The 144,179-nt window shown below is 46.2% G+C and overlaps 1 protein-coding gene across 2 annotated transcripts; it reads left to right on the top strand.

The window, feature by feature from the left end:
• Window positions 1–23,290: 23,290 nt before the first annotated feature.
• TOR4A (torsin family 4 member A) lies at window positions 23,291–97,677 on the top strand. 2 transcript variants are annotated; one of them, XM_068249827.1, is made up of 3 exons: window positions 23,291–23,446; window positions 64,470–64,549; window positions 95,709–97,677. In XM_068249827.1, exon 3 carries the CDS (start codon window positions 95,758–95,760, stop codon window positions 97,021–97,023), a length of 1,266 nt encoding a protein of 421 aa, XP_068105928.1. In that variant the 5' UTR covers window positions 23,291–23,446; window positions 64,470–64,549; window positions 95,709–95,757; the 3' UTR covers window positions 97,024–97,677. The 2 variants fall into 2 exon arrangements, with proteins under 2 accessions (XP_068105928.1, XP_068105929.1); XM_068249828.1 differs by lacking the exon at window positions 23,291–23,446 and adding an exon at window positions 50,330–50,401.
• Window positions 97,678–144,179: the final 46,502 nt, after the last annotated feature.

The following is a 144,179-nucleotide window of genomic DNA, read 5'->3' as shown; positions in this document are numbered from 1 at the left end:
CAGCCACAACGCCCCCGCTGGATCCTGCAAAGGTAAATATTGAATTGACAGTCGGGTCTGTCGCCGGCTGTTCGGAGGGCTGCAGCGATACCCCCATGGGACAGAGGAAAGCGGGGGAAGCCTCATTAGGATCCCGAGGCTTCCCCACCCAAGGTGAGTACCCCCCAGGGGATTTTTTTGATGTTACAGTGTCTCTATAAGAACAGTCTACGTTGTACATTGCACAAATAGTGATGCTGGCGAACTGCTCACCATCGAACACCTATGGGCAGCCTGGCCCTGTACTATGTCCGGTTCGCAATTTACCGCAGTAGTACGCATGCCCTAGCCCGGATGCGTTCATTAGTACGCATGCCCTGGCCCGGTGGTGTGCATCCTTGATTGCGCCCCTGTGGCCGGGCATGCTTTGTAACGTGAAGGACACGCACCGCCAGGGCATGCGTACTAATGAACTTGTCCGGGCTAGGGCATGCGTACTACTGCGGGACATAGCGACCTGGAAGTAGTACAGGGCCAGGCTGCCCATAGCCATTCGCTGGTGAGCGGCTCGCCCATAGAGGAGCTGTTCGCCTACATCACAAAGTATTATCAAATATCCAGGTGTCATAATCAGGGACGTTTTTAGGCATAGCCATTACAGGCCACTGTCTGGAGTGCCATTGGTCCTGGGGGGCGCCATGCCCCTGATAAAGCCCTGCTCCTAGAACTAAGCCCCACCCTAAATTAAGCCACGCCTCCCGTATAAAGTGGCCTTCCCCCCCCTACACACACACGCACACAGGTGTTTGTATCTCCTTCTGTCTCCAGGACTTCTTGCCTAGAGTGACAATAAAACTAGAAATGCCCCTGGTCATAATGCTTCCAAACTGGATAAATAGCCTTTGGGCAGAAACTAGCATAGCTAAAGAGCTTCAAGATCAAAATGTTTTCCAAGTGGGAGAGGCAATTCAATGCTAATGTCTAACAAGGGGAAAAAAGAAAGGACAATGGGTTGGATAAAGGTCTTTTGGGAAGTATACAATCAGTTGAAACTCAATTAGGTTTCAGCTATGACTTAAAGAGGAACTCCAGTGAAAATAATGTAATAAAAAAAGTACTTAATTTTTACAATAATTATGTATAAATGATTTAGTCAGTGTTTGCCCATTGTAAAATCTTTTAAATCCCTGATTTACATTCTGACATTTATTACATGGTGACATTTTTACTGTTGGCAGGCGATGTAGCTGCTGCATGCTTTTTTGGCAGTTGGAATCAGCTGTAAACAGCTATTTCCCACAATGCAGCAAGGTTCACAGACAGGAAACTGCCAGGAGTACCATGGTCCTCAGAGTTTCTTGTGGGAGGGGTTTCACCACAATATCAGTCATACAGCTCCTCCTGATGGTCTGTTTGTGAAAAGGAATAGATTTCTCATGTAAAAGGGGGTATCAGCTACTGATTGGGATAAAGTTCAATTCTGGGTCGGAGTTTCTCTTTAAGGTACATACACACGTCCTGATTTTCTGCTCAACTCAGCTTGGCAGATCAGTTGGACCAACTGTCGTTCAAACGACTGTCAGGTCCATACGTGTGTACAAATGACTTCTAGTCGTTTGTCCAACGAATAGACTCCAAACATACAGTCGTTTGATCAGTTGTTTAAACTAGTCCATTGTGCTATCCAGTCCATTGTCCAATATTAAGTCAGTAAAACGACCTGTAAATCAGGATATCAGCCACTTTGTCGGTCAGTGTGTACAGGACGTTTGTCTGACTTGTTGTTTGTACTTCAAGTTGTTTAAATGACCAGTTTAATCGACAATCAGGCATAAAGTTGGGCGTGTGTATGCCTTTAGGGCCCGTTTCCACTAACCGCCGTGGGTCCTACAAGTCGCACGGCGACCCTCCCTGTTCTGTGAGTACGCAGATGAATCCCGGAATATGGGATTCGCAGCCACTCGCAAAGAAAAATACTGCAGTGTCAGCCGAATTGCTAGTGGAAGCGATTCGGACAGCGGCAGCATCATTCCCTATGGCAGAGTTTCCCCGTGCGATTTGCCTCAGAGGAAACTCTGCGGGTTCGGGCTGATTTCCGCTGTAGTGGAAACGGGCCGTTAAGGGAAGTCAGAAAGTATGGCGAATCTCAAATTGAATCAAAGGGTACCAGAGATGGGCCACATGGATAAAATATACATACCTGGGGCTTCCTCCATCCCCCTCCAGCCTGATCGCTCTCACACCGTCCTCTTCTCACTTCCTGTTCACCTGCTACTGGCCCCAGAAAATCCATCAGTCGGGGCCAGTCGGCACATGCACAGTCCGGCCATGCGTGCTCCCCTGTATCGCCCCCGATCGCTGGAAGCGTTCTGCACCTGCGCAGTAGTACTGCAGGCGCAGAGTGCTCATGGCGACATGAACGTAGCGGGAGCGCACGTGTGGCATAGGCTGCTTCTCTCATTATAAGCTACAGACTTTTTTTTCATCCAGGAATTGAATTAGCTCAGTATAAGCCTTCTCCTTCTTATTTTTGTCTTCATCTGGGTCTGCGTCATCCCCACAGAGCTAATCAGCCTAGGCTGAACATCACTGGGAATTACATACCAATGTACAGCAGTATATAGATATAGCAAGTGTTACTGATGCTGAAATCAGGAAAGTTACCTTAAAGAGAAACTCCGACCAAGAATTGAACTTTATCCCAATCAGTAGCTGATACCCTTTCCCATGAGAAATCTATTCCTTTTTACAAACAGACCATCGGGGGCGCTGTATGACTGATATTGTGGTGAAACCCCTCCCATAAGAAGCTCTGAGGACCGTGGTACTCTTGGCAGTTTCCTGTCTGTGAACCTTGTTGCACTGTGGGAAATAGCTGTTTACAGCTGTTTCCAACTGCCAAAAAGCATGCAGCAGCTACATCACCTGCCAACAGTAAAAATGTCACCATGTGATAAATGTCAGAATGTAAATCAGGGAGAGGAAAGATTTTTCAATGGGCAAACAATGACTAAATCATATATACATAATTATTGTAAAAATGAAGCAATTTTTTGATTACATTATTTTCACTGGAGTTCTTCTTTAAGGTGGTATCCTGAATAATGTACTGCATTGTACTATTTGCAGGTCCGGATTTACATCACAGAAGCCTATAGGCACAGATGTCCTAGCACGCTAAACTTCACCCTCCATAAACCTACAAACCCCCGCCAAACTGCACCACAAGTGTGCTGGCTGGCCCAGCTGTTACTTCTCCCTTATCCATCATAGGTAGCTACAGGTGTCCCTTAGCATTAGGTAGCCAGCTAGTGGTGCTGGTGCCGCCGACTAAAGGGAGATCTTGTCAGTGGAATGCCAAGAGCCAGGTGAGTAAACTCTCATTTACGCTCTGCTCAGGACTCTGCATAGGGAAAGAGGGAGGGACTAGGAGAGGGGAGTGAGCCGCCCCTCCATCACCAGGTGCCTGTAGGCGCGTGCCTACAGTGCCATATGGTAAATCCGGCCCTGATTATTTGTCATTACAGCGCCTTTTTAAATAGTAATGATTGTGTGCTAGTGAAGAAGTGCAGTAACAAAGCCGGGGATGGTTCTGTTGGACCAGACTGTAGCAGCCTGCAAGACTTCTGTAATCTGGCACTGGCGGTTGTTGATGTAACTGAGATATGTAGAAGGATGAAGGTGGATTTTGTAACTCTTTCTCACGGCTCTCAGTGTACTACAAGCTGTGCAAGGTCGGCATTTCTCTCCAACGTGCAAACTTCCCAGACTGCACTGAACTCCACCTAGAATACAGACTCCGGGATGGATCCTGGCTTATTTGCAATGAAAGAACCTGAATTGTATTAAGACACCAACATGATTTGCAGGCCTTGACAAAAGAGGCCTGATTCACAAAGCGGTGCAAAGTGTTTGCACGCCTGTGAAAAGCCCTTTATCACGCCTAAACTCAGTTTAGGCGTGATAAAATGAAACTCGCGCAAATTTCCCGTGCGCAAAGTTTTGCGTGCGCAATCGCACGGCGCATGGTGCAGTGCGCGCGATGTGCCCATTAAACCCTTTGGGAGCTGCGCACGGAGTTGCGCGATTGCGCGTGGGACTTTGCGCTAACTGAGTTATCACCGCTTTGTGAATCAGGCCCAATATACGGTGCTGATTTGTTAATCTAGGTGTGCCTGTGTGGTCCAGCAAATCCAAACTCCTAGTAGTTCGTAACACCAAGGGCCTGATTCACAAAGCGGTGATAACTCAGTTATCACGCCTAAAAGACTTTAGGCGTGATAACCTTTGCACTGCTGAGTTAGCACCATTTTGTGCTCTTTAGCCGCGCAAAGTCCCGCGCGCAAAATTTTGCGCGCGCAATCGCGCAACTCCGTGCGCAGCGCCCATAGGGTTTAATGGGCGCATCGTGCGCACTGCACCGTGCGCCGCGAGATTGCGCACGCAAAACTTTACGCACGGGAAATTCGCGCGAGTTTCATTTTATCATGTCTAAACTGAGTTTAAACTTTGTGAATCAGGCCCCTAGTTTGGGTCATATCCAGGGCTGATTGTAGACTTTTTGCTGCCTGAGGCAAACTTGTGAGGATGTGCCTTCCTCGAATTGGAATTATTGCACAGCACCTGACAATTTGCACCGCACATTATAGCTGCGGGGAGCCCACCCAAAAACACCCTCAGTATAGGTATGTAGCCAGCTATAGGTGCCTCAAGTGTAGGTAGCTAGGTACAGTTGCCCCCAGTATAGGTTGGCCAGGCACTCTCTTCATTTCCTGTTTCTGCCTGGTGCTGCCCCCCGACTTCTGCCACCTGTGAAAGTCGCCTCACTTGGCATCATTAGCGGACCGGGCCTGCTGCTTGTCTTGAAAAGTGCTTGCAAACCAAATTACTTGCGGACGGGGCCTGGTCATATCATATTACTAAAAGATTAATAAAACAGCAGTTATGTAGCTGCAGGCTTCTGGACACACCAGCAGTATAAAAGGTTGGTTACAAAGTTACATAGTTATTTGGGTTGAAAAAAGACATACGTCCATCGAGTTCAACCAGAGAACAAAGTACACCACCAGCCCGCTCCCTCACATATCCCTGTTGACCCAGAGGAAGGCGGAAAAACCCTTACAAGGCATGGTCCAATTAGCCCCAAAAGGGAAAAAATTCCTTCCCGACTCCAGATGGCAATCAGATTAAATCCCTGGATCAACATCATTAGGCATTACCTAGTAATTGTAGCCATGGATATCTTTAAACGCAATGAAAGCATCTAAGCCCCCTTTAACCTCTTGCCGACCGCATCACGCCGATGGGCGCGGCCGCAGCGGTAACCCCAGGACCACCTAACGCCAACTGGCGTAAAGTCCTGGGGCTCTGTTTTGCAGGAGATCACGCGCAGGATGCGTGCGCATCTCCTGCTTGGGGGGCGGAGCTCCGCCCCACCTTCAGTCTCTGAGCGACTATTGCCGCTCGGGAGACTGTTAGACGGGGTGATCGCCGTCTATTTACACTGTGCAGCACTGCGATCAGCAGCAGCGCTGCACTGGGGACAGCCGTGTGACACGGCTGCCCCCCTGGGAGACAAGAGAGCGATCGGCTCTCATAGGCAGAAGCCTATGACAGCCGATCGCCGTAATTGAGAAGGCCTAGGGACAAAAAGCTCATCCGCCAAGCTTTTGAATTGCCCGCTGATGTATTTATACATGTTAATAATGTCCCCTCTAAGGCGTCTTTTCTCTAGACTAAATAAACCCAGTTTATAGAGGTATTACAAAAAAAATAAAAACACTTTCAAAGTATACAAACGCATGCTTGGTTACGATGAATCGGCTTACGGATAGGGTAAGAAGGGGAACAATGCGCTCACTTTTCCCTGATGCTGATCTGGTGTCCTGGATTCTATGAATCTAGATATATATATATGCTATATTTTAGTGTGTATGAAGCTAAAGCGCATACAATTTTGGTTGGTGCACGGAGGTGCACAGAATCGTATTGTAAAAATACGCATGCGCTCCGCGATGTTGCAACGCCAACGTGCTTAAAGAACCCTGGTCGCCATAGACTACAGTGTGAAAAGGCCCTAAATCTATTGTGGCCAATCACAGACCACATATCAATTGTAATATAGTGCTTGAGAGGGCCCAATATAAAACTGGCCCTGGGGTCCATAGCGCATACAGGTAACTTTGTGCGCAGGTTTCTGGCACCCGAATTACACTGTTTTTATTGTTATTTTTGCACCGGGTATTGCTGGCACCCAAAGAGAATCAGAGATGAAGCACCCTCTTGTATTTTACCTTATAAATCAGTGGGAACATGACAGTAAACACCTAATCTGCTCTTTGTTTCATTGTTCTCTGTTTAATCTGACTGTTATCACCTCTGATAAGAATCCCCGACTGAGCACTCAGTCTAGCTTTGCTACGGAAAGATTATAGCTGAGTCTGTCTTCTCTGGTGTCTTTTCAAGCCCAAGCCTGCCCCCTTGTGGCTCTGCTATAATGACTCAGTTATAATTATTCCCTGCAAAGCCAGACTGAATGCTCAGTCCGGGATTCTTATCACAGCTGATAACAGACACTTTTAGCAGTGAGGATGAAACAGAGAGCATGGTAAGTGTTTTCTCTAATGCTCTTACTGATATATATGGTAAAATACACAAGGGTGCTTCGTCTCTGGTTCCCTTTAATCAGTGAGAGTTCTAGCTGTAATTAACATTATGGCCTATGGTGGTGTACAAATCATGGGCGCTGTGCAGTAAAACTACCTGTCTCCTCCATAGCCCCATGGCTGCACCAATGTACCTCTCAGCCCCCCCTGCTGCGTGCTCTACAAGCCCCATAATGCTCTGGTCCAGCGCTGGGCAAACTACGGCCTACGTGCGCTGTTACACCTGCGGCCGGACTCTCCTCCTTCCTTCTCCCCTCCCTCCCTGTAAAATAGCGAGCGGGCAGCGGGGGATTTTGAAACTCACCTCCGCTCACGGATGTCCCGCGTCATCTCCATGGCAACGGGATGTCACATGATGTCAGGAAGCGCCAGCGTGTAGAGATGGAATTTAAAGAATGCAGCCCGGGCCGCGAAAAGTTTGCCCAAGCCTGCTCTAGTCCATCTTGCTAGAGATGATTGCAATCTGCTAATTACTATTACACAAAATTTTCGCAATTACAGCCATACGTAATTACAATTTGGACATTCAACTGATTTTGTGTAATTCATTCATAATTTTGCGACATTTTCGCATAATTTCATACTGACTTTAGTGGTTAAGAGCAAAACTCGAAACGTAAGGATAGGAACAAGACAAAAAATTGTTTATTTTTTTTTAAAGATCCTGTAGTTTTTGAGAAAATTGATTTTAAATATGCAAAGTCTTTTTGATTTTTTTTTTGTCTTGTTGCCCCTATTCCTCGTAACATACCTAGAAATGTTGGTGATGATAGCTTGTATGGGGGCTTTGCTATGAACTGTTAAAGTCGGCTTGAAATTACGCAAAAATTACGCCAAGTTGTGAAATTACAGTTCCTGATTAAGTTTACAAATGAAATTACGATTTTACCTGAAATTTTGCAATACGATTCTGCATCGTAATTCACAATTACGATGCGAAATCACGAGTATGCGAGACTTGTGCTCATCACGACCTCTCGCCACAGTAACAGCCAGAGAAAGGGTTTGATGAGGTAACGCGGGAGGCAGAACGCAAGTCGCGGCTCGCTTCCACCCACAGCAGGAAACCTGTTCGGTATGTCTGACTGCATGAGTTCTGTGGTCAGAGTTCTGTGGTCAGAGTTCTGTGGTCAGAGTTCTGTGTTTGGAGTTCTGTGTTTTGGTTATGAAGGAGGAGGAGAAGAGAGAATATATTTCACAGTTTTTCTTACCTCACTGCCAACTGCTTTGCCTTCAGGAATGGTGAGCTAATGCTGGGAGGATTTACACCTCCTTTGAACTTTTACAGTTAGAAAGATTAAAAATAATATATATATTTTTTTCGTAGACGATAGAAAATTAATTTCTGTATCCATAAATAAAAGAACAAAAAACCCCACAACAGGGCTCCAGTTCAAGGCAGGAAAGAGCAGGGGGGACCAGAGGCTTTGTGGGCGCCTCCCTCTCCTTCTCCCCAACCACAAGTGCAGCCGATTAGCACTTGGTCCTTCACAGCAAAACACTCTGCTGCCATTCACTGGTTCCCGATCATGTGATCCTCGTTCGGGGTCCAAGGGGGCCCAATGTTATCATTTTTACAGAGGGGCCCTATTAAGTCTAGTTACAACCCTGAGCAGGGGCATAACTTAAGTCTTCCAGCCCCCCTCCTCAATTCCTTCGGGGACCCAGAGGCTAAGGGGCCTGGTCCTGAGAGATAAATGAAGGGATAAATGCAGAGTGGCAGCAGTGGAGCGTTGTACTTGCTCCTGGCGGCAGGATAGGTCCTCTTCACTGCTCTTCATTTCAGTGTAGCATCGTGCCTGGCCAGCCAATCACCATGCAGCGCCTATCTGCTTTGCTCGCCCTCTCCTCTCATGACACAATCATGTCCCCATGTCATAGCTCCCAACTGTCCCTTTTTTGGAGGAACAGTCCCTCTTTGGGAGCCAAATCCCTCTATCCCTCTTTCTTCCTCATCTGTCCCTCTTGGAAGACTGCTGTACATATCTGGGTAATATATGTATTCTTATACTGAAAAATGTGTTACACTGAATCTAAACTTTATTACCTTCAATTAACCAGTGTTGCCAACCTTTCATGTTATTTTTTTACTGACAAATACCTAAAAATTTACTGACAAAAGATTTTTTTTACTGACAAAATCCCCGAAAAAACGGGCGTGGTCACGCAACAGAATGTGGGCGTGGTCATGGGTGGGACCAAATATACATGCTTTTAGTATTGCTGTAAAAGGTCTGCCGGGGAAGATTGAGCTCTGCCATAGTGTTTCCCCCCTTCCCCCAAAATACATGTAATCTTACAGCATTTCACCAAAAATCCACGTAATCTGGCAGAGGTTCTTCCAAAATACAGATAATATGGCAGTGGTTCCCAAAAAATAGATGTAATCTGGCAGCAGCGATTCCCCCAACATACACATAATCTGGCAGCAGTTCCCCAAAATACATTTAATCTGACAGCAGTGGTTCCCCAAAAATAAGTAGCAAGGTCTATAGGTGTCCCCAGAATAGGTGGCCAGGGGGTATAGATGTCCCCAGAACAGGTGGCCAGGGGGAGAGATGTCCCCAGAACAGGTAGCCAGGGGTATATGTGCCCAGTATATGTAGGCAGGGTAACAGGGCCGGTTCTAGACTGGCACACATGAGGGGGCAGTCAAATGGGTAGGGGGCAACATGTTCCAGGAAATTTGCGACGGGAGTGGGCATGGCAAGTAAATGCACATAATGAGAGACAGCGTTTCCCCACTAAATGCACATAAGAGACAGCGTTTCACCAGTAAATGCACATAAGAGGGGGGCGTGTCCGCCAGCGAGACAGGACGGACGCGTATTAAGTGAGCTCCGACAGCGGCCTCCACAAAGCAACCCATAGCATGGCCGAACAAAGCCCATTACCACCCAGAGACACGGAGGAGATGATGGTGGACACCGACAGCGCGAAAAAGCGCAAAAAGAACCAGCCGAAGCTTACCAGGCTGACGGACTTCTTTCCGGGCAAAGCCGCAGCCAGATCAGGCCTAAGGCAAGATGGCGCCGACAGCTACCCGCCCGCTCACACACAAGCAGCAGCGGCGCGGAAAGCCGCATCTAACGGAGACACAGGCACCCACTCACCTGACTCCTACGAATCTCCGGAGGGCACACCAACTAGCCGCAGCCCTGTGAAATCCCGGCCACAACTCACAGAACCAGGAGAGACCAGAAATCAGGTAGGCCTTGTGACTGCATCTGAAGCACAAGCTGCTCCCACACAAGCAGCGCTAGACACCACCATAGAACTCTTTCCTGCATCAGACCAAGCAGCCACGCAGACTTACATCAAAGACATTTTACTAACTTTTAAATCCTCTCTCCTCGCTGACATATCAGCTCAAAACCAACACTTTCAAAGGGAAATATCATCATTGGGGGTCAGAGTGGATGCCACTGAAAACAAGCTAGTTGAAGTCACGAGGGCTTACAATGCCATGATTGATATCACAGAATCCAACAACTCAGACATAGCCTGGCTTAAGGCTAAATCCGCAGATATGGAAGATCGCAACAGGAGGAACAACCTCAAATTTCGAGGTGTTCCCGAGCAAATAACTACCAGCGAGTTAAAATCCTTCCTCATGAAGCTCACTAAAGCCACTATTCCCGATCTATCTGATATAGAATTAACGATCGATAGGGCTCACCGCCTACCCAAACCCAGCCACTTGCCTGACTCCATTGCACGCGATGTGATTGCACGCTTCACCTTCTTCCATACTAAAGAGGGGCTACTTCAAGCGATCAGACAAAAAGGTTCCCTCCCTGAACCTTACAACAACATACAGCTTTACGCCGACTTATCCCAAAGCACACTACAACTGAGAAAATCATTACAGCCTCTAACAAGATCCCTCAGAGCTCTACAAATTCTATACAAATGGGGGTTCCCCACAAAGATCCTCTTCTCCATCCAAGGTAAACACTTTGCCATCTCTTCCTATGATGAGGGCGTCAGGCTGTTTCGCCAACTAAAAATCCAAATCTCACCAGATGTACACAGAACAGCCAAACAGCCCACACCCGCCAAACTCACAAGCGACTGGCAATCCAAAACCTAAACCACCAGAGGCCTGCTACACATCGGAAGCCTCATAAATTACCTCCAGGACCAAAGTTCCCAGGTCCCAGTTTCTTTTATTCCTAGTGTTACTCCTCCACAACCGGGAACTCCAGAGATGCATCTCTGCGATCCCCCTTTCGGTCAGTATGAGAATACGGACTCATTTCTCATAGTTATATGCTCATCATTTTCCAAGTACCACACCTGCTGCAATCTCCCTGGCACAAGGTCGACTAGACCTAATCAGTATGACCTTACCCTCCCAACCCACTTATCTCAGACTCCCACCCTCAACCATTTACTCGGTGAATCACGACCTCTCAAGCTACTAATGGTAAAATATGGCACTTAAAATAACTTCTCTGAACACAAAAGGGCTTAACTCCCCCTTTAAAAGATTCTCACTATGGAAGGAAGCTCAAGCTCAAGATTGTGATATTCTATTCGCACAAGAGACACACTTACTGCTCAGAGACTCTCATCTTTGCAAGAATGCAATGTTTCCAACAATCATTCACAGCACATTTTCAAAGAAAAAAAGAGGGGTTCTCATAGCGTTTAACAAAAATCTCCACATCTCTACAGCCCAGATAGAATCAGATTCGAATGGAAGATACATAATATTTGTTGGCCAAATCAACTCCCAATGGTACACACTTATCAACATATATGCTCCCAACTCCCACTCTAAGAGGTTTCTTCAAAGAGTACTGAATAAAGCCACAGCTATTAAGCAAGGCCTATTACTCATCGGGGGAGACTTTAATGCTTGCATATCCAATCTGGACTACCACTCCACCAGCCATCGGAAAGATCCCTTCCTCCAAAGTACCCTCAATTGGAATAATCTCTTTGATCCATGGAGGATACTACATGGAAATGAAAGAGACTACACATTTTTATCCCAAGTTCATCATTCCCACTCCCGAATTGACTTCTTCCTTACGGACAAATATCTCCTGCAACAAGTAATCTCAGCGGAAATACATGCAATATCATGGTCTGACCATGCCCCGATCTCCATTGCCTTTAAACAATCGACCACCTCCAGTGAACCTCCACAATGGAGATTGAACTCCACCCTTCTAGCTAAACAAACAACAAAGAATCGCATACGAACAGCTATTAACGAATACTTCCAAACTAATATAGACCCTGAAGTTGGCTTGGCGACTACCTGGTCTGCCCATAAGGCAGTTCTAAGAGGCACTCTTATAAGCATAGGGGCCAAACAAAAAAGAGATAACAAAGCAAACTACGAGTCCCTCACCTCCCAAATTAAGAAATTAGAAATCAATCTTAGGAAAAACAATAATGAGGAAATCAGAAAAGAACTGTTTAATACTAGACAGCAACTAAGATCTGTACTGCTATTTCAGTATGAGAACATGATCAAAAAAACTAAACTATCCTATTACTCGCAAAGTAATAGAGCAGGTAAACTACTAGCCCGTATGATCAAGCATAAACAGGCCAAATCAAGAATCGATCATCTATCTCACCCTGTATCAAAGCTCAAAATCACTAATCCTAAAGATATAGCAAACCTATTTAAAGAATTCTATGAGCAACTATACAATATTCAAAGCGACCAATCCACTACCCAGCCCAGCCAGGCCACAATCAAAACATTCCTAGATTCCATCCAACTGCCCACCCTATCAAAGCAGCAACTAAACTCTCTAAATAACCCTATCTCCACAGAAGAAATTATTAAAGTAATTAAAGAACTAAAACCTAACAAAGCCCCAGGCCCCGACGGCTTTAGTAATGAATATTACAAAACCTATGCTAAAGAACTAGCCCCCCACTTAGCCCAACTATTTAACAAATTCGCCTCAGGTACCCCTATTCCCAAAGAATATCTGGAAGCCTCTATAATAGTTATACCGAAACCAGGAAAAGATGGTGGAAGCCCAGCCAACTACAGGCCTATCTCCTTATTAAATGCTGACACAAAACTATTTGCCAAGACAATTGCTAGCAGATTGATGCCCATAACACCCTCACTCCTATCCCACGACCAGGTGGGTTTTACCCAAGGACGCCAGGCAAGTGACGGAACCAGGCGTATGCTCAACCTAATAAGACACTCAGAACTATCAGGAGAGCCTTCTCTGTTTCTAGCCCTAGACGCAGAGAAGGCTTTCGATAGGGTACACTGGGGATTCCTAAAAGCCACTCTATCTAAATTTGGTTTCACAGGCCCAATCCTTACGGCCATTATGGCCCTCTACTCCTCACCCTCAGCACTAGTCAATGCTGGAGGATTTAAATCACAAAAATTTAGTATCACAAACGGCACCCGCCAGGGGTGCCCCCTATCACCCATCATATTTGCACTCCTAATGGAGACTCTAGCAGAAAAAATTAGGTGTAATAGCTTGATCACCGGAATCAATATAAAAAGTACCACACACAAAATAGGACTGTTCGCGGACGATGTAATACTGTCACTAACAAAACCGCTACAGTCAATCCCTCAAGTATTACAGGAACTACAGCAATTTTCTGACGCCTCCTATTACAAAATTAACACACACAAATCTTTAATTATGGGTATCAACACGAACCCAGAGATGGAGAAAGAAATCCAAGAACATTTCCCATTCACCTGGTCAAAGTCTTCTATTCCATACCTGGGCATCAGTCTGTCTCAAAACCTCAATAACCTGTTCAAACACAATTATATTCCTCTTATAGCATCTGTCAAGAACGAATGTCAGTCATTAGAAAAATTTACTCTATCTTGGTCAGGGAAAATAGCGGCAGTAAAGATGTTCATTCTCCCCAAGATTCTCTACCTATTCCGCACTATCCAAATTCCCATCAAAAAATCATACTTCACAGAAATCAACAGAATAATCACCAAGTTCGTATGGGGGGGGGGGGGGAAAACCTAGATTAGCAGGCCAATTTATGAACCTCCCACGCCATCTAGGGGGGATAGGTTTTCCGAACTTAGAACTGTACTATCATGCAGCCAACTTGGAGATGGCAAAACATTGGTGGAACAACTATGCTAGCAAACCCTGGGCCAAAGCAGAACAGGATATACTAGAATGTGACCTTCAAGCATTACTAGCCTCCCTATCACTAGGAAGAAAAAACCCCAAATCCACTTTCCCAACAATTCAAGCAACCCTAAAAGCATGGGAGTACTTTACCAAACATCCCCCAGACAACCCACGCAACTCAACTTCCATGAGAGTACCCCTTGACACCCTCTCCCTACTAAGCCCACACCTATCACTAAACATATGGAAGCAACAGGGAATAACCCATATTAATGACCTATATATAGATAACCAACTCCTGAAATTCTCCGACTTAAGGACAAAATTTAATCTCCCTGAGTCCCAGAGATTCACCTACCACAGAATCTTTCACCTAATTAACTCCACGTCCTTACGAATCCCTCAAATCAACACGCTGCTAGCAACCAGACTAGCGACAAGAATGCCTACAACCGGCAACATATCTATCTGGTATGAAAATCTTATATCCCATAGAAACAACCCTCTTATAAAATACGCAAACAGCTGGGCCCAGGACCTGAAAACAAACATTACTGTAACCGACATATTAATGGCCAATAGACTTATAAGGAAATTTTCAAAATGCAACTCCCACTGGGAGCAATCCCAAAAACTATTATCCAAGTGGTATCTAACTCCTAGGAAACTAGCTCTATTCTCCAAGAAACTCTCACCACTATGCTGGAACTGCCAACTTGAGGTGGGCTCACTAAAACATATGGTCTGGGACTGTAATAGGGCTAAAACTCTTTGGTCTAAGATTGAACAACTAATCAGCACAATATTACCCAATTCCTTCACATTAACTCCACAACTAGCCCTTCTAAACATCGGCCTAAATGAGTTAGAAGAAGCTACACAGCCAGTGATCTGTCATATCCTTCTAGCTGCGAGACACTCAATCCTAGCCGCATGGAAATCTCCAGAGGAGATTCAGATGGAACACATTAAAAACCTAGTACAAAACAACTTGAGGTTGGAACAAAGCCTTAGAGTAGGAGCCTCATACCATAAATTTAGCTTCGAGCTTCCCTCCCATTGGAGCTACCAATAAAAAGTGAATCCAATATTAATCCCATAAGAGTAGCACTTAATTAACCAGCACTGAGTAAATGTTGTTATCCCTTGACCCCTCCTCCACATCCCTTACCTCTACAGGTGGTACTTGAGTTTGAATCTGACTGTTAAAACTTATGATGTTATATGTTATACGTAGTAAGGAAATCTCTACACTGTTATGTAGTATTTACTTGCCAAATTAGCCTTAATTAACGAAATATAAGACTCTTCTTAGTCGAACTTGGTGCAAAGATGACCTCAGAACTCAATTTTCAATTATTAATAGAAATCGTGAAAGTCAACACGTACAAACATCCAGGACAAGATCCCCATGTAACCTGCCCAAAAGCAGATACAAATATAGCTAATAAACCCCATCCGTCCCACTACCTTCCCCCCTCCACCCACCGACCATGGAACTTAGGCCCATAAACTAATTTAGTATACTCTGCTCCACCCAGAGTGGTCATGAAAAGTGAACAGAGTAAATCCCGAACCTGAAACTAAACTAGCATCAAATCTACTCTCCACCCTTCCCACCTAACCCTACCCCCAGACCAACGTCAACCCCTACCCCAAGGCCCATAGAACTACAAGCTCACAGGAGGCCATCTTGTACCGGGCCTCCTACCATATCAGAAAATAAGCTGTCACGTAGCAAACTCAAGAGGTATGCTTAAGAGTGTACAACAAACGCTTCATCTTGCACCAACTTCATTCTTCATTCTCCAACCCAGTTTCTGAGAATGTAAACCAAAGTAGCAAGAATAATATGTATGCCATGTGTATGTGAACTATTTAGGATAAAAATGCAAGTTGTTACCAGTTCAGTAACAGTATTGTACTAAATGTTTGTTTTAATTCATGTTTGATATTATCAATAAAAACTCCATTGAAAAAAAAAAATGCACATAAGAGACAGCCTTTCACCAGTAAATGCACGTAATCACAGACAGCTTTTCACCAGTAAATGCACGTAATAAGAGACAGCTTTTCACCAGTAAATGCACATAATAAGAGACAGCTTTTCACCAGTAAATGCACATAATAAGAGACAGCTTTTCAACAGTAAATGCACATAATGGCAAACAGCCTGTGTCCTCAGTATATGTAGCCAGCAGATATATGTGCCCGGTATATGTAGCCAGAGGTATATGTCCCCAGTATATGTAGGCAGGGGTATATGTGCCCAGTATATGTAGCCAGAGGTATATGTCCCCAGTATATGTAGCCAGGGGTATATGTGCCCAGTATATGTAGCCAGGGGTATATGTGCCCAGTATATGTAGCCAGGGGTATATGTGCCCAGTATATGTAGGCAGGTGTATATGTCCCCAGTATATGTAGTCGGGTATATGTCCCCAGTATATGTAGGCAGGGTATATGTGCCCAGTATATGTAGCCACAGGTATATGTCCCAGTATATGTAGTCAGGGTTATATGTGCCCAGTATATGTAGCCAGAGTGTGCCCGGTATATGTAGCCAGAGGTATATGTGCCCAGCATATGTAGCCAGGGGTGTATGTGCCCAGTATATGTAGCCAGGGGTATCTGTGCCCAGTATATGTAGCCAGAGGTATATGTGCCCAGTATATTTAGGCAGGTGTATATGTCCCCAGTATATGTAGCCAGAGGTATATTTGCCCACAATAGGTAGCCAGGTGATATATTACCCTCTCCGCGATCCTACGCAGGCGCAGTAGCAGCTCTTTGGTGGAAAAAAACGAGCCCGATCATATCTGCTCTACTCTATATCTCAAAGGACTCGCGCCTGCGCAGTAGAGTGGATCCGATCAGGTTTGGCTATTTCCGCCTTAACTCGAACGGAGAGCCACTGGTGCGTCTGCGCAAGATTGCGGTAGGTAAATATTTACCTTGCTGCACTTCGGGGGACCCACCCTGGCAATTGAACGGAGGGATGGAGGAGGACCAGGGAAGCCTCATTAGGAGCCAGAGGCTTCCCCCTCCCAAGGTAAGTATCCCCCAGAGGGTTTTTTTTGTTACATATTTTCTTTCAATTGATATGTTTCTTATTTTCAAATAAAGGAAACCTCTTGATGACAGAAAGGAACAGCGTGGTTTGAATGATAAAACTACATGTTTTGCTTCTGAATTCTTTGTGATATGCACGGCAAGGGTGTATTGGGGGCGTGGCTAGACGTGTGGAAGGGGTGTGTTTTAAAGTGTCCCTCTTTCTAATCTCAAAAAGTTGGGATGCATGCGCTGTCACATCAGCAGCAGGCTGGCATCAGCACACGGCTATGTGGACGTGAGGTGGAGGAGGGCGAGATCAGGACAGAAAAGCTGTAAGTTCAAAACCGGTACCAGTACTCCTCTGTACATACTACAGGAGTTAGTGGCCAGACATGCAAGCAGAATGAGGAATATGGTTTGGCTGCAGGTTTCCAGGAGGAGAGGCAGAAGAGGGGTTAGTACCAATTACAGCAGGTAAGGAGGGGTATGTAGTTTTGAGACGAAATTTGTGTAATTTTGCATTTCTGTAATTATGGATGCAAATTTTGCCACTATGTCTCAAATTTGTAATTTCGTAATTGCCATAAAAACCGTAATTCGGAATTCCGTAAATGTAATTTACGTCACATAATTTCGCAATTTTGTGTTTTCTATAGAAAGTAAGTTATTTTAATTACGAAAATGGACTTAATTTCGTTTTTAATAGTAGTTATGCAAAATTAAGTAATTACTAAACTCAGGAAAGTCACTCATTGATTGCAATTGATGATTGCAATTACTGATAATGCCTGCAAGTGTTGTCACTTGAAATGTATCAGGAGGCTCTGGACTGGAACACAATTTCGAGAACGGACGAATTTCCAGGTTAAATGCAAAATTCTGATTTGTTTCCGTTACGAAAACGATCATAATTACAAAAAACGATCGTAGTTAAAAAATTCCGCATAAACGTGAAATTTCGCTTAATTTTGCAAAATTACGAATTTTCGATTACGGCCATAATTGTAATTACGTGAAATTACGTGACATTTTGCATAATCGTAATTAGGTCATTACGCTCATTACTAGGGGTATGCTGAGGTGGCCATGACTTGATAAATTGTAGTCAGTGGGAGACTACAAGGAGCAGTGATAGTCATCTCGATAAAAATGTGTCTAGAAAAGAGCTTTAACCATTACAACCTAACTAGCCTAATCACAGGGTCACTTCAATGCCACCCTGCTCCAGAAACTCAGTTTGTCCATGAATCAGTAAATCATACACACTATGTAATTTCCTGTCAGATCGAAGTGTCACATCGATAATTTCCGAAAGGTACAATCTGATTTCTAATCGCTTTTCTGATCACTTCTGAACAAAATCAATCAGAAAAACGATTGGAAATTAGATCTGACCTGTCGGATATTGCATGGTGTGTACCAGGCATAAGATAGAATCAGGTTGAGGTGGTAGCAACCGGAGTGAAAGTTCTGCTTATCTTATTTACATTATTGATCCATTCTGCTTTATCTCATTCAAGACAATACGCTCTCTTGTTGGCTCCTAACAACCACCCCACCCCTCCTCCCCGCTCCTTGCAAAGGCAAAGCTGAACTTCAAATTAAAAGTCAAAATAAAAAAACACACCTCATAGTAACCTCCCATGTAGTCTACTTATCAATCTTTCTCCTCTCTTAGGCCTCAATTCACGGAGCATTATCAAACGTTTATCAAACACTTTATCAAACGTTTGATAATTTAATAAAAATCTCATTTTGAATTCACTAAGGTGTTATATATTTGTTGAACGTTTTATCGGTAAAACATTTGATAAATATATAACACCTTAGTGAATTTAAAATGAGATTTTACCCATGATGTATATTATCAAACGTTTGATAAAGTGTTTGATAAACGTTTGATAATGCTCCGTGAATTGAGGCCAAGTAATCCTGTTTGTCCACTGTGATCAATGGAATTGTTTGTCCTCCATTTTGAAAATGGCCGTTACCTCATAACAGCTTCCTGGTCAGCAAGAATTAGGAGGGGGATTAAGTGGGGGGCTGTAGGGGCCTGCTCCTCCTTCTACCTCCTCTTTTGCATAGTAACTCCACGCTGTATTGGGTTTGCTCCTCTTTCAGGCATCCGCGTGTTGCATGCTGACATCCTGAGGCTCCCGATGCATGTCATGTCATCAGTAGCCTCAAGGTGGCAGCATAGAGCGCGTGGCTCCTGGGAGGAAGATCACCAGAGGGGGAGAGGAGGAGCTGAACAGCTGGCCACTGTGGGACAGAGAGAACAGATTGTCCACTCATGACCCATAGGGACACATTAATTGGCAGGGTACCTGGGCCAGTGATGTCATGCCCCTGGGGTTGGCTAATATTGGGGGGCATCTCTTGCATCGTAACAGTGAGAAGAATTTTTACAAGCTCCTATATTGCCCTGAAACTGACCTGCAAACACACTAAAAATTACTCAAAAAAGCAAAGGCTACCTATTACTGCTTGTCTTGCAAAGCGCTTGCAAACCAAGTTATTTGCAAGTATAGACGAAGTCTTATGTGAGAAGAGGCTTTCACACTGTGAAGGGGAGCAATGGTTTTCAGCTAGAGACATGGCAGCCTTACCGCACTTACACACGTACACACTGTGATTGTTGCCCACAGGGACTCGATCAGGAGTGGCGTCTTGACAAGTAGCCTAATCCGTGAAATCCGAGACTTTATGGACCTGGCCAACTAGTCCAACAAGCCTATGTTGTAACCGCCAGTGATTACAGGTAAATAAGGTAATATACTGGTCCTGAGGGGCCCCTAGCAGTGTTGAAGGACATTAGTCTACAGCGTGTCGAGTTCCCCTATTTACGTTGAGAAAAGTAACGGGACTGACGATCAAGCTTTCAACACAGAGGAGAGCTGAGTCAGTCTCGTGAAACTACGTAGAAGACATCCAGTTTGCGCCACTCAACCCAACTAGGCTTATGCTTGAGTGCAGCATGGGGGGGGGACTTCACTCTGCAGACGTCAGGCCTGAATCAGATGTGTGTTTTGATACAGGTTTAACTGGCTAGATGAGAATGTTTTGTCATACTTAACTACTTACAAAGAAAAAATGTACCCTTCTCTCTGGAACAGTTTTTTCAGATTCTCAGGAAACACAATCTACATACTGTACTCATCAGCTTACTCAACTTCCTTAGAGAAACTGTTATAGGACAGCTGAGGTGAGAGGGATTTGGAGCACTAGCGTAACAACAGCCCCTGCGAGGTCCGCCGATGCAGGGGGGCCGGGGGGCTAGTGGGCCTGGCAGTGGAAGTTCCATCTCTCGCTCCCACCTTCTGAACTGCTCTTCTCCCCTTAGCCCTCCCCCCCCCCCTCGCATCAGAGCGGTATACTTTATCCGGTGGGACAGGTCCTCTTCACTACTGTGTTGCTATGACGTGCACCCTAATAGCTTGTGGCTTCCTATCACTTCACATTGTGGAAGCCGCAAGCCAATAGGCTGCACGTCATGGCAATACGGAGTAGTGAAGTAGTGAAGATGACCTGTTCTGCCAGAATTAGGTAAAGTATACCGCTCCGCTGCAGATGCTGCTGCTCTGAACGGAGGCATAGCTCCCAACTGTCCCTCTTATGGAGCCCTGTCCCTCTGTCCTCCTTATTTGTCCCTCTTTCAGGACTTTTTATGTAAATATATATATTTCTCTACTAAAAATGTGTTTGATTGACTCTAAACTTTATTCCCATCCTGTAAATTGATATATTACTAATTTTAAAATGTTAATATGAAGGAAAATGAACCAGGATAGAAAGGACCAGTGTGGTTTGAACTATAAAACAACATATTTTTCTAATGAAATCTTTATTGTATGCGTGACTAGGGGTGTGCCAGGGGCGTGCTCAGGGGAGTGGCTTAAGTGTCCCGCTTTCTCACCTTAAAAAGTTGGGAGGTATGCAGAGGGGGGGGGGATATGGGGGTTTGGGAGGCTCTTGGGGCAGGGTGTGTAAGTTAAACCCCTGATATGGAGGCTGGCAAGCTGCCATATTTATTATTTTTAAAAACTGCAGATTGCTTGGCTGCCCTGCAGATCCTCTGCCTTTGACACTTTGAGCTTGATTCACTGACAAATAGCGTTATCAGAGTTAAAATATGCCCGAAGTGACATGTGACATGATGAGATAGACATGTGTATGTACAGTGCCTAGCACACAAATAACTATCAGGGGAGGACAAGGACCTTTTGGCCTTGGGGGAAACACAAACCAGAGGCCCGTTATCATGGCAGCCCCAGCCCAAATGACGTCACACAGGCACCCCACGTCGTATATGCCAGTAGTCACGTGGAGCGCCAATGCGGAAATACAGGCAACGGGTGCACATAATACATTTTGAGGGACAACGGCCGGGGTTTACGTCATGTCTATCATTCATGGTTATCGCATGCCGTGATTATCGCACCTGACAACCACATTGGCCTGAGATTTCCCAACATCTCAGATTGATACATTCAACCAATTTCCACCCCAAATTTTTATCTGATTTGATAATATCAAAACGGATGGTCGATCGGCTATCAAGTCAACAGATGTATGACCACTTTAATTCCCCAAAGCTCACCCCCCCCCCCCCACACACACACACACACTTATGTCCTCCCCTTCGCCACCATCTCCACTAATCCCTCAAATATGCCCCTCTTCCACCTCGGATATCCCCTCCCCCTTTACCAGACACATCCTTACTGACCTTCCTGCTGGCACCATGATCCCTGCCTCGTTAATGCTAATTTCCAAAGTTTCGATACCCCTCCTTTCATTACTGTTTTCACTCCCCCCCAAAATCCATGCCTTGCTTACCTGCTTTTTATTGGTGGTCAGTGGCAGTGAATCACTGCCTGCCCACGACTCACCTCACTATAGTATGAAACCCTATAGGCCACATCCATACTCAGGCCTGACAGGTGGAAAAGCCATTATGATTCGATCATAGTGAAAGAATCTGTCCATAACAATTGATGCATGTATGGCCAGCTTTAGATTATGGTTTCTAATAACAAGATTGGAGAGAGGAGAGAGAAGGCAAAGCAGGTGGTTTTGGTGCACGGCGCTCAGCACCGGTTACCCAAACTAGGAGCCCCAAAGCAGCAATAATATGCTGCGCTAGGTGCGTAGGGGAAATTCGGGGCTCCGGTGACACCCCAAATTAAACCTCCCTCAGAGTTGCAACGACTCGGAGGGGGAATAGTATTTAACACCTCCAGGGAGTTTAGTGGCAGCAGGAAGAGCCGTCATTCGTCGCTCCCGGCGCCCAATTCACCCGCAACATACAAATACTAGGGGCTCAGACACACTATAAGCGCTTTTATGAGCACTTTTTAGCCATCAGAACTTTCTGAGAGCTTTTTAAAAAGGGCTTCCATTGACTTACATTAAAATCGTGGTAAAATCATGATCGCGGTAAAATCGCTCAGAAAAGCGCTTATAGCGTGTCTGAGACCTTATGCAGAGAAGGGGAGAAACAGTGAGGAGAGAAAAGCTGAAAGAGAAGGAAAAAGATAGTTAAGTGACAAGACAATATGTTCTGTACAGCGCTGCGGAAGATGGTGGCGCTATATAAATACTAAATAATAAAATTATCAATAATTTGCCTCACCAGGATTGCACTTTTATTTGGCTTTCCTGTATAAGAAGAAGACACAGCCAGCCAGCACTAGGGGAAGAGGGAAACAAAGGTGAATGAGGGAGGGCTGGTGCCAAGTAAAAAAACAGAATCGCTCTGCAAAAGCGCTTACAAAAGCGCTTTATACAAAATCGTAGCATGCATTGGAGCGGCGGGAGGGGTAAAAAACGCCCAAAGAAATCGAAAATCGCTGGCGTCAGCGATTTCAATTTTACATGTGAACAAAGCCTAAGGGCCCGTTTCCACTGGTACAGTTTCCACGCCGAATCTGCCGAGTTTCCCCGCAGGCAAATCGCGCAGGGAAACTCTGCCATAGGGGACAATGGTGCCGCCGGCCGAATCACTTGCGCTAGCGATTCGTCCGACATTGCCATCCGACATGGTGCGGGAGGCAGCGAATCCCATCAGCTGATGGGATTCGTCTGCGTAGCCACAGACCCGGAAGCGCTGCCGCGCGTCTCAACTATTTGGTGGACATCAGTAGTTCGTCAATTACAATTGCAAAGTTTTTGATGTAGTAAAATGATAAATAATATACATAGTAAAAAAAAAACAACTGCCTGCACTGGGGATTCATCTAATCTCTATCACACAAATATCTAAAGTTGTTTTACAAACAAAGCCCTTTAATTTATGCCCCTAATTACTGGAATGTAGCCCCGGTCCCCTCCCCCTCCTGCCCCCACTTTCACACCTGAGCGGTTTCTGGGAAGAATATTCAAGTTTTGCAGGCTGTGGACAGCATTGCATTCTTTTGGGGGTTGGGGCTTGACTAGGAAAGAGAGAGTGTTTTTCCTCTCCATTCCTGTGTGTGCTGCACAGAGTGAAGGAGGTGGATCATCATTCCTGGACTGTGTAGTCTCCCCAGCCAGTCACAGGCTGGCCTAGCTGGCCCAAATTCCCAAAGATGCCTTTCTGGAGTGTCCGCTGGTACCAGGCGATCCCCAGTCTGCCATAACAGCAGCTCCTTCCAGGTCTGTGGAAAAGTTTTGTATCTTTGTTTTGTAAGGTTTTGTACTGTGGATTTGTGTAGGATGGAGCTACAGAGGGGGGAGAGGAGAACTCACTCTGCAGGTTCGGTTAGTACCTGTCCCCTCTAGGTGGAAGTTTTCACAAGGTTTACTGCAAGCAGCAATGCCAACAAAGTTTTTTAACTTTAGTTCAACTTGCAGTGACTTTGATCAAAAACCTCCCAGTGAGTTATTGCACCCAGCAAACCTGACTGTATTAAACTGACGCTAGTATGGTTGAGGTGAGCCACCGTGAAAGTCCATAGAGAAATTCTGAATGTTTGGGTTAACATGGACCTGAACCCTTGCACAAGACAGAAGGAAAACAGAGAAATTCACCCTGTATGTATTTAGAGAGTTTAGCCTGTCTAATTCCCCCTCATCTGTGTCTAATCACAAATTGTAATTTAATCTCATTGCTGTGTCAGCCGGCTGCTTCTGCAAAGCAGCTAATTGGTAAACACAGGATGTTAACATGTCTGCTTCCATGAAAGCAGGAAGTAGACAAACTGCAGATTTATTGCAGGATTTGTATCCGCTGTAACAAAAAAAGGTTTTCTTTTAAGGTTATTATGCTGTTGCCTATCTTTTTGAGCAGAGGGGAAGTTCTGAGTTCAGTTCAGCTTTAATTGTAAATAGCTGATTGACTGAGAGTGCGATTTGGTGCAGCTTAGTTTTGTCATTGAATGGGTCAGGGGTGGGGAATATTCTCTGGTATACAGATGTGTAAAGGCCCATACTCACGGGGGACGGCCGTCGCCGCAACCGCGTGGCACGCGCATGTTGCGGCGACAGTTCCCCCGTGTGTATGATGCGCGCGCCCCGAACCGTCGCCCGTCGGAGCTGTCGCCAGGCGATTGACATGTTCAATCGCCGGCTACAGTCGTCGCCGCAACCTCGCCGGAACTGTCGCTAGCCCCGCATGTGTATGCGGGCTAGCGACAGCTACCCACACACACCACACGGAGCTTCCGGCGGGGGGGGAGGAAACTCGGCGACAGCTTCCGCCGCATCGCTAATCCCTCTGCTGCCGTGTGGATGCAGAGGGATTTGGCGACGAGCTGTCGCCGAACTGCCGCCGAACTGTCGCGCACACGCTCCCGTGTGCGGCGACAGCTACAATTGTACCCCCGTGGGTACTTAGCTTAACACACCAGGTAGCACAGGCAGGCATATTTCTGTCCTGATTGCGCTATAAGCCGGTCATACACCCATCAATTTTTGCCTGGTTGATGCCTGGCAGATTCGATGACTATGGTCAAATCTGCCATGAATCTATAGCACAGTGTATAACATGAGTCATGATATCCCATCAATTTTAGCCAAAAATCGATTGGACCTGATGGAACAAGCCTAAGGGCCTGTGGACACTGAAAATCGCCAAGCGTAATAGTAAAGGCAGTGCGACGCGTTTGCGTTTTTTTTTTTTAATCAATTTTACTTGTGATTTGTGTGCGTTAACGATGTGTGTGTGTGTATATATATATACAAGTATACGTCTTGATCTATATATTTCCCGCAGGGGACATCTAGAAGGTAGGATCACACCATTTTGTCTTTATAATGCTGTACCTACCATTTAGAACCACATAAATTCCATTTTTCCTACCGGGCGCCTCCTACAGTACCTCAAAACGTTTAGTACCCCTTAAACATTAGGGGAAGATCATCGTCGGAGAATCTCTGACAGATCTGCCTTTTTGGAGAGCGACCAAGAGAGGATCAAAGGCCGAGTGGGGACGGTACTTCCCCACCAGTGAAAACGAGTGGTTGCCTCTTTCGGCAACCCACTCTTTTGAGTATAATACCTACTACTTTTGCAAAACTTATTTCGTATATATTAACGTGCTACACCAGATTGGGCTCCCGGACCGCTGTGTTTTTTGTCTTCTACTACTACCACTGTGCACCGGTGATCACGATTTTTCAAAAGACCTAGTGATTTAAAATCTCTTGCAATTTTACAAACGCAGTGCAACGCAGCCAGTGTGTACAGGCCCTAAGGCTATAGGTTCACAGCGGATGTCGCATTCCTTGAAAAAGCAGGAATGCAACGAATGGGAAAGTCCTGCTGCAAGTTATCCACGTGTTGTCAGATGCATTCTATAAAGAGTATGCGTCACTGGGAACACGTGCGTTTTCTGTTGACGCGCTGCATGCAGTGTTAGGATGCCGCACGCGGCTAAACCGCACTACTCCAGCTGTATTGTGAATGTGGCTGTTACCCAGTTGCCGCAACGCATCTCTGAACAAAGCCTCAGGCCGGGAGAACACTCCATGAGTTTTCTGCCACTCGTTTTTGTTTTTTCTGTATTTTATTTTTTGTTTGCGGGGGCGTTTTGAGTTTATCATTTGTTGTGGATGCATTTGTGTTTTAATAATCAATGAAAAAATATGGACCTTTAGGACTCTTTCATAGTGCGACATTAAAGTTGCACGTTAGAAAATTAACGCAGAGTAACGCACAGCAATGCAAAGTCTGTGCGACATTCACAATGCACACGTTGCGTTAGTGTGTAGCATTATTTAAAAGTGCTGCATGCTGTGCGTTTAGCAATGTATCTGCTGCGTTGTGTGTTTCACATGCTCAGTAATGTTTTTTTTTTTCTTTATGTAACGCATGCGCCGTTTTCGTTCCATGAGTATGCAACAAACGACGCACCAAGAGACACATACTGCAGTGCAAAATAACGTCCAATATCATAACCTACATGCGTTGCATTAGGGGCACGCTGTGCGACTTTAACGTCGCATCAAACGCAATGTCCCACTGTGAAAGAGGCCTTAGGCCTTGTTCACATCTAAAATCGAAATCCCAAGCGGTTTCGATTTTGTGCGCAATTTTTTTTTATTTAGCGCCTCCCAGCGCTAGTCAGGTAGTGAACTCTTTGACCTGGAAAATAATAAATACAATGTATTTATTCTTAAAAATGCGATTTTTGTGAGCATTTTGCGTTTCTCGTATACCTTCCATTGAAGCAAAATTGTCTCAAAAATGGTACAGGCACCGCTTTGCTGAGCGGATCGGAAGCGAACCGCTCAGATTTAAACTCTCTCTCATAGGGAATCTTTGCACATGTGATTTTGAAAATCGCCTGCGCTTGAAAAAATGCCCAAAACGCCCTAAATGTCAAGTGACACTTTTATATTTTAAAATTAAGCTAAAATGATCAATGCAAGTACTTACAATTTTTGGTCAGATCCCCATTAGATGCCTAATCTAGGTAGGAGGCAGTCCAGAGGATTCCGGTGTCCTCCTCGCTCCCATTGTTGCCTCGCATGGACCCCTCTGAACATGCCCGAGTTCCTGTCTGCACTCCCTGCTGTGTACGAGCGTGGCTGTATTACACCTGCGCAGTAAGCTAAAGCCGCATGTTCAGTGCGTGCCTCCGTGCTACTGCACTACTGCGCTTCCTTGTAACCTCTCTCACGGGAGAGTTGGGCGCAGAATACAGCTAATATATGGCTTATCCTGCTGCTCTACAAGTCCCGGAGGCGTTAATTACTATTCCCCCTCCAGGTCCACGTGGATCTGGGGAATGATGTAATTCGGCTTCCAGCTATTGCTGGAGGACAAATTAGTGGTTTAACCACTTAAGGACTGGGGCTGTTCTGTGTTATCTGCGCTGTGTGGGCTCTCCAGCCCGCAGCGCAGATCGTGTTAATGGCAGGGCGATCAGACTGAAACCCTCCCCCCCCCCCCTTTTTTTTTTCCCCACTAGGGGGATGATCAGCTGGAGGGGGTCTGATCGCCGCCACTCCGTGTGGCCGAGCGGGGGGCTCTTCAAAGCCCCACTCCGCAGCGTTTTCCGCCATACCTTCCTCTGCCTCTTCCTCTGATGTGCGCAGGACGGATATCCGTCCTGCGCCGGTTAGCATAGGCTTCAGCCTATCAAATGACGGCGATCCCCGGCCAATCAGAGGCCGGGGATCGCCGATCTCCGTCACGGCGCTGCTGATTAGCAGCGTTGTATTGATGTAAACAGCGGGGATTTATTCCTCGCGTGTTTACATTATGCGTGCGAGCCGCTATCGACGGCTCGCACGCTGTTGACGGAGACACCCTCCGTGAACTGGCATGGAAAGGTTGCTCGAACTAGCGGCCGTTTCCATGCAAAACCACAAACGACCAGGCGCCGCCTATCGGCGTTAGCTGGTCGTTAAGTGGTTAAAAAGTAACATTCACCTCCGACTTCTGACGGCGCTGAAGTAACTCACTGTGCGCTGCTATAGCTGTAATTTCTATTACGATCTATGGTGACGCCGGCTGAGCCCACTACTCCTGCGCTTATTACAGCGCTCGACTGGCGCAGCCATACTTGTGCGCACATATATGGAGTGGAGCGCGGTCGTAAACTTCCAGAGGGTCCCAGGAGGGGACGGCGGTCTCTAGAGGGGGGGGGGGAGCCTCTGCAGGATCACAAATACATGAGTTTCTCTGCTACCACATTTGTCCGTGTTTTGATGCGATGTTAGTGTATTTCGTGCATTGCATGCAAAACATATTACATTTTGATGGAGAGCGGTATTGCACTGTTACCGCCACACACAACCGATCAAACGTGTCCGCCTGAGATTTTCCAGTATGTCCGATTAGATATATTCAACCAGTTTCAGCCGGAATATTTGTCGAATCGTTGGTCGGGCGCGATTGCTGCAGCCCCAATTTTCATCAGTGATCGAATCGGTTGGCCGATAAGCCACAAAATCGACAGCTGTATTGCCATCTTTAGGACTTGTTCACACTAGGGCAGCACGGTGGCGTAGTGGTTAGCGCTCTCGCCTTGCATCGCTGGGCACCCGGTTCGAATGCCAGCCAGGTCAACATCTGCAAGAAGTTTGAATGTTCCCCTCGTGTCTGTGTGGGTTTCCTCCAGGCACTCAGGTTTCCTCCCACATTCCAAAAACATACAGATAAGTTAATTGGCTTCCCCCTAAATTGGCCCTAGACTACGATACATACATTACAAGATATAGACATATGACTATGGTAGTGATTAGATTGTGAGCTCCTCCGAAGGACAGTTAGTGACAAGACTATTGTGTATAGCGCTGCGGAAATACTTAATAATAATAATAATAATAATAACTAGGGGCGTTTTCGTCTTTTTTTTCCAGCGCAGGCGATTTTCAGAATTCCCCCCCCCCCCCCCCCCAAAAAAAAAGTTTGTGCAATGAATCTGTATGAGAAGGTTCATATCGGCGCGTTGCGTCCGTGCCTGTACCAATTTTTGGGGGGGCTTTTTTTTTTTCTTTTTTTTTTAATATATAATGGAAGGTATAGGAAGAGCGCTAAACGCTCACAAAATCGCGTTTTTAAGAATAAAATACATTGGGCTTGATTCACAAAGTGGTGCTAACTGTTAGCACGCCTGTGAAAACCCCCTTAGCACGTCTAAACCAGCTTTTCGCACGCAAAACTTTACGCGCACAGAGCGCAGGACGCTCCGCGCGAAGTGCTTATTAAAGCCTATGGGACTTTGTGCGCGTAAAACTTTGCGCACAAAACTTTGCGCGCGATCTGATTGAGAAATCCGGTGCTAACCTACTTAGCACCCTGGTTAGCACGTCTAAAGACTTTAGACGTGCTAAGTAGGTTAGCACTGCTTTTGTGAATCAAGCCCATTGTATTCTTTTCTGGGTCTTGCGTCAGGGAGTGATTAAAAAAAAGTTCTGAAAAAACGCTTTTAACAAACGCAGCGGGAGGCGCTAAACAGCATAAAACCGCAAAACGCTTGAATTTTCGTTTTTTAGATGTGAACAAGGCCTGAGTGTGTAACAGAATTGTTAGCTGGTTAATATCAGTATTTCTAACAAATGCGATCCCTCATGTTTCTACAAGAATTCCGGCTATGTGGGCGGAACGTGCAGACTGTCTGTCTGAATCATCAGAAGACTGACCGTTCGTTAATAAGAGGCCTCCCCCCACACACTCTCTGTGGTTTCCAGTCTGGGAGGTGGGCAGCCGGCCACGGCTCACTCGACAACAGCGCTCGGCAACACAACCTGCAGCCAGTATGAAGTCATCACCAGAAACCTTACATAACAGGAGGGGGATGTGCCTGGTTTTGCTATTAAAGTGCACCTGAACTCCTCTCAGCTCTAAAAAATAAGCAACAGCATAATAACTTTTGAAGAAAAAAATTTGTTACTGATATAAATCTGCAGTGTCTACTTCCTGCTTTCATGGCAGCAGACACAACGTTAACATCCTGTTTACAAATTAGCTGTTCTGCCAAGGCAGCCCGCTGACGCATCTGAGAGATCAAATTACAGTTGTGATTAGACACAGATGAGGGGGGAATTAGACAGGCCAAACTCTCTAAATACATACAATGGGCTCTATTCGTAAAACTTTTTCCTCCAGTTTAGTGCTCAAAACAGCGGACTTTCCCGTCCAATTAGCAAAGTGGGCATTCATAAAAGCTGTTTCCACATGATAAGCTACTATTCCCCAGCAGAGCGGTAAATTTCCGCCTTGTGCGGTGTTTTTCTAGATTTATCTAGAAAATGTAACAAAATGGCCATTCATAAAGATTAGAGGAAGCGGTATATGGACGGGAAATGCCGCTTCCTCGGATGCAGCGAGAAGTGTTCGGATTAAATGAAAGTGAATGGGACAGACCTCCCAGAGAGAGCAGCGCACGGAGGACTCTGCCGGCTTCAATGTTTCCGCATGCCTTCCGACAGCTTACCGCCAGCCTTCAGCGGGAGATCTCCGCTGTATCGCAGCTGCCAATATTTTTATGAATGACCACCCAGAAGTCTAAAGTACCGCTGCGGTATTTTACCTCCACGAGTTTTTTTTTTTTTTTTTTTTTTTTTTACCACCATTTTTTTATGAATAGAGCTCAATGTGTATTTCTTTCTGTTTTCCTTCTGTCCAGTGCAAGAGTTCAGGTCCACTTCAAACCCATCTCCAGACACAAATGTTCTGTACTGCTGAGCCAGGAGAGCTGATTCTACTTCTAATGACAAATAAATCGCCATTCAATAATAGCTGGCCAGTAGGGATGATCAGATATACAAACTGTTCCGAGTTGATGCAAATTTTTATGCAAATGCATGCAGCTTGACAATGTACTAATCAATTTGAGGTTTAATTTGATTGGGCCATTTGCATAAAATCGTGCATAATTTCAGAATAAATTGCACCTCCATGATCATTCCTACTAGCCAGGACTAGAGATGGCCCATGAGATTTTAATGATGGCAGGTTGTGTGAGCCAATTATAACTAGATCAGGAATCACAATTGGAGATGGTCAATGAGGTGCAAATAATTTCGAGTTGATGCAGGACTATGCAAATTTTGTATGTAAATGTATGCAGCTTAAAAATGGACCAATCAAATTTTACCTCAGCAGGATTCCTTGGGTTCAAGATGCATACATTTGCATAATGCTGCATCAACTCAAAATTATTTGCATCTCATTGACTATCCATAATCGGGACTTGTACCTACGGACGACAGGTCTGGGATGAGGCTGCACATGACCACAAATAAAGATGGCCATACATCTATAGATGGCTAGCAGATTGACCAACAGATCTCTCTCTGAATCTGATCAGAGAGGGATCTATTGGCAGCCCACACGCTGTACACAGATTTTCAATCATTTGTCTGCTGGGCTGTCCAGGTCTCAAAACCCACCCCCATCTGTGCTCTCCTGTTTGTTAGCAGCAAAACTCTCACCTATCCAGGAGGCGTGCTTCCTCCTGTTGCTTTTCTCCATGCGATGGGGCTCCTCCCCATGTCATGTGACAAAAGCAGAGGTCAGTCATGAGCTTTGGCACCATACACACTGTACCTCTAGTGTTAGAACTCAGGGGAGGAGCCTTGCAGTGTGTGGGGAAAAGCCATTGGAGGAGGTGCTCCAGCGGAAAAGGTGGGAGTGTTGCCAACGCTCTGCATCGGTCGTGGCCAAATCGAATGCTGCTAGCGACGTGTTCCCGACCTGATCAAAATATTCCGTCCTGCACGATCAACCGAGTCCATTTATTCCGGACAGAAATCGCTCAGGGAAAGTTTGCAGCATCGATTTCTAGCAGTTTCTATCACAGAGAGTGATCTGCCGGCTATCGCCCTTCTATTTCAGGAAGGGCCTCCTTCTAGCCTCGCTTTGGAATCGCCAGGGATTCCAAAAGCAAGGCTAGTTAAAGTCCACGCATAGCGATTTCCCGAAATCGCAAACGACCTGCAGCATTTTCGGAGAGGAAAGTCATGGTCCAAAATCACTTTCCTCTAAATCGGCTTGTTTTTAAGTTGCAAAATCTCTCTCAGCATTTTGATTGATTTTGCAATCCCAAGGGGAGTCCAGCCTCACTCCTCTTAGCAGTCCCTACGCTGAAGTGATATGACTCAGACTGAGCTGCAGACTTTTACCACCTTATTATAAATAAATTCCAGCTGTGACTCAACACTCTTGACCTCCACGACTCTTCGTAATTGGAAACTGAAAAGTCATTCTAAAAGCTGCACGAGATATGCAAAGAGATGGGGAAGGGGTGTGTGTGTGTGTGTGGAATTGTCTTTGTGAAGGAAAGTCCTCTTGCTTTGATCTGCAGAAATGTTCCGGAGCTCAGATGCACTGTAAAGATGCGTACACCCGCCTAGGCTCTATTCACACTAGAGCAGAGGGGGAACTGACAGCTTTTGTCCGGTCTCCGCTCATCGCTAACCGGAGAGTGAGCAGCCACTATGTTATACATAAGAGCAGTTCACACTTGTCACTCTGCAGTGGATCTTAGGGATGTGACACAGCATTTTGTGCAGTCTGCGATAATGCCGGACAGGCGGATGCGCCTGTATCTTCCCCGGGCTACGCAAATTGCCGCTGCTTGACCCATGTATAAAGGGAATAAGCATGAGGATCCCTACTGGGCTGCAAAAGACCAATGGGAATCCTCAGCAAGGGCGCATTCACACTTGAAATCGCAAAACGGTTTTGCGCAAGTGATTTTTACAGTGATTAGCGCGGTTAAAATCACTGTACTCTTCCGCGATTCAGAGTGAGTGCAATCAGCGTTTTTATTAAAGGACTTCCGAGGCCACAAAGATGAAAATTACACAATACCTTTTATATATCTGAATCCACGGAGGACGTCCAGCTCGTCCTCCGCACCGTACCGCCGTTATTGCTGCCTTTCTCTTTCCCCCCTGGCTCGGCCCGACCCCACTGAACGGGTCGCATAGGCTTCCACTACTAAGATGGCCGCCGCCTTGAGCCGCGGCTGCGCAGTACGCTTTGCCCTTAGTGCGACTGCGCAGCCTTCAGCCCGCCTCCCGCAGCGTACGGATTCCGTAATGCTGCCCAAGCGTATGTCCGTACGCTGCGGGAGGCGGGCTGAAGGCTGCGCAGTCGCACTAAGGGCAAAGCGTACTGCGCAGCCGCGGCTCAAGGCGGCGGCCATCTTAGTAGTGGAAGCCTATGCGACCCGTTCAGTGGGGTCGGGCCGAGCCAGGGGGGAAAGAAAAAGGCAGCAATAACGGCGGTACGGTGCGGAGGACGAGCTGGACGTCCTCCGTGGATTCAGATATATAAAAGGTATTGTGTAATTTTCATCTTTTTGGCCTCGGAAGTCCTTTAAGCACTGTACCACGATCGCTCCAGAATCGTGGCAAACTGCTGCAGGTAACACGTTTTGCAATTGGCGCTAATCGCCCGTGATCGGTGTCAATCGTGGCAGTGAGATCACTGCTGTAGGGTTAGAATAGCACCTGTGCTTTAAAAAGCGCTAGGACTTCGGAAATTAGGTTACTCACGTGGCTCTTGGCATTCCATTAGCGAGAGCTCCCTTCAGCCAGGGGAAACTTAATACGGAGGGTACCTCTGGCTACCAAATACTAGGGGGCACCTGTAGCTACCTGTGACTGGCAAGGGAAGTAAGGGAGAGGTGACAGCTGGGCCAGCCAGCACACTTGCAGTGCGGTTTTGTGGAGGTGCTGTAGGTCCATGGAGGGTGACGTCTAAGGTGCCAGGACATCTGTGCCTATAGTCTCCTGTGATGTAAATCCGGGCCTGGCAGCGTCCACGCTCTGATGTGACTCCATGATGGGGGGGAGGGGTACTGAGCTCTAAAGGCTCATACACACGTTCAACTTAATGCACAACATGACCAACCACACAAGTTATTTACCTGACCAGTACATACACACACGCCAACCAACTAAACAAACAACTCGCTTAATACCATGCATGCAAACTAAGCGACAAACTGCACGCATTCAAAAACAACAACGTTTTTCAAAAGACTTGTACGCACGCACCAACCTGCATGATAGTTGGGCAGATTGATCCACTGGATGGATCTGGCAAACAACCTGTTATCAGTTGGTCGTTTTTTTTTTTTGCCAGCTGTAAACATGTCTAACTTGTCTTCCAACAGACGAGCTTGGAAGATAGTTGGACATTTACAACTGGGGGGCAGCAGGAGTCGGGTCACTAGGCCGATTCCGGGTATATTTTTATGCTACAATTAGTGTTCGTGAATCAGTCTGCGGTGTATGGGCAGCCGACAGATCTCTCTCTGATCAGACTGGATTAGAGAAAGTTCTTTCCCTTGGTTGATTTGGCCATACATATGGTTAGCATACAAAAGGGAGATTCGCCATCTCTGTCCAGCAAGCTGATGTGACTTGTGGTATTTTAGTAAGTCAGGCGATGACATTTGGATTATTTGCAATGCCAAACATAATACATCTCATCTTCAAACACAATAGATCACTGGGATGTGCCTGGGAGAAACTCCTGATCACTGTTTACACAACAGGTGTTTCAATATCTTCTGAAATAATTATAAAGTAAACATGTATTCAATACATAAATATGTTGCATCATCTACCATCTCTAGAAGCAACAAACAAGTTTACAGCAGTATGTTTTCTCTGTTCTCCATAGCTACCTTCTGAATCTGAATACCCCTCACCCTTTTTAACTGGCCCGGGGTCCGTCGGTTGTCAGGAAATCGAACGCCGTTACCACGCACCTGATTGTTCCCTTGTGAACGAGATTTTTGGATGTCAGATTCGATTATATCGAGTAATGTATGGGCACCCTAAGGAGGGTCGCTGAGATGTAAAGAAGTCCATGTGGATACAATTTTGATACTAATTGTATGGAAATGTATTCAGCTTGAAAACACACAAATCAAGTCCCACAGTGCCATCATTCAATTGGTCCATTTTCGAGCTTTAAGAAGGCTAACCTAATCATTGTTTTTTAGTAGGAGGGCTTTTTGGTCTCTTTTTTTTTTTAGTCCCTTATACTCTCTTTGTGGCTTTTTTTTAAATATTTTTTTTTTTTTTTGGTCTCCCCGAGCTACTTGGTAACTGTGTTGTACTGGTCCCTGCTATGCACTGATGAGGACCAAAAGTCAGAAACAGGCTGTCTGCATTTGGATTGGCTGTGGCTCTGTAAAATTTAATTCTATAGGCTTGCTATACACCAGCGGTTCTGGATGGTAGCTTGGCTTTCAGGGGCATAAAGGGAGAATTTGCAAATTCAGTAGTGGTGCATTGTGGGTAACCACAGATGTTCACTTAAAGCTAAACTATTGTAAATTCCTTCTGTTGTAAGAAGGCAAACCTAACCTAACCATTGCTTTTTGGTCTCTTTTATTCCCCTATACCTTCCTAGTGGTTTTGGGTCACCCCAAGCTGCTTGGTTACTATGCATCAACTCTGAATGACTTATTAGCACCTCCATGGACCATCCCTATAAGTTGGGCAGAAAACACACTGGTTTGAATCTACCATATACACTGGGCTCCAGAGGAGCTCACAAACTAATTTTGGGTAGAACCATCATGTTGCCGCCATGCATAATTGATCCATCACTATCAGCTATGAAGGACTTCTGTAAATATTTTTAGTCCTCAGCTAATTCTGGTAGGAATCCTAATAAGTGAATACATAGCATGCAGAGGTAAAGCGGTGGACAGAACCCGTTTCATCAACTAAAAATGTTTCCCCAACTCCAACGCAGCTCTCATCTTCTCCCTATGTATTCAGGTGGTAGGCAGATCAATCAGGTGTGACAATGTGACTCCCAAAGTGGGAAGAACAGCAGATGCCAAAATATTTGTCCCAGCATCCCTAGCTTCCAACATAAAACGTAAGGGAGGTGGAGGGCACGTAAGGTACTTGGCATTAGAAGGCCCACTCTACTGTGGTCGCAAGGTTGGCTTCTCCGCCAGTCCACCTCCCAGCAACACATTTCCCAGTTGTGATTGTCACCATAATCGCTGCATCTATATAAACAAGTATGCTAATTTTTGCCTCGGGCGCTCAGAATGTCAGCTTCTTGTAAAAATAATCTGATTTCACTCAGCAGACTGACTTCCTAAACCTAATCTGATCACATTTCTGTCACAGAGGAACAGAGCAAGACTCTGTACAACTGACTCATAAGGCTTTCGTACATATCCAACAAATCGTGCGACCAACCCGACGACATGACCAAACAATTGCACAGCTTTTATATTTTCTGCATACAAACAAACTGAACGATCAACTCCAGTGCATACTGCCCATGCAAGCGGAACGACGGACTGCACAAAATGGCCACATTCAAAACCTGTACAAGTAATTCAAAGTAGGTTGTACACACGTGGCCAGCTGCACGATATCAGCCCAACAGTCATGTGAGTGGAACCACCAGTAGGATCCGGCAAACCGCCTGTTATCAGTAGCTCATCAAGTCGTTCGCTGTGTATTCACATGTTGTGTATGAGCCTTAAAGAGCAGTTGTCAGCCATACTCAGAGAAAAAAAAAATATATAGAGATCTATCTATCTATCCTTGCTCTACTTACATAACACATGTATTGCACTGTCTACGTTTTTTTTTTATATTAGTGATTTTTTTTTTTTTTTCTACAGTAAAAAAAAGAGAAAACCCTTCTTGGCATTTCCCGTCTTAACTGGGGCTATTTTGAAGCCAATCCTGATGTAATTTCCTCCCTTACACTCCTCTGCCTGATTTTCCCACCGGTCACTATAGAAAGTGCATTGTCTCAGAATGAGAAATATTGGCCAATCAGAGAGGAACAGAGGTGTGGGAGGGGAAAACAGGAGGGAAAGAGGCTTCAGCCAATCAGGCTGCATTAGTTAAGTCTGAAGGGAAGTAGAGAAGCAAAAAAGGACAACCCAGCATGCCCTGCAACTTCCTTTTTGTGTATTTTAACTTTTGGACTGCTTGCGTAGCATCCATTATTACTTGTTTACCAGATAAAAATAAAGAATTTTTTTGATATGCCCACTTTCACATAGGAGGCTGAATTGCACGCTTGTAGGACAAATTAGCCTCCTAGCTACTGGCCTCGAACACCTTTCGGGCAGGTGAACTGCAGGGTTTGCCACCCCACACTTGTCTTGTCATTGTTTTCCACACAGTGGAGCTACCTGCTGGCAAATGAGAAAAACTAAATGTGGCATCTGAGCCGTGGCCAAGCTAAAATGTCACTCTGTAGTGGGTCACCTGTTTACTGCTAGCAAGTGCCTGGTTGTTGTGTAGGAACAGCTGCCGCCTTCAGCCTCCCATGCTAAAGGTAGCCTTTACAATAGGCTCACGGATTTGCATTCCCTGTAAAAGCAGGCACACAACGGGAAAGTCGCACCACCAGAAAAAGGATTAAGATGTAATGGGGTCCTAGCAAGGTACTAGATTTGGGGCCCACTTGTGTCTTTTTGGTAAGTTCAAGTGGAGAGAGGTCAGAGAAGGCGGCTGTTGGGCCCCTTGACACCCACTAGGTGGCTGTTGGGCCCCTTGACACCCACTAGGCCCCAGGCACCTGCCTATGTTGCCTGGTGCATGATCCTGCAATTAAATATATTCCATTGTTCCTGTTAACGCTTACTTCTGCTGCACAATGTTAAACCCACCGGCTGCACAGAGAACAATGCTGCTTTCTGCTTGCAGTGCAGCGAGTGGAAAGCGGTGTTAAAATGCAGCTGCATTTTTATTTTTTTTATTTTTTTGGGGGTGGGGGGCAGTTACCCTTTGATCTTTCCACTGCTCATATTAATTAGGCAGGGGTCACACTTGTCAGAACTTGCATGCATTTTACACAATGTGAAAACGCACATAATGCTTCCCATTGTACAATTGCTGCGGGTAAAAGGCACTGCTGCGCTTTTGTTTTGTTTTTGTTTTGTTTTTTCTTCACACATCATGTGTGTGATTCTCTATTGCCAGCTGCTCTTTGTACCTTGGCTGTAGACCCTGACTGAACAAGCATGCAGATCAGGTGCTCTGACTGACGTCTTGTTATATATTAGCTGCATACTTGTTTCAAGTGTGATTCGGACTCTACTGCAGCCAAATAGATCAGCAGGACAGACCGGCAACTGGTAAAGGAAAGAAATATGGCAGCCTCCATATCCCTCACTTCTGGCATACTGTCACAGGAGCCCTAGTGGTCGGAACGCAAATTGCCTTCCAATCGGTTTCAGCACACGGATCATGCAAGCTGTGGTCGCACTCGGTGCACGGAAATCGACGGAACTTGGTCAGCAGCCCGACTAGAAGGGAGCCTGTGAGGTACGGTAATTACAACTTTACACACTATTTCAGGGTATCTGCCACCACCTCTGTTTTCTTAAACAGAGGAACTCACTAACTGGCTATTTCTCGACCGGCAAATAAAACGGTTAAAACACGCTGTATTCTGTCTAGATATCAACAATAGTAGCGTCTCTTCAGAGACCTGAGTTCAGTTTCTGTGTATGCTGAATAATAGGGTAGCGGAACAGTGAATGACTTTGATAAAGTCTTTATTCACGGGCAATATAAATAATTAATATATACAGAAAATTATTAAAATCAACAACTATTGAGACATGAGATAACACAGTATGAAAATAAAGGGGAGAAAAAACGGATACTTAGAGTTAATGGAGAGATGTCCTTTTGTGGGAAAACTTGTAAAGTTCTTGGTTTCAATCAAAGTTCAGAGTTCAGACCAGGTGCATGCCAGCATATCCTCAAGCTGGCACAGATGTGATCAAGATGGTGTTTCAGGGTGGAGGACACTGAGTTTGGCTCCTCTGCTTACCCAGCAGTCTGATACCAAACATGAGGGTTGGGACCCCTGTGGTATCATCAGGGCACTTTCGAACTGCCTAACTGGCAGTCTTTACCTCAGAATGTTCTGAAACGTTCTCAGAACCAGCGCCAGACAGGGCCCTACATGCTCTGTTTGGAGGGCCTGGCAATACAGAAAATATGACACATGTAGCAGTTTATGGAATATGATATACATCTTGGATTTACAGCAGGTCATTCCTAGGTGACGGTTCTTTTCAAGCTTGTGGCAGCAAGCTACATGTCAGCTCCCCTGCTGGGAGGGAGCCTGAATGTCTGACTTCTTCCCAACTAAATTGGTTCTGCCATCCTGCTTATCAACTATATCTGATGGATGGGCCATCAGCACAGCTTGAAGCCAGGGACACTCTGTAGCAGACTCTTGCCGTTTGGTGGAAGGAGGGAAAGAAAAAAACCCCAGGAATGTCAGTTTTGATTCCTGTAATGGCTGCACAAATTTAGCCAGAAAGCGATCAGAAATTGGACTGTGCGGATCCCCCCCAATTCGCTCGCGTTTCTCACGGCTGTTCCGTGACACATACTTTGAGGGTTCTTTTACATAGCTGAAAGCAGCAGATTTTACTGCTTGTCGGCCACTCCTGTCTCTGAGCAATGTGCTTGCAGTTGGCTGCCTGCATCCAGCACTTGTGGTGACCACTGCATGTGCATCCGAGCCGCCGTAGCTGGCCCTGGAGGCTACGTGCTGCGTTTTTTATTAAATTTATTTTTTCTTTATTACTGGGTGGTAACCACACCGCATGTCAACCACTGACACCCATGTGACATGACTGCTCCCCTGCATTGTTTTGCAACCGAAGGGCGCTTAACCCCAGCAATCGGCGGCTAAACGGCGCATTAGTGGTACTTGAAGACGGGTTGGGAATCGCTGAGTGTAGATCTGATGCTTGCAAAGAAGAGCTGCGTGAGGGTTTTGTTTTGTTTTGGGATTTTGTTTTATTACAATTTAGAATTCACAGCTGGTTGCAATTTTTTTTTTTTGGGGGGGGGGGGGGGGGGTGATGCTTTGGGTTAACATAAAATGACAAAGGACTTGTGCAGCAGTGGTATGTTCCTATTTTATACGTTCTAACGATAGCAGAGTTCTGCGCTGACCTATCTGGTTCACATTTCCTGTAACATGCTTCCTATTCCCAGCTGTAGATTTAAACTTGTAAATGTTGGGTTTTTTTTTTTTTCCTCCAGATGATGTCCTTATGTGCTCCATTTCACCTCAGTGTTATATTACCTAATATTTACATTACAACCGAAGACAAACACTGTACGTTATTCTGCGTTTTCCACACGGCCGTTTTGAAAGCTTATTTTTCGCACCAAAAACTGTTCCATAACTGCAGGAAAATGAGCCCCTCAGTATTCTGTGACATACAGAAGAAAGGAGGTGCCAAGGTGTATAAAATATACATTTATCGATCAATTTTAAAGTGCATGTAAAGTGAGAGCGATGTGGAGGCTGCCATATTTATATTTCCTTCTTAAAGAGACACTGAAGCGAAAAAAAATATGATATAATTAATTGGTTGTGTACTATGAATAATTACTAGAAGATTAGCAGCAAAGAAAATATTCTCATATTTTTATTTTCAGGTATATAGTGTTTTTTCTAACATTGCATCATTCTATAATATGTGCAGATTACACAACACTCAGCATTCAAAATGAGTCTTTCAGAGCAGTCTGTTAAGTAATAAACTCTCCTCTAGCAGAGAAAAAGTAAACAGTTCAATTACAGTTGAGATAATAAAAGTCAGATAACAGCCCTCTCCACGACTAATGCTGGGAATACACGGTTCGTTTTTGCCTTCGTTTAAACCTTCGATTCGTTCGGTAAACGAATCGAGTGTTGAAAACGTATGTGAAAATAGTCATAATCTCATTATAGTTTCGATTAATAGACCCCAAAAACGAACGACTAGTGATCGAACATGTTTGATATTATCTCTCTTTATCCATCTAATCGAGCCATTGGTAGACTTGATGGCTGTTCAGATCGATTATATATTCGTTTATGCTAGTCCGTCCCTGTAAAAAGGGATTTTCGTTTCGTTTCTTTGCAGCCTTCGATCATTGGAAAAACGAAACCATCAGAATCGGAAAAAAAAACGAAACCGTGGGTGGTGATATTAACCGTATGACCGATTTATTTCGGGATCGAAAAGGACAAAAGGCACAATCGAAACGAAGGTTTAAACGAAGGCAAAAACGAACCGTGTATTCCCAGCATAAGTTGGTCGGAGAGCTTAATAGCTTTTTTGCATAGAGATAACAACTGGAGTTTCTAAACTCTTCCTGCACTGGAAACAATTAGACTGATGTATCTGATCTTAATGTTTTTTTTCTTAGCTGTACTACACATACAGATCATAATATCATTTTTTTTTCGCTTCAGTGTCTCTTTAATGCCAGTTGCCTGGCATCCTGCTGATCCTTTGCCATCGGGTCGCTGTTATAGAACTATCCCCTCCACATCATAAAGATGAATGTGCTCCCTCGTTTCCTCTACCTGTTTCAGGCCCTACCGGTTCCAATCCCTTCCCCTTTTTTCTTGCAGTTGAAAAGTATAATTGGCAGATTAATAGGAAGGGGGCGGAGAACCTGGGTGAGTTACAGGTTACAAACGACGGAGAGGGAGAAGGGGGGCCTCGCGGTCCCTGATTTTAAGAAATATTCGGATGCTTCAGTACTAGTCCGAATTATAGATTGGAACAGGAACCGCGGGGAGAAGAGGTGGGTAATAACGGAGGAGGAAATGATAGGGAGCCCAATAGGTAACCTCCCCCTGGATTCAGGAGAAAAGTTGAATAGAGGTAGGGAAAAAGGGGATGGAATTGGTGAGTCATACATTGAACATTTTCGATAAATGGAGGATTGTGGGAATGTCGCCTTGGCCTACCCCCATGACCCCCATTTGGAATGGAATGGAACCCCTTAATTATCCACATTGGAAGTGGGGACAGGGACAGAGAGTTAAAGATATATTAGTTGATGCAGAATGGACCCCGATTCAAGAATTGATGGACACAAGGGAGGGGGGGGGGGTATATGGATGAGTGGAGATATGCCCAGATAAAATCTTTTGTGAAGATCCAAGGAGGCCCTAAGTAGAGACTTAACTCCATTTAAAGAGATATATGTAGAGGCAGAGGGCAAAATAAGGGGATGTTGTCAAGGGTATATAAGATTCTTAATGAGAGCGAGGATCCTACAAGAATGCTGAGGGAGAAGTGGGAAAAAGATCTGGGGAAGGCATTTACGGAGGTACAGTGGAAAAAAGTATTAAACATGGCCAGTAGGACAGCAATGCCCACAAGAGGACAGGAAGCAGGATATAAGATTTTTGTAAGGTGGTATTATACACTGCATAGATTGAGTAGAATGTTCCCGGGTGCCTCATCATTGTGCTGGAGATGTGGGGAGGAGAGTGGAGATATTATGCATGTCTTTTGGGGATGTAAGAAACTTGGGGGGTATTGGGCAGAGGTTGGTGGTATAATAAAGCAGATCACTGGGATAGAGACATGGGAGGATCCCGCACTTTTTCTCCTGCACAGTCATAGATGGTCAATTAAAAAATATAAAAATTCCCTGTTGAAATCCCTGATTAATGCTTCAAGAATATTGGTGGCAAGACATTGGAGATCGACCCAAAGCCCAACAATACAGGAATGGATTAGAGAAGTGGCAGAAATACAGAGAATGGAGGAACTAACTAGCTATATTAAGGGGAGGGGCATTTATATGAGAAGAGATGGTGTCAATGGGAGATGTTTAAGAATGAAGGGGAATATGATAGGCTGGTGAGGGGAATGTGAAACATCAGAAAGATCCCGCAGAGGTTCAGTGACTGGAAAAAAGGGAGGAAGGGGAAAGAAGGGAAGAAGGGGGAAAAAAAAAGGGTGTGAATAAATGGGGGATGAGAGTAAAAGGTAAATGTGAGTAATTGTAATGGATGAGTAGTAGAGGTTATCAGGGGGAATTTTACAAGACACTTAGGTTTGGATGGTCTTTGCAAATGTACTATGGCAAAGCTTGATGTTTAGGGTAAAGTAATTCTATATGTAGCAAGAGGAAAAATCCCTGTTTTGGTAAAAGTAACTTTTGTATGTGGCTAGAAGGGAATATCTCTGTCTTGGATTTTATGGATTGATTTTGTAAAAATGGAATGATATAAATAAAGATATTTAAAAAAAACCAAAAAAACTATCCCCTCCAGAACCTCCGGGCACAAGAGGACTTTCTGTCCCCAAGCTATCACACAGCTGAACCCCATCCCCTCTGTCCAAGGCAGCACCCTAGTCCCGTGAACTGTTCATTCACTTAGCCAGTCACTCTGACCCCTAGTTCCCCTGGACAGCGCTGCCTCACACCGCAGACTAGTTCATGCCACTAATTACTGACTCTCACGTTGTCGTTTCCAATTGTTCAACTTCTGTATGTTCTGTATGCTGTATGTTTTAAGTGTTAGGTCTGTTGCATGCTCTGCCTAGGCCAGGGGTTCCCAAACTTTTTCGGTCAAGGGCCGGATCTACATACTTCAGACTGCTGGGGGGCCAGAGTATTCATGAAATGATGTAGAAAACATTGCATTGAGCCTAGGAAGTATAAACGATTACCTGTAACAGTGTTTGCAAATTTTCGTCTGTCATCTCCACATTTAACATGCGTTTTTTTTTTTTCCCCCAAGAAATTTTCATGAAAAACAAGCTTGTTTTGAAAATCAGTATTTTTACGGCAAGAAAAACAATATTTGTACTTCAACACAGAAAAAAATATATTAACCTCAACAATTATTACTCCAAAAATTAGATATTTTTTCTGCGAATTGTCTTAATTGGTGAAATAAAGATTCTGATTCTAAACGACGCATAGGTGATGCACTGCCCTGCGGCAAGCTGCCTTACAGGGTGGCCGTTTTGTTGCACCGCACCAATGTGAATGCAGCCTAAAGGTGGCCACTAACGGTCCAACTTCTAGTGAACAATCGTTCGAGTGATCAGAAATTTTGATTGGATTGGTTTATAAATAATCTCAGTTGATGGGCACAATCGATAATGAACGATTACAAAAACAATCGTCCAATTGCATTTTCGTTGAACCAAAATTTGGATTTTCTTGTTGGTCGTGATAGGAAGCAATGATTGGTTAGTTGATGGTGTATTGAACGATTTTTCATCTGATCAGAATTTCTGATCGCTCGAACGATTTTTTGCTAAAAATTGCACAGTTAGTGGCCACCTTAAGAGTTTCCCCAGGCCATGGCAGGGACATTGGGAAACCCCAATGAAGGATGGGCGGTGACATGGTCATCTGACATAACCTGGAAAGCACCGTCAAAAATGTTTGTTCACATTAACTGGATAATAGTAGTAATCTCCATTCCTCTCCTATTGCTGAATTTCACTTAACAAAGGCCAATTCTTCTTAGGGTACGTACAAACATACGATGATCGTTCGTTCTGAACGACAAACGATGTTAAAGAGACACTGAAGCGAAAAAAAGATATTATGATTTGTATGTGTAGTACAGCTAAGAAATAAAACACATAAAACACATCAGTCTAATTGTTTCCAGTACAGGAAGAGTTGAGAAACTCCAGTTGTTATCTCTATGCAAACAAGCCATTAAGCTCTCCGACTAAGTTAGTTGTCGAGAGGGCTGTTATCTGACTTTTATTATCTCAACTGTAAGTGAACTGTTTACTTTTTCTCTGCTAGAGGAGAGGTCATTAGTTCACAGACTGCTCTGAAAAACTCATTTTGAATGCTGAGTGTTGTGTAATCTGCACATATTATAGAATGATGCAATGTTAGAAAAAACACTATATACCTGAAAATAAAAGTATGAGAATATTTTCTTTGCTGCTAATCTTCTAGTAATTATTCATAGTACACAACCAATTCACTATATCATGTTTTTTTTCGCATCAGTGTCTCTTTTTAAAGGAGGTATCGGCCGATGATCATTTGAAGAAAGGCTTCTTTGAACATCGTTCGTGTACGAATGATCTTGGAACGAGCGTTGCGTGCGCAACATGATGTATAAACTAATTTCAAACACAAGTGACAAAAAGAACTGTTTGAGCATGTGCAAAGCTTTGAGAACGAACGATCAACGACCGATCGTTGTACAGACATTACTTTTTGAACGATGGTCGTTGGAAAAGATCTGGCAGAATGGATCGTTCTTTACAAACGACATATCTCGTTGGTCGGTCGTTTTAATTATCGTTCGTGCACTTTTTACGAACGATCGTCGGGCAATGCCGTCAACGATCGTTTTAAACGACTATAGTCGCATGTCTGTATGCACCCTTAAGGGGCCCATACACTGGGCCTTTTCAGCCATCGATTCTATGGAATGAATTGTTCCGAAATAAAATCTATCCATCAATTTGTGGCCGATTTTCAATGCATTTGATCTGACAGGATGGAAAATCTAGGTTGATCTGCTGCTGGCAGCAGATCCATGGCCCATAGAGTTGCATTGGATCTAATGGTCCAATAATGCATTTAGATCGATTTTCCAATAGATTTAATTCTGAAATCTATTGGAAATCTGTTCCTAGTGAGTGGCACACATCAGATTCCTGTCAGATTCGACTTGACCGGCATCTCATCTGACAGAAATCTATCCGATGGTCAAATCTGCTGCAAATCTAGAAGTGTATGGCCACCTTTTATTGGGAGGAGCAAATATGTGTTTGTACTGTTTATGTTGCGTCTTGGTGCGGTGCTCCTCTGTTGTGTAAATGAGGCTGGGTGATATTTCTGGCAGCTATGATAAGAACATGTGCCAGGCTTCTGAGCTTCCTGTGATCCAGAGGCAAAGCAGGCTTGTGTACAGTGACCACACCCCTCTGCCTGACAATGGGGACAGTATCCACCTCTCTGCCTATTCAAATCATGTCCAGGAACTGGCTTCTCTGTGCATACAGCAGTCAGGCGCTTCTTATAAGGTACTCTGCCATAACCCCCCCTTCTCTGCTGTGTGCGTATTTCCATACAATTTGCATTACATTTGACCACCCATTGACATGCAATGCCATTTTAAACTAAATGCAGTCATGGCTCCCAACTGTCCTTTTTTAGGACAGTCCCTCTTTAGTAACCAAATGCTCCTGTCCCTCTTTCTCCCTCTTTTAGGACTGATGTATAAATCTCCGTAAATAATGCATTTTTTTTTCCTCCCTGAAAAATGTTTTAACCACTTACTGACAAGCTGACGCATTAAAACATCCTATTAGAGCCCGGCTCCAGGGCGTTTTAATGCGTCACTCGCTCCCGCCGCCGCTGTGCACATGTGCGTGTCTCCCCCGCCACTGTAAATAGTTGCCTTAGGGACTTAGCTTTTATTTTATGAGAGTTTATTTACTATTACTTTACTAGATAGGGGCTTGTAATTCTCAATCGGACAAAACAGAGATAGAAAAATTACACCCACTGTATATTTCCCAATAATATATTGTCATCATACATTGTCATAAGGACATCATTTAAACGGTCTAATAATTGGGACAAATGGGCAAATACAATTTGTGGGTTTTATCCACAGAATGTTTTATTTTAAAACTATAATGGCCAAAATCTGAGAAATGATTCCCCCCCCCCCCCTCCCCCGTTTAAAATTCATTTAGAATAAAAAAAAATCTTAGCAAAATGTACTACTTACAGAAAACCTAATTGGTGGCAAAAAAAACCAAGGTATAGATCATTTTGTTGCAATAAATAGTAATAAAGTTATTAATGAATAAAAGGGCAGTCACTGACGGGTGAAAATTGCTCTTGTCTGTTAGGGTAAAAACCAGTATGGGGTGAAGTGGTTAAATTTGACTCTAAACTTTATGCCCATCCTTTAATATATTGTATATACTCATGTATAAGCCTATTTTTTTTTCAGCATAAAAAAATGTACTGAAAAGTTACCACCTTGGCTTATATGCGAGTCAGTGGAGCAGATTGGGTGGTGGAGTAGGTTTTGTTAATGACAGAGGAGTGTAAGGATCGTGCACTAGTGATCCTGCTCTTACCAGCTGGCTCCCTGCTGTGTCTATGCCCCCCCATCCCCTGCAACATGGTGTGCAGAGTGCACTGCTCAAGACTACCTGTGTCCCCTGGCTTGTGGAGTGTGCAAGCAATGTGTCAGCAGTGCAATGATCGGGGATTCTTCCTGTGTGGCAATCACTGTCTTATGTATATATGACGCCATCTAGTGGCTTCTTGAGACACAGCTGTAGGATCCTGGTGCACATCTGGCTATGGGGAGGGGGGGCTGGCTTGTATTGTGGAGGGGGCTATATTGAGGATGGAGTTTATACCTGAGTCAATCACCTTTTCCTGGTTTCTAAAGGAAAAGTGGGTACCTCTGCTTATACACGGGTCGGCTTATATGCGAGTATATACAGGTATTTCTTACTTTCAAATGCTGTGAAATAAAACTGAGGACCAGTTTGGTTTTAATAATAAAACTGCATCTTTTTCTTATAATTTCTTGTGATAAGTATGATGAGGGGTGTGGCTTGGCATGGACAGAGGTGTGACGGGCGTGTCAAAGTGTCACGCTTTCTTTACTCAATAAGTTGGAGGTATGATGCAATTTGTGCATGTCTTGGAGAGCCGCCCAACGCCTGGCCTTTGTGGCCTTTCTAGAAATCCAGCACTGCTAGGAATGATCAGGACTTGATTGCTCAGGTGACTTTGCAGGGCCAGAGCTGTACAGACAGGCTAGTAATGTGATCTGTTGCAGGCCTGGGAGCAGGGCAGAGGGCCAATGGCGCGACGTGAGTGATGTCATGCAGGCTGAGGGGGAAGAACCATGCTCTTGGCCACTGCTCTTGTTTAGTTGATCCGCCCGGCTGATCGCTGGCAGAGATGTCGCGTGGCATTGGAGGCCAGTGTACTCGCACTGCATGCTCAGAAGCAGTCATTATCTACTTGGCAGATTGACTCAGCATAGCGCTGGCTGAGGGCAATGTTCTTCTATTCACCCCCCCCCCCCCCCCCCCTTTCATCGCTCCCATACCTCTCAACCTTTGGAGGCAGGAAAAAGGGACACTAAGACCCGCCCCTGCCACACCTATAGCCACTTGCCAATTTTGCATGTGTTGCTCTTTCCTATGCATTTCTCTGTCTAGTGGTTCCCTCCTCCCTCCCCAATATGGCTTTCCTGGTTTCTAGTGGCAGTCTGTCCTGTGTTCCCCTGTCCGGTACTTCCTGGACTCGGGAGGAGATGCCGGGCACTAGAGTGAGAGGTGAGCGGAGAGGATAGTCGCACACTGCTGAACTCCAGAGGAGGAGGTGAGAGAATCGCTGTTACTGCTACACCGGATACTCTGCATACTAGGAGGGGGAGCACAGGACAGCACCACAACAAAAGAGGGGGAGCCGCAGGACACTGGGCTATACCTCTCAACTAGGGACAGTCTTAGCTGAATTGGGATGTTTGGGAGATATGCACTCCACACTGCTCCATCAGATCCTTTCCCTGCCTAGCACTAGAACTAATCTCTAGCCTAAAGGCTAGTAACAGGTCTGTTCCGCCTCGGCCCGAGGCATAGAGTCCCCATCCTTGCCGGGTGACAGTCCTCATACGTTTGCTTGAGACTTTAGGGAGGTAGTAGCTAATCCATCTATACATCCTCATATTACATTATTTGGAACCTAAATTCTGTTCTTGTCTTTCAGGGAAGTAACTGCGGTGTGCATCTGGGGAAGGGATGGTGGAGATGCAGTGAAGGTCATACTTGCGCTGTAATACAGTTTTACTACTTCCTTGTGATCACACCAGGGATGAGCAGAAACTACGCCAGTGCCAATTTATGCATCGTAGTTCGCATCTACGTATCATAGTTCGTAGGTGAAGTTGCAAAACATCGCTTACGAGTTTACACATAGCGAAGTACCGCTACGCGTAGCTTCTGCCCACTATGCATAGTTAACATGTATTGTGTAGTGAACTACGGATGCGTTACTCGCGTCTATTTTTCCGCGTGCAATTGTATGCTTACAAATTTACGCATTGGAAAGGGGAATGTATGCATAGAGTTCCCGGTGTAAGCAATTAAAGAGGAATTAATGCGTAAAATGTTCTGCCTACAGGCAAAAGCATCCGCATACAGTATGCTTCGCACTACACGTAATTGCATATTTTAACGTGTAGTCTACAAAATACATACGAAGCGAATATTATTTCGAAGCCGTAGTTTGGCGAAGCCTAATTGCGTAAAACTACGCATAGTTCCAGCGTAGCGAAGTTGGCTGACTACGACCATCCCTGGATCACACCATAGCGCATCTATACTACTTCCTTGTGATCACACATCTACTGCACACTAAGCTGTGATCAGAAGAATATAGCTCTGGTTGAAAGAAAAGTTCCCACACATGTAACCCACCTTGTAACATCTGTGTCTGTTATGTACCGCCAAGATGTGATGCAAGAATGTGTCTGGAAGAGGGGAGTACAATGTGCATTGGTTCACTTTTTTTAAAGGACAACTGTAGTGAGAGGTATATGGAGGCTGCCGTATTTGATTTACTTTTAAGCAATACCAGTTGCCTGGCAGCCCTGCTGAGCTATTTCTCTGCAGTAGTGTGAATAACACCAGAAACAATCATGCAGCTAATCTTGTCAGATCTGACAATAATGTCAAACACCTGATCTGCTGCATGCTTGTTCAGGGTCTAGGGTTAAAAGAATTAGAGGCAGAGGATCTGCAAGTTAGCCAGGCAACTGGTATTGCTTAAAAAGGAAATCAATCCATATACCTCTCTACAGTTCTCCTTTAACTACTTGATCAAGCATAAAAATTGACTGGATTTCTCTGCGGCGGGTAGCGGTGCATCGGCGGCGAGTGGCGGCGATTGTACATAACACGCAGCTAGCAAAGTGCTAGCTGCGTGTTTAAAAAAAAAATTATGAAAATCGGTCCAGCAGGGCCTGAGAAATCCTCCGCGGCGGCATACCCCGAGCTCAGCTCGGGATTACCGCCAAGAAAGTTAAGTACACATCAGTGCAGGCGACAGCCACGTGGTTATGCGATATTGGTACATGGACTTAAAACTGTAGCGAAAATCTTACAATTTTTAAAACGCGTACAAATAAGTACAATTCTTCCAGAGTAAAATGAGCCATACATTACTTTTCTCCCATGTTGCTGTCGCTTACAGTGGGCAGTAGAAATCTGACATTACCGACAGGTTTTGGGTTAGTCCATCTCTTCATGGGGATTCTCAGCATGGCCTTTACTCTTTTACAAAGACGTTCCCTGAAAAAGATATATACAATGATGCTGGCCAGCCTCCCTGCTCGCTGCACACTTTTTTTTTCTTTTTTTGGCAGTTGGACGGAGCAACTGCCATTCACTAAGTGCTTTTAAATATAAAGAAAACCCTGAGAACCCCCTATGAGAAGATGGGCTAGTCCAAAATCTGTCGGTAATATCAGATTTCTACTACTTACTGTAAGTGACAGCAACATAGGAGAAAAGTAATTAATGGCTCATTTTACTCTGGAAGAATCGTACTTCTTCTTATTTGTATGTGTTTACATGTATTTTAAATTTGAATATTTTCATGACAGAGGTCCTTTAAGCATCTGGTGTACACTATAACTTACAAAGCATTCTGTGTACTGTGCACAATTTATGCTGCAGATCATGAAATAGCAGAAGTTAGCAGTGGGGAAATAGAGGAAGTACAGTGTGATGCGTGCCTGCCTGTTTCCCCTCCGCACTGGGCTATAGTCACAGGACCAGCGGCCTCTGAGCAGCACTGCCGGGCATCGCTGGGAACTGATGGTCGTGTGTCCGGGGGAGGCAGGTAATCTATCTCATCTCTTCATTCATCTCATCATAGACAACATGAGTTCTACAAAGCTGATTATCATTTATTTTACTTATACAAAAGATTCTCCTTATTTCGGGGTGTGTGTGTGTCACTTTTAAGCTGGCCATACACTTATAGATTTCCACCCAATGTTACAAAACGATTGATTGCTTTCCAAAAATTATACATTCAAAAGGAATCGATTCCTACCGCACACAGCACATCAATTTCCAATAGATTCCATCAGGGAATCTATTGAAATTCGATCGAGCTGCAGAGTTGCACACTGTGGTGCAGTGCAAAGGTATAGTCCATCCATCTGCCAATGCTATTGCCCCAACCCCGATTGTTTTAAATTTTCCATCCCGTCCAATCGATTTTTGTTTAAAATTGATCAAAAATCGATCGTTCTGATATTTTAGGGAATCAACTCCCAGCAGATTAAATGAATCCGCAAGGAATCATTTAAGAAAATCGATGAGTGTATGGCCACCTTTTTATTGAAAGTTCAAATATTGCCTTTTTGTGTGTTTGCATTTAGCATCTCACAATTATCGTTTAAAGTGGACTGGATGCACAGGACAGAAGGAAAACAGAGAAATGCACCCTGGATGTATTTTGTAAGTTTTTAGCCTGTTTAATTCCCCCTCGTGTGTCTAATCACAAGTTGACTGTGATTGTAATTTGATCTCTACCCTGTGTCACATGAGCTCATTTGCCAGCACAGGATGTTAAGATGTCTGCTTCCATGAATCAGGAAGTAGAAACCGTGCAGATATATTTTAGGATTTGTATCAGATGTAACAAAGAAATGTTGATTCTTTAACGGTTATTATGCTGTTGTGTATCTTTTAGAGCAGAGAGGTCCCTCTGAGTTCAGGTCCACTCTAAAGGTGGCCACTAACGGTCCAATTTCTAGCGAAAAATCGTTTGAGCGATCAGAAATTCTGATCGGATTGGTTGTAAATAATCTCCATTGGTGGACACAATCGATTATGAACGAGTGAAAAAAATGTCGCCCGAATGAATTTTCGTCGAACCAAAATTTGGATTTTCTTTTTGGTTGTGATAGATAGGAAGTAAAGAGTGGTTCGTTGATGGTGTAGTGAACGATTTATTACAATATTTCACTTCCGATCAGAATTTCTGATCGCTCGAACGATTTTTCGCTACAAATTGGACCGTTAGTGGCTACCTTAAGGACCCATACACACTTACAAGATGCTAGCGCTTTTGCTAGCATTTTGCTATGGTGTTTTTTTTGGCAATTAACGCCATTCACACTTCGCGCTTCTATAGCACTAAACGCAATCACCGGGAAATCGGCTGAAAATGGTGCAGGATACAAATTTTTGGGAGCCGATTTGCGTTAATCGTCGGCAATTAACGCAAATCTCCCAAGTGAGAACAGGCCCATAGGTTATTATTGCACTAGCGCTTATCGCCGGCAAAACACTCTAGTGTGAATGGGGCCTAATGGCAGGTTTTCTGTCTATTGATTAATTTATAAAAAGGCAACCACAACTGACTGCCAAAAAATGACATTCCCTTTTTTTTTTTTTTTTTTTGCCACTTTTCTCTCACTTCTGATGACATCGACAAGTAATAGCATCATTAAACTTTCATGTACACTATGAATCTGAACCATAGTTCATTGCTACAAGTCTCTTGATGGGCCACTTCATCGGCTACTATGCTGGTCCGTGTGTAATTCGTTGTTTAAACTGTTTTTTGCGGCTGAAAATGTCTCTTTAGTTGGTCTCTCCTTCAAAACGACTTTTGTATAGGGTGTGTATGGACCTTTACAGTGACACTGTGCTCTGATTGATTACTGTATAATTTCCATGAAGGGAGAGGCTCAGCTAGAAATCTGTTATCAAAACGCAAAGAAATGTATCATTTTTTAGCAAGCGAGCTATAGGCTGGATAATAGATAGAGAAAAAAAAAAATATATATATATATATATATATATATATATATATATATATATATATATATATATAATGTGTGTATATATATGTGTATATATGTATGTATATATATATATATATATATATATTATTCACATTGACCTCTGTTGCAGCTGCAGGTAGCATACACTTTTACAGGGAACCTGAAGTGACAGGGATATGGAGACTGCCATGTTTATTTTAAACAATACACAATACCTGGCTGTTCTGAAGATCCTTTTGGTCAAAGACTAGTGATGGCTAACCTTGGCACTTCAGCTGTGACAAAACTACAAATCCCATCATGCCTCTGCCTTCCCGAGTTATGCTTAGAGCTGTCAGAGTATTACAATGCCTCATGGGACTTGTAGTTCCACCACAGCTGGAGTGCCAAGTTTAGCCATCATTGTTATAGACTCTGACCAAGCATGCAGATCAGGTGTTCTGACAGAAATCTGACTGGATTAGCTGCATGCTTGTTTCAGGTGCGTGATTTAGACACTACTGAAGACAGAGGATCAGCAGGGCTGCCAGGCAACTGGTATTGTTTAAGAGTAAATAAATGGCAGCCTCCATATGTCTCTCACCCCGGGTTTCTTTTTAACATGATATTCTGCAGGATAAGTGGGTAAGGAGTTACTTAGAATGGAGGATTGGAAGTGCTGGGTAGTGCTTGCTACAAAGAGGGGCCAGATTCTGCGCTTGCCAAGAAATGCAATTTCAGCTTACGGTCAGTTCTGGAAATTCACACACAGCTGCCAATTCAGACTGAAGTTGTTATTTTTATCATTGAATACAGTAAGTATGCTGACACTATAAACAATAGCTTCTTCATTTTTCAACAAACGTATTAGCAAGACGGCACATGACATTCCTTGCTTATCTGGCTTCCGTTTGAAGCCTCTTGAACTATATTCAGTTCTATCTAGTAGGGGAGATGTTCAGTCGCTCATACTGTATAATTCCAGAATGCGGTGCCTAAGCGTGTGTATTTGTTAGATTCTATATCCATTTGGATTTATACTTTTTCCGCCCCTAGGCCAAGTACGTTGTCTCCCCTTTCTTGTACAGCAGCCCCTCCCATTCCATGTGCAGCCTCCTCATCCATGTATATCATCCGTATACAGCATCCCCTTCTATTCCATGTGTGGCCCCCTCTTCCATGTATATCATCCATGCACAGCATCTCCTTCCATTCCACGTGCAGCCTCCTCTTCCGTGTGTATCATCCATGTTCAGTCTCCTCTTCCATGTGCAGCAGCCCCTACCATTCCATGTGCAGCAGCCCCTACCATTCCATGTGCCGCCCCCTCTTCCATGTTTCACATCCCTGAGCAGCAGTGCCCCTCCCATTCCCCTTTTCATGTGTTGCTCCCCGTTTTCAGCCTCCTCTTTCCTATGTAACAACCCCTCTTTCATGTCCAGGTGCCTCTTGGGCTGAAGCCACCCAAGGCCCGGGCTTTTGTGGCCTTTCTAAATGGATGGATATAGATTTTAGATGCGGCGATGAACTTGTAGAAGTTGTAGATGTGGTCGCGCTGTATTTTATTTACACTATTAAATTTTTCTCAGGGTAGTACCCCTTCGAGCATAATTCTCATCCTTACTTCTCCCACCATTAGCCACTCTACTTCCATCTCCATACCAACAGAGGCATCGTTTGGCTATAGCAAAACTGTACAGGACTTGGCCACCCAATCTATCATCCAAGGGATTGAGTCCCGGACCCTTAAAGGAGAACTGTAGTGAGAGGGATCTGGAGGCTGCCATATTTATTTCCTTTTAAGCAATACCAGTTGCCTGGCAGCCCTGATGGTCTATTTGCCTAAAGAAGTGTCTGGATCACACCAGAAACAAGCATGCAGCTAATCTTGTCATATCTGTCTAAATTTGTCAGAAACACCTGATCTGCTGCATGCTTGTTCAGGGCCTATGGCTGAAAGTATTAGAGGCAGAGGATTAGCTGAATAGCCAGGCAACTGGTATTGCTTAAAAGGAAATAAATATGGCAGCCTCCATCTACCTCTCACTACAGTTCTCCTTTAGTTAGGTGATCTGTATCTGTTCCCTTCTTGCACTTGAGGCCGTGTGAAAAGCCCGCTCCCTATCTCTCAACACATTAGACTTATTTGTATATACGTAGCCAGGGCCAGCCTTTGCCCTGAGCAGTCGCTCAGTGCGCCACAATTGACCTCTGAAGCTCCACCCCAACACTTCCGCAGGAAGCCTATGTGGAATTCTCCTCCCAGAGCATTCTGGGAGACCCAGCATTATTTTCACTGGCTTTAGAATAGAATACTAAGAAAAAAAAACATTCTGCAGAGTTGCACCTGACAGGACTAAATATGCCTGTGATAAATTTCAGAATGTAAATTGGAGTGAGGAAAGACTTTACAATGGGCAACCCCCCCCCCCCCCCCCCAGCACCCTTCGTAAGCCCTCCTGTCCTCCATGCAGCTCCCTCAGTAAGCCACTCCCTCTCACCCCAGCAACCTCCTCCATCCACCTATATAATGCATATGACCCTTTGCTCATTTTTCACTCATTCGTCGGTGTGATTTAATGACCATACTTTAATTTTTCAATCACAATTGTTGGGGGGGTTGGGGCATTGTGAAACCTAAGGCCAGCCCCGTACATAGCAATGTGTTGCCCAGATATGTGGTGGGCTTGTATGTGCCATTTGTCTGGCAGAAGCCAAACACACCATGGGAACTAAAGGTTAGGGTCTGGGATCTAGTGCATCCCATAGGATACGGGACCAGGATCTAGTGAAATCTGAACATTTTGGGCAAAAGCTGCTTTTGATTGGTCGAATTCCAAGTTGCATAAATTTGTATAAAATTAGTTTGGAACCATTTAGCTTTTTACTGACCATCCTTAAAGTGAACAGAGCACCTTTTTAGCACTCAGGACATTTCTATGGCACATGAAAAATGCATGACAACAATCTGTTTCATTATTAAAATAAACTTTCATTTACCTTTTGTATTTTACAATCAAAGTAGATAGATCAATAAAAGAATTCGCATCCTGAGAGCTCTGCGGACAGTCAGGTCTGCTGAAACAGGCTAATACTGCTACTTTGATTGTAAAATACAAAGGTAAATGAAAGTTTATTTTAATAATTTAACAGATTGTTGGCATGCATTTTTCATGTGCTATAGAAATGTCCTGAGTGCTAAAAAGGTGCTCGGTTCACTTTAAAGAGACTCCGTAACAAAAATTGCATCCTGTTTTTTATCATCCTACAAGTTCCAAAAGCTATTCTAATGTGTTCTGGCTTACTGCAGCACGTTCTACTATAACCATCTCTGTAATAAATCAACTTATCTCTCTCGTCAGACTTGTCAGCCTGTGTCTGGAAGGCTGCCAAGTTCTTCAGAGTTGTGGTTCTGTGATGCATCTCCCCCCTCCAGGCCCCTCTCTGCACACTGCCTGTGTATTATTTAGATAAGGGCAGCTTCTCTCTTCTCTCTTATCTTTTACAAGCTGGATAAATCCTCCTCTGAGCTGGCTGGGCTTTCACATACTGAGGAATTACATACAGGCACAGCTGTCTGCACTCTGCAGGAAGAAACAGCCTGCCACTTCAGTGGAAGATAGCTGCAGGGGGAAAGAAATACACAAATGATCTCTTGAGATTCAAAAGGAAGGCTGTATACAGCCTGATTGTGTATGGATGTATTTTCTATGTGTGGACATACTGTACATCAACCTACTTCCTGTTTTGGTGGCCATTTTGTTTGTTTATAAACAAACTTTTTAAAACTGTTTTTAACCACTTTTAATGCGGCGAGGAGCGGCGAAATTGTGACAGAGGGTAATAGATGTCCCCTAACACACTGGTATGTTTACTTTTGTGCGATTTTAACAATACAGATTCTCTTTAAAGCGGAACTGGAAAAAAAAAATCACTTACCTGGGGCTTCTGCCAGCCTCTTGTAGCCGTCCTTTTTCACGTTGGCCCTCCACGTTTCTCCGTTCTCCCGACACCACTAGTTTTGCCTTGTTTGCGTTCCCATCGGCAATAGCGTCCTGCGCAGGGCGCTATTGCGGATGGGAATGTGAGTGAAGCTACACATGGCCAGAGCTGGGCAGGCACAGTGGCCCGTTGGCAAAACCAAAACTAGCTGGTGGCTGGGGAACGGAGGATCGTGGAGGACCGGCGCGGGACAGGAAGGCTGCAAGGGGCTGGCAGAAGTCCCATTTAAGTCCAACTCTTGCTTGCAGTGCGTTACCTCTTAATGCAGACGCGTTGTGACTTTAAAGAGGAACTGTAACGACAAAACGGCCCCTGGGGGGTACTCACCTCGGGTGGGGGAAGCCTCCGGATCCTAATGAGGCTTCCCACGCCGTCCTCCATCCGTCAGGGGTCTCGCTGCAGCCCTCCGTGCAGCGGTGACGTAATATTTACCTTCCTGGCTCCTGCGCAGGCGCTCTGACGGCTGTCGGCGCCGAAGTAGGCGGAAATACCTGATCGCCGTCGGGTCTGCTCTACTGCGCAGGCGCAAGTTTCCGGCGCCTGCGCAGTAGAGCGGACCCGACGGAGATCGGGTATTTCCGTCTATTTCCGTGCCGAAAGTCGCCACAGCGCCCCCGCTGGAGCCAGCAAAGGTAAATATTGAACTGACAGTCGGCACAGTCGCCGGCTGTTCGGAGGGCTGCGGCGAGACCCCCGTGGGACAGAGGACGGCGTGGGAAGCCTCATTAGGATCCGGAGGCTTCCCCCACCCGAGGTGAGTACCCCCCAGGGGATCTTTTTGAGGTTACAGTGTCTCTTTAAAGAGAACCCGAGGTGTGTTTGAAGAATGTTAACTGCATACAGAGGCTGGATCTGCCTATACAGCCCAGCCTCTGTTGCTATCTCAAACCCCACTAAGGTCCCCCTGCACTCTGCAATCCCTCATAAATCACAGCCATGCTGTGAGACTGTGTTTACACCTGTAGTGTCAGTCTCAGCTGCTCCCCCGCCTCCTGCACAGCTCCGGTCCAATCAGCAGGGAGGGAAGGGATGCAGGCGGAGACTGGAGTTCTGCAGGAGGCGGGGAGAGCAGCAGACTGACACTATAGAGATAAACACAGCCAGCTCTGACAAGCTGTTTGTCAGCAGCGTGGCTGTGATTTATGAAGGATTGCAGAGTGCAGGGGGACCTTAGGGGGGTTTCGGATAGCAACAGAGGCTGTGCTGTATAGGCAGAACCAGCCTCTTTATGCAGATAATATTCTTCAAACCCACCTCGGGTTCTCTTTAACGTCCACAACGTCCTGCTGTGAATGTGACCTTAAACTTTTTTTTTTTTCCTAGGCGATTATTATTCATCTTCTGTTTAAAATAAAATGTTTTCACTTTGTAATTGAAAAAGTAACAAAGTAGGTACTGTTAAAAAAAAAAAAAAAAAAAAAAAAAAAAAAGGAGCCACCGGAGCTGCAGTAAGGGCACAGGACTGATGCAGGGGGCTGGAGGAAGCCCCATGTAAGGCTAGGTTCACATCTCTATTACGTTAAAGTGTAACTGTCGGGCTTAAAATCAAAAATCAATTATTTCTTTTTATCTGGTAAACAAGTAATAGGGATGCTAAACAGGCAATTGAAAAGTTAAAATCTCTATTACTTTTTCTTGTTTATAAATGATCATTCCCCAGTTTACCTGACTCTTATTTGGTACGTTGCCGCACAAAGGAAGTTGCAGGGCATGCTGGGTTGTCTTTTTTTTTTTTGCTTCTTTATTTCCCCTGAGACTTAACTAATGTACAGAAGCAAAAAAAGACAACCCTGCACATCCTGAAACTTCCTTTGTGCGGCAACGTACCAAATAAGAGTCAGGTAAACTGGGTCATTTATAAACAAGAAAAGTAATAGAGATTTTAACTTTTGGATTGCCTGGTTAGCATCCTTATTGCTTGTTTACCAGATAAAAATAGATGTTTGATTTTATGCCCGACAGTTACACTTTAACGTATCCATGGCTCCGTTTTTCAGGCCGGATCAGAACCGAAGCCACGGATAGCAGTGTTAAAGTGGATCCGAGATAAACGTTTACTCATTGCATCATTGTGTTCCTTCCATATCGTTTATAGGGCATTCCTCAAGCCAAATACTTATTTTGTTTGTGTTTTTATAGGGAGTTAGAGTATTAAACTAAACCAGCCTCACCCACAGCCCAAAGGGAGGAGGAGGAGACTAGCCAGAGATTTCAGAAGCAGAGGAGAGGGGAGTGAGCTGAGGGCTGGAGATGCAGTTGCAGCTTGCCTGTGTGAAATGTGACAAACAAAACATGGCCGCTGTCATTGTATCACAGCAATAAATAAACGTGAAACTGTTGAAGCTGTTTGCAGCTAGATTTGCTGTGTAAACTATCTAAACTTTAAATAAGATATATAGACAAGTTACTTCTCCTAGTTAGTTTTTCATATCGGATCCACTCTTCACCCATAAAAAACGGATCCGTCTGCATTCAGGGGGACCAGTTTTCAAAACCTGAACAGAAGGTCCGGATTTTCATGGACCATGATTGCTCCCCTGTACACGGATGGGGGGTAGTGAAAATGCATGAGAAAACTGATCCGTTCCTGTGTCACAGCCTGTGGGTGAGAGGGGGCCACCGTGCCGGAGGGGGAAGCAGCCAGGAAGGGGGTGGCAGCGGAGGTCATTCCCCCCCCCCCCCCAGTCCCTGTGTTCATTGGACGACATTATAGGAAGTGACGCGGTAGCAGTGGGATGCAAGAAAATAAGTTTCCTGCTCACCACTTGCTAATTGTTTTTTAAATTATTGAAACTAGCTGGAGGGAGAGCAGGGACGGGGGACCCAGGTGAGGGAGGGGGACAACTACCCCGCTGCCACCCCCGCCCTGGCTGCTACCCCTCCAGTATGGCGCCACGGACTGGAAACATCCCCTGTGGCTACACCTTAGCCTACCTTTTTTTTTGTGTGTGTGTGTGTGTGTGTGTGTGTGTGTTTAGAAAAAAACAAAAAAACAAACAAAAACTGATCCGATCCTGAACATGCGGACCTAGCCTAAGTGTTTTTTTTTTTTTTTTTAATTTTATCTTTTTTAAAGTGCTTTTATAAGGTTAGCTTAAAAGGCTTTTTATTGATGAGGTGTTAAAAATATCACCCAGGAGAAAGCGTTTGAATTGAATAAAGGATGTAATGAGAATTGTATTAACCGTCAAAATAGCAGAATACTTACAATAAAAGTGGGTCTTTTGCTGGTAGAAATGTGATTGGTTGCCAGGGGCCTTTTATCCCAGCGCTGCTTGCATCAGATAGATGCTTCTTTCCTGTAAGAATTCTTCCATAATAACAAACTCTGCAGCAAATACACAACGGAGCACAAATATTTGGGCCGCGGCCGCTCTCCCCATCACACAGAGGAGGTGAAGAATGAGTCACAAGGATGGCCCAAATACACAGCTTAAACCTCAGGAAATTGCCTTACAGATGTGTCTGGAGGACTGCCGCAGAAAGGTCACTGGCTTCATACAGACGCTGCCACAGGTCTTACGGGAACTTTAAAGAGGAACTGGAGGGAAAATATTGTAATAAATAACATTTGTTTTTTATGTGCATTTTGTATGCGAACCCTCAGACTTATTTATTTTAGCTGCAGATCTGACATTAATTTACATGACAATATATACATTGGCATGCAATAAGGGCCCGTTCATACTAGGGGCATTTTCGCTCTCTTTTCAAGCGCAGGCAATTTTTTTTTCCCCATTTGCTACATTTTTAAATCGCCCACAAAACACTGATGCAATGAATCGCTATAAGAAGGTTCATATCGGAGCATTTCGTATTCAGTGTGTGCGGAAATGCGGTGCCTTTACCATTTTTGGGGCGTTTTTGCTATAATGGAAGGTATAGGAAGAGCGCTAAATGCTCACAAAATCGCTTTATGCGGCGATTGTGTTTTTTAGAATAAATACATTGTATATATTTTCCGGGTCAAAGAGTTCACCTACTGACTTGCGTCAGGGAGTGAATATCAAAACTGCTCTGGCAAAGCGCCTAGAAAAACGCTTTTTCAAAAAACAGCGCGCAGTGGAGCACCAGGAGGAGGGGGGAAAAAAGCGCACAAACGCAAACTTTTTGGCTTAGATGTGAATGAGGCCTTAACCACTTCAGCCTTCAGTCGTGTTTCACTTTATGTATCCGAGCAATTTTCACCTCCCATTCATTTGCCAATAACTTTATCACTACTGATCACCATGAATTGATCTATATCTTGTTTTTTTCTGCCACTAATTAGGCTTTGTTTGGGTGGTACATTTTGCTAAGAGCTACTTTACCGAAAATGCATTTTAACAGGAAGAATAAGAAAAAGAAAAATAATTTTCTTAGTTTTCAGCTATTATAATTTTCAAATAATATATGCCTCCATAATTATAACCCATGTATTGTATTTGCCTAATAGTCCCAGGTATTACACTGTTTAAATTATGTCCCTATCACATTGTATGGCGACAATATTTTATTTGGATATAAGTGTATTTTTTCTGTTTTGCATCCGTCACTATTTACAATCTTATAATTAAAAAAAAAAAATTGAAATATTTTATCTTTACATGGATATTTAAAGAGAATCCGAGGTGGGGTTCTGACAATGCAATCCACGTACAGCGGCTGGGTCTGCCTATACTGCCCAGCCTCTGTTGCTATTTCAATCCCCCCTAAGTTCCCCCTGCCCTCCCCCATAAATCACAGCGGCGCTGTGCGGGCTGTGTTTACATCTGTACTGTCACTCTGCGTGCTCCCCCCGCCTCCTGCATAGCTCCGGTCCCGCCCGCGTCCCTTCCCTCCAATCAGGGAGGGAAGGGACGCAGGCGGAGACCGGAGCTATGCAGGAGGCGGGGGGAGCAGCAGACTGACAGTACAGAGATAAACACAGCCCGCTGTGGCACACTGCGTGTCGGCAGCGCGGCTGTGATTTATGGGGGATAGCAGAGCGCAGAGGGGGCTTAGGGGGGATTGAAATGGCAACAGAGGCTGGGCAGTATAGGCAGACCCAGCCTCTGTATGTGAATTGCATTGTCAGAACCCCGCCTCGGATTCTCTTTAACCACTTCCCCTCTGCCGGGATGAGTAACTTCGCCCCTGCAAAATGCCACAACTCTGTGCCGGGGCGTAGGTACTATGTCACTCCCGCTTATTTTATTTTTTTTTCCCAACAAATAATCCCTAGTTACCTTTTTTCTATTTAAATTAACTCCTGACCTCCACACTCCCCATAGCTGGCAAACATTATTTTTTTTTCTTTTTGAAAAACAAATTGCAAATTTATTTTTTTTACATAGTTGCCTTAGGAACTGAACTTTGTTAATATGTACGTCAATCAGGTGTATCACTATAACTTTTTAAATTATGGGCTTGTAATCAGGGATGGACACAACTGAAAAAAATGCACCTTAATTTCCAAATGAAATCTTATCGCCAAACATTGTACTAGGGAAAAATTGAAAATGTTGAAATAACCGAGACAAATGGGCAAATGTCAGTTTTAATTCCGTTAGCATGTATTATTTTAAAACTATAATGGCCACAAACTGAGAAATAATGCATTTTTTCAATTATTTTTTCTTCTTTTCCTGATTAAACATTTTTAGAATAAAATAATTCTTAGCAAAAAGTACCCCCCCCCCCCCCCCCAAAAAAAAGCCTAATTGGTGGCGAAAAAAAAGATATAGGTTGTTTCGTTATATGTAGCAATAAAGTTATAGGCGAATGAATGGAAGGAGCGCTGACAGGTGAAAATTGCTCTAGTTTTTTTAAGGGGGAAAAAAACCCTTCGAGGTGAAGTGGTTAAAAAGTTTAGAACCTTAGGTAAATATTTTTTTTTTTTTTTGTATTTTTTTTTTTATTGCAATTTAACCACTTTACCTCCTGCGGTACGGATTTCTCCGTCCCTTTTTCCATCCTTATAAAACCAAGGGACGGAGAAATCCGTACCTCCCGCGCTACCGCCGCTGTCCGCGCTCACTCCTGCCACTTGTGCACGCCGCTGCCCGCTCGCCTAGAGATCATTGAACGGGAAAATCCATTCCCGTTCGTTGATCTAAGCCCCGCAATGATCTGCTGCTTCTATGAGAAACAGCGAGATCATTGTGATTTTTCCAGCCTCATAGTGCTTCCTGTACGCTTCCTGACACTTACAGGTCACATGAACAAAGACTCACTGTGGCCAAATAGTAAAACTACACCCTAAAGCATTTTACATAGACAAATACATTAGTTTTACACAATAAAATTAACTCATTACCTCCCACACTCCCCATTTTTTTTTTTTTTTTTTTTGTAATAAAAAAAAAAATACAAAAAACAAACAAAAAACAAAAAACATAAAGTTACCTTAGGGACTGAACTTTTTTAATATTAATGTCAAGAGGGTATAACACTGTTACTTTATAAACTAGGGGCTTGTAATTAGGGATGGATGCAAAACTGAAAAAAATGCACCTTTATTTCCAAATAAAATATTGGCGCCAAACATTGTGATAGGGACATAATTTAAATGGTGTAATAACCAGGACAAATGGGCAAATACATTTCATGGGTTTTAATTACAGTAGCATGCATTATTTAAAAACTATAATGGCTGAAAACTGAAAAGTAATTTTTTTTCCTATTTTCCCATTAAAACACATTTAGAATAAAATGATTCTTGGCATAATGTCCCACCTAAAGAAAGCCTAATTGGTGGCGGAAAAAGCAAAATATAGTTCATTTCATTGCGATAAGTAATAATGAAGTTATAGACGAATGAATGGAAGGAGCGCTTAAAGGTGAAAATTGCTCTGGTGTTTCAGGGGTAAATCCCCTCGGTGGGGAAGTTGTTAAACATTTTATTGGTATTTATGGGAAAGTGGGATGTAAATAGTAATTCTTTTTAATGTAAATGTCTGTTTGTGCTTTTTTTTTTTTTTTTCATGTAGATGTAGTTTTACTATTTGGCCACAAGATGGCAACCATGAGTTTTACATGACGTCACTCTAAGTGTAACATGTACGCTTAGAGGGGACGTAAGAGGCAGAGTGAGGCTTCCGAGAGAAGCAGTCGCTTTTTCTGCCGGTGAAAGGGAACAAGGATCGGGCACCATGTCCTGATTCATTGATCCCTGGACTAACGAACGCCTGGGAGCACGCGTTCACGCGCGCGATAGGCCGCGGGAGCGCACATGGCCTTTTGGACGTGGCTTCTACGTCCAGAAGGCTTAAATGGTTTATGTGATTGACACATGGCGGGGGAGCAACTCAGCACTGCGATTTTAAAAACTAAAAAAATGAATTGCAAATTACACACAACAAAGAAAATGCAGGTCAAATGCGATGCTGTTGAAATACATTAGATGTGCAATGAACACATCTCCATTCTGCATAGTGTGTGTGTGTGTGAACAGCATGCATACACACATTCAATTTTGATTGACCAATTTTACCACCTTTATGTAGCATGAGGGCCAACAGATTTTGAATGCTATGAGCAGATTGTGTAGGAAAGTGTTCCCCAACCCTGTCCTCAGGGCCCACCAGCTGTGCATGTTTTGTGGACAGCCACAGAGGTAGTTAATCAGCTCTGCTGAGACACTAATTACCTCACCTGTGAATGGCTGTGGTTTCCTGTGAAACCTGTACTGTTGGTGGGCCTTGAGGACAGGGTTGGGGAACGATGGTGTAGGTAAACTCTCCTACTACATGGAGGTGGTAAGATTGGCCAATCAAAATTGGCTGTGTATGCTTCCTAAAGTCTGGTATACACTTTTAATTATGATTAGCCAATCACTGATCAATTTTACCGCCTTCATGTAGAATGAGGATCATCAGATCCTAAATTCAGTTCCAAGCTGCATACAATTAGCATTACTTTTTGCATGTGAGTCAAAATCAGCCACACACTGGCTATGTGTAGTGACAAGCCACTAATAAAGTTGGGAAATTAGCTCACTTCCTGTTCCGACCTCAAACCTCACAAGAATAGGAACAGGAAGTTGCCAGTATTACACCAACACCCTACCTCCCCCACTCTGTGAATGGCATTTTAAGGAACTTCCTACTGTATGATTTCGATAAAGCTTTTGTTTATTTTATTTATTTATTTTGCTATATTTTGCAGATATGAAGACTCAGCAGCTGCGGAAGAACTTCAATGACAAACTGAACTCTATGAGCTGAATCCTGAATACTCTGCACAAGGTAATGCCAACATCCGATCGGTGACGTCATCCCGCCCCGTCGCCATGGCGACTGGGGAAGCCCTCCAGGAAATCCCGTTCCTTGAACGGGTTTTCCTGATCGGAGAAGGCGATCGAAACGTGGGGATGCCTCTGAGGCCCTGGGCTCGCTACATGATTTAAAAAAAAAAAAAAACTGCTGCGCTGCCTCCTGGCGGAATTTTTCATACCGCCAGGAGGGTTAAGCAATACCAGTTGCCTGGCTATCCTGCTGATCCTCTGCCTCTAAGTTTAGCCACAGACCCTGAACAAGCATGCAGCAGACCAGGTGTTTCTGGCATTGTCAGAACTGACAAGATTAGCTGCATGCTTGTTCCAGGTGCGATTCTGACACTACTGCAGCCAAATAGATCAGCAGGGCTGCCAGGCAACCGGTATTGTTTTAAAAGGAAATAAATATGGCAGCCACCATATTCTCACTTCAGTTGTTCTTTAAGACCAACCAATACTCTCTTTGGCCAACTTTTAAAAGATGGGGGAAGGATTAGCACCACTCGTTGTTGTGTTACTGTCATGTCTTGTCTTCTGTGATGTCTGTTAACGGGACAGGAAATAAGGAAGCTTTATCTAACATGGTCACAGGCTGCAGTAACACCATGATAAAGGCTTAACCTCCTTAGCAGTAACCCCGAGTCAGGCTCGGGACGGAAATCCACAGCTTAGCAGTAATTCCGAGTTGGATCCATTGAAGGTGTGGAATGTGCAGGGCTGCCCCAGATCTATCTAGCGATATGATTTTTAGGGTCTGAAAGCTTGTAAGGCCTCGTTCACACTGAATGCGTTGTTGTGCGCTTTTCAGCAACGCGTGGGGTGTGCGTTTGGTAAAGGTACATAAAAATCGACGATTTCTATGTACCTCATTCACATAGCTGCGTTTAAAACGTACGCGCATTTGAAACGCATAGCTGCATGCATTTCTGTGCGTTGCGCGCACAAACGCATGCTAATGCAAGTCAATAACGCATGATATGCGTTTTTCCTGCGTTTCGGGAATCCCGTTTCTCGGCGGAAGTGTAGTGGACAAAAGAAAAAAAAAATGCATGAGGACCAAAAACGCTCAGAAACTCATTACAAAAACGTGTACAAACGCATGCAGGCGCATGCGTTTTTCATATGCGTTTTCTCCCTGCGTTCTATGCGTTTTACACACACACACAATGTGAACGGGGCCTCAAACAAATTGCACCGCATTTGGAAAAAAATCTGGAAATAATCATACTGCCAGGGAGGTTAAAGTGGACCTGAGCTCAGAACTTCCTCTGTGATGAGATAAGCAACAGCATAATAACCTTTGCAAAAAATAATAATTTTTTACAGCTGATACAAGTCATGCAATAATCTACAGTGTCTAGTTCCTGCTTTCATGGAAGCAAACATAGGGTTAACATCATGGGTTTACAAATTGGCTGCTCTGCGGAGGCCGCAGAGATTCCTGAGCTGACACAGATGAGAGATCAAATTACAGTTGTGATTACTCACAGATGAGGGGGAATTAGGCTATACGCTCTAAATACGAACCGGGTGGATTTCTCTGTATGTTTCCTTTTTGTCCTGTGCAGGTCCACTTTTAAATACATCTTCACTCCAGAGAAAATAAATGTATTTTATTCCAGTTTGTGTCCCTGTTCAGGAGATTCTCCTTCACTTCCTGCACTTCTGTAACACTATGGCCCGGATCACATTAGAAAATATGAGCCAAACTGATCCGGTGAACGGATCCAGGCTCCGCTTCACAGGATCCGGATGGCTCTGTGCACATTCTCATCACCGATGGATCGGTATTCACTCCATTTGCCAGCAAATACATACCTAATGTCAGCGGCAGAGGCTTCCTCTTGTTGCACTGTGATTACACAGTGCATCATGTGACTAGTCACATGACGCGGAGGAAGACGGAAGCCTCTACCACCGGCCTTCAGGTATGTATTTAAGGCCCGGTTGCCCTCGCTCACCCGCCCGCCTGCTGCACCCTCCTGCCACTCAGGTTCGCGTCCCCCAATCCCCCATGGAACGGTCAGTTTCTTCACTAGTGTGAAGAAACGTTCTGTTCTCCATTGCCTCAATGCAAAAGCATTTTTTTGTCCCGTTCCATTCGGCTGGGCAGAACGGTCCTGAAAATTGGGGCCTGCTGCATTTTTTGGGTCTGAGGAACAGAACGTATCCGTACCAACGGACGCATGTGAATGGATCCATAGGTTAACATTGAATCCTTTCACATCCATTCCGTTTGTACAGTATAGGTTTTGGTTCCGTTAAACGCAGATGTGAACTGGGCCTATGTCCACCATTTGAGGGTTTATCAGATAAGGGTGAAGATGATGATGGAAGAAAGTTGTACAGACAAAAGATAAGGAACAGAAGGTAATTCTAGGTATACAGCGATCTGACTCTGCTCCAATGTGACATTCGGGAAACCAGAATCTGGGTCAGACAGAAGGAGAGAGGACAAAATGCAATTTCAAAGTAAAACGAAAGTGATTTATAACGATAGGCTTTGCTACCCTGTTCCTCCAAACAGAGATGGCGCCCTGGTCCACTAGCTGCATGGCAATCCAAAAATCCAATCGCATGCAGCGTTTGGGAAATCGTAGATTCACTGTGATGAGCACTGGAATCGTGGCGCTGCTTTTCCACTTCAATGTAATTGTTGAACCTGAGCTCAGAACTTCCTCAGTGCTCTAAAAGAGAAGTAACCGTATAAAAGAACCACTTCACTACTGAGGGGTTTTTCCCCTTCTGTACCAGAGCAGTTTTCACCTGTCACTGCTCCTCCCATTCAATCGCCAATAACTTTATCACTACTTGTCACAACACAATAATCTATATCTTGTTTTCTTTGCCATCAATTAGGCTTTTTTTGGGCGGTACATTTTGCTAAGAATTTATTCTAAATGCATTTTCACAGGGGAAAAATGCTAAAAATTCATTATTTCTTAGTTTTCGGCTATTCTAGTTTTAAAATGCTATATACTACCGTAATTAAAACCCACACATTTTATTTGTTCATTTGTCCCAGTTATGGCAACGTTCAAAATATTTCCCTAGTACAACTTATGTCGGCAATATTTTATTTGGAAATAAAGGTGCATTTTTTCAGTTTTGCGTCCATCACTAATTACAAGCCCTTGATTGCAAAAAGTAACAGTAATATACCCTCTTGACATACATATTAAAAAAAAGTTAAGTCCCTAAGGTAACTATTTTTTTTTTTTTTTTTAACCACTTGAGGACTCAGCCTTTACCCCCCCCCCCCCCTTAAGGACCAGCGTGTTATTTTATGATCTGTGCTGGGTGGGCTCTGCAGCCCCCAGCACAGATCAGGTTGCAGGCAGAGCGATCAGATCGCCCCCTTTTTTCCCCCCTATGGGGATGATGTGCAGGGGGGGGTCTGATTGCTCCTGCCTGCCTGGGTGTTGGGGGGGGGGCACCTCAAAGCCCCCCTCCGGCGAAATCCCCCCCCCCGCTATCCGTCCTGTGCAGCCTGTGACAGGCTGTCCTCTGTCACATGGCGGCGATCCCCGGCCGCTGATTGGCCGGGGATCGCCATCTGCCTTACGGCGCTGCTGTAGCAGCAGCGCCGTTCAATGTAAACAAAGGAGACATCCTGCGTTTACATTTAGTCTGCGAGCCGCGATCAGCGGCTCGCAGGCTATTCACGGAGACATGCTCCGTGATCTAACAGGATTTCCTGATTAATTAGGGAGGCACCTGGCGACGCAGATGTGCGTCGCTGGTCCTCCAGCTACCACTTTGCCGCCGCACGATATGAGTGTGCGGTTGGCAAGTGGTTTAAATGCAAAATTTTTATTTTGGGTAATTATAGGATAGTGTGGGAGGTAAGGTGTTAATTTTAAATGTACGTGTGGGTCTTGGTGAAATTACACCTACATACATTTATTTTAATATTTGACCACAAGATGTCCTTGCACATTATTTCCTGTTAGCTTACTATAAGTACGCGAACAAGAAGTAATGCGTGGACTTGTTTATTACAATGACTGTGTCATCTCATTGAGGGCGTTGACCATTGACTAATCCCATTTGCGTGCCCTGTGGCATTTTTGGAGCGTTTGCGCTTAAATACAAAGTAAAGGATTGCTGTACAAATCGATTTTGTGACATTTTTTTTCCTCTATCGTTAAATTACAGTAAGAGCCTTTTAAATCGCCAGAAATCATTCCTAAAAAAAAAAAAGCACTGTTAAAATTGCTACGAAAAGCCTTTCACAAAACGATTTCTTGTGGGCCTCTGCAAAGAGTACTTGTAAATGCTAGGGCTGCCTTAAAGAGACTCTGAAGTCTCATTTTTTTTCCCCCTTAATCTTTATTAATCTTGGAATTGCCGCAATCCTGCCACAAAACAAGTGTTTTTTTTGTTTTTTATAGAGAAAAAGCCCAGCAAATTTCCTGGGCTCGGAGGGATTTACTTCCTTGAAGAGGCAGAGCTTTGAGCTGTAGCTCTGCCTCCTTCACAGTCAATCACTGCGGATTGCCGCCTCTCCCCGCCCCTCTCAGTGAAAGATCGGTGGAGGTTGATTGCGGAGAGGCAGAGCTACAGCGCAAAGCTCTGCCTCACCGGGCAGCACAATTTGCGACCTGCAAAGTCATAGAACTTTGCAGGTCTATTTCTCTATTAAAAAACTCATTTTGCAGCGGGATTGCGGCGATTCAATTTAGGATATAATGCTTAACACGATTAAATTAAAAAAAAATAAAAAAAAAAAATGAGTCTTCAGAGTCTCTTTAAATGGCCTGGACTTTGTTTGAACTTCCTAATAAACCCTATCACTGTAAAAATGCCATAGATAAGGGCGTGAATCATCGCCCTGATTCATTTGATTACAGCCCTTCCCCTGCTTTGTTTACCTCTGAGTATGTGGCCATAGAGCTCCCATTGTGTTCATTGCTGCTCACCTGCCATATCTCCACCCCCCCCCCCCCCCCCCCCATAGACTTTTATATTATGTCCAAATGTGAATGCGTTTTCTGCATGGCAATCTCTTAAAATTTATTAACTAATACTTTTTTTTTTTCCCCCCTTCTTTTCTTTATTGAACACTGCTATAACGATCAAGGTCTTCCATCAGATTAATAATTTGCAATCAGTCCTACGTATTGGTGCATCGATTTTCTGGCAAATTTGATCTCCGTGATTGAATCTGCCGGGAATCCACAGGGAAAATCTACAAGTGGATGGGCACCTTATGCATTTCTCCCCGTGTCTGTATGAGCTTCCTCCCACACGCTCGATTCTCCACTCGATTATCTTCTCTTCCACTCGTTTATCTTTTTCCATTCATCTCAATCAGGAAACAAGCGGTAAAACAATCAAACGGGAGATCAGACATGTCGAAAATTATCTATCTACCCATCTGCTGCAAAAACGACCCGTTAATTGATTAAGTTAATTGGTTTCCTCCTAAATTGCCCCACACTGCCATGGATTTATGACTATGGTAGGATAGGACTGTGAGCCCCTCTGAGGACAGTCAGTGACATGACTATGTACTCTGTACAGTGCTGCAGAAGATGTCAGTGCTATATAAATACATACCTCCCAACATTGTAAGCACAGAAAACGGGACATTTAGGCCACACCCCTAACCACACCCCCAATACCCCCTAGACACGCCCGCCATTTTTTTTTTAATATTTTTATTTTAATTCATATTATTATTATGACTCCTGAAAGGGGTGTGTGGGAGCATGTGGGTGCCCGTGGGTGTGGGGGAGCATGTGGGTGCCCGTGGGGGAGCATGTGGGTGCCCGTGGGAGTGGGGGAGCATGTGGGTGCCTGTGGGTGTGGGGGAGCATGTGGGTGCCTGTGGGTGTGGGGGAGCATGTGGGTGCCTGTGGGGGAGCATGTGGGTGCCCGTGGGTGTGGGTGAGCATGTGGGTGCCCGTGGGTGAGCATGTGGGTGCCTGTGGGTGTGGGTGAGCATGTGGGTGCCTGTGGGTGTGGGGGAGCATGTGGGTGCCTGTGGGTGTGGGGGAGCATGTGGGTGCCTGTGGGTGTGGGGGAGCATGTGGGTGCCTGTGGGTGTGGGGGAGCACGTGGGTATGGTGGGGAGGAGGGTGCCTGGGCAGAGAGGAGGCAAACAACAAAAAAAACCGATGCTCCAGCCGCGCAATGCGGGGAGTGGGGCTGCATCATTCCTCCCTCCCTCCTGCTCTCTGAAGCTGCCTGCTGTGTGGGCCCCCCCCCCCCCCCCCCCGGGGTGCACAGTTTCCTCAGCGGTGGTCACATACCTGTCCATGCGCTTGTACGGGAGCCGGAGCACCGGCTCTTCTCTTCTAGTTCCTGTTTCCTATGACGTCATAGGAAACAGGAAGTAGAATGAAGCCGGCTCCCGTACAAGCGTATGGACAGGTATGTGACAACCCGTGACAGTCCCGACGAAAACGGGACGGTTGGGGGGCATGTAAATACATAATAATAATATGGGAGGACATTAGACTATGACTATGGTAGGGTTAGACTGTGAGCTCCTCTGAGGGCAGTCAGTGACATGACTATGTACTCTGTAAAGTGCTGCAGAAGATGCCAGTGCTATATAAATACATAATAATAATATGGGAGGACATTAGACTATGACTATGGTAGGGTTAGACTGTGAGCTCCCCTGAGGACAGCCAGTGACATGACTATGTACTCTGTAAAGTGCTGCAGAAGATGTCAGTGCTATATAAATGCCTAATGAGTGCATATCAAAATATAATGGTCTGTTTTCATAGCTTCTTTCAGAGGGACTGTCCCTCTTTCCTCCTCTTTTTTTCCCTCTTTAAGGAGTTTGTCCCTCTTTCTATGTAAATATATATATATATATATATATATATATATATATCTATATCTATATCTATATCTCTATCTATCTATCTACAGAAAATATTTGACTCTAAACTTTATTCACAACCTTTAAGTTGATGTTACTAATTTTAAAATGTTACTATGAAGCAGAGGCGTAGCAATAGGGGGTGCAGAGGCAGCGACTGCATCGGGGCCCTTGGACAAGAGGGGCCCCGAAGGGCCCTCCCTCAACTACAGTATTAGCTCTCTATTGGTCCTGTGTTGATAATAATCACTTCTATAGATACTTTGAATAGTAGTAATCATTACCAAACTGTTTCCCATCCCTTTCTTGCACCTCTGACATGTAGTTGCCATTGGCAGGTTTTGGTGCGCCGTATTAATTGTTATGTATAGAGTGCTTGGGGGGGGGGGGGGGGGGGCGCGCCCATTGTAAAACTTGCATCGGGGCCCAAAGCTAGCTACCTTAGCTACGCCACTGCTATGAAGGAAAATGAACCCGGATAGAAAGGACCAGTGTAGTTTGAATTATAAAACATCATTTTTTTATGAAATCTTTATGGCATACGTGACTAGGGGTGTGCCGGGGGCGTGGTCAGGGTTGTGTTGGGGCGTGGTTAGGGTTGTGTGTTGGGGCGTGGCTTAAGTGTCCCTCTTTCTCATCTCAAAAAGTTGGGAGGTACGTGATTTTACTAGCAGTGAAGCACAATTGCTTATTCTCTATACTTAGCATACAGCCAGACGAGTGGGCAGGTTTTCTCCTTTTTTTTTTTTTTTTTTTTTATATTTTTCTATTCTGCAATGAAAATGTTAATGAAATGACACACTGTGTGAATAGCAAGACTTGTCAAGGTTACATTACAGTTTTATGTAAAAGTTCCTGTTTCTTGACACATATATGAAGTGTTGCAATTCAGCTTTGACTTCTTCTATTGCGCAGACATGAGCAGGTCACGCTGGGAAGCTGTGTGAATGTGAGTATCATGATTAGAAAATTCATGCAGGGGCCGTTCATCACACAGTCAGAGAACGTTGGACGACTTTGCTGTCCTAGTAGGTCCCTAGGCAATATTCTGTCTCTTCATTGCCCTAGATGTTCCCTGGTCAATTTTCTTTCCATGTATGAAGGGTGCCATTCATCAGGGCAAGAAAGGTAAAAAATAAAAAAATTTGCATCCAGTATTGCTCAGTAGAAGATTTTGTAATAGGTAATCACATAGACTGTATCTCCAGAATGGATATAGTAGTGCGGCACTCCTATTCAAATGTGCAATGGAAGGAATAAAAAAGCATAAATGCTCTCACCACCTCTGGCCAGGTCCTTGCTGTCATTCACATGTTCAGACGTGTGCTCCGTAAAATAATGGAAAGAAAAGAGGCAAATCTATATACTTGAAGAAAAGAAAACACGTGCACCTTCCGTCCTCTGTTACTCGTGTTTATTTCAGTGGTGATAAATCCCATCACATAGGATACTTTCAGTGGTCTTTGTAATGACAAACCAACTTATGAGGCAATGGTGGTGGAGGAGGTGGGTGGCGGATCAGGGCGGCGGAAAGTGACGGCAGTTTCGTGTCACACAGACACTTGGTCACACTGCGTTCCACCTTACTCGGGAGGGTGGCCAATTCCGGGTTAAAGCGGAGACAAACTCCGCCTCTTCTGGGTAGACCGCACACTCCGTGATTGGAGCATTAGGTATGGCCGGATAGAGTGGCGCCTGGCGTCATACGCCTATTCTATGCGTCCAGATGGACGCATCAGAAGAAACTACATTACCCATAAATCCAACCAACAGTGACGTACATACACATAGGTTGCCTAGGCAACGAAAAGGGTAAGGATAATCCGTGTTCTCTAAAAAAAAGAAAAAAAAAGACGGAAAAGGACTAGGGATACATTTAACACATCCTCTGGTCCAGGGTAAGTAGTTAATATCATGGCATATTGAAAAAATATATAACAGCACCGCTGTATCAGTCACACCTACTGGTGATCGGGATGTGACATCTATACTCATTATTTAAAGTGACAGTGACTCTTTAAAAATGAACATCAAGTGAAAAAGATTAAAGGGACACTTAAGTCAAACAAAAAAGAGTTTTACTCACCTGGGGCTTCCAATAGCCCCCTGCAGCTGTCTGGTGCCCTCGCCATCTCCATCCGATCCTCCTGGCCCCGCCGGCAGCCACTTCCTGTTTCGGTGACAGGAGCTGACAGGCTGGGGACGCAAGTGATTCTTCGCTTTCCTGGCCACAATAGCGCCATCTATGCTGCTATAGCATATATCATATACCATATAGCAGCATAGAGGGTGCTAATGTGTCTGGGAACGCGAAGAATCACTCGCGTCCCCAGCCTGTCAGCTCCTGTCACCGAAACAGGAAGTGGCTGCCGGTGGGGCCAGGAGGATCGGAGGGAAGACAGCGAGGGCACCGGACAGCTGCAGGGGGCTATTGGAAGCCCTAGGTGAGTAAAACTCATTTTTTTTGTTTGATTTAAGTGTCCCTTTAAAAAACCAAACTGGGAACTCAGTATCTGTTACAATAGGACATGGCGACATAATTCTACAATTAAAAATAAGGAAGCAGGAAGGTACGCTACCCCCTTACCCTTATTAAATTTGGAATGGGGTTTAACTTAGAGTATGTTTGCCTTGTTGATCTGCCGTGTCCTTTATGTTTAGACGAGTACTATATGCCTCAGTGCAATGTCTAGGCCCCTGTCCATACCTTCCTGCTTCCTTATTTTTAATTGTAGAATTATGTCGCCACGTCCTATTGTAACAGATACTGAGTTCCCAGTTTGGTTTTTTAATCTTTTTCACTTGATGTTCATTTTTAAAGAGTCACTGTCACTTTAAATAATGAGTATAGATGTCACATCCCGATCACCAGTAGGTGTGACTGATACAGCGGTGCTGTTATATATTTTTTCAATACGCCATGATATTAACTACTTAACCCAGACCCAGAGCAGGGACAAGGTCCTCCAGCACCCAAGGCTGAGACCCCAAAGTGCGCCCTTCCATCTTCCCCCCCACCGCAGCCATCACACACTGATTGCTATTACTAAGAGGTGCCCCAGGGCCCCCAATACCTTAATATCTAGTTATCTGGCTTGCAGTCACTGCCATGTATCCCCTTTTCTTATTTCTCTCTGCTTCAGACAGAATTAGGAATGACAGCTGAATGAATTGTGCGCCCCCTCCTAGAATCAGAATCAGTTTATTCGCCAGGCACGACAGGGTCATGCTCGGAATTGGGTTTGGCACAAGCAATTAACAGAGTAGAGATAAAAAGTGTAGATAACAGAGTATAGATAAACAGGGCATAAAATGCAGAAGGGCATCAATACAAAAAACAAAGAACAAAAAACAAAGCATGATACAAGCAAGCAAAAGCAAAATAAAGGGCGGCAAGGTGCAGTTCAGAATGCAGTGGTGGAGGGGATGGAATGGCCTACAGGGAGTTTAGGAGGGTGACAGCTGAGGGAAAGAAAGAGTTCCTGTGCCTTGAGGTTTTGGTGGCGATGGACCGAAACCTGCGGCCTAACGGGAGTCTGCAGAAGAACCGCTGGCCCGGGTGAGAGGGGTCGCCGGCAATCCTCAGTGCTCTTGAGCGTAGCCTGGCGTTGTGGAGGTGGGCAAGCGAAGGGAGAGGTCTGCCGATGATTCTCTCTGCTGATCTTATGACCCTCTGAAGTTTGTATCTGTCCCTAGTGGAGGAGCCAACGTACCAGACTAGGATGGAGGAGCAGAGGACGGACTCGATGGTGGCTGTGTAAAAACACGTCAGTAGCTCTGGTGCCATGCCGAACTTCTTCAATTGGCGGAGGAAGAAGAGCCTCTGCTGGGCTTTCTTCTGGGTCGCGGCTGTGTTTGCCTTCCAGCTCAGGTCTTTGGAGATGGTGGTGCCCAGAAGGCGAACGCTGGTTACTCTTTCGACCTCGGTGCCGTTGATAAAGATCGGTGGGGGGGGGGGGGAGAGGGCATGCTTCCTGAAATCCACAATCAGCTCTACGGTTTTGGATGAGTTGAGGACCAGCCTGTTCTCCCTGCACCACTGGGAAACTCTGTCAACCTCCTGGCGGTAGGCCTGCTCATCGTTGTTTGTTATTAGACCAACGATGGTGGTGTCATCTGCAAATTTGATGACCTTGACAGAGTTATCCCTGGATCTGCAGTTGTTCGTGTAGAGGGAAAACAGGATTGGCGACAGGACGCAGCCTTGTGGGGCCCCCGTGTTCGTTGACCTTGGTTGAGAGGTGACATTCCCGAGTTTAACGACTTGGGTTCTGTTGGTCAGGAAGTCTGTGATCCACCCACGGAGTGTGGGATGGACATTCAGCTCAGTGAGATTGTCCTGCAGTATGCGGGGGCAGATGGTGTTGAAGGCTGAGCTGAAGTCCAGAAGGAGAATCCTGGCGTATGTGTTAGGTTTGTCCAGGTGGTCGTATGTGAGCTCGAGGCAGATGTTGACAGCATCATCAGTGGATCTGTTCGTCCTGTATGCAAACTGGTACGGATCCATTTTGTGGGAGGTAACCTGCTTGATGTGTGACAGGATGACTCTCTCGAAGGTTTTCATGATATTGGATGTCAGGGCCACTGGTCTGTAGTTATTGAGGTCAGAGTTACCATGCTTTTTGGGGACAGGGATAATGGTGGACTTTTTGAAACATGCAGGGACTTTGCCAGCCTGGAGGGATTTGGAGAATATGGAAGCGAGGATGGGTGCCAGCTGGTGTGAGCACGTTTTCAGGCAGGCTGGTGACACGCCGTCAGGGCCAGAGGCTTTCCTGGGGTTTAGCGAGGACAGGTGGAAGAGGACGTCGGCCTCACTCACAGCTGGAGGGCTCAGGACTGAGAGATAATCTGCCCTAGGTGTGGGGTGTGCCGGTGCTGTATCTGGCTCCCCCCGTGCCACCTGATCCTCAAACCTGCAATAAAAGTTGCTGAGGTCCTCGGCTAGCTCAGTACTGGGAGTCGCATGTTGTGGGGGAGGTTTATAGTTGGTGGTAGCTTTAAGCCCCTTCCAGACCGCTCGAGTGTCGTTAGATTGCAGGTTGCGTCTTATCCTTTCTGCGTACTCCCTCTTTGCGGCGCTCAGTTCTCGCTTCAGGTTGTTCCTTGCTGTCTTGTAGTCCTCTCGGTTGCTGGACTTGTGCGCCACCTCCTTGCACCTCCGCAGTTGCCGTAGTTTGTTGGTAAACCACGGTTTATTGTTCGGATAGACTTTGAATGTCTTGGTTGGTATGCAAGAGTCTTCACAGAAGCTGATGTATGAAGAGATGTTGTCCGCCCACTCGTCAAGGTTTGGAGCTTCCATGGACTTCCAGTCAGTGCAGTCGAAGCATGCCTGAAGTTGGAGCCCTGAGGCTGGAGCCTCTCTTGCCTCTGCCTTGGCCCTGCCCGGACCAGAGGATGTGTTAAATGTATCCCTAGTCCTTTTCCGTCTTTCTCTTTCTTTTCTTTTTTTTAGAGAACACGGATTATCCTTGCCCTTTTCGTTGCCTAGGCAACGTATGTGTATGTACGTCACTGTTGGTTGGATTTATGGGTAATGTAGTTTCTTCTGATGCGTCCAACTGGACGCATAGAATAGGCGTATGATGCCAGGCGCCACTCTATCCGGCCATACCTAATGCTCCAATCACGGAGTGTGCGGTCTACCCGGAAGAGGCGGAGTTTGTCTCCGCCTTAACCCGGAATTTGGCGCCCTCCCGAGTAAGGCGGAACGCAGTGTGACCAAGTGTCTGTGTGACACGAAACTGCCGTCGCTCCCCGCCGCCCTGATCCGCCACCCACCTCCTCCACCACCATTGCCTCATAAGTTGGTTTGTCATTACAAAGGCCACTGAAAGGATCCTATGTGATGGATTTATCACCGCTGAAATAAACACGAGTAACAGAGGACGGAAGGTGCACGTGTTTTCTTTTCTTCAAGTATATAGAAGCTTTTGTAATGTTTATAGCAATGGATATCTTGTCAACCTCTATGGCTTGGAAGCCCATAGTTCTCAGACCTCTTGTTAGAGATATAGATGTAAACTGTAAGCCTATAGAATCCTGTCCCAAACTTGAACTGGGGACTCTACCTCTGCAAGGCACGAGTGGTGTCAACTACATCAGTGGGATCCTCCTGTCTGTGGAGATGCTAGCTTAGCACACCTAGCAGGTGGAAGGATTGGTTGACAGTGATGTATATGCAAAACCAGAGTAGGGCAGGAACAGCAGAGCAGGACGTCGCAGTGGAGATTTATGAAGGTGGAAGTTGGTGTGGCTGGGAAGACCTATATGAAGGTTGAGTGTTTAGCAGGAATAGTGAAGCAGGGCAGGACCAGCAGAGCAGGACATTGCATTGGAGCATGATGAAGGCGGAGTCTGAGTGATTAGTAGAAGCAGGACTGCAGTAGCAGAGCAGGTAGTGGCTGGGAAGACATGTGAAGGCGTAGTTGGACTGTTTAGCAGGAGCAGAGTGGCGCAGGTCAGCAGTAGCAGAGCAAGAAGTGGCTGGGAAGACATCCTGAAGGTGGAGTGTTTAGCAGGAGCAGAGTGGCGCAGGGCAGCAATAACAGTGCAGGAAGTGGCTCGGGAGACATATAAAGGTGTAGTTGGAATATTGGGAAGAAGCTGAATGGAGCAGGGCAGTAGAGGAGGCAATAGTGTACAGAAATGAGGCCTCTGTGCAGCCTGCTGCATGTAAACAGTGCTGCAGTGTCATATCCAGTTGCCTAAGCAAATTAAGTATGATTTCATAACTGGTAAGAAGATGATGGCATCTAAGATGTGTTCTTGTAACTTAAAAAAATTATGTGACTAGATGGCGGCGCTCTGCATACATCCCCAGCGGGCATCACTCGGTGAGGATTGTGCCAGGGCTTGTTCTCCAGCTTCTGCAGGAGTTAGATGCTGTTTGAAGTGTTTGTGTGTGATTGATTCCTCCATTCTGGCATCACCTTGGCACCGTACCCCATCAATCCTTGATCAGTGCTGCCAGCTAATCCGGTAATAAGTGACAAGTCTAAACCACACAACCTGCATAACTAATTACATATAGTCAGTGGTGCCTGGACTTCATATAACCAACCAGAAATAACCTCTTGTCATTTTCATGTGTCAGTAACTAGATGATTGGGCAACGTTTTCCCCCCTCCCCACCACCCCCATTACCAACTATTTGCACAATATGTAGGTGTTGATGACCTATATTTGGCTACAGCTGAGTCAGGCGCTGGAAACTGGCAAAGAGGTTACCTGAAAAAGGCAGCAACGTCTTTACAACCCGCCCACAACAAATAAGGATAAATGATGTTGGGTTGACCACCGCAGTGACAGCTTTTGCTGCTACGTCAGTCCGTTTTCTCACGCGCAGCAGGATGCTTTATTCTCCTGGTGTCTGTCGCTTGCGCATCATCACACACATGTGCAGTTCTTCTCAATTACTGTACACCCTAAATTCCTTATATTCTAAGCTTCTTACACTCCCCACATTTTGAAGGTATGGAGGGGAGTGGATCCCCAGATCTACCTCTGTGCAAATTTGCAGCCCCCGAGCCCTGATGGTTTCTGAGATATGGCGTATGAATCCATCTTGTAGACCAGCAGGGCTTGGGGGCTGCAAATCTGCAAAGAGGTAGCTGGGAGGGGGGGGGGGGGGGGGACCTCTCCATACCCTGAAAGTTTGGTATGTAGGAGGCCTACAATTTAAAGAATTTAAGGTGAAAGGTAATTGAGAATACATGCAGCGGTAGAGCTGTGAAAGCTGTAATTGCATCGGATTTAAAAAAGAAAAAAAATCTCCCCTAAGCAAACTTTATTGTTGCTCCATACCACAGTCCCCTTCACTCATATGTGCAGCCCCCTCATCTGTGTGTAACATCCATGCACAGCAGCCCCCTTATCTTTCATGTACAGCTCCCTTGAGCAGCATCTCTCATCTCCATCTGTTGCTCCCTATTTACAGCCTACCTTTTTTATTTGCAGGCTTCTCTTTAAAGAAACTGTAACAAAATTTTCAGCCTTAGTTCTTCTATCCTATAAGTTCCTATGCCTGTTCTAATGTGCTCTGGCTTACTGCAGCCTTTCCTAATTGCACTGTCTCTGTAATAAATCTTATCTCCTTTCCCCTGTAGTGTCTGTCGGGCTAAGGCTTGAATGTGTGGAATGTGCAGGGCTGCTTGTGATTGGACAGAAGCGATACACACCCTCTGCAGGCCCCCTGCACACTCTGTATGACTCACACACTCTGTTTATGTGAGCCTATCACAAGCTGGTTAATTTGTTTGTAAACACTGCCTAAAACTGTTAATTACAAGCCAGGATCTCAGCAGGGAGTCACAGAAACACCACAGAGGGGCACAGGTGAAAATAAGGAATAGAATGGTATGCTTTTTAGTGTAAGAATATTCGAGTACAGATTCTCTTTAATGTTTAGCAAAACCTTTTACCATGTCCAATCCCCACCCCTTTTCCTTCTTGGGCAGCAGTTACCCAAGGCCTGGGCCTTTGTGGCCAATCCAGAGATCTGGCCCTGTTGACCACTAGCCTTCCCTTTTAATTACTCTAAGCTAATTTTGGGAGTTGCCTGAATATGGCCGCACTCACAATCCTATTGCCTGCAGGGATCAGGACCCAAACTGTTGGGTTACAGTTTGGAAAGCGTTACAGTTTGGGTTACAGTTTGGAAAGCGTCCCATTCTGTTATGGGGGAGGGGACTACCATGTGCTGCACCTTGATGTTGCATGGAGTGGGTGGGGTTGGACTCCTCTCGGAGAAGATCCTTTTCTCAGCAACACATGGAGGAAGATGTAAATAATGCAATTTACCTGGCAGTCCTGCCGAACTCTTGCTGCAGTAGTGTCACACCCCAAGAACAAGCATGCCGCTAATCCAATCAGACTTCAGATAGAGCACCTGATCTGCATGCTTGTCCCGGGTCTATGGCTAAAAGCCTATTGCTAGGTACACATGATATGTTTTTGTGTTCGACAGATAATTTCTGTCATGTCCAATATTCCTTTCGATTGTTTTACCGCTCAATTTCTCATAGAAATGAATTGAGAGAACTGAGCGGGAAATCGAGTGGAAAAATGAACCGAAAATCGACCGAAAAAATTTATCGGATGTACCTAGCATTGCAGGCAGAGGATAAACAGGATAGCCAGGCAACTGGTATGGTTTAAAAGGAAATGCATAGGTCACCCTCACTTCTGGTGTGCTTCAGCCTGCCTATGTAGCAGCTGGGAGTTATCGCCCCTATCTGAGTAACAGCTGACAGAGATATCAAGGCAGCTTCTCTAGTGAAACCTTTGGAAAAATCGGAGTGGCGCAGAGTGAAAGTCAGAGTACAGAAATGAGGTGTTGGGTAACCTGCTGCATGTAAACCGTGGGGGGCGCTGCAGTGTCCCATCCACTTTCCGGAGCAAAATTAAATCTGATTGCATTACTGAAGAGGAGGGGATGTTGATCACATTTACAAAATGTCCTTTTAATGCCAAGTACACACTTTACGTTTTTTTTCGGTCGATTTCCCGTTCGATCAATTTTCGTTATGTTTTTTTCCGCTCAATTTCCAGCTCGATGCTCTATTTTCTTATCAATTTCCATTCACTTCTATAAGAAATCAAGCGGTAAGCGATCGGCAGTAATATCGGACATGTCGGAAATCAATCGAACTCATCTAATCGAACAAAAAAACGCAACACTCTGTCAGTATTACAGTGGACCTGACCTCTTGCACAGGACAACTTTATCTGGTAATCCCTCAATGGTGGACATACAGTTGCATTGAAACTGATAAGCATCAAAGTGCAGAAAGTGAAGGAAAATCTGAACAGGGACACAACTGGAATAAAAACACATTTATTTTCTCTGGAGTGAAGGTGGACCTAAACTCTTGCACAGGACAGAAGGAAAACCGAGAAATCCACTCTGTATATTTTTACTGTGGAGAGTTTAGAGGCCTGTCTGATTCCCCCTCATCTGTGACTAATCATAAGTGTAATTTATTCTCTCAGCTGTCAGCCTTGGCTGAACAGCTAATTTGTAAATACAGGATGTTAACCCTATGTCTGCTTCCATTAAAGCAGACGTAGACACACTGTATATGTATTGCAGGATTTGTATCAGCTGTAACAATGAAATATTTTTACTTGAAAGGTCATTATGCTGTTGTGTATCTTTTAGAGCAGAGAGGAAGTTCAGAGTTCAGGTCTGCTTTAACCCTTTCTTCCCAGATCTCAGCTGTGTTTGCTTTTGCCTCTCACATATCAGCTGTGTTTGCCCTCAGAGTGCAGTTACATGACAGTGACCGAGCTCCTCTCCGGCTTCCTGTTCAGTAATATAACACAGGAAGTGCTGATGTCATCCAGGGGCAGTTATGAGATCATCATTTGTCTTTATCATTCTGCAGAACTGTTTGTGAGATGGTTACGGCGGCTGCAGGCGCCTGGCATGCAATCTCCAGCATGGCCTGTGCAGAATTTACATACTGTTGTAAACTGCGTGTGTTTTAATGACTTCCTTGTCCACACAAGATGGGCTGGAGCGTGTGCTCTGCTGTACCCATGCAAGATGAAAAGCGACAGATACCGACCGACTCTGCCAAGAATCTAGCATGTGTACCCCATCCCCCATTGCTTCGGCCACCGATCGGCCCAGGGGATCGTTTCAGCCATTCACCGGCCGAGAGCTTTGCTCTCACCCGGCCCAACGAGTGACGTCAAACCGCTACTAACCATGTAGAAAATGATCACGTTGCTAGCCTGCAGGCTAGCGATGTGTCTGTATAGTGTCGGCCCTGTAATGTTGCTGAAACGATCAGATGCAGATCTCCGCTGCTTGGAAACGCCATTATGTCAGCATGAACTAACCTTCAGCAATGGTGTCAGCATCTTGCTTAGTCCATGCCAAGAAGCATATCGGCTGTGATCAGAGCTAAAGGTGGACCCACTCGTTATTGGAGGGTGTCTTTAATCTTTTGGCCACTCAGAATCCACTGGCCACTGGAATCGCTCAGCGTGGATTATGCCAGGGCTTGTCTCTTGTAGGGTGTGTGTGTTTTTAATTCTCCATTCTAGCATCGCCTTGGCACTGTACTCCATCAACACATGTGATCAGTGCTGCCAACTTATACAGTAATAAGTGACATGTCTAAACCACACAACCTGCATAACTAATTACAGAAAGTAGTGCCTAGACTAAGGGCCGGTTTACACTTGTTATAAAAAAAGTGTCCATGGGATACGTTTTTTTTAAAGCTCTGCAGAAACGCAGGAAGTGGATCCAATGTTAAAAAAAAGACTTGCTTCCATTCATGCAGAAACGCGGATCCGCGCTGCGTGGAAAGAAAACGTTGCGGAGAGTCCGATTTGACACTTTTTTTTTTTTTTTTTTATCCCCCGGACTGGACAAGAAAACATGTCTAATGCACGCCTATGGGACTGGACACTGTCAGCAGGGCCGGCCTTTGACCTGAGCGACCGGTGCGATCGCTCAGGGCGCCAGCTTCCAGGGGGCGCTCCTGTCTCCTGGCCGCATGTTTAAACCTTGGAGGCTGCCGCTGCGGCCCCAGCTGGGTCCTCCCGCTCTGCCCCCTGGTGCCGCTGCTGGGGGTGATGGGGGGGGGGCAAACATGTCCGTGCGGCCGCCGTGATGGAGGGGGGAGCCGCAGCGCGGGGAGGTCAGCCCGAACTCTCCCTCCCTTCCTCTCCGGGCCACGCTCCGTGCTCCCCCCTCCGATGTAGCAGAGAGAACAACTCACCTCCCTGGTTCCGATCGCCGGCGCCTCTCACTTGCCGCTGGTATCTTCTAGTGTTGTCCGGATCATGAACGATTCGGATCTTTGATCCGAATCTATTTTGTGAGTCGAATCATCAAAATGAGTGATTCGGATCGAAAAAAGGGGCGGGGCAAGGAGCGACACGCCCCCCTCTCAACGGGCAGCGGGGTCCTGGAAGCAGCAGGGATGGATCGCTGAGTTGGAGGGGAGCCAGCCTTGCAGGGAGACAGGTAGATGAGAGAGAGGGGACATCGGTGCCACTGCCAGATATGTGTAGAGCAGGGCTGCCCAATAGGTCGATCGCGATCTACCGGTAGATCGCGACCGCCTACTTGGTAGATCGCGGCCTCTTGGCCGTGTCTCATTAAATTTTGCGGCCAGCAGCATGTTTAGCTGCCGGCCAATAAGAATGCAGGGGAGAAGACGCGGCGAGCAGAGAGGGAGGAGAGAGGCGGCGCGGCCGCTACGTCATGGCTGGGTGCGGCGCCGGGCAGCCTGCAACGTGCGTGCTTGTAACATGCCCGGCGCCGCCCCCAGCCATGACGTAGCGGCTGCGCCACCTCTCTCCTCCCTCTCTCCTCGCCGCGTCTTGCCGTCTTCTCCCCGACGACATTCTTATTGGCTAGCGGACTGCCTGCCGGAGGTCCCAGGAGTCCAGAGGACCCTGGCTAACCTACGCTGCAGGTACATAGACCTGGCTAAGCTACACTGAGGGCTCCTATACTTGGCTAGGCTACACTGAGGGTACCAATACCTGACTAAGCTATACTGGGGACACCTATACCTGGCTAACCTACACTGAGGGCCCCTATACCTGGCTAAGCTACACTGAGGGCCCCTATACCTGGCTAAGCTACACTGAGGGCTCCTATACCTGGCTAAGCTACACTGAGGGCCCCTATACTTGGCTAAGCTACACTGGGGGCACCAATACCTGGCTAAGCTACACTGAGGGCTCCTATACCTGGCTAAGCTACACTGAGGGCCCCTATACCTGGCTAAGCTACACTGAGGGCCCCTATACCTGGCTAAGCTACACTGAGGGCCCCTATACCTGGCTAAGCTACACTGAGGGCTCCTATACCTGGCTAAGCTACACTGAGGGCCCCTATACCTGGCTAAGCTACACTGAGGGCCCCTATACCTGGCTAAGCTACACTGAGGGCACCAATACCTGGCTAAGCTACACTGAGGGCCCCTATACCTGGCTAAGCTACACTGAGGGCTCCTATACCTGGCTAAGCTACACTGAGGGCCCCTATACCTGGCTAAGCTACACTGAGGGCCCCTATACCTGGCTAACCTACACTGGGGGCACCAATACCTCGCTAAGCTACACTGAGGGCACCAATACCTGGCTAAGCTACACTGAGGGCCCCTATACCTGGCTAAGCTACACTGAGGGCCCCTATACCTGGCTAAGCTACACTGAGGGCTCCTATACCTGGCTAATCTACACTGAGGGCTCCTATACCTGGCTAAGCTACACTGAGGGCCCCTATACCTGGCTAAGCTACACTGAGGGCCCCTATACCTGGCTAAGCTACACTGAGGGCCCCTATACCTGGCTAAGCTACACTGAGGGCCCCTATACCTGGCTAATCTACACTGAGGGCTCCTATACCTGGCTAAGCTACACTGAGGGCCCCTATACCTGGCTAAGCTACACTGAGGGCCCCTATACCTGGCTAAGCTACACTGAGGGCCCCTATACCTGGCTAAGCTACACTGAGGGCCCCTATACCTGGCTAAGCTACACTGAGGGCCCCTATACCTGGCTAAGCTACACTGAGGGCCCCTATACCTGGCTAAGCTACACTGAGGGCCCCTATACCTGGCTAAGCTACACTGAGGGCCCCTATACCTGGCTAAGCTACACTGAGGGCCCCTATACCTGGCTAAGCTACACTGAGGGATCCTATACCTGGCTAAGCTACACTGAGGGCTCCTATACTTGGCTAAGCTACACTGAGGGCCCCTATACCTGGCTAAGCTACACTGAGGGCCCCTATACCTGGCTAAGCTACACTGAGGGCCCCTATACCTGGCTAAGCTACACTAGGGGCCCATATACATGGCTAAGCTACACTGAGGGCCCCTATACCTGGCTAAGCTACACTGAGGGCCCCTATACCTGGCTAAGCTACACTGAGGGCCCCTATACCTGGCTAAGCTACACTAGGGGCCCATATACATGGCTAAGCTACACTGAGGGCCCCTATACCTGGATAAGCTACACTGGGGGGCCCTATACCTGGCTAAGCTACACTGGGGGGCCCTATACCTGGCTAAGCTACACTGGGGGGCCCAAATGCCAGGCTAACCTACACTGGGGGCCCATATGCCTGGCTAACCTACACTGGGGGCCCATATGCCTGGCTAACCTACACGGGGGCCCATATGCCTGGCTAACCTACACTGGGGGCCCATATGCCTGGCTAACCTACACTGGGGGCCCATATGCCTGGCTAACCTAAACTGGGGGCCCATATGCCTGGCTAACCTACACTGGGGGCCCATATGCCTGGCTAACCTACACTGGGGGCCCATATGCCTGGCTAACCTACACTGGGGGCCCATATGCCTGGCTAACCTACACTGGGGGCCCATATGCCTGGCTAACCTACACTGGGGGCCCATATGCCTGGCTAACCTACACTGGGGGCCCATATGCCTGGCTAACCTACACTGGGGGCCCATATGCCTGGCTAACCTACACTGGGGGCCCATATGCCTGGCTAACCTACACTGGGGGCCCATATACCTGGCTAACCTACACTGGGGGCCCATATACCTGGCTAACCTACACTGGGGGCCCATATACCTGGCTAACCTACACTGGGGGCCCATATACCTGGCTAACCTACACTGGGGGCCCATATACCTGGCTAACCTACACTGGGGGCCCATATACCTGGCTAACCTACACTGGGGGCCCATATACCTGGCTAACCTACACTGGGGGCCCATATACCTGGCTAACCTACACTGGGGGCCCATATACCTGGCTAACCTACACTGGGGGCCCATATACCTGGCTAACCTACACTGGGGGCCCATATACCTGGCTAACCTACACTGGGGGCCCATATACCTGGCTAACCTACACTGGGGGCCCATATACCTGGCTAACCTACACTGGGGGCCCATATACCTGGCTAACCTATACTGAGGGCCCATATACCTGGCTAACCTACACTGAGGGCCCATATACCTGGCTAACCTACACTGAGGGCCCATATACCTGGCTAACCTATACTGAGGGCCCATATACCTGGCTAACCTACACTGAGGGCACGTAACCTATGCTGCAGGCACATACATCTGGCTAACCTACGTCGGGGGGGGGAGGGGGCCTGCTTAGCATTTGGGACTTTGGTAGATCTCCTGGCCTCGGCAAATTTTAAAGTAGCTCGCGAGCCGAAAAAGTGTGGGCACCCCTGGTGTAGAGCATACATACTGGCTGCAATGTGCTGCCCATTATAGGCTGGCTGTTCCGTAGTGCTGCACAGTGATCACATTGGAAACTTTTGGCTCAGCTCAGCACAGCTCAGTAACTTTGCAGGCACTGTGATTGCAGCGCAATATGATCCTCCTGCACTCGGCACTAAACAGCTGCACTTCACTTCTGGGAATGCTTTCTTTCACTGCGACGTTTGCTTTCATAGTACACAGATGAACATATAGGCGAAATACATGTAAAGCATGATTGCAGCATGTGGGTATTGTGTGCAAGCAAACATTTCTGCTCTCTGCTCGTCCCTCCTCCCTTCTCTGTCCACTCCCTGCCCTCTGTCCATCTTCTCCCCTTCTCTGTGTGTCCCCCCCCCACTCCCCTTCTCCTGTCCACAGCAGGGAAAGACCTGTCCTGCTATTCATTTCACCCCCGAATGCTTCGGTAGTAAAATGATCCGAGATTCGGATCAAAGATCCGGATCTCTTCAATGATCCGATTCGAATCATCCGGATCATTGAAAAGATCCGAACTTCCCATCTCTAGTATCTTCTACATTAGTCACTGATGCACACTAAACTTCCTGCTTAACAGGAAGTTTAGTGTGTATCAGTAACTATGTAGAAGAGAGTAGACCAGCGGCAAGTGAGAGGCGCCGGCGATTGGAACCAGGGAGGTGAGTTGTTCTCTCTGCTGCATCGGATGGGGGAGCACGGAGGGTGGCCAGGAGAGGAAGGGAGGGAGAGGTTGGGCTGCCCTCCCCGCGGCTCCCCCCTCCACTATGAGGGGAGGGGGGGGGGCTACCTACCTACCCTATACTGGGGGCAGCTACCTATCTAACCTATACTGGGGGCAACTACCTATCTAACGTATACTGGGGGCACCTACCTATCTAACGTATACTGGGGGCACCTACCTATCTAACGTATACTGGGGGGCAGCTACCTATCTAACCCATACTGGGGGGCAGCTACCTATCTAACCCATACTGGGGGGCAGCTACCTATCTAACCTATACTGGGGGGCAGCTACCTATCTAACCTATACTGGGGGGCAGCTACCTATCTAACCTATACTGGGGGCACCTACCTATCTAACCTATACTGGGGGCACCTACCTATCTAACCTATACTGGGGGCACCTACCTATCTAACCTATACTGGGGGCACCTACCTATCTAACCTATACTGGGGGCACCTACCTATCTAACCTATACTGGGGGCACCTACCTATCTAACCTATACTGGGGGCACCTACCTATCTAACCTATACTGGGGGCACCTACCTATCTAACCTATACTGGGGCAGCTACCTATCTAACCTATACTGGGGGGCAGCTACCTATCTAACCTATACTGGGGGGCAGCTACCTATCTAACCTATACTGGGGGGCAGCTACCTATCTAACCTATATTGCAGGTACCTATCTACCTATCTAACCTGTACTGGGGGCACCTACCTATCTAACCTATAGCTGGGACAAATGCCTACCTAACCTATACTGGGGCAAGTATACTGGCTACCTATACTGGGGGCACCTACCTGGCTAACCTATACTGGGGGGGAATCTATAGCTGGCTACCTTTACTGGGTAACCTATGCCTGGCTACCTATACTGGGGGGGGGGGGGGACTTATAGCTATATGTCAGGAATCAGGATGGTCGGAGGCACGCTGAGCCTCAGGCTGCTGCAGAGAAGCGCGCAGCACGTGTGCCACTCAGCCCTGTGACAATATCCTGAGTGACGAAGAGTCCTTCTCTCCTGCTCCCAGAATCCTGGCACCTACACTGGCACTAAGCCCCCCCCCCCATTAGTGTATGTGTGTGGTGCGCTCACACGCGAAGAGGATGAATGTGTGTGTGTGGGGGGGGGGGCACCAAAATCTGGTTACGCTCAGGGCGCTGTGAAACCTAAGGCCGGCCCTGACTGTCAGCTCTCACTAGGCTAGTCTCTGTGTCATCCTCACCGGGTTTCCTCGCATCCATGTCGCCGTGATGTAATACTCACATGTCCTGCCACCCATACCCGCCACTCGGTCCATTCTGAAAAGCCCGGTGCTCAGTTATTCTCCATTGAGCTGCAGCAGACCAATGGGAATCCTCAGCAACAGGGAGAATTCTCATTGGTTCATGTTGGACCAATGAGAATTCTCCCTGTTGCTAGACTTGGCCGGTTGCAGCCTATGGCGAACCATGCTTCTGCTGGCCCCCGGGCTGCTGACGGGGCCGAGCATGGGACGAGCGACGAGACAGGAGTGCGGCGATGCGTATGGGCCAACGTAGCGACACTGTGGACACAAATGGGTGAATTTGCGCAAAGCGGATGCAGAATGGACGGAATGCAGCCACCTCGGGGATGTGCATTCTGTTTCCATTCTGCATCCGCACAAGTGTGGGCCGAGCATTAATCTACACAACCACAAAATTTGTCTAAGGGCTGGTGCACACCAAGCATTTTTGGTAGCGTTTTCAAAACAGCTGCCGCCTGTGAAAACTTGGCTAAAGTATCTCAATGGGATGGTGCACACCGGCGGTTGGAGGTTTTTAGCAAACGGCAAATGTGGCTCCTGCAGCATTTTAGCGGTTTGCAGATGCATTTCTGCCTCAATGTAAAGTATAGGAAAAGCTCAAACTGCTCTGAGCAGAGCGGTTTTCCAGGTGTTTTTGTTAGAGAATCTGTTCAGTAACAGCTTTTACTGTAACAATATGTGTAATCTGCTACACAAAAACGCACCCAAAGACACTAGGCATGATTAGAAAACCTCTCTAAACATGCCTAGGAATAGCTCTGAAAATCTGCTTCTAAAACCTCTAGCGTTTTGCGGATCTGCTAAAGGTTTTTGGTGTGCACTGGGCCTGATTGTGTTAGTAATTGAAGGGATGAATTGCTGTACACAAGCTGTCACCTCCTTACATTTCCTTTTTAATCTCTAGATACCTCCCCGCTCCGCCCCAGGAGACTCTTTTTTGTTTTCTAATTGGTCACCCTCTCTCACTCTCGCATCCAGGACTTCTCATGGGCTGTCCCTCTTTTTTTGGAACTCTCTCCCACAGCTTGTCCATCATGCTCCCAGCCTGGAAACCTTCAAACATACTCTGAAAACACACCTAGGTACTTATCCGTTAGCCGGGCGCATCCGGCAGGTGGCGCTAATTACTATTCCCCCTCCAGGCCGCCATGGATAGTAGGGAAAGATGTAACTCTGGTGGAGTTTTGTCGCCTCCAACAGGATGCGCCCGGCTAACGGATAAGTACCCACACCTATTTAGACAAGCCTATAATTTGCTATAGGTGGCATTGGAAGATCACTGTCCCATCCCCTGTATTTCTTTCCCTATTGTTTCCAACCCTCTAGAGCAGTGCCGTCCAACTGGCGGCCCGCGGGCCGTATCCAGCATGCCAGGAGTCTTCCCGCAGCCTGCCTGGTCTTACTACCTCTCTATTTTTTTTTCCATCGGTGGTGGGTATGGGTAGATCGCAGCCGCTAAGCCGTGTCCCATCAAATTTTGCTGCCAGCAGCTGTTCCTGCTGCCAGCAGCCAATCAGGCAAGGGATGGGGAGGGGAGATGCATGGCTGAAGGGGGGAGGCTCTCTTCCCTTCAGCCACACATCTCACCTCCCCATCCCTTGCCTGATTGGCTGCTGGAAGCAGAAACAGCTGCCGGCAGAAAAATTTGATGGGACGCGGCCACGTTTGTTATCGCAACGCCGCGCTCTCATCATCGCTCCTCCTCCTTGCTTGTCAGAAGAGCCGCACCTGAAGGAGGGTAAACAGTGACAAGCCCCTTCGCTGGAGCGAGGTAAGTTATTGCTAAAAACAAAATACACAGGTATATAAGCGCTTTACAATTATGTGATTATAATATAAGTGAGACCAAACAATACACCAGAAAGTACAAATTGAAGGTGGAGCGCTATCAGTAATAAAAAGTTGAATCAGGCAAAGGCAGATAAGCGCTCAAATAGTCCAGTCCTACAAATTATAATGGAGACACCCCTTATAGTCTCTGCTGGTCATACAGGTGTATCTTAGATGACATCCAGGGTAAATAGACACATATGTATCTCCCCCCAAAGTGTAACGACTCACCAGATGATGCGGCCTACAGGGCCCGTCTGCGCAGCAGGGGTATTGGCCACCCCTCAGCCCCTCCGGCAAGTCTCCACAGCTGAGTCCTTGGGTAGGTGAACCTCCAGAAAAAATATATAAGAGACGCTTCACATAGCGTAAAAGGGATTAATCCCGTATTTATTAAAAAATGATTAAAAGTGAGCAAAGCTCATAATACACTGTTCCAATGCGGTATGGGGCTTGAAGCTAAGCATGCAGCCAATACTTAAGCACCCGCCAGAGAAAACTCCGCAGAGCAAAAACTCTGCCGCCAGATCAAAAAACAACAAACAACAAACAAAGATGGCGCCATCTGCAGATTTCTGCAGGGTCATCGCCTGCAGAAATCTCTCAGGCCAGGAAAAACTAATCGCCCTTCTGGGTGGTCTGCGTCTGTAATCCACGTTAAACATACCAGCGGAAACAGGTCTGCAGTGCTCTAACAGCTATAAGCCACTCTTATTGCTGTAGAAGTAGTTAAGGCAGACAAGGGTTCCAGTATTGTTGGTAGGAAGGAATGTGGTTTATTCCAGAGGTATTTTGGTCTTTATTTTTTAATGTGTTTTTTTTTTTTTTTTTTTTTTTATACTTCAAACTCTTATTTGCAATTCAAGGCATATCGTTACGCTGTAAGCTGAGCCATGTGTTATATATGGTGAAACGTGGATAAAGGTTTTTTACTTTCAGACAACTCTTTTTTTTGGGGGGGGGGGGGGGGCTGCGCTTTGAATTCGTTTTCAAATATTTACATCTGCCTATATACAGTGGTTTGAAAAAGTATTCATCCTCCTTGAAGTTTTCCACATTTTGTCACATTACTGCCACAAACCTAAATCCATTTTATTGGAATTCCACGTGAAAGGCCAAAATAAAGTGGTGTACAGGTGAAAAGTACATAAATCCAAACTTTTTTTTTTACAAATAAATAACTGCAAAGTGGGGTGAGCGTAATTATTCAGCCCCCTTTGGTCTGAGTGCAGTCAGTTGCCCATAGACATTGCCTGATGAGTGCTAATGGCTAAAGAGTGCTCCTGTGTGTAATCTAATGTCAGTACACATACAGCTGCTCTGTGATGGCCTCAGAAGTTGTCTAAGAGAATATTGGGAACAACAACACCATGAAGTCCAAAGAACACACCAGACAGGTCAGGGATCAAGTTATTGAGAAATTTAAAGCAGGCTTAGGCTACAAAAAGATTTCCAAAGCCTTGAACATCCCACAGAGCACTGTTCAAGATATCATTCAGAAATGGAAGGAGTATGGCACAACTGTAAACCTACCAAGACAAGGCTGTCCACCTAAACTCACAGGCCGAACAAGGAGAGCGCTGATCAGAAATGCAGTCAAGAGGCCCATGGTGACTCTGGACGAGCTGCAGAGATCTACAGTTTAGGTGGGAAACTCTGTCCATAAGACGACTATTAGTCATGCACTGTACAAAGTTGGCCTTTATGGAGGAGTGGCAAGAAGAAAGCCATTAACAGAAAGCATAAGAAGTCCCGTTTGCAGTTTGCCACAAGTCATATGGGGGACACTGAAAACATGTGGAAGAAGGTGCTCTGGTCAAATGAGACCAAAATGGAACTTTTTGGACAAAATGCAAAACACTATGTGTGATGGAAAACTAACACTGCATGTCACTTTGAACACCCCACCCCACTGTTAAATATGGTGGTGACAGCATCATGCTCTGGGGCTGCTTCTCTTTAGCAGGGATAGGGAAGCTGGTCAGAGTTGATGGGAAGATGGATGGAGCCAAATACAGGACAATCTTGGAAGAAAACCTCTTGGAGTCTGCAAAAGACTTGAGACTGGGGCGGAGGTTCACCTTCCAGCAGGATAAGGACCCTAAACATAAAGCCAGGGCAACAATGGAATGGTTTAAAACAAAACATATCTATGTGTTTAGAATGGCCCAGTCAAAGTCCAGATCTAAATCCAATCGAGAATCTGTGGCAAGATCTGAAAAATGCTGTTCACAAACGCTGTCTATCTAATCGAGCTGGAGCTGTTTTGCAAAGAAGAATGGGCAAGGATTTCAGTCTCTACACGTGTAGATGAGGCGGCGATCCAGCGGCTCTATTAACCGCCGGATCGCCTCTTCCCCGACCCCGCTCGCAGCGCGTGCGCCGGAATCGATTCCCCGCTGTCGCCGCTTATCGTCCGCTCGATTCCATGCCATTGTCCCCTTGCGGGGAGCGAGCAGGGAATCGGCGGAAGCAAGATCCGTCCTGTCGGATCTTATCAATCGAGCCGCATCAGCGGCTCGATTGATAAGGAACATCGCGGCCGCATCTACGCGTGTAGATTCGGCTTAAAAGATTGGCAGCTGTAATTGCAGCAAAATGTGATTCTACAAAGTATTGACTCAGGGGGCTGCTTAATTACGCACACCCCACTTTGCAGTTATTGATTTGTAAAAAAAATGTTTGGAATCATGTAGGATTTTGTTCTTTTCATGTGGAATTCCAATAAAATTGATTCATGTTTGTGGCAGTAATGTGACAAAATGTGGAAAACTTCAAGGGGGCCGAATACTTTTGCAAACCACTGTATACTGTAACAAGGAAATATTTAAGCACAAAGACAGAACAGTACGTTTTGTACAGGAAGACAACTTTGTGTATGAAGCGTTTTAACTCTATTTTGTAAATGGGTACTTTCTTTACTAGACTTACTGGTACTTGGATTCGATTAAATGGGTTCTGTGGGGTGTTAAAAAAAAAAAAAAAAAGCGTGACTTACCTGGGGCTTCTACTGGCCCCCTGCAGCTATTGAGTCCCACGCCGTCACTGAAGCCTCCGCCGGTGACCTGCTAATTATTTGTCTAACTAGACAAATAGTACTCGCTCCTGCATGCGCCATCGGGAGCTTACTGTGCAGGCACAGTACAAAGTTTTTTTTCTTCAGTGATGCTGTGGGACTTAACTGCAGGGGGCTGGTAGAAGCCCCAGGGAAGTGACGCTTTTTTTTTTTTTTTTTAAGAACCCCTTTAAACGACAACTGTAAGACTGATATGCTGGCAGCCATGTTTATTTCGTTCTAAACCATACCTGTTGCCTGGCAGCCCTGCTGATCTTTGGCTGCAGTAGTTTCTGAATCGCACACCTGGAACAAGCATGCAGCTAATCTTGTCAGACTTCATTCAGAAACCTCTTATCTGCATGTTTGTTCAGGGTTTGTGGTTGAAAGTATTGCAGTAAGTAAGCAGTGGATCAGGAGGGTAGCCAGGTAATGTGCATTATTTAAAAGGAAATAAATATGGCAGCCCCCACATCCAAACTTCATAAGGCAGGTACAGACAGGCAATCCCCTACTTACAAATAACATGACGTACACCCCCAAGCCCAGAAAGGTACACAGGCCCTCAAACCGCTATTCAAAGTTTTCTCCTAGGAGATGTTGTTTCATTTTCTGTTTAAAATGACTTTTCTGCACTCTGCAGTTGAAAAAGTGCCAAGAAGTAGGTGAACATGTACTATCAAAATGTAAAAATTATTCAGAGTATTTTCTTGCTTGCTGGTAGCTTAAAAAAATTAAACTATCACCTAGATACAGGGCAGTTTCTAGGCTAAAATGCACCCAGGGCGAGGATGTTAAAGTTGCGCCCCCCTCGCGGAGCCAGGTATACATGCCTGCAGTATAGGTTAGCCAGGTCTAGTTGCACTCAGTATAGGTAGCCAGCTATAGGTCCCCCCAGTATAGGTAGCCAGGCATAAGTGCCCCAGTATAGTTGCCCCCAGTATAGGTTAGCCAGGTAGGTGCCTACAGTATAGGTAGCCCGTATAGTTGCCCCCAGTATAGGTTAGATAGGTAGGTGCCCCCAGTACAGGTTAGCTAGGTGGGTGCCTCTAATATAGGGAGTCAGAATAGTTGCCCCCAGCCTAGGTTAGTTATGTAGGTGCCTCCAATATAGGTAGCCAGTATAGTTGACACCAGTATAGGCTAGGTAGGTAGGTGCCCCCAATACAGGTCAGATAGGTAGGGGCCCTCCAGTATAGGTTAGATTAGGTAGGTGCCCCCCAGTGTGGTTAGATTAGGTAGGTGCCCCCCAGTGTGGTTAGATTAGGTAGGTACCCCCCAGTGTGGTTAGATTAGGTAGGTGCCCCCCAGTATAGGTTAGATAGGTAGCTGGCCCCCAGTATGGAGGGGGGAGCCGCAGCCGCAGGGAGGGCAGCCCGACCTCTCCCTCCCTTCCTCTCCGCGGGCCGCCCTCCGTGCTCCCCCCCTCTGAGTCTGACTGCAGGGAAGGGAAGCGCTGTGTGCAGAGCGCAACTCGCCTCCCTGGTTCCAATCGCCGCCGGTCTCCTCTTCTGTCTTTTCTTCATAGCCACTGATACACACGCTGCTTCCGGCTAAACAGGAAGCAGCTTGTGTATCAGCGGCTATGAAGAGAAGAGGAGACCGGCAGCGATTGGAACCAGGGAGGTGAGTTGCGCTCTGCACACAGCGCTTCCCTTCCCTGCAGTCAGACTCAGAGGGGGGGAGCACGAAGGGCGGCCCGCGGAGAGGAAGGGAGGGAGAGGTCGGGCTGCCCTGCCCGCGGCTGCGGCTCCCCCCTCCATTACAGCGCCCACAACTCCTTCGGCGCCCGCACGGCCCTAGAAACGGGCCTGTCTAGAAAATTTAAGGTGGCCACTAACGATACAATTTGCCAAATGATCGTTTATAGAAGATTATTCGTATGAACAATCAGAAATTGTTTGGGACCATCCGATCAGATTAATGTAATCGATTTTCCGTTAGTGATCCCAAACGATCATTGCTGAAGCAAATAATCATTCATAAGTGGTTGTTCAGCAAATTGTATCGTTAGTGGCCACTTTTAGGAGAAAAAGTGGATGGAATACTGGCCATGGTGTTTGAGGCTATCATGCAGCTTCCACCTTTAATTCACTACACCTTCATAGCCTTAAAAAAATAAAAAAAATTGCTAATTTTTTTTGTTTTGTGTGTGTTGCAGAACTTCTGACTCTTCTGTTCCTTCAACACTGGAGACCACCTTTTAAACTATGGAAATGGACAGCATGGAACCGATCCCAGAAGTTCCTTCTTCAGCACCCAAAATGTCCATGGTCCCCCCGATTCGTGCCGCTCTCCGATTGCGCAAGAAATTCCGAGCCTTGAGGAAAAGCCATCTTCACTTGGACCTCTCTGGCAGAAGACCGCTGGACAGTGCCAGATCCTTGGTTCACCGGCAACTCTCTACCGACAGACTCCTCTACAAGTCCACTTCCAACTCAGACACCCCAATATTTTTTAAATTTGACACACCTACTTTGGAACAGGTGTCCTTCAGTAACCTCAAACGCAAGAAGAAGCGTAGGAAGTCTCGCGTGGTGATGTACCCGGGGGGCTGTAGGAGATATTTACCGGTGGAGCACAAGAGCAAGGCCAAACGGTTCCTGTTACTGCTAATCGGCATAATCTGTTTCCAAATCTTGAACGCTATTGAGAATCTGGACGATAATGTGATAAAATATGAACTGGATGGACTGGAGAAAACCATGCAACGGGAGGTGTTTGGTCAAAAGATCGCCATGGACAGAATAATGGACCTTTTGAAGGACTACTTGGCAACACATTGTCATAATAAGCCCTTGGTGATCTCCATGAATGGACCGAGCGGTGTTGGCAAGAGTCACATGGGCCGAATATTGGCCATGCACTTCCGTTCGGTTATGGACAATGACCTTGTTCGGCAGTACTACGTGATGCACAACTGCCCCAAAGACAGTGATATCGAGGCTTGCAAGAATGAAATAGCTGAAATGATCACTGACACCGTGACCCAGGCGGAGATCGAGGAGAAAATTCCTGTCTTCATATTCGATGAACTGGAGCACATGCCTCCACCGCTTTTGGACACGTTGCTTGGTTTCTTCTCCTTGAACCAGAGCAATGAGTATCTCAATGCCATCTACATTTTGATTAGTAACATTGGAGGGAATGAGGTGACCAAGTTCATCTTGCAGAATGCCTCCAGTGATGCCTTGAATATGCCACATGACCTTCACACCATCATTCAGTCTTCTCTGAGACAGCACCATAAAATATGGAACAGGGCTGAAATAGTACCTTTCACCTTGCTGGAAAAGAGCCACATTGCGAACTGCTTTTTGGATGAACTTTTGCGAGAGGGGTTCTACCCCGACAGTAGTAACGTTGAAAGACTGACCGGGCAGCTAAAATATTACACTACACAGGGCAAGGAATACTCCATCACTGGCTGCAAGCAGGTGGTAGGCCAAGTCAACCTATTGCATTCGTACACGTGATTGCTCAGATTAAACTATGGTGACTGAGGTCCACATGAAGTCTGAGGCTTGAGTTGACAAGTGATTTAAAGAGGAACTGAAACCCAGATTTTGAACTTCATCCCAATCAGTACCCAGTACGTCCTTTTCCATGAGAAATCTTCACCTTTTCCTTGAATAGATCATAAGGGACATCTGTATGGCTGGAATGACATTGTGGTGAAAACCGTCCCACAGTGTGGTGTCAGGGCCATGGCTGTATGTGAACCTTTTTGCATTGTGTGAAATACCAGCTGTTTCCATCTGCCAAGCAAGCACTATCTCCCTCCGTGCACAGAACTCTTAGTAAACGAACATTCCTCAGAGATCATCTGACAGGACTAAAGATGTTGCCACCTGTAATAAAGATTTTACAATGGGCAAATGCTGAGTATGTAATTTATAAAAGAATATGGTTTAAAAAAAAAAAAAAAAATGTAGTCATTGCATAATTTTCACTAGAGTTCCTTTTCAAGGTAAATGGAGAAGTGTTTTAGCCTATTTCATTTATTTATTTTAGTACAAGAATTATTTTTTAATGAGAGGAATGAATGGTCCATGAGATGCTATTAATTCAGTCGAGGGAAAGTTTGTATACTAATTAATTCAGAATAAACATCTTGCTGACCATCCCAACAGCTGAATGTTTCATTTTTCTTGTAGCCCCACCTGCTGGTTGGACTGGTAAAGTTACATGAGCAGAAGAGATTCTAGCTTTACTGTAGCAGTACACAAGGCTCTAATATTACAAAAGCCAGGTCTTCCAGCTTGGTGACTATAATGCACCTTGTTTTGACGTATTCTGTAGTGCGTTACTGAATACATTTATCCAGGGCCAGATTTATATCTTAGGATCCTATAGGTAAAGAATAGTGATGGTCCGAATATCAAATTTTGGGTTTCACAAATTTTGAATGCGAATTTCTGTAAAAATTCATGAATATGCAGATCCGGCGAATCTCTATTGGCTTCAAAGGGCAGGAGAATTTTAAGACCTGCAAAGACTTTCTGGCCACAAAAGTGATGAAAAAGTTGTTTCAAGGGCCTAACACCTGGACTGTGGCTGTGGCATGCCGGAGGGGGATCCATGGCAAAAGTCCCACCAAAAATTACGTAGTTGACGCGGAGTCGTGTTTTAATCGCCAAAGGGCAGAAATGACATTCCTAAGTTGGTTGAATAAAGTGCTTTAAAACATCCGGCTTGTGTACAGGTCGATCAGGTAGTTGTAAGGGTTACGCCTGCTTCAAACTGACACACAATGCCGCCTTTAACGCATCTTGGTCCGCAAACAACCGCAACGACTTTTAGTGATTACGTCAGGTGAGCAGATCTTTGTTTTTACTAGTTGACACCTCCAGGATATAAATGTTAGTGCTCTTAGTGGAAATCTTTTTGTGTAGTGGCCTCCGGGCTTGTGCGCACAATCGTGGTAGTGCGGGCGATCGTGTTTTTATGGTCAGGCTGAGATACATTTTATTTAATTTTATTTTTTTAAGTTTAATGACAGTGCAAAATCAGTGTTTTTTTTTGGTAACTTAACTGAGGAGTTAAAGGGAACCGTAACTGAGAGCGATATGGATGTTTCCTTTTAAACAATACTAGTTACCTGGCAGTCCTGCTGATCTTTGGCTGCAGTAGTGGCTGAACCACACACCTGAAACAAGCATGCAGCTTATCCAATCTGACTTCAGTCAGGGCACCTTATCTGCATGCATGTTGAGGGGCTGTGGCTGAAAGTATTAGACACATGATCAGCAGGAGAGTCAGGTAACTGGTTTTATTTTAAAAGGAAAAACTATATCCTTCTCAGTTTAGGTTCCCTTTAACCATTTAGTGGCATCCTAACGCATTAATACGTCATGCTTTACCCTATTAACGGCAACATGACGTATTAATAATTCGCGCGTTCCCGCCACTGCTACCGCCGTGTGCGCGACGCTACGGCCGCCGTTTCCGTCAGGATCCCGTGCTGAGGGATTGGGGAAGAGGACCAAACGGTCCTCTACCCAATCGCAGTGCCTGGAGTGAATGGACGTGACCGCGAACAGCGGCTACGTCCATTCACAAAAACAGGAAATGTAACAATTAAATAAAGTGTAAAAAAAAAAAAAAAAAAAAGTGAACACTTACAATGAGTGTTCACTAGCGCCATCTTGTGGCCAAAAAGTATATGACACGTACAAAATACATACATTTACAAGTACATACACATGAGTAATAAAATTAATAAAATTCCATTTCCAACACTCCCCCTCCAAAAGAAAACACTTGTAAAAAAAAAAATCAGTTTAAAATAAATAAATAAATACTTGCCTTAGGGACTCAGCTTTTTTAATCTATATTTTATGGGGGAAAATTAATTTTAATTTATTACATTGGGGCTTGTAATTATGGCCAGAACAAAAAAAAAACAGAACAGAAAAATAACACCTATATTTCAAAATAATATACTGTCGCCATACATTGTGATAGGGACATAATTTAAATGGTTTAATAATTGGGACAACTGGGCAAATACAATGTGTTTGTTTTATCCACAGGAGAATGTTTAATTTTAAAACTATAATGGCTGAAAACTGAGAAATAATGATTTTTTTTCTATTTTTTTTGTTTTTTTCTCATTAAAATGCATTTAGAATAAAAAAATTCTTAGCAAAATGTACTACCCACAGAAAGCCTAATTGGTGGTGAAAAAAACGAGGTATAGATCATTTTCTTGTGATAAGTAGTAATAAAGTTATTAGGGAATAAAAGGGAGGAGCACTGACAAGTGAAAATTGCTCTGGTCCGTTAGAGTAAAAACCCTTGGGGGGAACTGGTTAAAGGGAAGGTTCAGGGAAGCTACGAAAAAAATAAAAATCCACATCCACTTACCTGGGGCTTCCTCCAGTCCGTGGCAGGCAAGAGGTGCCCTCGGCGCCGCTCCGCAGGCTTCCGGTGGTCTCCGGTACCCGGCCAGGCTGAGCCTGCGCAGTACAGCCTGGAGGACGTCCGATGACGTCAGCGCGGCGGCGTGGAACGCACAATGGAGCACAGAAGAGGGCACCTCCTGCCTGCCACGGGCTGGAGGAAGCCCCAGGTAAGTGGATGTGGATTTTTATTTTTTTTTGTAGCTTCCCTGAACCTTCCCTTTAAGGTGGCCATTAATGATACAATTTTCCGAACTGTCGATTATGAACGATTCCTTGTATGAATGATCGTTTGGGACCACTAATGGACTTATCTCCAAACCAATCTGATCATTTTAATAAAAATCTATTCAAATTTTGGTTCAATCTGATTGGATTGGTGAGATTTTTGGTCATTAGTGGTTCCAAATGATGATTTACGATCATTCATATTAACCTTAGGTTATAGCCCAAATTGTACCAGGTACATTTTATTTAAAAGAAAAAATTCAGTTTACAGTTTTTTGTTTTGTTTTGTTTTTTAAATAGAGAGAGAAAGAGAGCAACAAAACCATTCCAGTAATATAAAACATGCAAAATATTTTTACTTACACACACTCGTCATGAAAAAGTGTCCTATTTCTAAAAAGTTATGTTAATAATCGTTATTTAAATGTGATTTTAAAGAAAAAAAAAGTCAAAACCAAGTCTTCAGGTGGAGAAAAATCCAGTCGTGTTCTTTTTAAAGTTTTTTATTTTTTTTATTTTTTATTTTTTTATGTTTGAGATTAAATCCGTGCTAAAAGATGTAAAAAAAAAAAAAAATTCCATGAAGATCAGAGCTGTAATTGTATGTTATTAAAAAAGATCTTTCCCTTTTAAAACTAGTCAGCTTTGGATGGTTGAAATCTGAGGAGTGTTAACACTTATTAGATTTTGCATGCATCATGTGGGTTTGCATTTTCGTGTTCATTCCACATCTAATGTATTAAAATGGGATTGTATCGTTTTCTTTTTTCTCTTTCACTTGTAATATAAGCGAATGGAAATACAGAAAAATCGCATTACATACATTCTGATGAACGTTAACCTCCCTTAGCAGTAACCCCAAGTCAGGCTCGGAGCAGAAAACCGCAGCTCAGAGCGGTAACCCCGAGCCTGACTTAGGCTAGGTTCACATTAAGCATGCATCCGCTCCTGCGCTGCGTGAAGCGGAGCGGAAGGATCGTGCAGGTCGGGAACGTCCGTTCCGGCGAGCGGAACGCAACAATGTGGACTTTCCCATTGGGAATGCATTGCTTCCGCTGCTGCGTTCCGCTCATAGGAGCGGAACGTCAGCTATTTTAGGCTCAATGTGAACCGAGCCTCATGGTACCCGCCGGGAGGTTAATGCAGAGCATTTCATCTCTCCTCCCCTGGATCCAGACGCCGGCAGCCATTCTTCTTCCAGTCCTCTGAGGCTTGTGGTTTGTGGTTATGACAGCAGGCGGTCTCACTACAGGGTTACAGTGCCACCCGGAGAACAGAGAAAGAACTGCAGGGCTGGATCCGAGAGAGGCAGGTGCAGGGGCTGCTGCAGGCTCTCTGGGGGGTATCTTTTTTTTTTTTTTGGTCCAAAAGATAATGAAAAAACTTTACTGCTTTTAGACCCTAAAATCAGGAAGGAATCATACCGCCAGGGAGGTTAAAGGGAACCAGAACTGAGAGGTATATTGTTGTAGACATATGTACTGGTATTTCCTTTTTAACAATACCAGTTGTCTGGCTGTCTTGCTGATTTTTGGCTGCAGCAATGTCTGAATCACACAACTGAAACAAGCATGCAGCCAATACAGCCAGACTTTAGTCAGAAACACCTGATCTGCCGCATGCTTGTTCAGGGGCTGTAACTAAAAGTATTACAGGCAGAGGATCAGCACGACAGCCAGACAACGTGCATTTTTTTAAAAAGGAAATAAATATGGCAGCCTCCAGATCCCTCTCACTTCAGGTTCCCTTTAACTTAAAGGGGAACTGAAGTAAGAGGTATACAGAGGCTGCCATATTTATTTCCTTTTACTCAATACCAGTTACCTGGCAGCCCTGCTGGTCTATTTCTCTGCAGTAGTATCTGAATAACACCAGAAACAAGCATGCAGCTAGTCTTGTCAGATCTGACTTTAAAGTCTGAAACACCTGATCTGCTGCATGCTTGTTCAGGGGCTATGGCTAATAGTATTAGAGGCAGAGGATCAGCAGGGCTGCCAGGCAACTGGTATTGATTAAAACTAAATAAATATGGCAGCCTCCGTATACCTCTTACTTTAGTTCCCCTTTAATTGGTTTGCAAGGAAAAATCTGCATCTTAAATCTTGCATAAAAACACTCAAAAATGGCAGTGAGGAAAGAAAAAGCAAAGGACAGAGCTGAAAAGGTGCAAAACACAAAATCAGACGTGCAAAAAAAAAACGTTGAAAAGTTATCACACGCCAGTTAATGTAAGATTTTGGGATAATATTTACAGTGCGGATGGAGGGAGTCATTAACTGCGCTTACTCATTCCTCCTCTCAGAGGCAACATTTACCAATTACTTCAGGAAAGCCCTCGGCTGAAAGGGATCCCCCTCCGCTAATGACTGACATCAGATGAGTCACTGCAGAGATTTCATAGCTACACTTTTTTTTGGTCTGGTAAACCTGTGAAGTGAGAAATCTAGAGGCGGCCCATGCTTTTTGATTACAGTAAGTCCTTGTTCACATAAATCGCAATCACTGACACCAGCGTTTTGCGATTTCGTGCGCAATTTTTTTAGCACCTCCTGGCGCTTACCTGCGCGTTAGCTTTTTTGTACAGCACTTTTCTAAGCGCTTTTGCACAGCGATTTGTTTTTTCACTTCCTGACGTCAGGACACATAAAAGAATAAATACAATGTATTTATTCTTAAAAGCGCTCGGGAAATCGATATACAACGCGCTTTTTCAAGCGCTTTGCAATTTCCCTATACCTGCCATTGAGGCAAATTGCCCCGAAAATGGTACAGGCAGCACTTTGCAGAGCGGATCGGAAATGAACCGCTCAGATGTGAACTAGCTCATAGGGAATCGTTGCACAGGCGATTTTAGGGCGATTTTGAAAATAGCCGCCGCTTACAGAATCACGAAAGCGCCCTTAAGTGTGAACAAGCCCTTACTTGACTTGTCATGCTGATCCGCAGGATGGAGAGGCGCAACACTGAAGCAGCGCTGCACTTTTGAGAGGGTTAATGAGATGGCAGCAATTCCAAACTGCATGTAATGCAAATTGTATGCATTTGCCCTATAATAGGCATTCCCCTGCAGAGAACGGAGCATGCACGACAGTATACTGTCCCCCTGCATAGAATGCATTGGAGCATACACTCCTCCCTGTAGACCATGCATTGGAGCATACACTCCACTCTGCACAACCCTCCCTGAAGAGTATGCTTTAAAGAGAAACTCCAACCTAGAATTGAACTTTATCCCAATCAGTAGCTGATACCCCCTTTTACAAGAGAAATATAATGCTTCTCACAAACAGACCATCAGGGGGCGCTGTATGACTGATTTTGTGCTGAAACCCCTCCCACAAGAAGCTCTGAGTACCGCATACTTTTGGCAGTTTGTTACAATGTAACAAGGTTCACAGACATGAATTAGCTGTTTACAGCTGTCTCTAACAGCCAAAACAGCTAGGAGCAGCTACATAACCTGCCCACAGTAAAAATGTCACCATGTAATAAATGTCAGAATGTAAACCGGGGAGAGGAAAGATTTTACAATGGGAAAACACTGACTAAATCATGTATACATAATTATGGTAAAAAAAAAAAATGAAGCACTTTTTTTTACTACATTATTTTCACTGAAGTTCCTCTTTAAAGCATACACTCCTCCCTACACAGCATACATTGGAGAGTACATGCCCTCCTTCATTAAATGCATTTAAGCATGCACTCCTCCCTGCAAGCCATGCAATAAAGCATACACCAATCTGCCATTCATGCATTGGAGCATACACTCCTCCTCACAGACCATGCATTGTAGCATACACCACTCCCTGCAGACCATGCATTGCAGCATACACCCCTCTCTGCAGACCATGGATTAGAGCATACACCCCTCCCTGCAGACCATGCATTGTAGAATACACTCCTCCCTGCAGACCATGTATTGGAATATACACTGCTCGCAGACCATGTATTGTAGCTTACACTCCTCCCAGCAGACCATGCATTGGAGCATACACCCCTCCCTGCAGAGTGCAGACCATGCATTGTAGCATACACCCCTCTCTGCAGACCATGGATTAGAGCATACACCCCTCCCTGCAGACCATGCATTGTAGAATACACTCCTCCCTGCAGACCATGTATTGGAATATACACTGCTCGCAGACCATGTATTGTAGCTTACACTCCTCCCAGCAGACCATGCATTGGAGCATACACCCCTCCCTGCAGAGTGCAGACCATGCATTGGAGCATACACTCCTCCCAGCAGACCATGCATTGGAGCATACACCCCTCCCTGCAGAGTGCAGACCATGCATTGGAGCATACACCCCTCCCTGCAGACCATGCATTGAAGCATACACCCCTCCCTAAGACCATGCATTGTGGCTTACACTTATCCCTGCATACCATGCATTGGAGCATACACTCTTCCCTGCAGACCATGCATTGGAGCATACACTCTTCCCTGCAGACCATGCATTGGAACATACACTCTTCCCTGCAGACCATGCATTGGAACATGCACTCCTTGCAGACCATGCATTGGAGCATGCACTCCTCTCTGCAGACCATGCATTGAAGCACACACTCCTCCCTGCAGACCATGCATTGCAGCATACTCTCCTCCCTGCATACCATGCATTATAGCTTACACACCTTTCTCTACACTGGCATGGAACAATTGTGCTACTCCTAGATAGTCTAGCTAATTTAAAAATAAATTGCAGTGGGTTCTTGTCCCCCACCCACTTTATATAACTTTAAAGGCCTGTACACATGCCTGACTTTAAAGTAAACCAGAGCTGTGGCTAAACGAAGATTTGATACTCACCTGCGGCTTCCTCCTGCTGCATAAACACGTCTGTGTCCCACGCTCCCCTCCCGTGGTCTGCCGGTCAGCTGCGATCATTCCCGGTAACTTGCTCAGTTGCATCCAGTCTGGGTCTACTGTGCATGCGCAGACCACCCATGCATGTGCAGTAGAGCCAGACTGACGATACTGAGTAAGTTACCAGGGCTGATTGCAGCTGACCGGTAGACCGCGGGTGGGCAGTGTGGGACACAGACGTGTTTATGCAGCAGGAGGAAGCCACGGGTGAGTATCCAATCTTCGTTTAGCCACAGCTCTGGTTTACTTTAAGTCCGCCAAGGCAGCCAATTACAACCTCCACAGCCGATAATCAGGCGTGTGTATGGCAGCTTGCAACCCCCAGCTACGCCGATCCCATTGTCTGCGCCACTGTGTGACGTTACGCAAGTGCCGCTCGGCTTCCCTCCGTCAAACTCCCCACGTGTGTGCAACCCGGCCCTAATCCCCGATGGATGACATCTGTTCAAGGTGTGTACACACCTTAAAGGACATCCGAAACGAAAATAAACTAATGAAATAAACGACCTATCTTTCGTCTCATAAAAATGACTTTTTAAGATATTCCAGTTTTATTTTATGTTTAAATCTACTTTTTAAGTTTTTAACTGTTTTATTGCTTTTGCTCAATGACACATTCATTGAAGTATGCCAGAGCTAAAATCTATGAACTATTGCCCCTTTTTATCTCTTTCCTGCTCTCAGAAGCCATTTTCTGCTAGGAAATTGTTTTATAGTTGAAATTTCTTATCAGTGAGGGTCACACTGTAGTCCCTTCCTGTCAGTCAGGACTGAGTCAGCCACTTACATATATTTAACTCTTTCAGGCAGAGAAATAAAAAAAAAAGGAACACTGCAGTTATTTGTGTGCTAGGCGCTGTACATACACGTCTATCTCATCATGTCTCATGTCACCTCAGGTATCCTTTAAAACTTTTGAAGTGACTCATCCCCTGAATTCAGTCATTAGGGGAGGGGGGGGATCCCTTTCAGATTTCCTGAAATAATTGGTAAATATTTGCCTTTCAGATGAGGAATGAGTCAGCGCAATTAATGATTCCTCCCTGTGTTGTAAATATTATCGCAGCATCTTATATTTAGAAACCGGCATGTAGAAAACTGAAGGAGCGGACATGTCAGTTCTTACTCCCCAAGCACAAAGAACATTTCTGAATCACATTACTTCCCAAATAGTCAAGTGCTGAGTGACAGTAATACAATTACATCCTTCAGGGCAGGGGTGTCAAACTCAAATACAAAGTGGGCTGAAATTGTGCACTGGGACCAAGCCGCAGGCCAACCCTAATGTCTAGTGGCCACCTTCCTACCATATAAAGTTCCTCAGTGGCCCTCCTGCCTTCCCTATACAGTTCCCTGGTGTTTAGTGCTTCCCCCCCCCCCCCCCCCCCCCCTCCTCCCTTCCCTATCTGCCTTCCCTGGTGATCTAGGGCTTCGCCTCCAATATAGCTTCCCCGGTGGTCTAGAGTGGGCCAAACATAATGCAAAGTGGGGAAACCACTTGAGGGCCAAATTTGGTCCGCGGGCCGGAGTTTGACATGTTTACTTTATGGTAAACTTCAAGAGACCAGGCAAAGTAGTTACCATATCAAAAGTTTACTTTGTCAAAATTAATCATACATTGTACTGTAGTAGAGTGTTGTACCGTGTTAGCCATCAGTAATAGCAAGAAGTTTTGTATCAGGATGATACCATTTATTGGCTATACTGTACTATATATTCATACATGGGCATGGTCGGGACCTGGAGGGTTTACTATATTACATAGTTTGGGTTGAAAAAAGACATATGTCCATCGAGTTCAACCAGAGAACAAAGTACAACACCAGCCCGCTCCCTCACATATCCCTGTTGATCCAGAGGAAGGTGAAAAACCCTTACAAGGCATCGTCCAATTAGCCCCAAAAGGGAAAAAATTCCTTCCCGACTCCAGATGGCAATCAGATAACATCCCTGGATCAACATCATTAGGCATTACCTAGTAATTGTAGCCATGGATGTCTTTCAACGCAAGGAAAGCATCTAAGCCCAAGGTTTACTATAAAGAGATTCTAATGTACTACCACTTGTGAGATTTACATCAGATGACCTTAATACAGGGCTGCATCATGTTCTGGACACGGGTAATTGACAATGATAATCATAAATAAGCTGGATTCCAAATTAAAAAAAAAAGGTCCTGTAAAAACTGATCCATTTTCTGTTTAAACTGAATAGTTTGTTGCAATGGCATATTTTTTTCCATTCCGTTTTCACATCACCACCTGCTTGGTACTGGCCCGCATCACATTAGCGTTCCTGCCACGCCATTGGAGCAGCCACTCCTGTCCTCTGCATGGAAGAAATAGCGGAGTGCGAAGCATCAGGCTCCCATTGGTTTGCAAAAGACCAATAAGAATCCTCTCTTGAGCACAAGGGGGGAGGGGGGGGTCATTGGTCCATAGCTCAGTGAACCAATTAAAATCTTTCCTGGGGAGGGATGATTCCCATTGGGCTGTTGCCGAACCAATTGTAGCCTGATGCATCTGATGGAGCTGGGATCTGTATACTGGTAGTGGAGTGAGCGTCCCGAGGACTGGAATGGACAGAGACAGGTAAGAATGCGCAAACTTGCAGGACGACCAACCTAGTGAAACCGCCCATTTTCATATGCTACAATTGATTCCGTCGGCCTCTGTCGCCATCCGCTTCTTCCGTCTGACCCAGACAATGTCGTACGCAACCAAAATTTGTGTTCCGCTAACCAGAACGGACCGAACAGACCCGCTCCAAATGGACTAGTGTGACTGAATCCTATTGTGTTGCACAAGATCATATCACGTCCATTTTATTAGGCTTTTGTTACGCTAAACTGAACTCTTTTTTTTTTTTTTTCTCGTACCAATGTGTACCCAGCCTAAGGCCAGGACCCCACTACAAAGCACTATCGCTAATCAAAATCGCTAGCGTTTTTAATGAGCGTTTTCTGACAAATTTGGTAGCAATTTTTTTTTCAGCAAGTCTTGTTAAGCATTAATAGATTAGCTAAACCACTGCTATCCCATGGCAAAACAAGGCTTTAATTACCCGAAAATCCCTGGGGCAAATTGCGGGGCTCCTTCCTGTTGGAGGCAGAGCTTTGAGCTGTAGCTCTGCCTCCATTCGTGTGATCTCTGCCTCCTCCTGCCCCTCTCATCAATCTCCCTTGGAGGCAGAGCTGCAGCTCAAAGCTCTGCCTCCCCAGGCAGCGAAATCAACAGCTTTGAAAGTCGTGGATTTTTGCCCCAGTATTTGTTGGTGAATAAAGCCTTGATTTGCCACGGGATAGTGGCGTTTCAAGACAAGACAAATAACATTTATATCACGCTTTTCTCCTGGCGGACACAAAGCGCCAGAGCTACAGCCACTAGGACGCGCTCTATAGGCAGTAGCAGTGTTAGGGAAACTTGCCTAAGGTCTCCTACTGAATAAGTGCTGGCTTACTGAACAGACAGAGCCGAGATTCGAACCCTGGTCTCCTGTGTCAGAGGCAGAACCCTTAACCAGCACACTATCCAGCTAAACCATTAATACTTAATAAGAATGGCTGAAAAAAAGAGGCATTTTAACAGACTTCAGACTCTCTTTAAAAAGTGTAAGTGTTTTGCCAGCGATTTGCGATTATGGTTTTTAATTCTGATAGGTCCTTCAATTCATTTTATCTTTTTTTACAGTGTGCAGTAATTAAAAAACGCTAGCAAATAGCTCTGTATAACAATTTGAGCGATTACGCCAGCGTTTTAATACTTTGCTGAAATACTAACGCAAAACGCTAACGCTCAAAAATGCTGCATGTCCTGCATTTGTGATTAAACTAATCGCAATTGCTCCAGTGGAATTTGGCCCATCCATTAGCACTAGCTGAGTGTTTAGGGAAATCACTAGCGTTTTGAATCGCTCCCTAAATGCTCAAAAAAATCACTCTAGTGGGTTCGAGCCCTTAGGGATGCTCAATGAGGTAGTGGTGATTCCATGCTCCGTACACATGCTGCTGCTCCACGCTCTGTACACGCTGCTGCTCCACGCTCTGTACACATGTTGCTGCTCCACGCTCTGTACACACGCTGCTGCTCCACGCTCTGTACACACGCTGCTGCTCCACGCTCTGTACACACGCTGCTGCTCCACGCTCTGTACACACGCTGCTGCTCCACGCTCTGTACACACGCTGCTGCTCCACGCTCTGTACACATGCTGCTGCTCCACGCTCTGTACACACGCTGCTGTTCCACGCTCTGTACACACGCTGCTGTTCCACGCTCTGTACACACGCTGCTGCTCCACGCTCTGTACACACGCTGCTGCTCCACGCTCTGTACACACGCTGCTGCTCCACGCTCTGTACACACGCTGCTGCTCCACGCTCTGTACACACGCTGCTGCTCCACGCTCTGTACACACTCTGCTGCTCCACGCTCTGTACACACGCTGCTGCTCCACGCTCTGTACACACGCTGCTGCTCCACGCTCTGTACACACGCTGCTGCGCCACGCTCTTTACACACGCTGCTGCTCCACGCTCTGCACACACGCTGCTGCTCCACGCTCTGCACACACGCTGCTGCTCCACGCTCTGCACACACGCTGCTGCTCCACGCTCTGCACACACGCTGCTGCTCCACGCTCTGTACACACGCTGCTGCTCCACGCTCTGTACACACGCTGCTGCTCCACGCTCTGTACACACGCTGCTGCTCCATGCTCTGTACATATGCTGCTCCTATATCCAAAGTTAACTGTAGCAGGGAAAGAAGGGTGGTGGTGCTGTGAGCTGCAGGATACCTGCAGATATTCTGGTGTCTCAACTTGTGCCTGTCCCCAGACACTACACCAGCCCTGGTCTGAGGGGGGATTCTGGGCAGCTGTAATCCTATGGGGGGAAAGTGCTGCATAATGGGGTGTCACTGACTATTTGGGAGGAGGGTTGAATGAAAGCTGGGATAGGGGGATAGTCATTGACTACTTGAAGGGGGATGCTTCCTAATAGGGGTCATAACGACATTTCAGTAGTTGTTTTTGCTGAGGGGTGCCTTGAAAAGATTACAAAGCCGTTAAGGGCGCTATCACCCAAAAAAAATGAAAAGGAATAGAAAAACCCATTTTTGCAAAAGTATAAACCAATTTATTAATAATCTTAAAAAAGACACGCAGTGTTAGTTCCTAAAGTGCAAATCCCCATAAGTTAAAAAGACCCAGGAAACATGTCCTAAATCACCAACTGCATGTAATAACCCTGGCAGAGGAGAGAGACCACTCCAGGTAACGCTCCCTGCCTAAACCCTAAGTGCACTTTGTAAAGCAGGCCTGCAAATAAAGTTCCTGTTGCTGTGAATAACACTGGTGCTGTGAACAATAAGCAGGATAAGTTCAACATGCAGCAAATCAACTGCGTTCACACTATAAATGGCAAGCACAAAGTGCATCCAGTCTAATATGCAGATCCAAGCTGCTCCAGTCGGAATCTTGTATATAGTATTATCCAGCACAAGCAAAGCTGCAAAGCATAGGCAGCAAATGGCAGTTCACAATGCAAATATATGCTTCAGGATGATGGATGCATCCAACCTAATATGCAAGTCCAAGCTGCTCCAGTAGTAGGCTTGTGTATAATATTATGCAGCACAAACAGGGATGCAAAGCATATGCAGCAAGTAGCAGTTCACAGTGCAAATATATGCTTCAGGATGATAGATGCAACCAACTTAATATGCAAGTCCAAGCTACTCCAGCAGCAAGCTTGTATATAGTATTATCCAGCACAAACAGGGATGCAGAGCATATTCAGCTGGTAGCAGTTCACAGTGCAAATATATGCTTCAGGGTTATAATAATCAATCAACAGAGTTGTGATTTAGCTTACCAGCACCCTCCTGGGTGCATGCAGTAGTGACACGACACAGGTTCCGGGTCTTAGGTGGTTGAGTCACCGCACGCTGCGCTCTACCCCGCTAAGGCTGCGGGGGAGCAGGTGAATTTAGATGGCTTCTCAGATTGCTGCCCCATCAGGGACGTCTCCCTGTGGGGGAAAGATGGTATGGAAGTAGTCAGGGGGACACACAGCAGCCTCTCCCCTCTCCACTCACATGGATGCTGCAAACAGCACAGGCTTCTCACACCTCCTCCAGCAACAGTGGCCCAACACAACCACAATCGATAAACGCGTTTCAGCTGAGTGCCAGCTTTCTTCAGTATCAAAAGCACTTGTGCTGCCATCCAGTGGCCTTATATAGTAGGTGCATCACAGGATCTTTCCATTAACTCTTTCCCTGCCAAGTTGCCTTCCTTTTATCTATCCAATGGATGGCTTTCATTTATGTGCAAATTTCTTATTCTATCTTTTAATTAGACAATAAGTGAATGTTCGGGGAGGGATGGTGGGGGGGAGAAGAGAAATAAACCAAACCCCACACACTCATCACTCACACTTTACCTCAATAATATAAATAGCTTGAGAGAAACGGGGGCTACAGCTACAGGAACACTTTTAAATTCAAATCAGAATTGAGACCTTTGGGCACTAGACTATCACATCTGTAAATCCACATACATTCCTTCTGATATAAAATCTTATCGAAATCGCCCCGTCTCCCACTAATCTGTAATCTATAAATTCCTCTATATTTCATCCCATCTGGATTGCCCTGATGAAATTCTTCAAAGTGTACTGCTAAGGGACTAGATTGCTCTCTCTTTTTAATATCTTTTACATGTTCCTTAATTCTGGAGCCCACGTCTCTCTTCGTTTTGCCCACATAAATCTTTTCACATGGGCATATTATCTGATATATGACTCTAGTAGTCATGCAATTTATAAAACTGTTGATTTTGTATTCTTCTGTTCCATCACTGTTAGCAAAGGTGTTCCCCTGCTGCACAAATCTACACACCTTACATCCAGCACATCTGTACATGCCCTTTAGATTACAGGTTCGTGGAATCGCCATCTCACTTTTCACCAGCATATCACCAATGTTTTTACATCTTCTTGCTGTTATTCGTGGTGCTTCACCCACTATTTTGGCTATATCACTGTCTAACAATAATACTCCCCAGTTTTTATTCAGTATTTCACGCATCTGCTGCCAATGGCTTCCATACCTCGTTATAATTCGCGTAGCCTGGCTCTCGCTATTCTTTTCATTTTCTTTTTTCCGCAATAATTGTTCTCTTTCTGTTTTTAGGGCCCGCACATACGCTTTTTTAAGCATTCTATTAGGGTAACCTCGTTCCCTTAGGCGCTTTTGCAAAGCTTTACCTTCCTGTTTATATTCATCCAAATCTGCGCAATTGCGTCTAATACGTAAAAATTCACCCGTGGGGACTGATTTTATTTGAGTATGGGGATGGAAGCTCTTGGCATGCAATAGCGTATTACCTGCCGTTGCTTTTCTATGGGCCCCAGAGATTAATTTATTTCCTTCCCTTCTCAAAGTTAGATCCAGAAATGTGATCTTTTTTCTATCATACACATATGTTAAATGGATATTCCTATCATTATTATTCAGTTGATCTACAAATTTCCTAAGGGAGATTTCGTCCCCCTTCCAGATCATTACAATATCATCAATAAAACGCAGCCAGAGGGCGACATGCTCCCCGAACCCACGCGCGCCATACACTTCCTCTATCTCCCATCTTCCCAAGTGCAGGCACGCGTAGGCCGGAGAGCACGCCGCCCCCATGGCCACGCCCCTAATCTGCTGGTAATACCTTCCCTCATATTGAAAGTAATTATTTTCCAAGATTAATTTCATTAGATCCCATACAAATTCATTGTGCATTTCCTCATGAGCACCATAGTAGCTATCTAAATAAAAGGCAAGGGCTTTTAATCCCGTCTCATTTGGAATTAAAGTGAATAGCGACTCCACGTCCAGAGATACCAAATGACATTCATCTGGCAAAACAACCTCTTCAATTTTCTCTAGTACCTGCATCGAATCCCTGACAAAGGATCGCAATCCCATCATGATGGGTTGTAATTTTTTGTCCACATATTTTGCTACTCTCTCAAGGGGACCCCCATTAGCAGCAATAATGGGCCTTCCCGGGGGATCTCTTACATTTTTATGTGTCTTAGGGAGAATATATATTACAGGCACATTAAGCCCTTTAGCAGTACACTTTGAAGAATTTCATCAGGGCAATCCAGATGGGATGAAATATAGAGGAATTTATAGATTACAGATTAGTGGGAGACGGGGCGATTTCGATAAGATTTTATATCAGAAGGAATGTATGTGGATTTACAGATGTGATAGTCTAGTGCCCAAAGGTCTCAATTCTGATTTGAATTTAAAAGTGTTCCTGTAGCTGTAGCCCCCGTTTCTCTCAAGCTATTTATATTATTGAGGTAAAGTGTGAGTGATGAGTGTGTGGGGTTTGGTTTATTTCTCTTCTCCCCCCCACCATCCCTCCCCGAACATTCACTTATTGTCTAATTAAAAGAAAGAATAAGAAATTTGCACATAAATGAAAGCCATCCATTTGATAGATAAAAGGAAAGCAACTTGGCAGGGAAAGAGTTAATGGAAAGATCCTGTGATGCACCTACTATATAAGGCCACTGGATGGCAGCACAAGTGCTTTTGATACTGAAGAAAGCTGGCACTCAGCTGAAACGCGTTTATCGATTGTGGTTGTGTTGGGCCACTGTTGCTGGAGGAGGTGTGAGAAGCCTGTGCTGTTTGCAGCATCCATGTGAGTGGAGAGGGGGAGAGGCTGCTGTGTGTCCCCCTGACTACTTCCATACCATCTTTCCCCCACAGGGAGACGTCCCTGATGGGGCAGCAATCTGAGAAGCCATCTAAATTCACCTGCTCCCCCGCAGCCTTAGCGGGGTAGAGCGCAGCGTGCGGTGACTCAACCACCTAAGACCCGGAACCTGTGTCGTGTCACTACTGCATGCACCCAGGAGGGTGCTGGTAAGCTAAATCACAACTCTGTTGATTGATTATTATAACCCTGAAGCATATATTTGCACTGTAAACTGCTACCAGCTGAATATGCTCTGCATCCCTGTTTGTGCTGGATAATACTATATACAAGCTTGCTGCTGGAGTAGCTTGGACTTGCATATTAAGTTGGTTGCATCTATCATCCTGAAGCATATATTTGCACTGTGAACTGCTACCAGCTGAATATGCTCTGCATCCCTGTTTGTGCTGGATAATACTATATACAAGCTTGCTGCTGGAGTAGCTTGGACTTGCATATTAAGTTGGTTGCATCTATCATCCTGAAGCATATATTTGCACTGTGAACTGCTACCAGCTGAATATGCTCTGCATCCCTGTTTGTGCTGGATAATACTATATACAAGCTTGCTGCTGGAGTAGCTTGGACTTGCATATTAAGTTGGTTGCATCTATCATCCTGAAGCATATATTTGCACTGTGAACTGCTACCAGCTGAATATGCTCTGCATCCCTGTTTGTGCTGGATAATACTATATACAAGCTTGCTGCTGGAGTAGCTTGGACTTGCATATTAAGTTGGTTGCATCTATCATCCTGAAGCATATATTTGCACTGTGAACTGCTACCAGCTGAATATGCTCTGCATCCCTGTTTGTGCTGGATAATACTATATACAAGCTTGCTGCTGGAGTAGCTTGGACTTGCATATTAAGTTGGTTGCATCTATCATCCTGAAGCATATATTTGCACTGTGAACTGCTACCAGCTGAATATGCTCTGCATCCCTGTTTGTGCTGGATAATACTATATACAAGCTTGCTGCTGGAGTAGCTTGGACTTGCATATTAAGTTGGTTGCATCTATCATCCTGAAGCATATATTTGCACTGTGAACTGCTACTTGCTGCATATGCTTTGCATCCCTGTTTGTGCTGCATAATATTATACACAAGCCTACTACTGGAGCAGCTTGGACTTGCATATTAGGTTGGATGCATCCATCATCCTGAAGCATATATTTGCATTGTGAACTGCCATTTGCTGCCTATGCTTTGCAGCTTTGCTTGTGCTGGATAATACTATATACAAGATTCCGACTGGAGCAGCTTGGATCTGCATATTAGACTGGATGCACTTTGTGCTTGCCATTTATAGTGTGAACGCAGTTGATTTGCTGCATGTTGAACTTATCCTGCTTATTGTTCACAGCACCAGTGTTATTTACAGCAACAGGAACTTTATTTGCAGGCCTGCTTTACAAAGTGCACTTAGGGTTTAGGCAGGGAGCGTTACCTGGAGTGGTCTCTCTCCTCTGCCAGGGTTATTACATGCAGTTGGTGATTTAGGACATGTTTCCTGGGTCTTTTTAACTTATGGGGATTTGCACTTTAGGGACTAACACTGCGTGTCTTTTTTAAGATTATTAATAAATTGGTTTATACTTTTGCAAAAATGGGTTTTTCTATTCCTTTTCATTTGTTTATTGGTGTGCTATGCACACAATATGTGCTCTATTTTTGATAGTTATCACCCAAAAAAGTTTGAGAACCACTGATCTATGCTGAGGGGCACTGGATGCCATAGAGCCTTTCTGGTTCTCTCTCCGTGTATCAAACACTTTCATACCAGTGCAGGAGACTTGGGCGCAGCAGTGAATAACTTCAGCGCCAAAGTTACCTATAAAGCACAATAATTTGGTTTCCAGCAATAGCTGGAAGCCGAATTATTTCATTCCCCACCATCCATGGCGGCCTGGAGGGGGAATAGTAATTAACACGGGCCGGGAACTTGTGCAGGAGCAGGATAAGCCATACCGGCTGTATCCTGTGCCCAAGTCTCCCAGTGGCGATTCCTCTCGTACGCCTCGGTCTACTGCTGCACCCTTCCCTCCGGAACATGTATTTAACGCTGGAGAGACAGAGAAAAGGCAGAGTACCTGAGCTGCATACTTGTTCCAGTGCAGTGACTACGACCTACCCCCTGCCCAATGGATCAGCGTGGCAGCTGGGCGACTGCTATCTCTGAGAAATTGCTCAGCGCTGGCCACCTTCAGGCGTCTCACACGACAGGTTTAATGGTTAGAAAAAATGACAAAGCTATGAAATATTTGAAGTGACTCATCTCCTGATGTCAGTCATTAGCGGAGGGGGATCCCTTTCAGCCGAGGGCTTTCCTGAAATAATTGGTAAATGTTTGCCTTTCAGACTAAATGAGCCGCCCGCCTGCGGTGTAAATATTATCCAGTCTCATATTTAGTAACTGGCATGTATGGTGGTGAAGGAGCAGGCATGTCCGTACCGACTCCCCAAACACTTAAGCTCCAAGTACAAAAATAAACAAATAACCTTGTGATTTGCTTAACCTACACAACAGGATAAAAAGGCACCCAGAGAATGCTCAAATGAATTAAAAACAATAAAATAAGTAACGTTTGAGGGGGCTTACCTCAGTGGAGTCAAATTCATATAAAATGAACTTTAAAAAGGTGCTCAAACTTTGCCTCTCAACACAGTGAAGCACTTGATTTGGCCTGAGGAAGTGGGCAGGAACCCACAAAACGCGTTGCCAGTGCTATTAAACTAAATTGTATATGAATTTGTCTCCATTGAGGTAAGCAACCTCAAACTTTATTTATTTTATTGGTTTTAATTCATTTTATCATTCTCTGGGTGCCTTTTTATCCTGTTGTGCATTGTATACCCCCCCCCCCCCCCCCCCACGGCTCTGGGTAGGGAATACCCTTGGATCCCATTTACGGCGGGTCCCGAGGGCCTTTTTCTCAAAAAGTGCGGCCATCTCTGGCCAGCCTGGACCCCCGAGTGGAGTCAGGTATATTGATCTCCACATGCCTGCAGTGGTTGCTTACCCCTTTGCAACCTCCCTTTGTGAGCACCATGTTCATATTTTTTTGTTTCTTCTATCATTTGTGACGTACTGCACCAATTGGGCTTCCGGTGTCTCTGTGTTTTTCCGTTCCAGGGTGACTTCATCCTCTACTTTATTTGCTTAACCTGTTCTGGACCACGTTGGTTGAAATCTACATCCTGTTTGTGGCTCCTTACTTCTGTCAGGACGTAGATTTCAACTTAAGGGCTTGTTTCCACTTTGAAGTAATGCGAGTGTGGCTACCTAGCCGCATCACTTGCAGTCGTGTCACTTCCACATCTCCACATTCGGAAGTGACTTGATAGTAGCAAACCTAGCTTCCCCAGTTACGCTACCCAAGAACCCCAAATAATACACATGACCACCAGCATGGATTTAATAGGCCAAAGCAGCCCGTTTATTTACCGAAATATAACATATAACTTCTTCAGAGAGCTGAGGTAAGGGATCCGAGATTGCCAAAACCGTTGCACTTCAAGCTACCGGGCAAGCAGCCTGTAACCGGCCCCCGCCGCGATCACCGGCTCAGGGACAGCTGAATGCCACCGAATTACTTGTCACTTGTTGATAACCAAACTGGTGATTCGCACCTGAGGCAAATCCCCGAGAAACAAACGAACCTCCGGAGCCCTTACCCCTCCACCACGAATCGACGTGACCCCTCACGGCAGAGAGGCCCACACCCTCAGCGCTCTCTGGATACCCTCCTCTATCGCCAGTGCCCACAAATCTGTCCCTATCTCATTCAAGTGCACCCCGTCTCTGCTGAGAAGTAAGTGCAAATCGCTTTCCAGTTCAATGTGTCTGACGGCTATCCCCCCATTCTGGATAACAAACTTCGCCACCTCCTTGTTCAGCTTGACTCGCGCTCTATTGACTTTACTAACTGATCTTGCCAATCTCCACGATGCCCTGGCCACCACGTCCGACCATACCAGCACCGTAGCTGGAAACTCCCTTTTTATCCTTAAAACATCAAATTTGATGTCCCGGATGATGGCCCTGGTAGACTTTGAAGCTAAATCGTTGCCCCCGACGTGCAGTACCAGCACGTCCGGGGCCCTATCCCAACTGGCATATCTGCTAATCTCAGGCCAAACTCTTGCCCACAACATGCCTGGGAAACCAAGCCAGCGAACAAGGACCTCCTGCCTTGGGAAACCGAGTTGTCGCCCCTCGGGGCGAACTGCCGCTCTTCTCGCACCCCTAGCGACGTAGGAGTGACCGAAGATCCAGACCAAGACCGGCCTTCCTGGAAAACAAAATGGAACACAGGAAACAAAAAACTAACAGCTATAACCCATTACCGCTGTAAACTTAAATCAAATGCAATCTGACATAAGACCTATATCTGATTGAATCCCATCTGCCTATCCTCTTAACTACCTCCTCGCTGAGTCCCCAACGCGACGCTTCAGTCGCCGCCCCTATACGAAAGGAGTGTGAGGCGAACTCACCGGGCGGGAGCCCTGCCTTTTCCAAGCACTTACGAAATATGGCTGAAAACTGAAAACGGGTCAAAGGAGAACCGTCAACATGTGCTAACAAAACAAGTGCAGATTGTGGCCTGATCTGAAGGAATCGCAACACGTTGTCCCTGGGGCACAACAAACCCCCGATCTGGAAAAGAGTAATGACCTTTCCCTTGCCTGACCGATCCGTTTTTGACTTACGTAAATTAATGGAGACTGATTCCTCTTGGACCAAAACATCTCCGGCGAGGATACCTCCCGCCGAAGATTTTGACCTACTGACTAATTCCCCTACCCGAAACGCCCCAAAGAAGGCCAAAACGAATGCCGTGCTGAAAAGCACCGCCTCGTATTGACTGGAGCACACCTCCTGCGCTGCCAGTACCACCTTCCTCAGAATCTCGAAAGTGACCGGGCGTCTGGAATCCCTTGCGAACGATCCTGCCCTGAATCCTCTCATTGCCTGCCCAACCCTAAAATCCTTAGTCACGTCCCTTTGGCCCCTGGACTTAAACAAAAAGGCCAATGCCGCCAATTTTTTAGACATGGCCGCCGCCGACGTGCCTTCCGCAAAATTATTCCCCACAAAATATAGGAGCAAGCACGACCGATCCTCGTCCGATGAACAGCCCCCAACTTGTGCCGTCAAAGCGTCCCACGCCTCCCAGACGGGCGCGTACGCTGCCCATGAAGACTCTGCTAGTGACCTCCTAATCAGCAATGAGACTGCCCGAACGGAATCGTCCACATCAGCTCTGGACAGGGAACCCCAATCTCTTCCGCTGAAGGTGCCGCTGCCCGGAACCTGTCCCACTGGAATCGAGAGAGGGCATCAGCAATGATGTTGTCCACCCCAGGCAGATGCACCGCAAAGATGCAAATATTAAATCGTAAACATGACAAAACCAATTGCCTCATCAACCTAACCACTGGCGGCGAGGATGCTGAAAATTTGTTTACCGCTAGCACTACGCCCAAGTTATCGCAGTTGAAGCGAATGCGTTTGTTGGCCAAAAACCGCCCCCACAACTCTACAGCCACCACTATGGGAAACAACTCTAACAACACCAAGTTAGCTGTAAATCCCGCCTCCACCCACAAAGGATCCCAGGGGGAAGCGCACCATTTTCCTGCCATAAAGATGCCAAAACCGTGGGAGCCAGACGCATCCGTGAACAATTCGATGTCAAAATTACTCACCTCCTCTTCCATCCAAAGGGACCTGCCATTGAAATCCTGCAAGAATGTCAACCATACCTTTAGGTCCTCTCTCATGTCCCCTGTCATTCGGATCCGGTGGTGAGGTGCCGAAATTCCTGCCGTGGCGCTGGACAAACGCCTACAGAAGATGCGCCCCATCGGCATTATTCTGCAGGCAAAGTTTAATTTACCAATCAGGGATTGAAGTTCACGAAGGGTGACCTTTTTTCTACCCACCGCCTTCTGGATGGTAGTTTGCAAGTCCTTAACCTTGTCCAATGGAAGACTGCATTCCATGGCCAGCGTGTCAATATGTACCCCCAAAAACTTCAATGATGTGGTGGGACCCTCTGTCTTTGCTATTGCTAGGGGAATACCAAAGGACTGGCAGATCTGATACATTGCCGCCAAAGCGGCAGCGCAGTCAGTTGAACCTGCCGAACCCATGAAAAGGAAGTCATCCAGATAGTGTATTACTGAATGGACGCCTGCGACTTCTCTTACCACCCATTCCACAAAACAACTAAACTTTTCAAAAAATGAGCAGGATATTGCACAACCCATAGGAAGGCAGAGGTCAACAAAATACTTACCCTCCCAAACAATCCCCAACAAGCGAAAACTGGAAGGGTGTACCGGCAGGAGCCTGAAGGCTGATTCAATGTCCGTTTTAGCTAACAGGGAACCCTGTCCCAACCTCCTAACCCAACGGAGAGCTACGTCAAAAGACGTGTACACAACCGATGTGTCCTGTCCCGACAGACCGTCATTTACTGATGACCCTTTTGGAAATGAAAGGTGGTGAATGAGGCGAAAAGAACCTGGCTCCTTCTTGGGGACCACCCCCAATGGCGAGACAATCAAGCCGTCCAACGGGCAATCGGTAAACGGTCCCGCTACCCGGCCCGCCTCCATTTCCTTGGCCAATTTTGATGACACGACGTCAGGAAATTCCATAGCTGACCTAAGATTTTTATGTGGACCCCCCCCCCCGTCGCTGCACAGTGACTGGGTATAATGAAACCCTCCGAAAACCCGCCCCGCAAAAAAGCCGCGTCCTCGGCCCGCGGATACTCACAAAGGTATGGTTCCATCCTTTGAACTCTCACCGGAGTCTTCCCTCTTGTGTCCAGCATCCGACACCCTACCCTTCTTCTGCTTGTAGCATCTTGATGATGGGTGTGACCCCCCACACCCGGAACACTCGTGTTTGAAACGACACGCGGACCCGAACCTGCATGTGCCGTCGTTAAACTGCCAGCACAAACCCTTTGTTCTACTGCCTGGTTTTCCCGTGACACCTGCACTATCCTGTCCCCGAAAGGACTGCTGCCCTGTTGCTGGAATCATCAGACTCATCCATAACTCTATGTCCTTGTGGTTCCAACACACTGAAGGCCGAACCGCCTTCCTCTGCCTAAATAACTCGTCGTACCTGAGCCAGGCATCCCCCCCATACCTCCTGTACGCTTCCCCAATCGCATTCTGATAGCAGAAAAGCGCCGAACAGCACTCGGGGTTCTTCTCGCCAATAACGCAGGCCAAAATCTCAAACGCCTGCAACCAGTTCTGGAACGTGCGCGGAATCAAGCGATACCTGCGCCGTTCCTCCTCCTCTTTCTTGGATTCGGTAGACTTCACCTTATCCAGATTGAACTTTGCCAGTTGCAATAATGAGAAAATTTCGATAAACTCACCCTTCCAGATGCGTTCACGAACCTCTGCCTTCAGGTGCACCCCTAGCGGCCCTGTAAGGCACACGTACATCTCGGACTTTGCCGCATCCGCCAATCTGACAAAATCCCCCTCCCCCGCTTTTGCAAGATCCACTGAAACCTCACTGGTTTGCACCGCTACTTCCGCACTTGCCAGCGTCATTGCTGCAGGCACCGACTGGGACAAATTCTGCGTGGCTACCGGACCCGCTACTGTCGCCGCTGGCTGCTGTGTCACTAAACCGATGCCACTTGGCAGTTGTACCTCCCTCTGCTGACCCACTAAGGGTGTGAATGGTGATTGCCCCTGGCCCGCCCACACCCCCACAGGTAAACCTGACGCTGTTGGGGGCCCCCCCAACAAACTTCTCATACCCGCCATGAATGACTCTAAAGCCGGGATAATCACTGCCTGCGCATTGCCCCCCAAGCTGACCCCAGTCTGCGCTAGCCCCCTTTGCACCCCCAAACCTGACCCACATGATATACTGGCAATATTAGGAATTATAGAGGCCTCACCTGGTGGCACAGGTAAGCCCACCTGCCCGACCGCTGCTCCGGATCCTGCCGAGGTTGATGCCCCTCCATCAGGTTGTGGTGCTGCGACATTGGACCCTCCGGCGGCCGCGCCCTGCTGTTGGGCCGAGTGACCCGCCTGGCTGCTCCGCTGCTGTGCCCTGTCCCCCTGCTGCTCGCCTCCTTGCCTGGCTGCCGCCGTCTCTCCACTACTCCTGGTGACTGGCCTGTCCGCTGAAGTGTCTCGGGGCCCCCTCCCCCCGCTCTGCGAAGAGGAGGTGCCCGTGCTGCTGGATCTGCCGCCGCTTCCCTTCTGCTTGCTGGCTCGCGCGGCCTGGGGTGCAGCAGCCGCCGCCCCCGTCTTGTCCGCCGCTTTTCCCCGCCTGGCTCCTCCCGCCGAGCCGCTCTTGCCGCCACTGGTCCTCCCGGCTGACCCACCCGCCGCTGCCTTCTTAGCGGGGGGCGCCGGAGGGTTCTGCACTGGGCTCCCGCCCCTCCGCTGCGACCGCGAGGTCGGATCCGGGCTGAGCCGCTCCGGCGGCCGAGACGTTCTCCGCCCCAACTCCTGCTGCTGGCCGCTGGTGCTGGGCCCTGCTGACATGGCCGCCATCTGTGATTGCACCCACTCTGGTCCCCTGGACGCCGCTTCCGCCCGAACCCTCTCCACCAAGGCCTCTAAATCCTCCATGCTGTGATGCAGGCAAGTCACGTCCTTCCAGCTTCTTGCCCCACGCTCGTCTGACTAACTCCGCCCCCACCCCCTTCTACTACCTTGCCTGTCCGTCTCCGCCCCCACCCCTATCAGGCCTCAGACTTCCCTTAACCCTATCCTTCCTGGCAGGCTGCACTATCATGTGCGGCCTTCCAGATTGCGCTGCGCTGCACTTACAGGCCTTATCTGGAGGAGAGGGGACGCGTATGCGGACAGATGCGGCCGTGCGAGGATATGCAGCATGCTGCCAATTCTTGGATAGCTCCGCACCGCTCCGTATAACCAGCACGCAATGGAGACTGTTCCATTGCCGTGCATTGGTTACAGTTTGGCCGCGGTGAGATGTTCATAAGTGCCTGTGCAGCACTATTCTCCGTCGGAGAGCGCTGTGCTTGCGTCAGACTGGCCGATCTAACGTACCCGGTGCAGAAGAGGGAGAAGACTGAGGACGGCGGCAAAGGAGCGATCCATGCGGATGGGGCTGGAGGAAGCCCCAGGTATGTATAAAACTTTTAATTAAGTTTGTCTCTGGTTTACTTTTAACTTAAAGGGGACCTGAGGTGAGAGGGACTGGAAGCTGCCATATTTCTTTCTTTCTTAATAATGCACCACCAATGTAGTAAAAGCTACTTTATTGATCACATAGATTAAAAGCAGTAATGTTGTATCGCTGCTTTTAATCTATGTGATCAATAAAGAAGCTATTACTACACTGGTGGTGCTGCACGACTCCAGTGGTGTGGAACGCTGCTAGCTTGGGCACACTGTCTCCTGTTTATGGGTGCTTTCCCAGCCTTCTGAACAGTTTCTTCTTAACAATGCTAGTTGCCTGGCAGCCCTGTTGATCTTCTGGCATAAGTGGTGTTTGAGTCAAATCCTGGAACAAGCATATGGCTAATCCAGTGAAACCTAAATCAGAGTACCTGATCTGCTGCATGCTTGTTCAGGGGCTAAGGCTAAAAGTATTAGAGACACAGGATTAGGAGGACTGCCAGGCAACTGGTATTGCTTAAAATGATGCTTAAAATGAAATAAATATGGTAGCCTCCATATCCCTCTCACTTTGTATTCCCTTTAAAGGACCACTATCGCGAAAAAAAGGTAGGCACTTAAAATCTGACAGAACCGACAGGTTTTAGTCCAGTCCATATCTTCATGGGGGATTCTCAGGGTTTGTTTTCAACAACATTTCCTGAACAGCAGTTTAACTGCCAAAATAGTAAGATACCAGCCGGCCTCCCTAATCACTTGCATGCTATTTTGTCAGTTAGACTTTGCAACTGCTGTTCAGGAAATGCTGTTAAAAACAAAGAAAATCCTGAGAATCCCCCATGAGGAGACGGACTGGCCCAAAATTTGCCGGTTATGTCAGATTTTAACGGCCTACTTTGCTTCGTGACGGTGGTCCTTTAACCTTCCTGGCGGTAAGCCCGAGCCGAGCTCGGGCTATGCCGCGCAGGAAGATATCTCAGCCCCTGGTGGGGCGATTTGCGCCATTTAAAGTGCTGTACGCGCTGCTAGCATTTTGCTAGCCGCGCGTACAGCTTGATCGCCGCCGCTCTGTGGCGATCGCCCGCACGCAGCGGCGGAAGAGGGCCCCCACCCCCGCCAGAGCCCTGCGCTGCCCGGACCAATGAGTTCCAGGCAGCGCTATGGGCTGGATCTGAGCCGTCTGATGTCAGGACGTCGGCTGACCTCCATGACGTCATTCCGATCATCGCCATGGCGACAGGAGAAGCCAAACAGGGGAACGCGTTATATACGCGTTCCTGTTTGCTATTGATGCTGGCGACGATCGCACTAGAGGGACACATGCGCCCTCTAGTGGTGTTTCATGTAGCTACCACTCTGGTAGCTTTACATGAAGCAAAGAACAAAAAAAAAAAAAAAAAAAAAAAGGATTTCTGCATATTTTGCAGAAAAAAATCAACCGCCAGGAGCGTTAAAGAGGAACTCCAGTGAAAATAATATGCAGGAGTTTTTGTTTTTATTTTGTTTTTATCCAGTGAAAATAATAATAGTAATAAAAAAAGTGCTTCATTTTTACAATATTATGTATAAAGGATTTAGTCAGTGTTTGCCCATTATAAAATCTTTTAAATCCCTGATTTACATTCTAACATTTATCACATGGTGACATTTTTACTGTTGGCAAGTGATGTAGCTGCTGCTTGCTTTTTGGCAGTTGAAAACAGCTGTAAACAGCTATTTCCCACAATGCAACAAGGTTCACAGACAGGAAACTGTGAGGAGTACCACGGTCCTCACAGTTTCTAGTGGGAGGGGCTTCACCACAATATCAGTCATACAGCGTCCCCTGATGGTCTGTTTGTGAAAAGGAATAGATTTCTCATGGGAAAGGGGGTATCAGCTACTGATTGGGATAAAGTTCAATTCTTAGTCGGAGTTTCTCTTTAAGACCTAATTGTTTCATTTTGTGTTGTGGCGGTTTGATTATTGCTTTATCTGGTCTTCATGGAGACTGTTGCCCCAACGGCACACGTTCCAATAAAGATTCCATCTCCCAAACAACTCTATCAGCTTTGACTATGAGATATGAGTGTCAGTTATGGTTGGTATGGCGATGAAGTTATGATGTTATGTACAGAATTATCTTGCTCAGTGCTGTACAGTTAGATAAAAAAATCACTGTGACAACAAGGGATGCAGATAGCATACGTCTCAACCATTGTATAATGGCCATAGATATTGATATGATTGTGAATGTACTGTATGTAGCCATGACACCACTCTTGCTTCACAGTGCAGAATTCCGATCCATAGCTGTCTCCCAGCGCGGCTCACGTCCTGCCCACAATCTCAGGCTATGTCAGGTTAGGTAGGTGAGGTAGGTTTGGAAGGAGGAGGGTTATTCAAGCCCCCCAAGCCATTGCAGTGACCTAAATGCTGATACTTAAAGTGAACCTAAATCAAACTAGAGTTTAGTTACCTGGCTGGGGCTCCTACCAGTCCCCTGCAGACGTCCTGTGCCCGCGCCATCCTGGAACAATCCTCCGGTCCCCCGCCGTGTTTACATTTCGGTTTTCACTGACTGGCCAGTCAATGGCCACTGCGCCTGCGCTGCCCTGGCTGCATGCATCCTCGAGTCTCCGGGATCGTCCTGCACAAGTGCAGTACAAGATTTCCGAGGCTCAGTGCCATCGACTGGCCAGTCGGTGGTAACCTAAACGGCCGGGGAATGGAGGATTGTTCCAGGATGGAGCAGGCACAGGACGTCTGCAGGGGGCTGGTAGAACGAACACGGCCTATACAGCACAGGAGATTTGGGCACAGCCGGCGCCACCATAGACCGTAATAGGAATTACGGCCATAGCGGCGCACAGTGAGTAACTTCGCTGGAAGCTGAATTACATTATTCCCCACCATCCATGTGGACCTGGAGGGGGAATAGTAATTAACGCTGCAGGGACTTGTGCAGGAGCAGGGTAAGCCATACCGGCTGTATCCTGCGCCCAAGTCTCCCTGCGGCGAGTTCACACATACGCCTGGTAGAAGCCCCAGGTAAGTGAAACTCTTTTGTGTCCGTTTGATTGAGGTTCACTTTAAATGACCTCTATAGCAACAGAAGTACGCAGTTAAAGGACACCTGAAGAGAGAGCTATATGAAGGCTTCCATATTTATTTCCTTTTAAACGATAACAGTTGCCTGTCTCTCCTTATCTATTTGGCTGCAGTAGTGTCTGAATAACACCAGAAACAAGCAGCTAATCTTGTCAGATTTCTCTTTATCGCATGGCGCAGGTGTTTCCCAATGGGTACAGCTGCTGACATCTGTGCTTTTAGCGCACCACAATGTGCATTCTGTGCGATGGCGAAATCACATTCGTGCATGCGTTCTGTAGTGTGAATGAGCCCTTAGCCAACGGAAACAAGAGGTATATGGAGACTGCCATGCTTATTTCCTTTCCTATAAACAATACTAGTAGCCTGGCTGCCCTGCTGATCCTCTGCCTCTAATACTTTTAGCCAGAGACCCGGAACAAGCATGCAGCAGATCAGGTGTTTGTGACATTATTGTCAGACCTGACTAGATTAGCTGTATGCTTGTTTCTGGTGTTATTCAGACACTACTGCAGCCAAGTACATCAGCAGGACTGCCAGGCCATAAATATGTCAGATTCCGTATACTACTCATTTCAGGTGTCCTTTAAAATGGATTCTCAGTTTGGCTGGGAATGTTTGGGGTCTATGAAGATCTATAGGCTGGTTCAGCAGGTAGTTCCCATCTCTGTTGTGGGAAAAATGTCACCTTTATTGACACACTCGCATTGCATACCTATCAGTAGGAGTACACAGTGGCTGAATTGGACCTTTAGTAAGAGACATTGGCCTGAGGCCTGATACTGATCTCGATCATAGCTCCGGATCAGGCGATGAAGATACACCTATAGGTGGAATGTTGCTATATTTAGCCACAATGGGGTACAGGTGCTTCGGGTAGGCTCCTCCCACCGCACTGACACGCACCTGACGGGGGTGGTACTTGGAAAGAGACGCATGTCGTGGCACATCTGTCCGGGGGCAGTAAGCCGACAGCAAACACTGAAAAACACACTAATACGCTTTTATCCCCGGCGATTGGAGAATTAATTCAGGTGGATCAAAGCGAGCCTATGTCACATTGAGTAATGAGGTCTTCTCCTCCCAGAGACGGATCCTCCTTCATTCCTGACATAGCACAGACATCACCAGTGCCTAGGGGACATTTCTGATTACATTCACAGGGCAACTACAGTACATTGCAACCTCAACGGGGCCTCATTTTGAGGTTATAATATAACAAAGGCACTTGAAAGTCATTTTCCATTGTCGTTTTTACTTCTTACTGTTTTATCAGAAGGGATTGTACCCGGAATTATTTTTGGCGCATAAAGGGTCGGTGATGATACAGCAAAAACAAAAAACAGTAAATATGTACACAATACATAGAGCAAATTACATAGTTACATAGAGCATAGTGGAGGGTCCCGAGGGGTCATTCGAGTGCTGTGTGAGTGCAGCTGATTCGGATGCCCCATAAGGACTGCTTTGGAGAATGAGAATAACGAGAAAGAAAGAGAGAGTCCCTGGGGGTGGCAGCAGTGCCGTAGCTGGCTGGGGGCTGGTTAAATGTCTCAGTGGCGGTGCATTAGCCTTTGACTGCGGCATAGTTGCAACCTGTCAGCCTGGAGGCCTAGAGTACAGCAATGGAGCTGCGGGCACAGGAAAGCCGGCATGTTGGTGGAGCGCAGGCCTTCTGGCACCCATGATGTGCCTCTGGTGGAGAGGCTCAGGCAGCAGTTGAGAACACAGGTCCCCGGGGACCTTGCTGACTACGACCTAGAATGGGGCTGTGGGCACAGGAGACCCGGCATGATGGTGGAGCATAGGCCCCATGATGTGCCTGCAGTGTTGAGGCTCTGCAGCGGTGAAGGAGAGCAGTTCCCGGGGTCCATGCTGGGATGCTTTAAGGCTGGGACCAGGGCCAGAAATTGGTAGCCTACTGTGCTGGTAGAAAGGGCACTGATCCCAGTCCCGGCAGCGACGGTGGAGTGCTGCTAGTGTGCGGTGTCAAGTCCTGTCTGGATGTGCCGGAGCAGATGCAGGGGGCAGCATCCTGTGCTGGAGTGAGTTATGAGTCTGCAAACATATAACATATAGAACTACTCGCATCCATCTGGATGCCAGACAGTGCAGTGAGCATCCTTGCTGAACAACTGCTAGGATTGGGCCTAGCCTACCACGATGAAAGACATCCATGGCTACAATTACTAGGTAATGCCCAGTGGTGTTGATCCAGGGATTTTATCTGATTGTCATCTGGAGTCGGGAAGGAATTTTTTCCCTTTTGGGGCTAATTGGACCATGCCTTGTAAGGGTTTTTCACCTTCCTCTGGATCAACAGGGATATGTGAGAGAGTAGGCTGGTGTTGTACTTTGTTCTCTGGTTGAACTCGATGGACATACCGTATATACTCGGATATAAGTCGACCCCGTATATAAGTCGACCCCAATATTTGACCTTCTTAAGCTGGAATTTGTTGATTTCTCAAGTATAAGTCATCCCACTGTTCAACTCCTGTAAGGAAATTACTGTACATTTTTATATGTTGTTTTTACATATATGAAGCAAGATACCTGGAGCAAATGACCCTGCATGATCTCCATGCATCTTCCCCACACTGTGCTGCTGTTAATGTGTTAATACATAACATTAACAGCAGCACAGTGTTATATGCTTGTAGATGATAAGGGTTACTTATTCCAGGTATCTTGCCTCAGATCTGGCTGGGATGGATACCTGCTGACTGTAGGGTCAATAACGCTGCTCTCTCCCTGGCGCTGCACAGTGACGCTATAATCACTGTATCAGCAGCGCTGACACTTCAGGGGGAGCAGCAATTAGACGGGCTGGGCATGGGACAGTGATGCGGTGGGCGGAGCTTAAATCGCCGGTGTCCTGTAGAGATGGGAAGTTCGGATCTTTTCAATGATCCGGATGATTCGAATCGGATCATTGAAGAGATCCGGATCTTTGATCCGAATCTCGGATCATTTTACTACCGGAAGCATTCGGGGGTGAAATGAACAGCAGGACAGGTCTGTGGATAGGAGAAGGGGAGGGGGGCGGACACACAGAGAAGGGGAGAAGATGGACAGAGGGCAGGGAGTGGACAGAGAAGGGAGGAGCAGAGAGCAGAAATGTTTGCACGTAATACCCACATGCTGAAGTCATATGCTTTACATATATTTCACCTATATGTTCATCTGTACACTTTGAAAGAAAAGGTCGCACAGTGAAAGAAAGCATTCCCAGAAGATAAGTGCAGCTGTTTAGTGCCGAGTGGAGGAGGATCATATTGCCTTTCAATCACACTGTCTGCAAAGTTACTGAGCTGTGCTGAGCCAAAAGCTTCCAATGTGATCACTGTGCAGCACTACGGAACAGCCAGCCTATAATGAGCAGCAGGTTATAGCCAGTATGTGTGCTCTACACATATCTGGCAGTGGCACCCATGTCCCCTCTCTCTCATCTACCTGTCCCTGCAAGGCTGCCTCCCATCCAACAGAGCGATCCCTGCTTCCAGGACCGCGCTGCCCGCTTAGAGGGGGCGTGTCGCTCCTGGCCCCGCCCCTTTTGCGATCCGAATCGTTCATTTTGATGATTCGGATGATCGACTCATAAAATAGATTCGGATCAAAGATCCGAATCGTTCATGATCCGGACAACACTAGTGTCCTGCTGAGAATGTTACCTAGGCTGCGGGGGTAGGAGCTGCTCACTGTGCCTCATCTAGCTGGCTAAGAGGACTAGCGCAGCTCTCTCCCCGGCACTCGCTGTATAAACAGCGCTGACACTTCAGGGGGGGAAGCAGCAATTAGACAGGCTGGGCATGGGAAAGTGATGTGGCTGGCGGGGGGCGGAGCTTAAATCGCTGGTGTCCTGTCAAGAAAAGCTGCTTGTATCAGGGACAGGCAGGCGAGGACAGTGATCGGTGGGTGGATCAGAGGGATTTAGAGCAGCTCCTACCCCTGCAGCGGTTGTAGGAGCAGCTTTAAATCCCTCCGTTCCAGCCACCGATCACTGTCCTCGCCTGCCTGTCCCTGATACAAGCAGCTTTTCTTGACAGGACACCGGCGATTTAAGCTCCGCCCCCCGCCAGCCACATCACTTTCCCATGCCCAGCCTGTCTAATTGCTGCTTCCCCCCCCCCCCTGAAGTGTCAGCGCTGTTTATACAGCGAGTGGCGGGGAGAGAGCTGCGTTAGTCCTCTTAGCCAGCTAGATGAGGCACAGTGAGCAGCTCCTACCCCCGCAGCCTAGGTAACATTCTCAGCTGCCGCTCAAGGGCATAAGTAATGAGCGGGGGTTAGTCCATTCTCCTGCTTGCAGGGGGGAGCAGCATTGTGGCACCTAGGAATCAGCAGAGCAGGGGGGCACAATCTGGCTAGCTGGCAGCACTACAGTGGCAGAATTCAGCAAATGCAGATCAGAGGGGTGGCTTGATACTCGGCTACAAGTCAGAAATTTAGGTCTGATGCGAGTATAAGTCGACCCCCCTACTTTACAAAAGTAGATCAGACCTAAATTTCTCGACTTGTAGTCGAGTATATACGGTATGTCTTTTTTCAACCCAAATAACTATGTAACTGAAGCCACCTGAATCAAATCTAGTGGGCGGTGCCAGGTCTAGGGTCCTGCCCTGTTCTGCACTACAGCCTATCACAGTGCAGCAACGCCTCAGTAGGAGCCCGATGTCACATGACTCCAGGGGTGTAACTAAGGAGCTTGGCGTTTCAGTGCAAGTTTTCAAGTTTTACATGAGGCCCCAAGCACTCCAAGGATAGCGTACAGAGATGTATTTAGAGTACGGAAACATTTTCTTAAAGGACCACTCCAGCGAAAAAGTTAACAGCTAGCTACAATCTTACAGAACTGATATGTTTTAGACTATTCCATCTCCTCATGGGGGGTTTTCAGTTTTTTTTCCCCAAAAGCATTTCCTCAACAGCAGTTGCTAAGTCAAACTGACAAAATAGTGTGCAAGTGAGTATGGAGGCTGGCTGATATCTTACTTTTTTGGAAGCTAAACTGCCATTCAGGAAATGCTTTTGAAAACAAAGAAAACCTAGAGAATCTACCATGAGGAGATGGACTAGTCCAAAACCTATTGGTTCTGTCAGATTTTAACTGCTTTTTTTTTTTTTTTTCTTTTTTATCAGCATAGCACCAATAAAAAGCTAATAAGATTAATGAAGGACGGCCCCTGGTGTGGTCTCAACCTCTGCATCCTCTATTGCAATGCCACAGCGTGATGCATACATTTAGGGCCCGTTTCCACTAGAGCGAATCTGCATGCGTTTCCTGCATGCAGCTTCACATAGACAATACAAGTGGATGGGACTGTTTCCACTTGTAAGGATTTCTGAGCGTTTTTCTGTGCAAAAAAAATCTGCACGGCAGAGCCATCAGAATTCGCATACCGCTATATGATTCGCATACAATGTATTTAATAGGAAATTCACATGCGTTTTCGTATGCGAATTTTACCGCGAATTTGCAGGCGTTTTCGCATAAAATCAATGAAAAAGCACACAGGCACTGACATGGTTAAATTCGCATACTCATTAACATATGCGAAAACGCCCGCAAATTCACGGTAAAATTGGCATCCGCGTGCGAATTCGTTTTTGCGGTTTCCGCGACTAATTCGCACCGCACTAGTGGAAACGGGCCCTTAAAATGGGCGTAGGCAATTTTGGTACAGGGTGAAGCCAAAAGACGTCTGACTCTGCTTCTCCTGAAACTCCTGGCCCGCGCTAAATACTATTTCCCCTCTGGGAACACGTAACTCGGTGGCCAAATTACTTTTTTTTTCTTTTTACTAATTTGTGCGGTGCCTGGCTGAAATTCCAAGCTCCAAAATCAGTCACAAAGCGCCCAGCACCCAAATCATTGATGCAGTTCTGCGCTGAAATGAGCTGCCTCACATGTGCATTGGGGGCCTACGCTTCTGCCCGTCAGTACATTGCAGTGCAGAAGAGAAGAGGACCCAGCGCTGGACTAGGTATTTGTGCTCCTCCTCCGCTGCTTCCTCTACCATTCAAGTGTGTGTGGGGGGCAGGGCCGGATTTACCATAAGGCACTGTAGGCATGTGCCTACAGGTGCCTGATAATGAAAGGGCGGCTCACTCCCCTCTCCGATTGCTTTCTTCCCTATGCAGAGTCCTGAGCAGAGTGTATTGCATTAACGAGAGCTCCCTTCAGCCAGGGGAAACTTAATACCAAGTATAGCTCTGGCTACCTAATACTAAGGGCACCTGTAGCTACCTGTGACGGGCAGGGGAAGTAGGGGAGAAGTGACAGCTTGGACAGCCAGCACACTTGCAGTGCGGTGCGGCGGGAGTTTGTAGGTCCATGGAGGGAAAAGTCTAAGGTGCCAGGACATCTGTGCCTATAGGCTCCTGTGAGGCAGTGGCGTAGCTACAAACCTCTGGGCCCCGATGCGGAATCTGGATGTGGGCCCCCCCACGGCAACAACAGCCCCCCTCCCCCGGCAACACCCGACGCACACACATATCCGAATCCCTATAGCCAGCTATAGGTCCCCCCAGTATAGGTAGCCAGGCATAGGTACGCCAGTATAGTTGCCCCCGGTATAGGTTAGCCAGGTAGGTGCCTCCAGCATAGGTAGCCAGTATAGTTGCCCCCAGTATAGGTTAGATAGGCAGGCGCCGCCAGTACAGGTTAGCTAGGTGGGTGCCTCTAATATAGGTAGCCAGAATAGTTGCCCCCAGCATAGGTTAGATAGGTAGGTGCCCCCAGTATAGGTTAGTTAGGTAGGTGCCTCCAATATAGGTAGCCAGTATAGTTGCCACCTGTATAGGCTAGTTAGGTGCCCCGAATACAGGTTAGACAATTAAGTGCCCCCAGGTTAGATAGGTAGGTGCCCCCCAGTATAGGTTAGATTAGGTAGCTGCCCCCCAGTATAGGTTAGATGAGGTAGGTGCCCCCCAGGATAGGTTAGGTAGCTGCCCCCCAGGATAGATTAGGTAGCTTTCCCCCAGGATAGGTTAGGTAGGTAGCTGGCCCCCCAGGATAGGTTAGGTAGGTAGCTGGCCCCCCCAGGATAGGTTAGGTAGGTAGCTGGCCCCCCAGGGTAGGTTAAGTAGGTAGCTGCCCCCCCAGGATAGGTTAGGTAGCTGCCCCCCAGGATAGGTTAGGTAGCTGCCCCCCCAGGATAGCTTAGGTAGGTAGCTGCCCCCCAGGATAGATTAGGTAGGTAGCTGGCCCCCCAGGATGGGTTAGGTAGGTAGCTGGCCCCCCAGGATAGGTTAGGTAGGTAGCTGGCCCCCCAGGATAGGTTAGGTAGGTAGCTGGCCCCCCAGGATAGGTTAGGTAGGTAGCTGGCCCCCCAGGATAGGTTAGGTAGGTAGCTGGCCCCCAGGATAGGTTAGAGTAGGTAGCTGCCCCCCCGGATAGGTTAGAGTAGGTAGCTGCCCCCCAGGATAGGTTAGGTAGGTAGCTGGCCCCCCAGGATAGGTTAGGTAGGTAGCTGGCCCCCCAGGATAGGTTAGGTAGGTAGCTGGCCCCCCAGGATAGGTTAGGTAGGTAGCTGGCCCCCCAGGATAGGTTAGGTAGGTAGCTGGCCCCCCAGGATAGGTTAGGTAGGTAGCTGGCCCCCCAGGATAGGTTAGGTAGGTAGCTGGCCCCCAGGATAGGTTAGAGTAGGTAGCTGCCCCCCCGGATAGGTTAGAGTAGGTAGCTGCCCCCCAGGATAGGTTAGGTAGGTAGCTGGCCCCCCAGGATAGGTTAGGTAGGTAGCTGGCCCCCCAGGATAGGTTAGGTAGGTAGCTGGCCCCCCAGATAGGTTAGGTAGGTAGCTGGCCCCCCAGGAACGGTTAGGTAGGTAGCTGGCCCCCCAGGATAGGTTAGGTAGGTAGCTGGCCCCCCAGGATAGGTTAGGTAGGTAGCTGGCCCCCCAAGATAGGTTAGGTAGGTAGCTGGCCCCCCAGGATAGGTTAGGTAGGTAGCTGGCCCCCCAGGATAGGTTAGGTAGGTAGCTGGCCCCCCAGGATAGGTTAGGTAGGTAGCTGGCCCCCCAGGATAGGTTAGGTAGGTAGCTGGCCCCCCAGGATAGGTTAGGTAGGTAGCTGGCCCCCCAGGATAGGTTAGGTAGGTAGCTGGCCCCCCAGGATAGGTTAGGTAGGTAGCTGGCCCCCCAGGATAGGTTAGGTAGGTAGCTGGCCCCCCAGGATAGGTTAGGTTAGGTAGGTAGCTGGCCCCCCAGGATAGGTTAGGTAGGTAGCTGGCCCCCCAGGATAGGTTAGGTAGGTAGCTGGCCCCCCAGGATAGGTTAGGTAGGTAGCTGGCCCCCCAGGATAGGTTAGAGTAGGTAGCTGCCCCCCCGGATAGGCACGGAAGCGCTGTAGGCGGAACTCACCTCCGTCCCTGCGCCGCTGGTCTCCTCCCGCTCTGTATAGATGTTGTTACACACTGCTTCCTGTTTAGCCGGAAGCAGTGTGTAACAGCAGATCTATGCAGAGCGGGAGGAGACCAGCGGCGCTTGGAACGCAGGCAGGTGAGTTCTGCCTACAGCGCTTCCGTGCGCTGCGCACTCTGCATCTGAGGGGGAGGGGGGGGCCCGGGGAGAGGTCGGACTGCCCTCCCCACGGCTGCAGCTCCCCCCTCCCGAGTCCCAATAACGCACGCAGGGATCCCATCTCCGAGTCCAAACGGACATGGGCCCCCCGGGCCCCTCCCCCGCCTCTTCAGGAGCCGGGCCCGGTCGCCGAGGCGACCGTTGCGACCACAGGCCCTACGCCCCTGCTGTGAGGTAAATCCATAACTAGAGGGAGGAGAGAGGCAGGTCTCCATAGCATTGAGCACTTCTTATAGGGACATTATTACTAAAGGGAGTTTGGACACGTCATGTTCATGCAAATGGGCAGAGAAGCATTTGGCATCAGTTCCTGTCATCCGGCAAATGCGTCACATTTTGACCCCCACAAGAAGACATGGAGGCATAGTGGTTAGGCAATCCTGAATCTACATGTAGTATGATGACAGGATCGAGGGTGGCGTTTGCAGGAACTATGGTAAATAATCGTACAGGCAGCCGTTTATTCATTTGGATCTGTGATCGCATAATGGGGCAGCACTGAGCAATTCCAGCGCACAGAAGTGGAATCCGCTATCGCAGTGGCACTGGAGCTGTCTCGGTCTCTTTGTTTATGGAATTGCGCAAACAGTTGACATAGATACGATTGCCTGGCGGAGGTGTGTTGTGTGGACAAGGCGGAAGCGGGACTTCGGGCTTTGTTTGGGCGCGTTGCTCAGTCCCTGTACAGATCTATTTTTAGCCACGTAAGGCGAGACCTGGCGCTCTGTCAGGTAAACTTTCACCGCTTTGACCTCAAATTTCCCAGGAGTCTGAGAAACGCCTGATACACAACCACAAACACTGGATTTTTTTTTTACTTGCTATAGCTAGGGTTTAAGGTGACTACCAAACACCAAAAGAGAACGCAGGTCTACAACATTACCTTTCTCTAAGGCCCCATTTCCACTAGATTTGATTTCATACACATGAATCTGGCTGTTTCCGATATTTGTGTGTGTGAAAAAAACCCTGAAGCGCTGCTTCAGAATACCGTACAATACCTCTGAATCCCTATAGCGGCGCATGGCTCTGCTACAGGGATTCGGATGCAAAATCACGCTGCACAAGTGCTGGCCTCTATCTGATGCGATGTGCAATAGAATGAAAAAAAATATTCAATCAAATCCAAAGGTTTTGAGAATAGCACGTATACTGGTTTTCACAAAGTTTTCTGCGTCTGTGTTTTCTCCGCCGACCCATCATGATGTTGGGGACTACCTGCATTATCCGGTGTGTCATCCTCCGCTGCCCCTTGTGTCCCCTCGGCTCTGCGTGTATAGTTGCAAGCAGCACTGGCTCACCTGATCAGTCGGCTCCAAAAGCGATCACAGACCTCTCTTCTCCCTAGTGTTGGATTCTTCTGATCGCGTCATCAGCAAAAGCCTGCACTAGGGAAGCAGTGCGGGAGAGGAGAGGTCTGTGATTGGTTCGAAGAAGGAACTGTGGGAGGATATTTTGGTAACATTCTTTATTCATGGCTGCGTTCTTAGGTGAAATTGTGAACCCACTCCCTTGGATGAGAAGCAACCCCACACCTGAATGGTCTCAGGATGTTTCTCTGTTGGCATGAGAAAGGACTGATGGTAGCACTAACCTTTTCTACTCTAGGCAAACGTTTTGCTAGACACCCCAAACATTCGGAAAGAGGCTTTATCAGAGGAAATGACTTTGCACCATTCCTCAGCAGCCCAAATATCAGCCTGTCCCTGATGTTTTTCTTGGAGAGAGGTGGCTTCTTTCCTGCCTTTCTTGACACTTGGTCATCCTCCAAAAGTCTTGGCCTCACTGTGCATGCAGGTACACTTACACCGGCCTGCTGCCATTTCTGAGCAAGCTCTGCACTGCTGGCACCCCGATCTCACAGTGGAGACGGTCCTGGCACTTGCTGGACTTTCTACTTCACAATAACTGTTCACAACAACTGAACTTCTCTCCTTAAAGTTTTTGAAGATCCAATAAATGGTTGATTTAGATGCAATCTTAGTAGCAGCAATACCCTTGCCTCTGAAGCCCTTTTCATACAACACAATGATGACTGCACACGTTTCCTTAAAGTGGACCCAAACCAAACATTTTTTTTTATTCAAAACACTCCTTTAAGCCTATGAGCATTTCAGTGCATGCTTGTCACCCTTCTCTTTTCATAACTAGGGTTATACAGGTGGCAGCCATTACTTCTGGGCTGACTAGGTTTTAGATCATGGGTGTGTTTGTCATCAGCTACCCTCCCTCACAGGGGCGTCGTCCATGTAAAATCTCCCACAAGCTGAGATCACCTCCCCTGTGACATCATCAGTAGCAGCCTGTGTTTTGTTTTTGTTTTTTATCTCTTCCACCAGTTTGCCAGAAAAATCCTGGCAATATGAAAGGAAGGGAGGGGTTCCTCCAATTAATGTAAAATATTTTTTATGTGTCATCATGCAGCTGAAAAAAGGCTCCTATTTATTATTATAATTTCAAAAATAGATTTTATTTCTGAAATCTTGTATTTTTAATTTGGGTCCACTTTAACAAGTACCAATGGTTAACATAGGTAGAACAATGATTTTAAGCATCACCCTCCTTTTAAAGCATCCAGTCTTCTATTCTAGCTCAGTAAGCATGACAGCCTTGTGCTCGTCAACACTCTCACTTGTGCTAATGAGAAACGTTCTGAAATTATCTCAGCAGTTCCTTTTGTGGCAGAACTGAAATGCAGTGGAAATGGGATTTGGAAATTCATCTGATCACTCTTTATAACATTCTGGAGTATAGTATATGCAAATTGCTATCATAAAAAAGTGAAGTATCAAGCTTTGTGAAAAACAGTATTTGTTCCATTCTCAAAACTTTTTTTTGCCAGAACTGTATTACCAAACCCATGTATATCAGTCCAAAAAGCTATGCATGGTCCAATTACAAAACAAACAAAGACACAATTTGGCAGGATATGGCACCACCATCATGAGCACATTGAGACACTGGTGGTCCAGGAGAAGACATTATGGATGAGCTCTCTTTGGTGCATAAGTGGGGCTTGATAGCCTTGAAGACCCCCCAACCTTTCCTGTCCCTGCAGCAAGTGCCATGACTTTGCCCACAAAACACAAGTGCACCCATCAACTCCACCAAGTGTCTGCATTATAATCCATAAGTGCCTATATAATGGTCCCCAAAACACAAGGGATCTTATTATGTCCTCCACACTCCCGCCCCTTCCTGCTCCCCATTACAAATACCCCCATTATATACCCAAAACACAAATGCCCTCATCATTCCCTTCAATTCAAGTACCCTGCTACGCCCACAAGACACCAGTCCCCCATCATTTCCTTCAGTACAGGCACCCTGTTATGCCCACAGAACCACAAGTGCCCTCATGATGTCCTCCAAAACACAACTGTCTCCATAATGTTTCCCACTAACAGTACCCCAGTTATGCTTCCTTACCCAAATTCCCCTATTATGCACAGCTAGAGACCCCATTAGGTCATCTGATGTCTACGAATAGGAAAGCAATATGTCCCCCATTACAGGTGCCCCCATTATGTCCTACAAAACGTGCCAATATTGTGAGCTCAAAACACAAGTGACCTCATTACAACCCCTGACAAGTGCCCACTTTATGACCCCCAAAACACAGGCGACCATGTTACATAGCTCTCAACTGTCCCTCTTTTGGATGGACTGTCCCTCTTTCCTCCTCATTTGTCCCTCTTTCAGGACTTTGTGCCTCTTTCAATGCAAATATATGTATTTCTCTACTTAAAAAAATGTATTTAATTGACTCTAAACTTTATCCCCATCCTTTAACCACTTAAGGACCGTGTCGTTAAACCCCCCTAGTGACCAAGCTTTTTTTTCACAAATTGGGCCACTGCAGCTTTAAGGCCTCACTGCAGGGCTGCACAACTCAGCACACAAGTGATTTCCCCCCTCCGCCCCCTTTTCTCCCCACCAACAGAGCTTTCTGCTGGTGGGGTCTGATCCCTGCTACTTTGTTTATTTTCAAATGTTCATATGAAGGAAAATGAAACAGGAAAGGAAGGACCAGTGTGGTTTGAGTTATAAAACAACATATTTTTCTCATGAAATCTTTATGGTATGCGTGACTAGGGGTGTGCTGGGGGCGTGGTCAGGGTGTGGCAGGGCGCGGCTTAAGTGTCCATCTGTCTCATCTCAAAAAGTTGGGAGGTATGATGTCATGACCCTCAGCAAATGCAGGCTCCCCTTCCTCTAATCCAGGGGTCAGGAACCTTGTTGCCTGAGAGAGCCATAAACACCACATATTTTAAAATGTATTTCCTTTAGACCCATACAATATGTTTTAAACTGGCACAGTGTGCATGTGCAGCAGAGGGCTCATGTCCCTGTTGCCATGGTGATGTGTTCACAGTTGATCCTTCGGGCAGTGGAAGTGTCAGACACGTCTTCAGCTTCTCTTGGGTTTCAGCAAAATCAGCAATTTACCCTAGAGCCAGACAGGAGAAATACTGACTAACAGCTTGTACAATTAGCTAGCTGAATTGGGGGTTGATTCACTTTGTAGGATGAGATCTCCGCACCTTGGCCCAATAGGCTGCCTGTCATGTAACAGGCAGCCTATTGGGCCAATCAAAGTGCGGGATCTCATCCTACAAACTCACTGGACCTGAAAGGGTCAATTGGAGTAGGACAATTGGAGTATTATTATTATTATTATTTATTGTATTTATAAAGCGCCAACATCTTACGCAGCGCTGCACAATAGATAAATGGGTTAACATACAGGTAGACCATACGGAAACTCACAACAAAACAAGATCATGCAAATGATTTGATAACAATACAGTGTCATAGGTCAAAATAGAGACTGTTCGAGTCTACAAGAGGGGTGGTTGCGAGTAAGATTGCATAATCAAGCTGGATATGTTAGGGAGGAGGGCCCTGCCGGAGGCTTACAATCTAAAGGGTGGGGTGGAGACAATAGGTGCGTCTTTTGAGAGGGGGTCTAACAGAACATATTATGGTGCTGGTGTAGGGGGGTATGCGAGCGTGAAGAGGTGAGTCTTGAGAGCTTGTTTGAAGGAATTAAAGGTGGGGGCGAGTCTGATGGCTGGTGGGAGAGAGTTCCAGAGAGTAGGGGCGGCCCTGGTGAAGTCCTGCAATTGTGCGTGTGACTGAGTTATGCGAGGTGCGACTAGGCGCAGGTCATTGGAGGATCGGAGGGGGCGGGCTGATATGTGCCTGTGGACCAGATCAGAGATGTAGGTTGGGCAGGTCTTGTGCACTGATTTGTAGGCAAAGCACAAGATTTTGAAATTGATCCTAAAGCTGATGGGGAGCCAGTGTAGTGCTTTACAGAGCGGAGTTGCAGAGGCGCTGCGGTGAGAAGAATGTATCAGTCTGGCTGCCGCATTCATTACCAATTTAAGTGGGTCAGTACGGTTAGAGGGGAGGCCAGATAAAAGAGAATTGCAGTAGTCTAGGCGGGAGTAGCCATTAGTTCCGGTGTAGCGTGAGTAAGTTAGTAGTGCTACAGCAGTAGCATGCCTACTTTGAAACTTTTACTTGCACTGCCACACTAAGCTGCGCTGCTTGAGCGGTGTAGCTTAATGAATCAACCCCTACTGATTTATATGTGAGCCAGATGCAGCCATCAAAAGAGCCACATCTGGCTCCCGAGTCCCGAGCCATAGGTTCCCTACCCCTGCTCTAATCCATAACAGTGGAGCTGACACAGTGTGTAGTTATCTCTCTGACCTGCTTCAGGAACCCTGGGCTTCTGTCATGTTATGTGACCCATGACAGCCGATTAATGCTTCAGACCCTGGACATGACAGTAAACAAAGTCCACGGACACCGCAGGGTGTCAGACAGGTACCCTGTCTGTGTTATGCTGGGTACACACGTTGCGATTTCCCACTCGATCCGCGGGATCGATTTGATTATTTCCAACATGTTTGATCGGGTTTCGATGGATACAGTAGTCGATTTTGCATACTTAATATGCAAAATCGACGGCTGTATCCATTGAAACCCGATCAAACATGTTGGAAATAATCAAATCGATCGAATCGATCCCGCGGATCGAGCGGGAAAACGCAACGTGTGTACCCAGCATATCTCTGGGCTAAGATCTGTCCGTTCAGAGAACGTATGTGCCAATGAACTATTGTTTAGGTTGTGGCATGATTGATCTTGAAATTGGATCCTTTCACGCATGGATGTCTTTAGGTATGTGAATAGTTATACATTACAGTACATACAATACAAGAACAAAACTGTTAGATTAAAAAAAAAACAATAAATACACAAATCACCAACTTACCGTTGCTGAAAGTCATGCTCCGAAATTAACGTTGAGTGTCATCCGTCTTCTTAAAGAGAACCAGAGATGAAGCAACCTCATGTATTTTACCTTATAAATCAGTGGGAACATGACAGTAAACACCTAATCTGCTCTTTGTTACATTGTTCTCTGTTTAATTTGCCTGTTATCACCTCTAAGATAAGAATCCCGACTAAGCAGTCGGTCTGGCTTTGCTACAGAATAATTATAGCTGAGACTGTGTTCTTTGCTGTCTTCAAGTCCAAGCCTGCCCCCTGCTGGCTTTGCTCAGGAATCATTATAGCTGAGTCATTATAGCAAAGCCAGACTCAATGCTCAGTCCGGGATTCTTATCTCAGCTAGATAACAGACACTTTTAGCAGGGAGGATGGAACAGAGAGCATGGTAAATGTTTTCTCTAATGTTCCCACTGATTTCTATGGTAAAATACACAAGGGTGCTTCGTCTCTGGTTCACTTTAAAAAAGAAAGTATTTGCGTTACTTCAACTTTAAGTGAGTAACTGTGGTTTTCAATGATGCATGAGTCCTGAATATGCAAATCATATTTTTGTCCCCGACGTGGGAGGGCTTTTCAGTTTCTTTTAGCCCCCTATACTTTCCTAGTGGTCCTGGGTCACCAAGAGCTACCTGGCTATTGTGTTGCTCAGAGATCACTAATTAAGAGATACAGCCAATTCCTGTTTTGCGCAGTTTCTTTATACTCTGAGTGGAAGAATCTCTCTCTTGCAAACACTCTCTTGCTCTCTGTAGCATCTCTCTCTTGCAAACACTGGAAAAAAAAACAAAAAGCGAAAAAAAAGATGAAGCACAATTTTATTATATTGTATGCTTTTAAAGAGGAACTTTAGCGAAAAGGGGAAAAAAATCAATACATTGCAAAGTGAGAAGTTAAAAAATAGAAGAGAGATCAAGAATTGCTTGATATTTGCCATGTAATGTGTTCAGGGGCGTAGCAATAGGGGTTGCAGAAGTAGCGACCACATCGGGGCCCTTGGGCTAAAGGGGCCCCGGGGAGCCCTCCCTCAACTACAGTATTAGCCCTCTATTGGTCTTGTGCTGCTAATAATCACTTCTATAGATACTTTGAATAGTGGTAATTATTATCAAACTGTTCCCCATCCTCTTCTTGCACCTCTGACACTGTAGTTACCATTGGCAGGTTTTGGTGCGCCGTATCAATTGTTCTGCATAGATTGCTTGGGGGGCCCCAATGTAAAACTTGCATCGGGGCCCGCAGCTCCTTAGCTACGCCACTGAATGTGTTCATATTATTTAATCCACAATCATCCTGCAGGCCATCATCTTTACTACTGGCAGACATGAGAAAAAAAATCAGACGGCACCAACTGTCATTGTCTATAACCAGACCCCCAACGATGCGATAGCCTGGAAGGTATATATATACTAGTTGCTTGGAAGTTGGAAACAGCTGTTATTTCCCACAATGCAACAAGCCTCACACACAGGAAACTGACAGGACCTTGGTCATGACATCACACTGTGGGAGGGGTTTCACCACAATATCATCCATACAAAACCCCCTGATGATCTACAGTATTCAAGAAAAGGTAAATATTTTTCATGGGAAAGGGGGTGTCAGCTACTGATTGGGAGGAAGTTCAATCCTGGGTTACAGTTCCTATTTAATAGAACATTAATTTAAACTAATATCATAGATTTTAATTTACTTATCAGGAACTCCTAGCTTCCCACTAATTTACTCCTCTGGTCAGTGTATAGTTGTTCTTCCTGCAAGAGACTGAGAGCCACGCTATACTAGCAATCAGCAGGGAGGCGGGACTTGATCTGGCAGTGCAGTCACACCTTCTGCTCATCCCACATGCCCATGTGACTAAAGAGGGAGTGGTTCAACCTTACTGGGCATGAGCAGGCAGTCGTTGGTCCCTGAGGAAGCAAGAAGTTTTAAACCAGGATAATACCATTTATTGGCTCACTAAAAATGAATAAAAATAAGCAAGCTTTCGGCCTTGCAGCCTTCATCTGGCTTATATCCTGTTAGTTTGCAAACTGGTGGTACAGACAGCTTCGATTAATAGCAGAAACAAAATTTATAAAGTGGTTCAAAGCTGTGCAGAACGATTTGAATAAGGACAACAAGTTTCTATATTGGTATGAGGCTGATGATATTTGAACTTTCTCAGCCATTATAGCTGAACTTGTGAACTAAGAATTTACGATACCTCTGGGTCAGTCCAACTCCCAGGTCTGTGAGCAGGTGTTAAACAAGGATCCTTATCTTAGCTTACAACCTCTAACCCCAGGTCGATGGTCTGTGTGAATTAAGGCATCTTAATGACATGTATTTATGCTTGAAAAAATATCTGTTTTCCCTTTTGATGTTGCATGTATATAAGCTGTCTTTACCACCAGTTTGCAAACTAACAGGATATAAGCCAGATGAAGGCTGCAAGGCCGAAAGCTTGCTTATTTTTATTCATTTGTAGTTAGCCAATAAATGGTATCATCCTGGTTTAAAACTTCTTGCTTTTACTGATGACTAACACGGTACAATACCCTACTGCTACTCCCTGAGGAAGAGATGAGGATCTATGAGTTGGTTCGGCAGGTATTTTCCATTTTTTATTGCATATGGTGCCATATTTATGAATAATTCAATAATATTCTATGAAATCATAAAAAAAAATCTGCCTAAACTGGGACTACTGACATAAGTGCCCGACCATGTAATGTACCCAGCTATGCTCTATACTTCTCTGTATACCTGACTGCCCCCTGATGTCCATATCTGGTATTACACATCTGGCTGCTCGCCATCCGTCACGCACATAACAAAAGCTGGATATCGTCTCATGCCAGAATATTTAGATCATTGCTGTGGGGCAGAGCTATGGCTGAAACGCGACACTCTCTCTTGCATGCTACATCGCAGGCCAATGTGTCATGATATCCAGGTCCTATTTATAGCTCTGTATGGAGAGCGCCAAGAACTGATGTCACCTATTACCTTATAGGATTGCAAGAGAGGGAGTGTTGCAGGTGTACCTTCATACACTCCAAGCATATTCTCAGATAGGGCATTGATATAACCTTCTCTCATGCAGATCAGGATTATTTGCTATAGGCAGGGCCGGAATTGTAAATGTTACCGCCCAAGGCCCACTTTCCACCTGATCCTGCCCACTGTGTCTCTCCTAGTCTTGAGCCCCCCATCCTATGCTCCCTTGTCCTGTGTTTCCCC

This window comes from Hyperolius riggenbachi, chromosome 8, assembly GCF_040937935.1.
Source record: "Hyperolius riggenbachi isolate aHypRig1 chromosome 8, aHypRig1.pri, whole genome shotgun sequence".
In the NCBI taxonomy this organism is placed as follows: domain Eukaryota; kingdom Metazoa; phylum Chordata; class Amphibia; order Anura; family Hyperoliidae; genus Hyperolius; species Hyperolius riggenbachi.
This window is presented reverse-complemented; position numbering and strand designations above follow the sequence as displayed.

Coding starts and splice junctions, on each gene's coding strand:
- TOR4A (XM_068249827.1), top strand. CDS start 95,758: ATGGAAATGGACAGCATGGAACCGATCCCAGAAGTTCCTTCTTCAGCA.